The sequence below is a fragment of the Chroicocephalus ridibundus genome, chromosome 20 (genome assembly GCF_963924245.1).
Source record: "Chroicocephalus ridibundus chromosome 20, bChrRid1.1, whole genome shotgun sequence".
Lineage (NCBI taxonomy): Eukaryota > Metazoa > Chordata > Aves > Charadriiformes > Laridae > Chroicocephalus > Chroicocephalus ridibundus.
In genome coordinates this window covers 2938698-3072868 of record NC_086303.1, presented here as the reverse complement: position 1 = coordinate 3072868, position 134171 = coordinate 2938698, and the positions used below count along the sequence as shown (strand labels likewise).

The following is a 134171-nucleotide window of genomic DNA, read 5'->3' as shown; positions in this document are numbered from 1 at the left end:
TGCTCTTGCACTCGAAGTGAGTATGTGGAAAATGTCGCTAGTGGCCAAGAGTGCAGGCAAGACACGGGTTTGATTTTTAGAGACGGGGCGGGGGAAGGCTGTCTAGTTCTGCAGCTTCTAATGCCGCACCATTGGTGAGTCACTGCCATCGCACACTGCCCAGCCTGTAGTTTATCGAGGTTTGGTTTAGGCTATTAATTCAGCCTTCTGAATTACATCAAAACAAAATAGCCTGCTCTGACATAGAAAGAATAAACCCAAATAAACAGTGGGGTGGAGTCCACACGGGCTGGGAAGGATACTTCGCAGATGAAGCAGTGGGCAGGAAGAACCTCACCTTATTTTCATAGCTGATAAAAGCTAGTCTTCCATGTGGAAATAATCTTTCCTGTAGTGTACTCGCTGCCTGTGGCACTGCAATGTGATGCGAAGTTAGCCTTCAGAGTACTAATGAAAGGTCAAAATAACCAGCTCTTATCCAAACCATTTGAATAAATATTTTGATGGAGCAGCATTATAGGGCAGCTGGTTAGCTGAATACCAAGCAGCGCACTCCCTGGGGATAAATATTATTTAAAGATCTTAGCATGGTGCTTTACTACAGCCAGTGATTAAGCTCTCACTCTACATCCTAGCCTGAAGATTGCAACACTACCTAGGAACAGACCTTGCACTTGAGCCTGTTTAGCTTTTAGCAAGGATGGGAGGATTTAGGAGATTTTTTTCAAAGCAATTACTGTTTGGGAGTGTTTCAGGGTGGAATAGGAAAATGAAGGCGGTTTCAAATGTAGCTTCCCTGACCTTCCTCTCCTGTGCTGACTAGGTGGAGGGGCCCGACACTGAACTTGGCTCCCACCCTCAAGCAGCAGTTCTGCTGAGCAGGGAGTTTGCTTTGCTAGGACCGATCCTAGACCTGTCCTGCACGGTCACTAGCCTAAACCTAACTTGTGGCCTAGGAGTACAAAGTGTTTTCAAGGCTGAGTAAGACATAAGCTCAGAGACTCACCGGTGACATGCTGGACTGCATTGCCCTTGTCCGCGATGCTTTTTATCTGGCCTTTCAGGGAAGTACATTTGTCAGTCGTAAAAGTGGGGTAACGCAGTCGCGCGAGAGCCCTGCTGACTTCCTGGAGCACTTGGTCACTGACGTCTTCTAAAGCTGCTTCATACCTAAATCATACAAAGGTACATGCACTGCGGCCATGACTTACATTGACTGGGAAAGGTGTTTGCAGGCACAGAGCAAGGAATCGTAGAATGGTTTGGGTTGGAAGGGACCTTAAAGATCATCCAGTGCCACCCCCAGCCCTGGGCAGGGACACCTCCCGCCAGCCCAGGTTGCTCCAAGCCCCATCCAACCTGGCCTTGAACCCCTCCAGGGATGCGGAAGGGAGGGAAGTCTCTCCACGTGCCTGCGGAGTGTCATCGCAGCCAGCTAGCACAGGACAGCCAACATTCGGCCACAGTTCTGGTGCCTATTGCAAGAGAACTAAGCTTCCTTTCCCCACCCTTTGGCAAGCAGGAAGCTGCCCTGCAGCAGACTCATCTGAAATAGTGATCAACACTACTAATTTTCCCCTCTAATCAAGAAGGGTTAGCTCCCAGCTAAAAATGCTGGCTGGCTTCCCCTACCCCTTGCAGTAGACCTGGCTGCTATTTGGATCTCAGATCCTCTTCCACTCCCGGGCGAGATTCCTGCTACTCATCCCCACAACCAACCAGTGCCTGCATACTCACTCTTCTCCTTCTGGACAAGAAAACTCAAAGTAACCCATCTGATACAGGACAGCCCTTCCAAGAGGACCTTTGTTACCACTTTCAGCCTAGCTACAAACCCAGGTGAGCCAAATAAGGTGCCTCCACACATGCTACTGGTGACTAGCAGGACTGCAGCTATGATGGTAAGCTGATTCACCTGCGCTTGTACCCCCTGCAGTCAGGCCTGATCCATAAACAGTGTCTGTGAACAGAAACCAAATCAGCCTGTGGGTGTAGGAACAGCAGCTGTGATAAATAAGCAGATCTCAAGCCATGGAGCAAGGCTGTAATATCCCCATGAAGCTGAGTGGAAGGCAGCTGCCTGGCAGCAGGGAGCTTTCGTTTTGTGAAAAATCTAATTTGTTTCACATAGGGGAAAAAACATGTGCAATGACTCGTGGTGCAGAGGGGACAGTCTGCCAAGTTCTTTCTACAGAAGATGCAGAACTGGTACTTGTTCATTTTGTATATCTTTATGAAAAAGCTGTAGAAGTGTCCAAGCACTTCTCCTACCTCAAGGTATTCCTTTTGCCCAGGCTCCCAGCAGAGCAGATTCATGTACCCTTGATTTAGCACGGACGTGAGACTTGGCACAGCTGTGCTACTGCTGATGGCCCCCGGCGAGGGCATGGCAGGTGAGCCACTGACTGCAGGGTGGGGTGGTGGCTGTGAAGAGGACGCAGACACTTCTGCTGCTGCTTTGCACGGCCACTCTCTTGTGCGATCCAGGCTATCTGCAACGGGGTGACAAAAACGGATGTTCGCAAGAACAGACTGATCAGGCTACGCCAATAAGAAGCGGTATGCCATACTGCAAGCTGAAGGGGATGTGCATTTGGAAGGCAAAGGCATCGTGCTGGCTCCTGGAATGGTGGGAATGGCTTACACCATCACTAGCATACAATATCAATGCCCTGTTGCCAGGACACAGGGTTAGGCTACTAAGAGTGGTATCCAGAGAACACTGTATTTCATAGAGGATTTCAGTCTCCAGGGAACACCTTTAATGAAGTCTGATGAAGGAGAGAAGCATCCAGAGAGAAATCTACAGCCTAGCAAAAGAGATGTCTACATCAAATGCAGGCTTTCCTCTTTAAATATGCGTCCTAATAACATTTTGCTCATTCCTCTGAGGATCTCAAAACACTTTAAACTCTTGAGAACTTACAGATCCTTATGAGAAAGCTATTAGCTCTGTATTGTGCACGCAGAAACTGAAGCACACTAAGTAACTTCTTTTCTGCAAGGTATGTTAGTGAAGAGCCTTGAGGAAGGGATTCGGGAGTCCTCCAGCTTTTAGAGGCATTTCTCTCATCTGTTACTGAGCATGTGATGAAAGCATCAGCTTTGGGATACTAGAAGTTCCCTTTTAGTGCTCCTGTAGAAGTAACGGTTCTCCTCTGCCTTCCCCACTGACTTACTAGGCAGCTTATCCAAGAGTTCCTGGAATTTCTTCCGTTCAAACTGGATGGTGTGGTCTTGCAAGCGGGTGCGGATGTTCTGGACGGTAAAATTCAGCATATCCATTTTCATCGGGCCCAACACCTGGAAAATCTCCCTGGGATGAGACACAGTGAATTGAAGGTTCAATATTGCAGTAAATGGTGCAACTGGGGCCATTTTAGAATGCTGAGAAAGGGGAAATAGGATCCTCTGATTTGGTTCCATTTTTTCACAAAAGGCTGTTCAGTCTAATTGGAGTGCTCCCTAAAAATTACTAGATAAACCAGATTTAATTCACTAAAGACTCTTCTACTGTCTAAATTACAGCTGGGCAACAGGAATATATCTACATTGAAAAAAAATATAAGGAAGTCGAAGCCCAGAATGCACAAAAGCGTCTTTGGTCTGGGGCAGCTTCCTCTTAACCCAGTGTTTTATGGTTGAAGGCTTTGCTGGTCTGTGTAGACCAAGGCTGAGTAAGCATCACCCACCTGAGAAGCTGAGCTGGGTCTGTGAGGGCTTGCAGCCCTTGTACTTCCTCATCCCGAACAGGCATGCAAAGCCTTGCCATGGTGCCAAGGACAAACGTGGTGAGACCGTGGATACCCAGAGCCTCGTGCTCAGCCTTCTGTCGAATCGACTCCATGTCCAAGGCCTCTTCAATTTGGCTTCACCGTTGGTGGTGCCGTGGCAGCAGCGATGACAGCAGGGCCTGCTCAAAGAAGCAGTGGTCTCTTTTTGGTCCAGGAACTCAACAGTTCCCTCGAGCTGCTCAACGGGAATCAAGGCAGGCCTAGTACTGAGATTAAGCTAACTACTCAGTACACAAATGCTGGAGCACACAATTGCTTTAAGGGAATTCTTGTCTCGAATGACTCACTTCAGGATGTCTGGCTACTGTTTCATATCTTTCAAAACCTCCTTTACTGTCATGCATGAAAAAAGAGAGTTGTCTGTCTGGAGCCTAATGGGAAAGCACAGACTGGAAGAGCAAACCATACGCAACTCCATGCCCTGCTAAGAACATGTGTGTCTTAGTGCTAAGCCATGTTCTTATTCATTACATTTGTACATTTAAATAGTTGATACAGCTCCTCATATACCTAGAGATGTCTTTATATAGAAAATTGCATTTTTTATTTGTCAGACACTATACCGGGAATGGCCTATGGCTGTTACTATAGCCAACAGTTCAAACAAAGGCTTTCCATCCTTTTGGTAGGGTTTTAAAGACCTGGGACCAGAGAATGAGTTTCCTTCTCAGACAGGTTTTAAAGGGTGTAGTCGCGTAACTTGTGTCTCCCTATAAACTAAAGGAAGCCTATTTTCTCCTCCCTCTTACGCATGTTCACATAGGAATATGGGATGCAAGGGCTGAGGTCATGATTCAGAGAAGACTAATTCTAAGGCTCAGGAACAGCTCACCTCTTATCTCCTGCAGCAGCTGGATTGCCCGAGTGTAGTCTGAGGGACTAGCAGAGAGCTGTTCCTCCAGGCTGTCCCAGAAGGCTTTGTGCAATGTCTCCTTCACTCTGCTTTCCAGGCTAAGGAAGAAGAGAGGGGAGAGGTTTTATATTAATATCAAACACAACCTCTCAGTTCAACCGGACCACTCCTCTCAGCTTTCACTGCAGTTCACGTCTCTGGATGTTTTCTTCTCTTAGTCTTTACTCCTATCTGGCAGCAATACACCTCACCTTTCCCTAGCTCATGGAAAGCCCTCTCAACCTAAATGTCCTATTCTTCTAAAGCAGAACTCCTTCCTTTCAGCCCTGTTCATAAAATGCTGATATAAACAGCATAAACAGCACTTAACCTGTCTTAACTGAGGGGTAAAAAGAGCAGAGTGTTTTTTAAGGAAACACTGCAAGTCCTCAGAGAAGATCAACAGAATGTTTTTCTAACTACTGCTTGTTTTTGCAATGAGAGACTGTCAGTCACTTAAACAGATCTTTAACTAAAATACAGACACCTCAAAGATGATTTCTACTGAAAATTCTGCTTTGTTTATGTCAAAGTCATGGCTTACGCAGCTGAAGCCTCTAAATCTTTCAGTGTTAGTGAGTCATATCTGACACTCATCGTATTTAAGAACTTGGTAGTAAATCATGAAGCAGTGAATAAATAGAACAAGCTCCAACCTTTTTTTTTTTTATTTCAGGAGCTATCTTAGTTTCTTGTTGCTTCTACAGTCAGATCCAAACCCACCTCCTTCCCACATTCTCACATGTTTTCTGTAACGTGACAGAAAGAAACCAAGCCTGAATATATATATATATATATACACACCTTTCGGGGGAGAAACTGACCGCTTGCAGCTTGAAGTCACTGTTGAGTATAATTTCGTGCACAATGGTCGGTCTGGAAATATCAGTTATTTGCTGTAGCTCGTTCACAGAGAGCGCTTGCGAAGGGCTGGCTGTGGAAAAGCAGAATAGAAGTCATTAAGAGAAGGAACGCTACCCGTAGTCTTGCAAGAGGGTTTAAAAAAAATTACTGGACAGCTTTTTGAGTGACAAAGCAAAAATGTGCAGGTTTGTGTCTAGGTAATACACCTCACTTTCTGTACGTGTGACGGGACCTTGCTCCCCACCGACACCCCCCCGCCTCCCCCCGGCGGGGCTCGGGGGCGGCCGAAGCCCCGCGGGTCGGTCCCACGGAGCGCGGCTGACACCTAGTGACGGCCCGGGAGCGCCGCCGCCCGCCTGGGAAGCACCGCTACTGCACTCAGTGTCAAATATTAATATTTGACCCTATTTAAATACTGGTGGAGAACCCCCGAGGCTCCCACCTACGATGGCCCCGGCAGCTCGCCGCTTCCCCGTACCGGGCGGCGGGCAGAGGGCCGGCAGCTCCTCTCAGTGGGGCCCGCCGTCCTCCCGCGGGGGCTGCTGCCCGTCGCCGGGCCGGGGCCGGGGCCGGGTCTGTGGCTTGGCCATGGGCGCTGCTCCCGCGGGGCGGTCGGACCCGGGCCGATTTTTCTCCCCTCACGGCACCGCGGCTGGGCCCGGGGGGGTGTTTCTCCCCTCACGGCACCGCCGCGGGACCCGGGGGCGTGTTTCTCCCCTCACAGCACCGCCGCGGGGCCCGGGGCGGTGTTTCTCCCCTCACGGCACCGCCGTTGGCCGCGGCCCGCCACACCTTCAAACAGGGCCGAGCCACGGCGCGGAGGGGAGCCCGAGCCCGCCGCCGTTGCCTCGGGGGCCATCCCACGCCCACCCAGAAGGCAGTCACACCGCTCTACCTCCGGATCGCCGCCGCTCCGAGACGCCGCCTGCCCGGGCGCGGCCCCGCGGACGGAGCGCGCAGGGCCGAGCACCCCCCGCGTTGGCGCCGGGAACGGCCGCGGGGTCCCGTGTGTCCCGTCCCCCCCTCCCTTGCGAATGGAACGCGCCAGGCGCCGGGCGGAGGCGATGCGGCCGGGCTCTCCCATTGGAGGCGGGCGGGGGGGGGGGGCGGGGGGCGAGGAGGGGACGGCAGCCGGGCCAGGCCTCGCCGGGAGCGTTTCCAGGCGCACCCGAGGACCGGTCCGCCGGGTCTGGGGCCTGTGAGGGGCTTGTCAGCTGCCAGGGTGTCAACCTCGGACCTGTCGGAGGGCGTGAGGGGAAAATGGCGACTGTAGTGCCAGGAAGGCTCTGGAGAGCGCGGCTGGGCTTGCAGCAGCGGTGGTGTCCTTCCTCCTCACTTTATTCATCTAGTTCTGTCCATTTTTCTTTCAGGTGGGCCCAGAAAGCAGTGGCTGCCTCCAGCCACCTACTCATTTGCTATAACCCCACCTTTGACTTCACCAGGACTGGGATTAAATCTCCTGTGGGGCAAAACGCCCAGCCTGGGATGAGGCTCCTTGAGCGCCAATAAACAATTTGCCTTTCTTTTTCCTCCCAGCGTTTATTTCACTTCTTAATCATCCAGTAACACCCATGGGATGCCACCTGCGCAGTCAGGGGCTGGAGCTGGGAGGTTGCAGAGCACCGCGGGGCCATGGGGCAGGGGATGGGGGGGGCTCAGGCCTCACTGTCCCCCCAGCTCCACAGAGTCGGTGACCTGCGCTCAGCCCCGTCTGTGTGAGGGACGGGCGTGACAGCCAGCCCATTCGGGAGCTGGGGCCTTGATCACAGAAACTTCAGAGTTGGAAGGGACCTCTTGAGATCATCTAGTCCCACTCCCCTGCTAACACAGGATTGCCCAGAGCACATCCCTCAGGGCTGCATCCAGGCAGGTCTTGAAAGTCTCCGGAGAAGGGGACTCCACACCCTCCCTGGGCAGCCTGTTCCAGTGCTCTGTCACCCTCACCATAAAGAAGTTTTTCCGTGTATTTGAACGGAACTTCCTATGTTCTAACTTGTGCCCGTTACCCCTCGTCCTGTCACTGGGAACCAATGAAAAGAGTCTGGCACCATCCTCCTTCAACCCACCCTTTAGATACTCGTATGCCATAATAAGGTCTCCCCTCAGCCTTCTCTTCTCCAGGCTAAAGAGTCCCAGCTCTCTCAGCCTTTCCTCATAAGGGAGATGCTCCAGTCCCTCAATCATCTTAGTTGCCCTACGCTGGACCCGCTCCAGTAGTTCCCTGTCCCTCTTGAACTGGGGAGCCCAGAGCTGGACACAGTACTCCAGTTGTGGCCTCACCAGTGCAGAGCAGAGGGGGAGAATGACCTCCCTCGACCTACTGGCCACACTCTTCCCTATGCAGCCCAGGATTCCATTGGCCTTTTTGGCCACAAGGGCACATTGTTGGCTCATGGATAATTTACTGTCTAGCAGGACCCCCAGATCCTTCTCCTCAGAACTACTTCCCAGCAGGTCCACCCCTAACCTATACTGGTGCCTGACATTCTTCCTCCCCAGGTGCAGGACCCTCCACTTGTCCTTGTTGAACCTCATTAGGTTCTTCTCTGCCCAGCTCTCCAGCCTGTCTAGGTCACGCTGGATGGCAGCATGGCTCTCTGGGGTGTCAGCCACCCCACCCAGTTTGGTATCATCAGCGAACTTGCTGAGCAGACACTCTGTCCCATCACCCAAGTCATTAATGAATATACTGAACAAACCTTTCCTGGCACCGTTTGCCCTCCAAAGCCTGCAAAACGCTGAAGAAGCCTGGGTGTTGTGGCTGGAGCAATGCAGAGGATGAAAGGCACAGGGCTGGCACGCCATGTGGGGATGGACAACTTTGTTACCACCCCTAATTAGTTACAGCTCCACAGCTGGGCTGCATGAACGTCACCACGGCTCTCCCAGCCTGCCGCCCCTGCAAAGGAAAGGATCCCAGGTGGGTTTAAAGGCAGTTGGAGCTGCCACCATTGCCCCGGGTGTGCCCAAGCTATGAGTGCAACTAATGCAGCTCAGCTGATGAGCTGTAACCAGTTTAGCTGCCATAAATGATTGCATGCCGGGGGTAGCCATAGCCTGAAACCATCTCTGTCTCACTGGATGTCTGCAGCATGAGGCTTTGTTCGAGCCATCTCCTTAAACTGTCGGTGGTCTCCTCAAGCCCCCAGGGCGCTGTAAAAATCATCCCATCAAAAAGCACTAAGGGCAAACTGGCTCGGGCAGCGCTGCAGCTACATCGGATGGCGACTGCCCCTTGGCTCGGAGGTGGATGCTCCTGAGAAACGAGCTGGGAAAACCAGCAGCCCTGAAGCACGGACACTTCCTCTGCTCTGTCCTCTCGCTCCGAGCACCCCAGGAGCCATTCGGCGTGTGGGGCTTGCAGTGGTTTCCCCCCAGGACCAGGGTGAATTCACCTCCTCCCAGGTTGAGGGCTGAGCAGTCTGGCGGCACAGACCTTAACACTGGTATCTCTGCACTCTGCAGGCAGGCGGACACAGGTTTTGGTTGTTGGTTGTTTTTTTTTTTAGCTTAGTTGTTTTTCCAAGAGAGAACGTGGGTCTCGGAGCAGCAGGCTGATCCTGGGCAGAAGTAGGGCTTGCCCTACGCTGGCTGACAATTATTGTGCAAAAATTTCCAAAAATATGATGTGCGATGCCTTGGAGAGGCAAGTGGAGCAGCTCTGTGGAAAACTCAACACCAGGGGAAGGTGACAGGGCCCCATGCGAAGGTCACGTTTGCATGTGCAGGAGCATCCACATGGTGGGTTCATCCCAAAGAGCTCCTGCACCCACAATCGGGGGCACAAAGAGGCTTTGGGAGGTGATCGCTCTGCTCGAAGGGGCAGGCAGGTGGCTTGTGGGCAGGAAAGCAACTGGTCATGAGAAATAAAACCAGTAAAGCTCATCATGGGGCCAGTCTGGCCCAAATCCTGTCCAGCAATTCCCTCCCAGTGCTCCCCGTTCCGATTTGTGCAATGCCAGACCCAGCATCTGCCCCTTTCTGATCCTCAGCTTTGTGTGAGGAAGCTGAGGGTGGGGAAATGGCATTTATAGAGAATAAAACTGCACAGCTCTTGAGGTGAGTTCAATTTGCTCTTGTCTCTGCTTCAGAGCAGGGCCCACCGCTCCCAGCCTATAAATCCTGATCCCAGAGGACACGATCGTAGGTATTTAAATATATATGCATTTGCCCCGCATTCGTTTCCTTCCCCAAGTGACTGGTGACATGAAAAATTGTAATAGCAGAATGTATTTTTAATGCATTTCCTGCAGATTTCTGCAAGGGAATCCAGTTCCTGGGTGGCTTTAACTTGCCACAAAGGCAGAAGACCTCAGGAGCACTGGTAATATGCAGGGTGGGTTTTTTTAATCTACTGTTTTAATGAGCTCCATCCATCTCTCTGATTAGATTAATCTCATTTATTTTAGCCAAGCCATCTAGCTGAAATCCCGACAGAGGAAATTGGGATTTTGAGTCTTTCAGGGTGAGTGCTTGAGTGTCAGGCAGCAAACTCCATAGGGACATTTCCAATTTGCCCTTTTATCGCTTCGGAAATTTGTAACTCTGACGGTCACGTTGGAAAGGGACCATCTGAGCTGCAAACCCATCTGCATCACCAACGGTGTGGACAATGTGCCATGGAGAGCCCGTGCATCTCCCCTCTGCCCCGTTTCGAGCAACTCCCCCAAGAGAGCAAAACCAGCCTGGCGCGGAGAGCTCAGCTTTCCAAAAAACCTCCTGTCTTCTCGGCAGGAGCAGGACAAAGAGAGTTCCGTGGATGGAACATCCTCGCCGGCGGGACGGCTGTGATTTTGCAAACCCACCGGCACGACCCCGCCGGGCACAGAGAGGCGGCAGCAGCTGGGAAGGGCCTGCTTGTTCCAACAGAAATACCTTTGGCGGCAGCCGCAGCCGATGGAAGGGGAAACGGATTTTTTGTTTAAAAGATGGCGTTGTTTTTTCAAGCCTGATGAATGTGAAAGTCCCCATTTAAAGGAGTCGAACCGGCAGTGAAATTGGTCACTGTTTGCACACCCACACGCCGACGGAGGCAGCCGAAAGCAAACTTCCTGGTGTATCCCGATCCAAATCACCCGGGAGTGAAGCTCAGCGAGCACAGTGCCCCGAGCTGTGAACAGCCGCCCAGCCATGGAAGGTTCTCTTCGTGAAAAAGCCAACCCTGTCCCAACGGGAGAGGCAAAGCCCTGTCGGTGTTACAGCCCCCCACTTCCAAAAAATGAGGGAATTAGGAGCCTACAAGCTACATCTTTGGCTCTGTTAGCAATTCTCTTCTTTGCAGGAGGAAGGCAATTAGGGCAGAGGGCAGAAAGCGTTAGCAGGTGTTTTTGGAGGGTGGGGAGGGGAGAGCTGGGGAAGGCAGGAGTTTTCCTCTGCCCCATCAGCCAGGAAAGCTATTTTTGCAGGAGCTCCTGGGGCGCCAGACAAGGTCAGGATTGTTTCTGCGCTGGATGCTGGTGCGAATATGTGGGCAAGCGGCGGGATCCTGAGGAGCTCCCAGCTCCCCTGCAGACGAATGAAGTGGTGTCCACCTCGTCCAGGTGAGAGGTGTCTCAGTGTCAGGTCTGTTGTAGCCCCTGATTTCGGTTTGGGAGTCCTTTGGAGAGGCGAGTGTCTGCTGCGGTGACAGCTCTGGTGGGTGTGCGAGGTGTGTACGTGGCTGTAACACACCACATGCTTCACCAATGACGACAGCATTTATTAATTCCCTCCTCCTAAGCTGGTGCGTGACCTTTTCCATGAGACATCCCATAGGCATGAGCTGGCTGTTGCCACCTCGGTCACGGCGCACGTTTCCGAGCCGTGGGGACTGGCCGCTTCGAGCAAACCAAGACCCATCCTGCCCAGCCTCCTGTGGCCAGCGCCCCATCTCAGGGCATTTCAGACCGATCCCGTCATCCGCGTACTTAGGGGATGAGTTGGTGCTGGGTAAACTGAGGCTTGGAGGGGTTTGGCTCGTGGTCACGTAGGCAGCCTGGCCGGAGCCCAGGCGTTGTGGCCAGGAGACATGCGTGGAGCCGGGGAGATGCTCCTCGTGCCATCACCCCATCAGACATCCCTGGACCCAGAATCAATTTTGGGTTCCATGTACAAAGCACTGGTTCGCTGCTGGTGCTGCTGGCTCTGGGTAATCTTCATATTTGCTGACTTGACTTAATTATCGCTCGGTGGAGAGGTCGGCTCTGGCGAAGCTGCGGTACGGGGAGGCCCAAACCACACACAGTGCTCGGGGAGGGATTTTGATCCAGGGAAAAAAAAAAAAAAGTTCAAAGGTGTTTTTGACTTAATGCAGTTTATCTAAATTGCTTTATGTTCGTTAATCTGGATTAACACAAATGCTCTTGAAACGTCTGGCTGGGGAAGGGTTTGCTCAGCTATTCTGACGAGGACAGACTTCTCCAAAAATGAAAAGTTTGATCTGGGGAAAAGGGAAAAAAAACCAGGTCCTGTCTGGCACTGGGGACGTGCGAGCCCTGCAAACCGAGCAAGGCTGCTCTCATCCCCCTGCCCAAATCCATGGGGTGCCTTCGAGGGTCACCCCTGGCACCTGCAGACCCTGCTGACTGAGTGGCTTCCCCCACTGCTGGTTAATCCCCCCGTTCTCTCGGGGGGGGGAAGCGAACCCCTTTTTTCTTTCTGGCTGGCGTGCCAAAGCGGTTGGCACGATTAGCTAGTGAACTTCAAGGTAAATTGGAGGTCAAGCCCAGATTTGAAGGTGGCGGTGGGCGCCAGCGTGACCCCGGGAGCCATGTGATGTGGGCGACGTCCTGGCGAAGCGGGTGATCTCCCCGTCCTCTCCTTTCCCCAGGGCTGGGATTAGGAGAGATTTTACAGATGAGTGGCCGGCCTCATGTTAAGATTGGGTTTGTAATGGCTCAGCCCCCCTGGCCCCTTGTTAGGAAGGACCTTTTGGGTCTTTTATGGCCATTTTGCTTGTCGGCAGGGCAGTTCATGCCTGCCAGGGACTTGTCCCTGGGAGGGATCACACCTTCACGTCTCTAGGGACTTCCTACCTTGAGAACAGGCAGAGCAACACCCAGTGTGGAAATTGAGACTCATGGAAGAGGATGGCAAAGCCCCGCGCTTTGGAGAGGGTTGTCTCCTGCTCGTGCATTCGCCTGGGATCTGGGTGCACTTTCTTGCCCTGCGAAATGCTTCTTGTGCAGCCTCGGGCAGGTCCTTGTGGCTCGGAGCTCGGTTCCTCCCATGCAACGGGGAGAGTGACCCTTTCCACCGGGCGCAATCGAGGATGCTCGGGTCCCACTGGGTGGGGGCCGGAGACCCGGCCGGGACCGACGGATCAGCTCCACAAAGCACCCAGCTCCAGCTCTCGGCAGTCAGGAGCAGGAGCGGGTGAAGCGAAGGGCTCTTTGCTGAGCTGAAATGGAAGTCGTAAGCGGGACCTGGGTGCTGCCCAAAAACCAGGGGACTCCCTCCTCCCCCTGCCCCAGCGCAAACAGCAGATTAACAATTTATTTGACGTGTTGCGGCTGGTTAGTTTCTTCGCCCGCTCCCCTGATCAGAGGGAATAAATGTTGCAGTGTGCAATAATGTTCATTTCAGGTGAGGGTAAATATAGAAAGGAAAACCTGCTGAGAGCAAGCCATTTATTTCTGCGTTTGGAAGCCTCTGCTCATAAACAGTCAGTCATACCCATTTGGAAAATCCCAGCGTGGTTTTCTTGGCCATCCTAGAAGAACGTTTACTTTCCTGTAGGTTAAGAAGTTCGTTTTAAATTAAAAAAAATAATAATGGCATCTCACTTCCAGCTGCCCTTGGGTGTTTAGGGCTTGTTGACACACTAAGGCCGCTCTGTTCTCGTGCAAAGCTGGGCTGGTGCAGGATCGCGGAGGAGATCCTGCAGGGCTTTCCCAGCCGGCGGTGCCAGGGGAACCTTGTTCTTTAGGTTCTCCTTGTCCCCCGTCTTGTTCTGGGCTTGGGATTTTGTCAGACCTCTTGGCCATGTGCAGGGTTAAAATACCCAGCTTTTGGGGGTGCCGGTGGGTGAGGATGCAGGGAGACACTTGGGGGGAATCTCAAGAGCTCCGTGGCTTGGGAGCGGGTCCGTCGGGGTGCTGGGCTGGAAGGATGAACCCGCCGCACTGAGCTCACGCTGGACCAGAAAACCTCCGAGGGTTTTCGGGAGAGCGTGCCAAAGATGACAGGACGGCACGCACCGCAGAGCATCCGTCAAAGAAGCCAGGGTGAGCCCGTGCCCTGCTGCTGCTGCAGGAGTGATGCCCCAAAACAGCATCGTAGGAGGGGGCTGAGGAAGGTGGGGACCCCCGGGCTCAGCCAGGCTCTGTGTCCCTCCTCTATCCTGACAGCGGCACCGCGGATCCGTGCGGGAGAGAGCGCAGCAGCCAGTGGAATTGGCCGGCTGCCCCGTGTCGGCTCCCTGCGGCTGGCACCGGCTGAGCGGGAGCCAGCTCCCGGCTCTGAAGTTTTCTGCAGTCAGTAAGGGTCTCTCCGTGTTTTCTGACAGGCTTTGGATTTGGCTCGGGTTTGCCTTGGTTTCCCACGGCAAGAGGCAGTTAAGTCTCTTGGAAGAATGAATTAATTAGCAAATGCCTTTGGTCAGGTCAGTGTGCGCTTCACCCTCTAAAGCAATGCCTCTGCACCCAGGTAAGCCGCTCTGAAAGGCTTATATTACCCGTAGTATTTTAAAAACTAGACATACATCATCCTGGAGGGACCCTATTTTTTATTTTTATTTTTTTTTTTTAAAAAGAGAGAAAAAAGCCTCCCCCAAAACGCGGTGTTGACTCTAACGGTGGCATTTGTGTAAGCAACAAAATATTGACGCAGTTGGCTGGGGTCTGGCTGGGGCTTCTGGAAATAAACTGCTGCCTTGTTAAATTGTAGATGGAAATGCAAGTGGGAAAATGACTGACATCTTACACAAGGCGGGCACATAAAATCGCTGCTTTACTACAGCGTGAAAAAACTCAGGAATTAATAGGTCTCCTTCTGCTCGGGGGTGTTGGACTTCTCCCCGAGTAAGATTCATAAACTATTTTAAGGAGAGAAGTGCTACTTTTAAACCTGTGCGTCTGGGTCCTGGAGTTAAAGTGGTGTCGCCGGTGCCGAGTTAACCCTTGCCTTCTCGCGGCGGGCCCGGGACCGATGGCAGGCAGCCCCCTTCTCGGCAGATAGCGGCTCTCGCCCAATATATAGACATATCAACACCTGATAAATGCTATGAGTTTATTTTTGCAGGGTGTTAAGGACGAAGCGTTCCAAAACCTTATGTCAGAAAGGCGGGTCGGGCCCCAACCCGAACTCTGAGCTCGATTTTACCTGTGTGGGACATAAAAGGCATTTAAAATAAAACACCTGCTTCGAAGCTATGCCTGGGATGGACTTGAAGCAGACACACAGAGCGTTGCTGAATCCGTCTGGGGTGTGATCCAGCGCACCCCGAAAAACTCCTTTTGACCTCAGTGGCTGTAAGACCTATTATCGGGGTATCTTTTATAGGAAATAGGATTAAAAGAGCTTTAAAGAGCGATGTATCGCTTTCCTTTCTACCCAAAGCCCCTTCCTCCTCCACCCACATCCTGACAATCTGCCAGTTGACGTACACATGCTCGTGGAAAAGCAGGACGAGATAAAAGCCGTAGGGAGCGTGCGGCGAGTCTGCCGGTGGCACGGGCTCCGGCTCACCAGCAGCAACGACACCGGTGTAATTATACACGCTCCAGTACGATTTCCCAGTAATTATTCTGGAATAAAAGCCTGCCTATTTCTGTAAGAGCTTATGTCACTTGGAAAGCTGTTATAAATTCAGCTGGAAAAAGGGACCCTTATTCTGGGATAAGTGTGGTTAGTGGTTAGCTGGGAACGGGGCTATTCCTGGCGCTGCCATCGACCTTCCCGGTGACGCCGGGTAAGTCACCTCACCTCAGCGTGTGTCACCTTCCCCTGCTGCAAACCGGGAATTACAAACAAGGGCTTTCTCCGCACGCAGCCTTTTGGGAAGCTCAGTGACACTGGAAAAAAGGTGTCAGAGGGGTGACAGGCAGTCATTTAGTGGGACTCGGTGCTTTTTCACCCACCTTGGAGGCATCTTGATAAAATTGTAGGTTGGGGAAATGCGGGACGTAGCCAGGAGCTGGCGATGGGGACTGGCTGAGTCGCTCGAGCCTGGGCCGTTGGCGTATTACTGGGAATACAGTGTTTTCCGCTCCGTTTTTAAAAATAGTCTATTCTCTTCTGAGTGTTGTAGACCGCACCCCTCGCCAGGGCATCGAAATGTCTCGGCTGCTGTTTTCTCGAGCCAGCTCCTCCCAGTGTTTAGCGCCGGGATATGGTACCAGCGTCCATCACCCCAACTGCCAGGTGCTCTGGATGGAGCAAAGAGGTCGGCTCCTGCCCTGGAATCTCCTGATTCGCAGCATTGTGGCCTCTTCTTCCTCCAGTATCCCTGCCTGATTCACCAGCTGCTTCTGCAAGTCCTAAGGTCCTTTACGGGAGTTTTGCTTCTCCCTGTGACTTCTCAGCAGCTTCTTGCGCAGCCTCAGAAACCCCTTTTGGCTCCAGCATCATGCAAATATGTAGGGTCAGAGCTGAAGATGCAGCTCGTTCATAGAATACGGCATTAAATTGATGCTGGAGATGGGGAGGTCTGGTTTCAAAGGGTTTTTTTAATTTGCACAGATAGCGCAGGGTGGCTCACAAGCCAGAATTTGTCCACTTTGCCGAAGCGGGTGCTGCCCGTGGAGCAGACGGACCAACGTGCTGATGCCAAGAGGTGAAGGGAGAGTGTGTCCCGGCGCGTTCCCGCAGCCTCCGTCCCTGCGCAAGCACCGGAGCGGGGCTCACTGGCGCTCCGAATTGGGCTCGAGCCAAGGAGGCAGAGGGGAAAAAGCTTTTTACAGCCCATTAGTGCTCCCCAGAGCCGTCCAGCCCCTCTCCTAATAAAAGTGGTGGAAGCCACAGAAACATTACGGCTGGTCTGCAGAAGATGCCGGTCTGCAGAAGATGCCAGCCCGCCTCCCAGCTCCATGTCCCTTCCCACTGGCTTTGCCGGAGCCGCTGACCCTCCCGGCAGCTCCGGCTGCTGGAATTCCCTTCGGGAACGCAATAACAAGCTGGCGAGGGCTGGTCCCCCGTCCGTCCCGAGCTCCCCCGGCAAAATGTACATGGGAGGGTTCCAAGTGCAAATGTGTGTGTGCTAATGGGAAATGAATTGCCTCTTGCCCCGAAGCCTTGCAGCTTGAGGAAAACAACGCAGGGTCTAGGAATGACCTCATATCGCCTCCCAGGGAATGTTTTGCCAGATGAAGGGGGGAGAGGCAGCATCAAGACAGCACAATGTATGTATCTCTCTCCCTGTGTAAACATCCCTGTAGCTGCAGAAACCTCTTAAAACCCCGAATGAGAGGAGACCAGCTGCTTTGATCTGTGGATGTGGTTGTTATTTTCTAAGTGCGGATCCGTTCTTTTTTTAATTTTGCTTCAAATTAAAAAAATGCCTGTTGTGATCTTTTGCTTTTATTTCTTGGCTAGGGACTGGAGCAGGGTGCAGTAAATTTTCATTACTCCCCATGTAACCGTTTCAGCATGGTTGACAATTCCTCGCCGGCTCTTCAGCGCCGCAGCACAATGGACCGAATCTTCTGGCCCTACATGAAGCCAAAGCAAATGGATTTTGCCCAGAAGTGCACGACGGGGAGTGGAGGCAGCGGGGAGGAGGGTCCTGCCACCCCCTTCCCTGCCCAAAACACACACACACACACACACACACACACACGCACGCGTGTGCACACATGGCTGGGGCTGGCAGGGTTGTCCCGATGCCTTTGAAGGGCTCCGGAGAGAGCTCCCCGGGACGGATCCGTGCCAGCCCCGCGCCGCGGCAGCAGGAGCTGGTAAGGAGCCATGGGGGCCGAAGCGCCGGGCTGTCTTGCAGGCGATTTAAGTGTGATTCATGGCCCTCCCTCCAGACTCCCTGTGTGATCTCGGGAATCTCCATCTGCCTGACTTTCCCCATCTGCGCGCCGGGCAGGGGGACGGCCCTGCGCTCGGAGGGGCACGGCGGCGTGCGCAGCCCTGGGACCTCCATCGGCCCTTCTTCGTGCTCAACCAGCTGACGTGCTTTTGGAAAAAAAAGCAAGATTATATTATTATTTTAGGGAGTTTCTGAACACCAACGGCTCACCCCAACCCCGTTGGAGGAGCGAGACGTGGGGCTCAGCCCCTTCGCTCCCCATGGCACGAGCGATGCTGCCTTCAATGGCAAGATCCACCCACCAGTGCAAGGCACTGGTTGAACTGGGAGCACTTTACTCTGGGCACGAGCGAGGAGTTTGCTCTTCCCCCCCGTGCCATCACGTGGCCACCCCGTGTTTTGGCGTTTTGATTACATACGATACTGTGTATTTAAGACTGGTTTATGGGTGTTTATACTAATGCGTAAAGCCGTAATTTAGGAGCTCAGTTATAAATCAACATCCCTGAAGGTCTTGTCCCTCGTGCCTTGAGATCAGTCTCCAGATTTAGAAGACAGGTTAGAGGGAAAAAAAAAAAAAGAGGAGGACTGTTTAGGTTTCCTCTGATAAAGGATCACAGGATGGGATGCGAGCATGTCCTGCTCCGAGGTGTGGTGGCCAGGGACAGGGATCTGCCAGCGTAAGCGAGCAGAGAGTTTCCATTTTGACTCTGCTGTTACGACAGCCCTAAGAAAGACTTGTGTTTACACGGCTAATCCCAGCCTGGAAAGAAAAGCGGTGCCACGGCTGCTGAGATGATGCTTGCGGGAGCATGGTGGCACCCCACTAGTGACGTTCTTGGCTTGTGCCGGGACATGGGCTGCCAGGACCAGAGCCCCTTCCCGCTCGGCACCGCACACGAGGAGGAGCAGCCTTCATCCCCAAGAGCTCCTGGCACAGACCGGGGCTGGCAGGGGAGCCAGGAGCCTCCTCCAGCAGCAGTGCCGAGCAGGATGGCACATTCCCGCTGGTGGATCGTGGGAAGACATTCTAACCATGACACCTCTGCATTCGTCTTTTTATATAGAAAATTCTTTTATAGCTTTAATAATAATTTCTGCACTTTTTCCCCACTCCCAGGCTGCCCCGGAGCCTGGCTGTGCCAGGGGTGGTTTTGCATTACTGGTTTGATTCAATATTGCGTAGCGAGATGTGCTGTGAGTTATCGTGGATGGTCGTGTTGGTGCAGGTGCCCCGCTGCTGGAACTCTTATCCAGCTGGGCCATTTGTTGTCGTCTCTGTTGAGAAACCCCTTGTAGCTATGGTGGTCTGGACGCTGCCTTGCCCTGAGCCCACGCAGCCCAGAGCCATGCAGGCTCCCCTGGCTCCGGGTTCACCTGGAGCCACCGTGCAAACGGGAATTTGAATGTTGGAGGTTCGTGTTGGGTACAATGGGGCTGTCTGTGCTTCTGTCCTTCAGCTGATGCTGGTCTCCTGCTCCCCTGGAAGGGTCGGTTCCCACATAGGTTTAGGACCCTGACGCTTCACATGGGGACCCATGGGCAGGGAGCAGAGATATGGGGGTGCAGGACGGCTCTGTAGGGCCGGGAGAGCCTTTCCCTCGGCCTCTGCCTTTGGAAAGACCCGGCGTGCGGATGAGCTCCCAGTTTCCACACATGCTGCTCTCCTGGGCTGGCTGCGCTGCACTGTCATCTCTAGAGCTCTTGCAAACCTCCTCCCGCAGGGAAGGGCCGTATTGCATGAAGGTGGCCGAAGGGTTATGCGTTTTCGTAGGGAAAGTGTCACTAGACCCAGGGACTCCTCAGCATCCTCCCTGCGGTCCCTCCCCTCCTCTCCGCAGCGAGAGGCAGTGGGTACCTTGGCAAAGCTGGACGTTCTCCATCGCCTCCAGCCCCCTTTATTGTACCTTTAGGGGTTGTTAGGACGGAAGCAGGTACGAGAGGCTGCAGAGGCAGCACGGTGGGCTGGGAGGCCCCCGTGGGCAGGATGATGACCCCGTGGGCAGGGTGAGGACCCTGGGGGCAGGATAACTGCTGGGGCTGTGGGATGCTGTGTCCCCGGACAGGTGGAATCGCCACACACCTTCCTCCCCGTCCCGCTCCCAGCTCCCAGCCTTATCTCCCACTGCAGTTTCCTGGCTGGTGATGCCTCTCCGGGCCCAGGGAGCAAAAACTCCCCCCAAAGAGCGATGCTGCCAGCAGCTCCCAGTGCAGGGATGGCCACGGGGAGGGGGCAGAGGCTCCCGGGATGCCGGCTGTGGGGGGCCAGGCTGTGAGAAGCTCCCACAAACAAACAAAAAAACCCCCTGAATATTTCAAGAAGGTCTCTTTCTTCCCCCCTCCACCCTTATTTCCAGGCCCCCCCTCCCCACCTCTCCCTCGCGCCCAGCAGAGCTGCTCTCCCATCCCTCTTTCCACCGGCCCAGCACCCCAAGTCACCCCTGCCAGGTCGTGCCATCCGCAAACTCTTTTTATTTTCTTTTTTCTTTTTTTTTTTTTTTGTTCCCCTTGTATACCTACTTTTCCTTCCCCTTTTTCTTTCCCCCCCATTGCCTTTTCCCATGCCATATGCCTCCCCCTGCCCTCCCCTACCCCCCCCTCCCTCCCCTTACCACCACCCCAAGCCCTGGGCTGGCCGAGGGGCTGCGAGGTGCGGGGTGGGTCTGGGGGTTGCGGGGGGCTTTGCATTGATGCATTGATCGCCCATGGTCTCCGCCTGACCTCCCTGCTCCCAGGGAAGCAGTCTCCATGGCTACTGGCCCTTCTCCTCCAGCGCAGACTGTAAATTCCTGCAGGCAAAGCCCAGCCTTGGGGGTGCGAGGGGGGGAGCCGGGAAGGAGTAACCAAAGCCAAATAGAAAAGAAAGAAAGGCTGGGAGAAAGGAGAAAAAAAAAAAAGGAGAAAAGAAAAAAAAAAGAAAAAAAGGGCGTTGCTTGGATGGGGCTCTCCTTTCCACTCCCCTTTCTCAGGTCCCCAGCACCAGGGCAAGGCGCCTGCTTCCCCCCTCCAGCGCTGCTGCTGCTCCTGCTGCTCCCGCTCCCTTGCAAAACTGGAATTGGCTGGGATTATTTAAGGAGAAAAAAAAAAAAAAAAAAAAAAAAAAAAAAAGAAGGAGAAGAAGAAGAAGGGATCAGAGCAGCCGCCAGAGAGAGGGCGATAGAGTCCACTTTCCTCCAACTGCCCTGGGTCTCCTTCCCTCACTCTCTCCTCTTCAGCAACACCAAGAGCCCCAAACTGAACCCAGAGCAGCTTTTTCCATCAGCCCGGTTCCCTTCCCTCCCTCTGTCTCACACACGGCAAGAAGAGAGCCCCTTCCTCCTCTTGATTTCCCTTCGCATGCTCAGCCTCTTGTTTCCCTTCAAGCACTAGAAATCCCCCCTTCTTGCCCCCGCTCCTCCATGCAGACTGGGATTGCCATGGGAGCTTTGCAGATTGCTGGATTTTCCATCCTTTTCTTTCTCCACCACTCTGGAAACACGCTGGCGAATAAAGCCAGTCAAGGTAAGAGGAAAAAATCTTCCCAGCTCGAAGGTTTGCTGTTTGATGTGTGTGTTAGGGCAGCCGGACCTCCTCTTTAGATCTGGGATTTTATACGCAGGCTGGAGAAATTAGCAGCAATAACAACAAATAGTGGAGGGGATTTTAAATGTTGCTTGCAGATATTCTTGCCTGCTGCCTTTGATTGGGGTTGGTTGTTTTTTGTTTTGTGTTTTGTTTTTTTTTTTTTTTTTGTAAACTCTTTAATGAGTTGCATTTCTTACACTTTTATTATTTTTTTATTTTTTTTCCTTGGTTCGGACTCTTTATCTCAAAGGCAGGGGGTGCAGAGGCAGAAATCCAGGGTGGGCAAACAAGTCTGCGCCCATCAGGGAGGAAAAATGTTGCGGTTGGGAGGGGTTTGGAGGGGGCTTTTGGGGGGTTTGGGGGTTTGGGTGCCTGGGAGCTGGGGCTGCCGGCCCCGGGGGAGCAGAGGGCTGGTTTCGGGCAGGGTTGGAGGGAAGGACGGCGGCGCGGGCGCCTGTAACGCTGGGAGCTTGCGGCTGCGGTCGTGCGTCCTCCCGTAGGCGCGGGCTGAAATCTCAAACGCGGTGCTCCGGGGGCGCGGGCTGCGGGAAACTTGGGGGAGCCGGACACGGCAAAGCCTGAAAAACACCGGAGCTCCTTCCCCATCTCTAGAAAAGAGGGGTACGTCCCGGCGTTACCAGCTTCAGGCTTTTCTGTTTCCCCGCTCCTGTGCGGAGCCAGAGTTTCTCCTTCGCGGACGTACACATGTGGCTTTATGTATGGGCTATCTATACCTTAGGTTTTTCTATAGCACCTCTATATTTAGCTCGGATTTTGCTCTATACACACGCGCGGGAGTGCGCGCGCACACACAAACACACACAGCCCTATGTGCATGATCCCGTTGGCTGTCTCGAAGGGTTTTTTTTTTTTCTCCTTAATTCACCACTATCTATACAATCTGTTGGGGTTTTTTTCTTTTCTTTTTTTTTTTTTTTTCCTTTTTCTTTTTCCATAGCACTTAACAGTACGTAAGCTTTATCAAAACCAGCTTTGGCTCTCGCTATTGTAAGTAGCTGCGTGTTTATGCGTACGGCGAGATTAAATAGAGTGTGAATGAAATATAGGAGCGCGGGATATAATTAAAGATCTCTTGCAGGCAGTAGTAATAGGCGTATTTCAGCCACGCGCATGGTCGCCCCGAGCCCTGTCACCGACAAAGTTAGAAGGAATTTCAAGGCTATTGTCTTATCTGGCTTAAAGTGTTTTTAAAACAATAGGCGACTTTTGCGGAGGGCAGTCTGGGCAAGCACGGGGGGGAGATTTTTCCAGGGCAAAGGTTTGGTACGAAGGCGTCCAGCTTCACGTAAAGCTTTATGATTTAAGCTTAGAAAGGAATGCTTAGGTTTTTATCCCCCCTCAAATTATCTTGAGTATATGCATTGCTTTCATTTCTTATCATAATATTTATTTATTAAGGCCTTTTGGTTTCCAGTTCCATTTAAGCCTGAGCCAGAATTGCATTAAAATAGCAAAGTAAAATTCCATCGTGCAGAGACTTGACAGATCCCTTCGGGGAAGGAGAGGGGTGGAGTGGGGGTGGAGAGAGGTGAGCTCAATCCTGCGCCGGGGCGAATCGCCCGCCGTACGCCCGGCACGGTGCTGGCTCCTCCCGGCCCCCGGCCACTGCACCGGGCAGACCTGGGGGGAATCCGTTTGGGATGGAGAGTTAATCCCCAAAGCCGCTGTCGGGGGGGTCCCGTGGGGCGATGGGGGGGAGGTGGATGCGGAGGGGTGAAGGTTGGTGCCCGCGGGGATGCGAGGGCTCCGGGCAGGGGTGGACCCGCTCCTTTCTGGATGAGGCTGAACTCCTGGACCCGGCGTCACCGGCGGCAGATAGAAAACGTGCTTTTCCCGGGAACCCGCTTTTCTCAAGCATCGTCGAGCTCTTCGAAGCCACCCCGTGCACCTGGGGCACGTTTTAATAGGATGTTTCTGAACAGCATCGGGCGTCCCCCCTGCATCGGTGGGGTGATGCCCCAAGGATGGGGTACACGTCACCCCCCCACCCCCACCGAAGCCTTTGCCCTTTCGGGGGACGGCCACCCTCGCCAGGTGGCTGTCACCGGCCAGGGATGGCTCCTCTCCCGTCAGATGGGCTGGTTTTGCTGTGATAACATCGCGCCGCGGGTAGGGCTTGCTGGCTCATTTCTCGCACTGAATTACCCCGGAAAGTTTAGTCTGTAGGGAAGGAAGGATTTAGCAGAGCCGTGCGGCGGGCCTGGAGGGTGTCTGCCAGAGGACCTGGCTGTCTGCGGGCTTTATTGGGTCACTTGAGGGCTAGGAAAGCTTTCAAGAGAACTGACAGTATAAATCCAAAGAGCCCTGGGGAGGCTCCCGACACGCACTCAGCTGGGATGAAGTCTCCCTGCGGTCCCCATGCCAAGCTGCTGCCGTATCCACCGCTCCCTGGTTTTTGGGTGGATAATGCCACCCCCAGTCCCATCCTGTCGTCCGTCAGTCTGTCTCACAGCCTGCCAGGGCAGAAGAGCTGGTCCTGAGTGAAGCAGTGCCCTCGCCCATCATCTGCCGGCATCGGTCCCTCCCTGTGCCCGGGGGGTGATGGAGCCCGAGGGCTGGCAGATTTGCACCCTCCTCTTGTACCAGGGAGTGCCCGGATCCGGCCTTGCCGTGCTCCTCTGGCAGCAGCCCCATCGCCGGAGAGACATCGCAGCATTCGCTGCCTTTTCCTGCAGCCGAACTGCGCGTCCCCTCGGATGGTGCCGGGGGGACGGGGCTGGGAGGGAGCTGCAGCATCTCCCTGGGCGACCCCAGCACCCCAGTTTGCAGCCCCCGGGACCCCCGCAGCCCCAGCCGCCCCCCCAGCGCGGGGGCCTGAGCGGGACCAGCCCCAGCCCAGCTCCGTGGTCACCCGGGGGTAAAACCAGCTGGTGCCACGGAGCCACCATCCCGCGCGAGGGGCTGGGTTCGGTGGGGATGCACCTGCAGAGCCTACACCACCAGGGATGATTTTTTTATATATATATATATTTTTTAGGAGTCTAAAATTTTCCAATGGCAGCGGGGAGATGCTGTTCGATTCCCCTCCCATCTCCGCCGAACCTCCTCCCCCTTGGCCTCCGCTTTCCTCCCTCTCCTGCATTCACAGTGTGCGACTGTTGTGCCTGTCCCCTCCACCCCTCTGAAATATGAAATGTAAAACTGTAAACATTTCAACATACAGCAGTTCAAAGGGGATCTTTGACTGAGGGCGTCTAACATGCCTGTACCGAGATTAAAAAGGGGAGGGGGGGGGGGAGGTAGGAAGGAGGGAAGAAGAGTTTTTTTTATAACTGCCAACGGGAGTATAAATATTCAGACACCTCAAGTCTTCCAGTGCGGAGATGTATTGCTGTCTCCAAACTGCTCAGGAGTTTGTATTTTTATTTTATTTTATTTTATTTTTATATAGATTTTTTTCCTTTGCAGACGGTCGCACCGGAGTAATCCATTTAGGAAAAAAATATGCATGAATAACCTTAACCTTCACTTTCAGAATTATAAGTCCCGCGGGAGGCTTTAGGAGAAGCCTGGGATGGCAAATAAAGTTTGCTCTGTCTCACGGCGCTTGGAGGAAACACGGCCGACCGCGTTTCGGCAAGGCCATCTTACCCTCTGGAGATCTTGCGATTGTTGCTTCCGAAGTCGAAAACAAACAAACAAACACATTTTTTTAAGGCTTGGTCAGACCCGATAAGCCAAAGGAACAACAACAGCAAGGACGATTCCACGGGGAGATGAACACGCTGTTGGCGTGGAGCATCAATCCCTCCCTGGAGAAATCGCGGCTGAATTGAGCTGAAGCCACCGGGGTTGGCACAAGGAGGTGGGATGGGGATGGAGGGAGCGTTTCCAACCCAGGGGATTCTGGATCCATCTCTGGGATCCTTCGGGATGACCCAGGCTGGTGCAGGGATGGGGAGCTCAACACACCTCTGCCCTGGTGGGAGGGAGAAGCGTCAAAGTGGGGAGAAAAAGCCCCTTTTGGGGGATTTGGGGAAGTGAAACCCAAGGTGAAAGGTGCAGAGCAGGGTCTGGGCATGGGGTGATGGGGTTGCCAGGCTGGGACCCCCCCCAGCTCCTCGCTGCGACTTGTGGTTCCTCATCCATCATCCTGCGCTCCATCATTCCGCGGCGCCAAGCACCGTGGTTGCATCTGCCGCGTCCCAGCTGCTTTGGGAGCGCTGGGTGATGTGTGGGGCGCTGGGCTCCTGCAGTGGGGCTGGTGCAGGGCTCTCCATCCCCTCTGACCCAAACCGAGCGTGGGTACCACTGGCAGGACAACCCCGTGCGGCATCCCCATCCCGGCAACAAGCCATCGCCGAGCACCTGAGTTAGGATCTTGAGTTTAGATGATGCATCTTTGGCCAGTTTACAAAAAGCCGCCCCACAGAGCGTCTTTCTCCCCTCTCGCCGGCCCCCCATCCCCATCCCACGGGATGCCATCGGCTGCACCGGAGCCACCCACGGCTGTGGCCTGTCCCCATGCCGCGGCGCAGCACGAGTCGCCCTCGCCAGCTCCCCGGGCAAACAAATGATTAATAAACTGCACCACAGTGTCTGAGGTGGTTATTAATACCCTGGTAAAAAGGAGCTACTGAAGTTATAAAGCTTTAATTTGGCATTAAGGCCGAGTGGAAACTCCGCGTGTCTGCCAACAGCTACACACACATCCCTATACAGACAGGCTGTTAATATATATGCCTATATAAAAATAAAGAATAAAATTGATTTGAAAGAAAAAGCTGAAGCACTTGCCGAAGAGAGAAAAAGGCGGGTGGGTTTGTTTGTTTAGGGGTTTTCTGGCCAGTTTTCGCTGCCCTATGTCAGCCCCCTCCTCAAATTTATTGGGACTTTCAGCCTATGGATAAAACCATCTTTTATTATTTATTATCTTTCTCAAAGCAAAATAAGGAAGCGAAGAAAGAGCCTCAATCCCGGCTCTAAAAATATACGAGGTGTTGCTTTATCTCCCTTTGCTGCCACATGTCGCGGGCGGTGGGGACGCCGCAGGGCAGGGAACGCGCGTGGGACCCGGGTGTCCCGTGGGCTCTGCCACCGCCTCCCCCGATGGCCCCGGTCACAGCCCTTCGCCTCCCCCGCTGGGTGCGCGCCGGTCCCGGGGGGAGTTTGGCGGTGTCCATGTCGTTCCCCCCCCCCCACCCCCCCGGCTTTTGGCACGCTCGAAATGGCAGTGGCGTTGAAACCGTCTGCCTCCGCTGCCTTTGAAATGGAGAATAAAGCTGCAGCTGGAGCGGAACGGGGCCCAACAGCCAGCGCTGGAAAATCCCACCCACAACGGAATAAAAAACATCGCCCGAGGCGCGGGGCGAGCGCCGCAGCCTCCTGCCCTTCGCCGCAAACCCCCCGGCACCCACCGCGGCGTGGCGGCGATGCCGAGGATGCTCTTGCCCTCTGACGAGCCCTAATTAGCCCCAAAGCGCGGTGGTGGGATGGGGAGGCGGAGCGGGGGCCGCCGGAGATGGGCGAGACCTCGGGTCCCCGACGGGACTCGGCATCTTCATCCAAATTAATCATCGGTCATCAAAAAAAACCACAAAATCCCCCGGTTTTGGGGATTGAGAGCACGACGCGCCCATCTGCACCGTCCGGTTTGGGCCTGTTTCAGGCAACTTTGGGTGAAAAAGGGCATTTTTGATTATTCATGCAGGTCTGTGGGGGGTCCTGGCTGGCAAACCCCCCCCAGAAAACCCCACCTGGATTTGGGACTTGGACTTCAAAAGGTCCCCCCGAGCCTGGGGATGAGCAGGGCATACCCCAGCAGGGATTTTGCAAGAGCAAATAGGGATGGGAACATCAATAAGGATTCTTTTTTTATTTTTTTTTTTTTATTTTTTTTTTTAAGTCTTGTCTTTGCTTGGCTTGAAAATGAAATCCCTCGCGCCTCGGTGGCGGCTGGGAGCACCTGCAGCGCGGCCAGGGGCAGGTTTTTTGGATGGAGAAAATTCTCCTGCGGGAAAAGCGGGCTGTCCCGGTGGCAAACCTTCCCTTTCGTGGGAAAACGCCGCTTGCATTGACAAAAATGCAAAAATTTAGTTTTTCAGAGGGTTTTTTTGTTTTTTTTTTTTTTTTTAATTCACTACATCATTTCTGAAGGATGCTTCTTAGGAGCCAAAATTTCAGCGTTCTGAAATTAGGATCTTTGCCAATCTTGGGATGGCTCCTGGGGTGCCGAGGAGGGTATTTATTCACACTTCCCACAGACACTTTTTTTTCCCCTTTTTTTCCCTTTTTTTTTTTTTTTTTTTTATAATCCTGTAACCTTTCAGAATGTCTCCAGCTTTGGAAAAATTACAGAGTGGCAAATTTATAATGTTTTCTTTTGTACTTTTGCTGCTGTGTAATCTTTCCAAAGTTAGAGAAGTTTTGAAGTTACAGAATGGAAAAAAAAAAAAAAAGATAGAAAAAAAAAAATAATATACATGTGTGAGTGGGAAAGGCACGGCATTGTGTTCGGCGCCGCGCAGGCATTGTTCATTGTCTTGAGTTTGAGGGCGCAGGAGGAAAAAGAAATAGAAAATACCGTCCACCCCCCAAAAAAAAGTGAGATTTCTGGCAAAAGGCTGGGAAAGTTTCAATGATGTGACGTCTGATGGATGCTTTGCCTTTTGGGTGGTTTTAGGGGAAGGAGGCGGGGGCTGATGGATGGTCCGTGCTGTTTGGGTGCTGGTGGGTGCCCGGGGTGCCGGCACCTGGCGACTCTCACCTTGGGACTGTCACCTCAAAGCACTGAGACGTGATTTATGACTTGGGTGGGGGGGAAGAGCCGAGGGAGGGCTCCGACCCGCGCAGGGGTCAGGACCAGGATTTGCAAATCCAGTAGGTTTTTGGTTCAGCGTCGGCTTCCTTGCTGTCGAGTCCCCGCGCCCGTTGCTGCCTGTAAAGTGGCGAGCGCTCCATGTCCCCCTCATGTCCCCCCGGCTTTGGTGCCGCATCCCTCCCTCCACCCACCCGAGATCCCAGACGAGGGATGCTGGAGCCGGAGGCGATGCCCGACGATGCCCAACGGCGCTCGCCGGTGATGGAGGCGCTTCCTCCTGTGCCGAAAGTCTCCTTAAGCCTGGAAAGGTGGTTGGGAAGGAGGGACCTCTGCGCTCCAGCGGCTTTTGCGGGTTTATTTTCCAGTGGTGATTATTTCCATGCACTTTTCGCTTTGCAGGTGGGTCAGGGGTGCGGTGGGGTGGCCGTGCCCCAGGGCGGGGATGGTGTTTGCAGCCAAAAATGAAGTTTGGCTGGGGAGGAACCAAACCTGAGCCCCGCTCAGCTCCCCGAAGAGATAACAGGCCCTCCCAAGCTCCCGCGGGACCGCCGGCGTGGGGTGGGCTGCCTGCCACTCCCCGGGGATGCCGGGGGGGTCATAGCGCGGTGGCCCCATGGGCAGTGCCGTGGGTGCTGGAGGCGACGGTGCCTGCGGGGAGCAGGGTGCTGGTGGCCCGTGCAATCCCTCCGTCGTCTCCGCCGCGGTGGGTCAGCCCCCAGCCAGTGATTAATGGCCCAAGGGAGGCCGTGGTGGCCGCGGGCCATGGCTAATGTCAAATAACAAATATGAATGCGGGCTGTAAATATTTATACAATGCGCAGGCACGTGCCGCCTCCCGGGTGCAAAGGCACAGCTCTCCTCCCCCCCGACCGGGTGACGCACATCTCCCGGCAAAAATCTGCCCGGGTGGCCGGGAGAGGGCTCAGGCCAGTGCTCCCGTGGCCATGGCCGCCGTCCCGGCGGGGCTGGCGGGGCTCTCTGCCTGCCCGCGGCTCGCAGGGATGTTTCGTGTCTCCTGGGACGTCCCAGAGCACTTCTGTCCTTGAGGTTGCAGAAAAGCAGCTTTTTAAAGGCAGCTGAGAGCTTCGCAGCCTCAGGCTCCTCTTTGTGGGGTACCGGGAAGCTGGAGGGACCCTCCGATCCCCCTTCCCTGGTGGAACCCTCCCCATCCCCCTGGGAGGCGGTTGGGGGTGAACCCCCCTGGGAGCAGCCCACGTGCCCGTGGGGTCGGAGCGGGGAGCTCGGGGTGCTCCCGGGGGCTGTAGGAGATGCTCAGCCCCCACCTCACCCCCCAGGGACACCCCGCTGCCTCACACCACTGCCAGGCATCCACAGCCAGCGAGGGGGACGTGCCCGCTCCGGGGCACCACGTCTCCCGTACTGCCCACGCAGGGAGGGCAGAGAGCAGCCAGGTGAGCAGCCTCTTGCCCAAAAACCTCCGCCCCACACGCTGGAGGCTTCTCTGTTTCCCAAATACCATTAAAACCTCCGCTCCTGTGGCCTGCTGCCATGGCAAAGCCTTGGGCATCGCCGCTGGAGGCCGTCACTGGCGCGCGATGCTCCGGAGGTGATGTCCCGGGTACCACGGCGCTGCATCCCGGATGAGTGGGTTGATGGGCAAAGGGGGCTGGGGGGAGGACGCGGATTTTGGCTGTGTCCCCAAGGAAACCTTGACGTTTATCCCAGTTCTCTCTCCTGCTTCCCGCTCCCGGCTCCCAGGTTTATTTAGTGAGGTCCCTGCTAATTCGTGCACATTCCTCCGCGCCTAAGAATAGAAAGCGATGACGATTATTTGGGTGACTGGTCGGCTCAGGAAACGGCTAATTGGAGACAGAGACTTTCACCTCTGCCTGGGCTGGCTCCAGCCTGGACTACGGGCGCCGGAGCGGCATTTCCTATCATCAGACAGGCGAAAGGGTCGGGGAGTCTCAGGGTGGCTTGTATAAGAGCAGGGACACAGGTAGGGCTCTTTGGGAGTGGACCCAGCGTCTCACTGGGTCCCACAGTGAGCCCATCGCCCGTTGCGTCAGGGCTGGGCGCGGGGAAGCCACTAAGGAGCAAAGCAGCGGCATTCTGGTCCACGCGCGGGTTGAAAAGCCGGAGGGACGCTCGGTTTCCTCACCTCGGGCGATGGCTCCCATGGGGAGACAGGGAGAGCTTCCCCTGGCTGGCCCCATCGCTCCCCTCGTCTCTCCCCTTGCAGATGTCGACGAGTGCGTGGAGGGCACCGACAACTGCCACATCGACGCCATCTGCCAGAACACTCCCAAGTCCTACAAGTGCATCTGCAAGTCCGGCTACACCGGTGACGGGAAGCACTGCAAAGGTAGGGCCACGCCACCACCGCCGGGGCCGGAGCCCCTCCGACGAGTGACAGCCCCGGCAGCAACGTCCCCTGCCCTGGCAAAAAGGCCACTTGTTCACCCCAGCCCATTGCAAACCCTTTATTCCCCTTTTCTACCCCAAACTCACAGCCTGTTGATGCTGCGGTGCATGGGGACGGAGAGGAGTGTGACTGTGCTTGCTGGTGGCGGCGGCCACCATGGCCACCAAGCCTTTGCAAGGCTGGGGCTGCCCGGGCCCAGGAGGGGCACCTGGGGCTGGTTTGAAACGATCTGGGCTTTTTTTCCTGCGGGATTTTCAATGCAGAGGCTGCAGAACTGGGTTAGCAGCTGAAACATGAAAACCTTAAAAATAAGATCTAGAGATAGAGATGATGTAGATGTAGATGTAGATGTAAATATCCATACCTGTGGATGTTTAGATATGGATATAGGTATAGATATAGGTATATATGCAGCTGAGTGGGGCATGGAAAGAAAACGGATTCCTCGGAGGAGCGGCAGCAGGAAAGCAGGAATGGGGCAGGGGAGAAATTCCCGGCTCTGCTTGGAGCGGGTCCGGGGTCGGGATGGGCTGAGTACAAATAGCAGCGGGATTAAAGCGCGCTCCAGGCACAGCAAGGCTTCGCCATGGAGACGGGCAGCTCTGCCCACCACCGACAGGAAATCCTGTGCGATTCCCAGCACACCGCGCTGTGTGTTCCATACAGCAGGTTAACGGGAAGTCCAGGGTCTAGACTGGGGAGGAGAGGGGTGTTTTTGCAGGGTGTGGAGGGATGCTGTAGGTGATAACGGAGCTGGGGACCTGCTGGAATAAGCAGAGACACCAGAGACCCCAGGCACAATATCAGCCGGGTTGCAAACACGCTGGAGACGGGGCACTGCAGCACCCGTGCAGCGAGTTGGCCGTCCTCAGCCGGGGCAGCTCCACAGCTCTCCTGCCCTCCTCTCTCTGCAGATGTCGACGAGTGCGAGCGGGAGGACAACGCGGGCTGTGTCCACGAGTGCGTCAACATCCCCGGCAACTACCGCTGTACCTGCTACGATGGCTTCCGCCTGGCGCACGATGGCCACAACTGCTTAGGTGAGGCACGGGCTCCCGGCACGCACGGGGGTGGGATGCTGGTGTGTCACAGCCACTCGGCAGCTCTGGCACCTTGGGACCAGCCCGCCAGCTTTCTTTGATGGCCATGCCCCAACCTCTGACCCCCCCAGAGCAGTCACAGTGCTGGGGGACCGTGGTGGCACTGTCATGGCTGCAAGCCGGCTGCAGACATGTCCCATGCCGCGATGGCTTGCTGGGGACAGGATTGCTCCCCATCACATGGGGGTGATGCTGGGGAAGGATGCTCTGTGCGGGGAGAAAAACTTGCTCTGTGGGTCCATCTGTAGCCTGGGGGATGCTGGGGACAGGGAGGGATGGGTTTGGGGATGCTGGGGACAGGGAGGGATGGGTTTGGGGACACCGTGTGCGAGTTGCAGCCTCCCCGTGGCCGCATCCTGCTGCGGCGAGCGGCCGGGTCAGCTTCTCTGCTCCGCTGCTGAAGGCAGGACCAACCGGCGGGGCTCAGCCGGGCCCTGCCGCTCGCTCCGCTCGTGCTTGAGATCAGCCCTGCACCTGCCAAAATAGATGAGTTAATAGCAAATACGGTGGGGATGGGAACCAGCGAAGGGACTGGGTAAATAATCCCTGGGCCAAGACAAACCCGGCATCTGCCTACGGAGCGGCCGTGCATCCTCCCCGCCGCTTCCCGCTGCCCCAAACTCCATCCGGCCGCGGCGAAGCCAAAGCTGCCGGCAGAGCCCCGGGGCCGGCCAGGCTCCCCGCACCCCGGCACCCGCTTCCTCCCTCAGCACCCGCGGGTGGGATCGCCAGGGCATGGGGCCACCCCCCCTTCCCTCTGCCTGGAGCTCATGCTATTTTCTAATTAGTGTCTGCAGAGGGGTCATTAATGAGCTCATCACTGGGAGGAGGAGGAGGGGGAAGGGATTATGGACACATACGCTTTGCATTAACCACCATCACCGGGATCTTTGCAGCCTCCTCGGGGAGGGGGGAGATTTACACAGCTGGGAGGAGGCGCGGGCGGCTCTGCCTTCCTCTCCCGGGGGAGGATGAGCCCGAGGAGAAGAAAGGAAAGCCGGGCTCGGCGAGCCGCAGACGTCATGTGTTTACAGAGTTGGGTAGGAGGGGATGGAGGTGGCCGGGGAGCAGCCGGGTGAGGGGGCAGATGGGAGATGCTGGGGGGGGGCAGCCCCATCTCCCCCCTTGAGCCTTTCCTCGGCTCACCCCAGCGTCTCGGCCGCGTTGCTTTGCCGTAGGGATGGTGCAGGTTTATCCCCTGGAGCCCATTTTACAGATCAGGCTGTTGAGACCCTCCGTGCTCTGGGTGGGTTTGCTGAGCGGCTGCTGTCGGGGGGCAGCAGGGATGAACCCCAGTGGGTTTTTCCCATCCTCCTTTCCCCCTTCATCCTGACTGTGCTTTGCCCAGCCTGCAAACATCCCCTCTCAGCCAAGAGAAGGAGAAGCAGAGCAAAGCAGAGGGTCATGCCAGGCTTTGCTGGCACTGTGGGCAGTGGTGGAGCTGGAGGTGGGTGGGCGTACGCACCCACTGCCCCCCCCGTCATCCACCCCGGGCGACCTTTTGAACCAGGACAGGAATTCAAGCCCCCGTCCTGACACGGGCCCTGCTGGCTTCTGCCCATCTCCGTTGTATTTAATAAAACAGGTATTAGAGCGGGGGAGTCTCGTTTCAGCCATCGGGTTTGAACGGCTGCCGCCTCATTTTTGTGCGGAGCTTGAAGGAGAAGTCGCAAGACCTTAAGCCCTTGTTATAAGCGGGGGGGGATTTGAGGAGAGTTATTGGCGTCTGCAGGACGTAGCTTGGCTGGGACGAGCCTCGGAGGATGCTGCAAGCCTCCTGCCGTCGCGGAGGACGTCCCTTTTGTGCCTGGCTGCAGACCGGCTGTCAGCCCTAGCCTGCCCAGCGGGGGCCCGGGGGGTGAGATGATGTTTTCCACACCTCCTTTCCAAGGTAGCGGGTTTTTGGGGTGCTCCCGGGCTCCGCTCCCGCGGCAGTTTCCAGCTGGAGCTGCAGCCCCTGCTTTGATTTCTGAGCATCCCCCGGGGGTGCAGCATCCCGGGGCTGGGGCACGGTGCAAGGCACCCGCGCTGCTCGGGCGTCCATCTGTCTCTTTGCCCAAAAGCAAGGGGTTTTGGTGCGTGCCGTGCCACTCGGGGAGGAGGGCGGTGCTGGGAGCCCCCCTGGCAGTGCCATCACTGAGCCGCTATTCCGGCGTTTCTGGCGTTTCCGATGCTGGCGGGGCTCAGCTTTCCCCTCCGCTGACAGCTTGGCAACGCTCGAGCGCACGGGAAGCTTTCTTTGGCACCCAGCCCCTCGCTCCCCGGCGCAACTCCGTCACCTGGCCCCGCGGGCGGAGGGGACAGGGGTGGCCGTGGCGAAGGTTTGCTGCTCTGCTCAAGCCCGGCATCCCAGTTCGGGCAACAGTGGGTTGACCTTGGACCACCGTCCCCAAAAACCCTCTGGAGAGAGCAACGGGCTGTTGCTCTTCATTAAATTTGGGATTTGCAGGGATGCAGCAGTGAGGGCATCGCTGCTGCCGTGGGTGTGCGCTTCCAGCCCCTTCCAGCCTTGGTTTGTTAAACCAAAACAGGCAGGAGGGCAGCGGCAGAGCTGCTGGGGATTTGAGTCTCCTTACAAGTAATTATCCCGCTCTGGGCTAAGGTTTCCCAGCTCCCTCTAATGAAGTGCAGGCGTCCCCAGCCGCCGACGGGCTCGGAGGGGCTGGGACCCGGGGGCAGCTGCAGCCGGCATCCCGGCATCCCGGGTGCTTTGGGGGGGGTCCCAGGACAAGGAAAATCCCTTTCTCTGTGGTTTGGGCTGTAAAATGAGGCCGGACCTTCTTTGCCCATCAGCCGGGGAAGCTGTGTGGCCTCTGCGACCCACCCCTTGGTGTGCTTTGCCTTCATCCCGCGCAGCCCTAAAGCATCCCCCTTTCTTTTTGCTGGAGGAGCACGGGTGTAAAGCAGGAATAATTTGCCATCCGGTGAATCTCGCACACCCGTGTCCCCATCCCCTCAGCGTGCCACGGCGCGGCGCTCACCCCCTGCCACCTTCCCTTTGCAGACCTGGACGAGTGCTCGGAGGGCAACGGGGGCTGCCAGCAAACCTGCGTCAACATGATGGGCAGCTACGAGTGCTTCTGCCGCGAGGGCTTCTTCCTCAGCGACAACCAGCACACCTGCATCCAGCGCCCCGAAGGTGAGTGCACGGCATCTCTCCGCCCCGGGGCACCCTCCGTCCCCTGCATTTATCGGGCAGGTCCGTCCCCCATCGCCCGTGCACCCTGCCTGGCTTTGGGTGCCGGTGCTGGCTCATAACCCTTCTCGGTGCTGCAAATTTAAAAGCAAATTCATTATGAGCGCGTTGGGAGAGGATGCTGCGGGGCTAATGAACGTCTCCGTAACAAAACCCTCGCAGGCCCCTTTATCAAGCACTATAATACCAAACGGAGGATGTTTAATCCTATATCCAGAGCGTTTTATTAAATAAAAGGTACCTGGAGATCCTCACGCCACCCTGCGAGACTCGTCTTCTCCTGCCAGGGCTTGCGCAGCACCGAGCCCTTCGTCTCAATATCAGCTCTAAATTGCTGCCGTCTGGAGCGATCTCTTAGCCAAAATAGGAGGAAATGAGAGATTTTTGCGTCTCTGCTGATTTTTATCTCCACTGCTTGGCAAAGCCAGCTAAGTGGTTTTGCTTTCCTCCTTCCCAGCTGTGTCGGTCCCTCCAGCTCCCTGGGGAATCCCACCCAGCCCAGGACGGCTCAGTGGCCACGGTGGCATCTCCCGTGTTCCCGTCCCCCCCCCCCCCCCCCGCCGGTAACGCCGTGGGTGGCCCCTGCTGGGGACAGGGATGCAGGTGCTGGTTTTTGAGCTGATTTTTTGAGCCGAACGGCTGCAGAGCGTTGTCAGCCCAGGGATGTCTGCGTTGCTTCTGCACCCCGAGACTGGTCTCGTGACTGCCACGTGGTCCCCGAGCTCGGGGGCAGGGGCGGCTGCTGGGGGGACCCCGGGCTGCGAGCCTGGAAAAAGCGGAGAGCTGAGGACAGTTTGGGGTCTGATGTTAACGCCTGTTCTGACTTGACTCCTGGCTCCTCGGGCACTGCCAAGGCAGAGGCATCCGGTATTAGAGAGCTAAACCTCAACGCTACGGCCGCTTCCTTCCTTCTGGGGTCCCTGCCAGCTCCTGCTCTCTCTTCTCCTACCCTGGCAGGAGGCTTTCCCCTTTCCTTCCCCTCTTTCTCTGTGTCTCAGTCTCCTTCTTGCTTTCTTCTCTCCCTCCTGACGCAGGGGAGATGAAACCCTGCTGGGTCGAGAGACCCAGGGGATGGATCCCAGGACCCCGCTCCTGCAGCACCAGGACCCTCTCCCTCGCACTGGCCAGTCCCTCCCAGTAAGGAGAGGCCAAGGGCTGGGTCTCGTTGGGGTATCGATGCCTTTAAACCCTGTCGCACTCAGCCTGCTGATGACAGCGGAGCCACCAGAAGGAACGAGCAGGGTCCTTACATGGTGCCGGTGCAAGAGCAGATGATGATGATGCAGGGAGAGGAAGGATTAAAGGGGGTGCATCCCTTCCCGGGTGGTGGCTGTAGGCACTGAAGGATTGCTGTGCAGCCGAGGAGGATGCTGTGCCCGGGTGGAATCGCCTGGGGAGTCTTAGGAAAACAGAGTGCGGCCGTCCTGGCCTGGAGGGGAGCCAGGGCGCACGGATGCCAGAGCTTGCATCTCCGCTGGGATGTGCCGGGGGATCTCTGCGGATCGCCGGCTGTCGGGATGTGGCTTCTCTGGAAGGTGCATCCCTGGGGAGCAGCAGGGCAGGGTCAGCCTTGGAGGTCTCAGTGTCCACCGTGGTACCCGGGATGCAGCAGAGATGCTGCCAGGTGGGAAAGAGCAGCAGTAAAAAAGAAGGGGAGAGAAAAGCCACTGTTGGGAGGGGAGGCTGGGAGCGCTTGGCTGTCCCCAGCATCCCTGGGGCATCGCGTGCCCCAGGGGGTCTCAGGGCAGGGCTGAGTGGAACGTGGGGGGTTCACAGCAGCATCCTGGTCCTGGGGCAGGCTGGAGGGTGCCAGGGGGGGCTGGAGTGGGGCTCCCCGCAGGTTGGGGGTTCCCAGCCCCGGCACAGAGGGCAGGGAAGGGAGGGCTGGTGCGGTTGGAGGCAGGAGGCTCTAATTACAGAGGGCTCGCCTGCCACCGCAGTTACAGACGATCGCCCTGTCCTGGAGTGGAGCCAGGCGGGATCTGCTGGGCAGGTGATGGGGAGCAGCCTGGGACACCCACAGGCTCCAACCTGTGGTTTTTAACCCTTCCCGTGCCTGCTTAGTGCATCTCAGCATCCTCCTTCAAGATGCCGTGTCCCCATAAGGACCTTCCCTCCTCACCCTCCTGCCCCAGGCTCTTGGCAGCCCACGGGCTTGCAGCTCTGTCCCGTCCCCCATCCTGATGCCGGCATCGCTCACCCTGCGGTGGGCTTGACACCGGGAGCCTGGGAAGGAGCCGACCCCCTCCCTCTGCCAGAAAAAGGCCCTGGGCAGGCGGTTGCCTCTCCTGGAGGGCCGTCCCCAGCTTGCTGTGGGTTTTGTTAAATGTCTCATAAACTCCTGTCAATGCCCCGTTTGGCATCCGCAGAACCGGGCTTTCTGCAACTGGGTGTCCCCTGTGCCCCCAGAGAAACTGGGGTGGGACGGGGCTGTGGATGGGCCAGTGAGGGTGAAACAGCAGCTCCGATAATGGGAACCAGCAGCTCCCCAAACCCTCGTTCCTCAGCGGCTGCAGCGTGTGAATCCTCCCCGAGCTGTCAGTGCATCCCGTGCCTTACGGGCACAGCCCCGGGGCTCATCCTGGTGGAGCAGCTCCAGGGCTGGACCCCCCAGTAGCCGGCTCTGCCCCCCCAAAACCCTTCCTTGCTCGGCTGAACAATGCCACAGCTGCCTGCCCAGGGTCTGTAATGACAACCACGTTCACCCCATCCTCCCTGTCTTCCGAAAAGGAGCTGCGTCGCTCCCACCCGTCGGTGCCGGGCAGGGATGGTGGGCAGCAGTGGCTTCTTTCCAAGGTCCATCTTCCCAAGCCGCTCTGTGCCAGGAGGTCCTGCCCTTCAAGGCACTGCACGGGGTTCTCCTGTCCCATTTAAGGTCCTTGCTTGTAAGGTTTTCCCCTTCGTTGCCCCCCTCTCCCCATCCCCATCCCACCCCAGACATCCTTCTGCCGCCGCGGACCGCTGCCAGCAAGCTTTTGGAGCTTTTCTTTGCTTCCTTCTCTCTTTTAGAAGGAATGAACTGCATGAACAAGAACCACGGCTGCGCCCACATCTGCCGGGAGACCCCCAAGGGGGGCATTGCCTGCGAGTGCCGCCCCGGCTTCGAGCTCACCAAGAACCAGCGCGACTGCAAACGTAAGGAGAGTGCTCCAGGGATGGGGATACGGCGTCGGGGACCCCTAACCTTGTCCCCATGGTACAGGCATCTCCTGCAGTGCACTGACCCCCCCGGTAGCAATAGGTTTATGGAGCCTGAAACCCTCTGGCTTCATTTTCCTCCGTCTCTGCCTCTGCGGCCCTTAGAGATGATGCTCCTGGCATCCTCCTCTGCTGTGAGACATCGTGCCCTTACACCGAGTGGGCTGAAGTGGTAGTTAAAGGGGGTCCCGGAGGCTCAGCATTCCCTGTCCTGGTCCCATCAGCTTCGCTTTCCCAAGGGGAGATGAGCAGGGAGAGTGCGATCGGCACGGGAGGAGCGCAGGAATCCTCTCCCCGGGGGTTGTGGTGCTCTCAGCCTGTCTGATCTCCTGCCAGCATCTCGCTGGCATTGCCAGGGTTATTATATAGATATGCATGTGTTTATGCAATTATTTTTATTTTGTTTCTCATTTGCTGTCTGCAGCAAATGAGCAAAATCGCTGATGGAATGGAGTTTTAATCCTATGAGCCTACTTTCCCTCCAAGCTAAATGAACAGTACGCCTTGCCCCCCGGGGAGGGCTGGCAGGGATTCCCAGGAGCACCTGAGTCATTCCAGAACTCGGGAAAGTCCCACCCATCCCCTGTAACACCAGATCCAGGGTCAGGGGCAACCAGCCCATGGGTCCCCTTTGCTTGGGCTCCACCGGTGGCATTTAGCTGATATGCAAAGGGAAGACGTGAGAAACCACATAACAGTTTGCATCTGCCAAGATCCCGCAGGGAAAGTCGAAGGGCTTTAGCAATTATCCAGGAGGGAGGGATCTCTCCGAGGGTACGGAGGAGGTTTTTCCAAGCCGGCTTTATGCTATTGCCGGGGGATGCCGGGTGGGGAAGAGAAGGGCTGAGGCCGTGGGTGACGGCCGGTGCTTTGCCTCCCGCAGTGACCTGCAACTACGGGAACGGGGGCTGCCAGCACACCTGCGACGACACCGACCAGGGGCCCAAGTGCGGCTGCCACGTCAAGTTCTTGCTGCACTCCGACGGGGTGACGTGCATCGGTAGGTGCGAGCCATCACCGGGCCGCGGGGACGTGGGTCGGGGTGCGGGATGGCTCGTCTTCCTCCCTGGGCAATTTGCTCTTGGCCTGATGAAGGGTTTGGAGTTGTTTGGTTTTTTTTCAAGCTTTGGGGATGCGGCGTTTTCTTTTGCTGAGATCGGAGAAACTCGGTGCGTGTGTGAGGGATGCTGCGGGTACCCGCGGGGTGCAGGGATGCGTCGCTGCTCCACCACAGGGAGCAAAAGTGGCCGCGGGGGTGCTCGAGGGGACGTTTGGGGACAGGTCGGTTGTCGGGGTGCGGGCGGGGGTCCCTGCCTGCCTGCGTCCTGCTGGAGGGAGAGGGGGGAGGATGTCCCCGTGCTAGAAATGGTTACTGTCCCTGTCACCGGCAGCGTTCGGGGAGGGACGGAGGGCACGGATTTGGCTGTGGTGATCTGTTCTGAGTTGGCACCGTGAGGCCTCGGCTCAGGAACAATTGTCTTGCAAGAAAAAAAAACCCCGAAACCCCAACAACCTGACAACTCAACCGGCCCCCCCCCGAATTGTCCTTTTCCTCTGTGTGTTTTCAAATTGTAAAACATCAAACAGAGATAGAAGTTTTACTGGTTTCATATGCTTGTGCTGTTTAACAGCTGATTTGATTTAAAAAAATGTTACATTCAGCGAGTGATTAAGTCCGCAAATTGCTCTAGACATTTCAGTTCTTATTGCAAAAATAAAAAAGAAAAAGGAATTGAAAGCAAGAGAGAGATTTTGGCTCCCCGTGGCCCCGCTGTGCCGGAACAGAAAACCCTCTGCGCTTTCCAAAGGCGGCTCCGTCCTCGGGGCGAACGGCAGACGAGCCCCCCGACCCCCCTGGTGGGGAGGGATGCTCGGGGCTGAGCCCCCAGCAGAGCCCTCCTGCCCGTCACCGCTGTCCCCCAGCCCGCTTCCAGGATTCATCCCAGTCCCTCCTGGCTGCTGGCAGGCGCTCGCAGCCCCTTGTCCCCGCCGTCCTCGTGTTTGCTCCCGCTGCATCCCATTCCAACCATTGAGGACCCTCCCGTGGGGTTATTGCCATGCCTGGGGTGGGGAGCGCTCTTCCCACGGGGATTTTGGGACCCCGGGATGCGCCGGCGGGTGCGTTCCTCCCGGCTGGAGGTCCCCGTGCGTGATGTGTGCGTGTCGGTGTGAGGACTCGGGGAGGTTTGGCACCGAAATGATGCTCCTGAGCTGCTGGGTGCAGGGGGTGGGACACCCGCCCTCCAAAGCATCTCGTGATTTGGGGCATCGGATCTAGTTGAAGATGTCCCTGCTCACTGCCGGGGGGTTGGACTAGATGGCCTTTAAAGGTCCCTTCCAACCCAACACATTCTATGAGTCTATGGTTGGGGGATGCTCCGGAGCGGTGCGTTTGCCGGAGGGTCTCAGCGCTCAGACCCCGGGTACCACAGGTGGGAGGGTGGGATTTGGAGGGTTCCCAAATCGCTCCTCCTCATGGACTTGGCCAAAATCTCCCCCTTTGTCTCTGCGTCATGCACCGTGTCTGCTGGGGAGGCATCTCCCACCAGAGCCGATACATAGAATCATAGAATTATGGAATGGTTTGGGTGGGAAAGGACCTTAAAGATCATCCAGTGCCACCCCCTGCCCTGGGCAGGGACACCTCCCACCAGCCCAGGTTGCTCCAAGCCCCGTCCAACCTGGCCTTGAACCCCTCCAGGGATGGGGCAGCCACAGCTTCTCTGGGCAACCTGGGCCAGGGGCTCACCGCCCTCACAGCAAAGAATTTCTTCCTCAGATCTCATCTAAATCTCCCCTATTTCAGCTTAAAACCGTTCCCCCTTGTCCCATGGCTCCCCTCCCTGATCCAGAGTCCCTCCCCATCCCTGGGATGCTCTTCCAAGGGCTCTCCCCTCCCTGGGGGAACCCAAGCACCAGCCCCAAAACCCACCGTCGCCCCTTTCGCATCCCTTTTGGGTCTGCAACCCCTTCTCCGCTCAGCTCCCGCGTCCCCGGGGGGATTCCCGGCCCCCCAGCCCCGTCACGGGAACACTGTGGGATTGTGCTCCGGCCGCTGGGAGCTGGCGGCCGCCCCGTGGGGATGCCCAGCCGGCAGATTTACGGCCGAGGTACCTGCTCGGATATTTATAACCACCCTTTCTTGTTTTACAGCCGGGGCTCAGCAAACAGCCCTCCCCCCCTGCCGCCCGGTGCTCCCTCTGCCGCCCCTTCCCCATTTCCTCTGAAATATTTCATCATTTCAAGGGGAATAAAGTTTCCAGCGAGGGGAAACGCAAACTCGCTCCCCGGGCCATGGGCTTTGAAATTGTACGCGGTGCGTTTGATGGGCTGCCGGGACAGGCCCCTGGTCCAGGTTCCCTTCAGATCACACCACGCGGCAGGAAGCACGATCAGCCCCTTTGAGTGACAGTTTCATTAGGCCACGGCCGGTGTTTTTCATTTTTCCGCTTTTTATTGCTGCTTTTAAAAATGCAGATAATGAATAACATGCCTCTGAGCAAAGCAGGGCCAGCCCTAATGGCTCCCAACATGTCTGCAGGCTCGAGGGGGAGGGGGAGCCGGGAGGGGAGGCCGATGACCTTATATATTTCTATTTATGCTCGAAAAGCAGCCTTTTTTTTTTAAAAAAAAAAAAAAAAAAATCGCACATAAAATCGCCTTCCAGCAGTCCAGGGTGCAGCGCCCGCGGGGAGATGCAAACCGGGCTGTCATAGTTGATGCGGATTTTGGCTTTCCGGTGGTATTTGCCAGCCAGGGCATCATTGCCGGTATCTGGGGGGCAGGAGGGTCGTGGCTGTCCCCCGGCTCGCGGAGAGTAGCGGCGGAGCGGGAGGCGGTGGATGGGGAGGAAATATGATTAGATGGAGAAGGAAACTAAACCCAGCTCGAGTTTTATGGCCGATTTCCTGACCCGCGCCCAGGCGGTTTGCGGCGGCAGCGCCGACGCTCCCCAGCTTTGTGAAGCCGACGGTGCCGGGAGCGGGGGCTGCGCCGGACCCCGCTGCAGGGTGAATGTCGGGGACACCAGAGCCAAGGGACCGCGGCGTAGGAGGGCTCTGGGAAGGGGAAAAGCAGGGCACAGGGACACGAGGCGGGTGGCCGTGGACATGCCATGCGTGCTCCCCCACCCACATGGACCTCCCCGAGGAGGATGTGATCCCTGCGGAGCCTCGGCACCCCGTGCCCCGGCTGCTGGATCCCTGCCCTCAGCCTGAGCCCCCCGGGACAGCTGGGGGCTGCCTGTCCCCTCTCTTCCCCTTCCACCGCCCTCCCCCCGGCACGGACCCGGTGTCGTTTCTCGTTAAGCGGGATGCGCTCGTCGCCGCTCGGTCCCACGGGTGACAGGCTCCACGTGCCACCGCAGCCCCGCGCTCGCCCTGAGGTTCTCCAGCTTCGGTCCAGCACTGCCACGGGGCTCTGTCCCCACAAAAAGAAGTGCTGAGGTGCCATGTCCCCTCCCGAAAATGACCGGGACGAGGTGGGGGACATCTCACCAGCCATGGACGGGTGGCGCCAGGCAGAATTTCCTTTACAGGGCAAAGCTCAAGCTAATTTTTTGAGGCAATCCCACAAAGTGATCCCTGGGTGGTTTCACACCAATGTGGGGGACCGTGCCTTTGCCCAGGCTGCTCTCGGCCCCTTCTTGGCCATTTGTCCCCCCCAGGCTCCCTCGGGTGCTCACCCCGGGGCTGCACCGTGTCTCCCTGCACCGATGCAGGGTGAGGCTGAGCATCCCCAGCGCACCCAGAATTTGGGCTCACTGCCGTCTCGGCTGATAAATCCAAGCGGTGCAAGTGCCACCGGTGGGACACGGTCGCCTTCCCGAAGCCCACGGCCGTGCAGTGCCTATGGCTCCCCTCAGGGATTGCAACCCGCCCCGGCATGTGCTGGTTTTGTGCCAGCGAGGACCCGATTCCCCAGACTAACGGGCTGCACTAACGCTCTTCGTAACGCGCTTCCTCCCTCTCGCTTGGGGCTCCGGATGCACGATGCGGATCGTGGGGAGTCGGAGAGGTTGTGGGACACGGGATGCTGCGGACAGGGTGATGGAGGAGTCGATAGCACCGGACCCAAACCTCTGGGTTTGGTTCTTTTGGGAGGTGGAGGGGAGAAGAATCCCAAAGGGACGATGTCCACCAGGCTGGAAAGGCAGCGGAGTCGAACCCATTGACGTGTGACACCAACCGAGCTCCTTGCTGGACACTGTTTCTAAATCACTTTTTTATAATGTTAAACAGGGGAGAGACACTTCCAGCAACACGTTATCCTTGAGACGTTTTCTAATGGTAAATATTTTTGTTCTCTCTATCTCTGCGGAGGGGGTCTAACTGTAGACGGTCTCTCATCTCGAGATCCTAACGGGGTTCGGGGGGCCGAGCTGTCGCGCTAACCGCATGCCTCACTAACCCTGTCCCCCGCTGCTGCTTTTAAACCCCGCGGGGCAAGCCTGGCCTCGGGCTGCGGGCGGATTTTGCTTGGGGGGGACAGAGAAAGACCCTCCCCTGGCTGCGCTTGCATGAGGCGGGGGCTCTCGCGGTGCTTTGGTCGATCCAGCCCGGTGCAGGGGGTGATAATCCGCTTTCCAGTGGCTGTGGCAATGGTTATCCCCCCCCCCTCAGCGGCCACCCACAAGGAGCTAGCAGTGTTCTGCCGGCGGCTGCGTGATGGGGAGGGGGATGCTCGTGCCCGTCTCTGTGCTGTGCACTCCCAAAGTTACCCCTTCGCGGAGCCCACCCCCTCGCAGACGGTCCCCTCTGCAGATGCGGGGACATTCAGGGTGTCCCCAGGGTTTGGTAAAGCTTCCAATTGTGCTTGGAGGCGGCACATTGCAGAGCTGCAGCAAATCGCGGAGCTGTGCATGACCTTTTGTTGGGCTGGGCACCGCGGCTGCTTCCCCAAGGATTTCTTTGCAACCCCCCCGCCGGGTCTCTAAACCCTTCTCAAAGGTAAGGTGATGCCTCTGCTCCGCCAAGAAGGACACGGAGGGGGTCTGAAGGTGCAGCCACTTGTCTGTGGTGGGGAATCTCGGTTGTGGGTGTGCTGGGTGCATGCAAAAGCCAGGAGAAGCTGTGGGTGCGCGGCTCACCGGTGGCAGGGAGCACCGACGGGTGCTCGCTGGTGGCAGGGAGCTTTCGGGGGGCTCTGCAGAGCCTTTCCCCGGGGGTGGGAGAAGGGGGGACCCCCAGCTCCATGCCATTACCCAGCTCCAGCCAACCTGGCTGTAATCCCTCTGATTACTGCGCAATTATCTCCTTTGCTTTGTGGGATGGCAATCCCGTTGCGATTGCCGCTTCCCGGCAGGTGGAGGTGAAGCCGGAGCGTGTGGGGGCAGGACGCTGCGGGGACACGGGCAGGGGCTCCGACGGTCCCCAGTGACGGCCAGCACGGTGCAGGGCGCCGAGCAGGATGAGGATTTCCACAGCACGGCGGTCTAGAAGCGAGACCGGAGCTGGGATGGAGGAGGGTGGGAAAGAGTGAGTGTGTGTGTGTGTGTGTGTGTGTGTGTGTGTAAAAGCTGCTTTGTCTTCTCCCTCCCCGAGCGATGGGGGCCCTCGCCAAAGCCCTGTGTGGTTGGGTGAGTCACGCCAGGCTGGGAGCAGCCCCGGGGCTGCCGGCAGCGCCGAACAATGCCGCTCTCCCGCAGCCCTGCTCCGGCGCCTGGCCCCGTGCCGTCCCACCTCCGCTGCCTCACAGGTACCCCCCCAGCCCCTTCCCAGCCTTTTGCAAAGGCTACAGGACATGGTTCCCCCCCCTTCACAATGGGGTTTCCAGCAGTGCTCGCTCAGCTCCCACCCCATGGATGCCCCATCCTCATGGGATGGCGGGTAGGGTTTGCTTTGCTTTCCATCTCAGCCAAAATCCCTGTGGGTGCAAAGGGGAGGTGGGTGCTGCAGGATGCTGTGAGCACAGGGAAGGGTGCCGGGGGAGATGGGTGCCCAGGGCACCGCGCTCCCCAAAGACCCCCGTCCTCCCCAGTGCAGCCGCTCCTCCGGCTCCTCGATCCCGCCGTCTCATCCCGGCGGCGACCCTGTTAAATCAATCCTCCCTGGGCTGCTTCTGCAGCAGCTGCTGGAACAAAGGCCGGCGTTCCATAATTCATCGGGCTTCCAGAAAAGTTTCCCTTCCCTTCGGCGCGGTGTCGCCCGCACCGCGCTCTTCGTCCCAGCGCCGCAGGAGGGGGGACGGTCCCGGCACGGCCGGCGCAAGGACCTGGCTGGAGGAATAATATCTGCAGAAATCCCTCCCTCGCCGTTAAGTTTTGTAATTGTGCTGGCTATTAATTTCATAAAATGGTCCCTTTTGTTCCCTTATTATGGGACATCATAAAAATAGCAGCGGCAAGACGAGCACAGAGCGATCCCAGCTCCCTCACCCTGCGGCGAATGGTTGGATGGTTCAGTCATTCCCATCCCATGCGGCGCTCGCAAAGAGCAGGAGAACCTGGGATTTGCTCTTTCCAAGGAATTTCTTCAAGGCATTTTCATCTTGGGTTCCTTGAAGCCCAAATGCCTCATTTATCCAAGCGACCAGCCCTCTGAAAGGAGTATTTTATTATCCTTTGTGAACAACTTAATGCACTTCAAACCATTGTTCTGGTGGTTGGGACCGAAATTGAGGATTGATCTCACAGGGAAGCTGTCAAGCTGAAAATGCTTCATTTAAATTAGTGTCCCTTCTAGTCCTACCAGCAACAGCTGACTTTGATAATACTGAAATAATTAGCTTTTTTTTTTTTTTTTAAATTGGATTTTTTTTTTCCACTGGTGCTGCCTGCCTCTGTGTGTGTGTTCTAATTATATGAAGCGTCTCCCAAATTAGCTCGCGACACTGGACCGGCCGGCGTGCCCAAGCGGCGGGTGATGGCTAGGGACTGGTGACACGGGGTCACTGGTGACGCGGTGGCTTTGTGGCAGGAGGGGGGCTGGGACCCTTTCCCCATCCCACCAGGGATGTGCACCTGCATCCCTGGGGAGCCGCAGCCTGGGCACCCCCGGTGATACCCGGCCCTGGCTGCGTTTTGGACACCAGGGGCTGTGACACTTTGTCACTTGGAAAATTGATTCCTCTTTGTTGGAGCTGCCAAAGCCAGACTCCAGCAGACCCCGTTTTTGGGGGACAGGCAGCGCCGGTGCCGGTGTGGTGGCTGAGCGTGGCGGAATTAATCCCACGGAGTCGCTTTTCCCCTCCGTCAGCTGAAAATCCGACGCGTTTCGGGAATGAAGAGCCTCCGTCGAACCACCTCCGCTTTTCCCAGCACCCCGAGTCCCGGCTGTTTCGCAACAGGCAGCGGCTCTGCCTGCGTGTCCCTGCCCGTGTCCCCGACCCCATCCTCCCCGGGACGGCCAGCTGCCGCTCCACTTAATTAATGCTGCCTGCGATTAATGAAGCCTCTAACGAGGGGACAGGGCTGTCCCCACTCCCCTCTCTGCCTTAAATGTAGATACCTGGTCTGTAAGAGCAGGTTGGTGGGAGGGTTGCACAGGGGTTTGGATGGTGAAATGGGAAACCTGGGTGCTTTTTCCTGCCGTAGCACTGGCTGCAAAACCTCGGGTGAATCACACGTGCCCTTATTTCACCTCTGAAATCCCCGGGGAGCAGCGCCCGGGTGCGTGGCGGGGGTGATGGGGAAGGCAATGAGCGCCGGGTCGTCTGCGGAGGCGGAAGATGCTGCGGGATCACCTTAATTCCCCCCACCCGGCCCTCGTATGCAGGGCCCTCAGAGCACCTTGGTGTTGGGTCCCCAGAGCAATCCGGTGTTGGATCCACAGAGCCTCTTGGCCCTCGTTGTTAATTTAGGGGGCTCCGTGACCTCGTTACGGCGACATGAAAAGCCGTAACGCTGGGCTCTGCAGGGAGATTTGCACCCTCTGCCTCTCCCAGGGGAGATGTCTGGGTGATGCAGGGACTTCTTGCTGGCATGGGGACATCTGGGTGGGGTGACACACCCCCCCCAAAGCCTTTTAGACCCCTGTCCCTTAGCCCGGCCCCTCTCTCTCCCTTCTCCGCGCAGAGACGTGTGCTGTGAACAACGGGGGCTGCGACAGCAAGTGTCACGACGCGGCCACGGGCGTGCACTGCAGCTGCCCCATGGGCTTCATGCTGCAGCCCGACAGGAAGACATGCAAAGGTAGGTGGGTGCGAGCGGGGCTGGGGTGTTCCCGGCTCACCCGTGGGTGTCCCCAGACCCCCCCTTGTGTCCTCGATGACCTTAGAAAAAGCTCGGGTTTAGCTCAGCTCGATGCCACCCGCAGCGTTTGCGTGCTTGGTGTTTGCATCCGTGGGGTGGGGACGGGGATCCCCCCCACGCACGGGAGCTCAGCCCCCTTGCTGAAGGTGCCCTGGTCGCCCCTGCTCCCCCGGGAAGCCTATGGGAAGGAGGAAAGGGAGGTCAGGTCAAGTGGGAGGCAATGGCATGGCGGTTGTGGGGCTGGAGGGTCCCATCCCACCTCGCTCTGCCCCCCTGCCTCAGTTTCCCCATGGGCAGGGGCTGGGTGTGCAGGAAATTTCCACCCTGTCTGGGAATTTGGGATGGATGAGTCCCTTTGTTGTTCACCCTCTGGATGGGTCTGAGCACTGTGTCCCGCTTAGGGGAGGACACCACGGGATGCTACACCCTCCTACCAACACCCCCCTCCACCTGCCCCTGCAAGGGGGGACGGTCCAGACTGGTTACCCCAGTGCCCCTCATATCCCCCCACCCCGGGCAATGGGACCCCGCGACCCCAGGGCTGGCCGGTGCCTGCGTTGTGTCTTTCAGCAGCTCCGGGAACTTGACCCCGGTTGAAATGAAAGCCCGTCCGGCCGCCTGTCTACCTGCTGACTGCTTCCAGAAACCCCCTGCCCCCTTTTATTTTATCAGAGCATCCCCCTTCCCCGACCCTCCCCCCCCGCCCCCCACCTTCTCCAATTCTGCAGTTCCCAGGAACGTGCAATAACCCGGAGCCACGTCCCCTGTGTCTGGGGGTTTTACGATGGCTGCGGGCTGGTTTACAGCTCGCTCCCTCGCAGTCGTAAAAAGAAAACCCCAGCCCCAGAGAGGCAGAGCTGCCGCCCCGGCGGCTGGGGGATGGAGGGACGGGGAAGGCGACTGCCTCTTCCCGGTCTCCTTCCATTTTACAGGTCGTTTCCTAGCAGTAAATTTTGTGATTAGTGGGAAAAGGCGGGGGGGGGGAAACCCCGCACCAAACAACCAAAACCCCAAGTCCCTGCCTCTTTCCAGGTTGTTGGGGCTCTTTGCAGTTATTGTGCATCATCTTTTTTAGTTCTGTTTATGGCAGGAAGCAGATGGCAAGCAGAGAGATGAGGGTTAAAAAGCATTTATTTTGTCGTGCGGCTGTTTTAGAAGGAGGGGGTTTCCCTTCCCGGCTTGGTCTTTCTTCCCGCTGCTCAGGGTCCCCAAAAGTACCCCCTAGCCCAGACCCGTGACTCTGCCGACTCCGGACTGGTGCTTTCCCCCAGGCTCTTTCAGAGACCCTGTCTCTGCTCCGGGGGATGCTGAGACCTGCCGAAATTCAACACTTTGCACAACTTCCAAGGGGAGCTGAACCCGGCAGCCCTGGCATCCCCCAGTGTCCCCAGTGTCATGCATCAGCTCCCCAGATAAAACCAGGAGCCACGTTCCCCCGGTGACCATCAGAGCCCAAAGGGTTTCCTCCGTTTGCCGGCTCCGGCTGGGGATGGGGTCCGGAGGGGAGGACCCCGCTCTGCCGACCGAGCATCCCAGCGTGACACATGTCCCCTGTCCCCACCAGACATCGACGAGTGCCGGCTCAACAACGGCGGCTGCGACCACATCTGCAGGAACACGGTGGGCAGCTTCGAGTGCAGCTGCAAGAAGGGCTACAAGCTGCTCATCAACGAGAGGAACTGCCAAGGTAAGGGGGGCAGCGGGGACCCCGGCACCCCTCCCTGCCCCCCGGCATTTCTCAGCCCTCCCACGGCAGCTGCTGGAGGAGTGCTGGCCCCGTTCCTCATTCCTCTTTGCTTTCCTCTGGACCACATACATCCTTTGGGGGATTAGCGTTGGATTTGGGTTCTGGTCTGGGACTTGGCCCTTTGATCTTGCTGGGCTGCCATCCCAGCCCTGCTCCCGAGTTGGGGATTTCTGGGCTCTTCTCGCGGCGGAGTCAAAGCCAGCAATTAGGCAGATGCCAGGTGAAATCCTCCGGCCTTACTCAGCGCTGGGATGACGGTCATGACGTTCCCTGCAGCTCCGTGGGCTGGGACACAGCTCTGCCCGGCTGCGGGGAGCATCCCGGCCAGCAGCCCTGGCAGCGAGCATGCCCCGAGCCCAGCACCTTCGCTCTGCTCCGGAGCATCCATGCCGGGGTACCCCAGCAGCATCCCCACGTGTCCTGGGAGGGCACCCTGAGCTCAGCACCCACCCTGTCACCTCGGGGCTTCTCCCAGGCTGCTCCGCTTTATTGCACAAAGTTTTTGCTGGCAATCCCGCAGCAGCACAACCCATAGCTCCCCGCTAAAGCACGCTGGTGCCTCCTTCCCTCTGGAGAGGCCGTGATTCTCCTGTGCTGGGTGACGGGAAGAGCAGCGAGACGTGTCCTGCCTTGCCTCTCCCCTTCCCCGTGGCAGGGGCTGGATCGTGCCCCGCTGGGGGACACACTGTTTTTACAAGCCATCAAGGCAGAGCAAGAATTTCAGTGGCTTTTGCAAAGGGATTCCTCCTTCCCTCATCTGTCTGTTGGAGGGCAGGAGGGAGGGGGAAGATGCATCCCGCTCGCTCCGGAAGGAGCTGGCTGCTCCACGCTGCTTTTCCCACCTTTTTCTCCCTGTCCCAACATCCTCCTGTGCACCCCACCAGGTTTCAACGACCTGGCAGGGCTGTGCCGGGGGGAGGACAGGGCTCTGCCCCTCCAGCCCGTGGCACGGCGGGCGTGTGTGAGCCCAAGCGTTGCCTCCCGAGAGCGTGCGGCCGGGGAAGGAGGGGGCTGCTGCGCTCCAGGGCTGCCACCGCTTTCATCTCCGTCCAGGTTCTGCGCTCTCAGGTGTTTGACGCGAGCGCGGCAATTAACTTAATGAAGCCAATGAAGTGATGCTCAAACCCGCCGGGATGGGTTCACCCGCCCAGCCAGGGCCCCCCTGCCCCGGTGAGGTGCCCCGCGGGGCTGAGCAGCTATCGCTGGCACCGTCCCCGGGGCAGGACCTGCCCGCGCAGCATCCCAGTGCCCTGGCTGGGCAACAGCCAGGGGCTCTCGCAGCCACCCCGTGCCAAGGGCATGGTGCTGGCCCTGTTTGTCCCATTTGGGGTGCAGAGGGGCTGCAGGAACTCAGGGCAGGGGGAGATGCTGGTGCAGTCGGCTGCTGCTTCCATTAGCAGCAGCTGGAGTGGGAGAGGGGGCAGCCTGGAGGCAGGCAGGATGGGAGCACAGGGTCCCGGAGCATCCCAGTGCTGGGTCCCGGAGCATCCCAGTGCAGGGTCCCCAGAGCATCCCAGTGCAAGGTCCCCTGAACATCCTGGTGTTGCATCCCTGGAGCATCCCAGTGTTAGATCTCCAAAGCAATCTGGTGCTGGGTCCCAGAGCATCCCAGTGCAGGGTCTCCTGAACATCATGGTGCAGGGTCCCTGGAGCATCCCAGTGCCGCCTCCAGCTTGCTGGAGCAGGCGGAGCAGGAAGGGGACACCCCTTGTGCCCGGGGCTGCCCCTCCGCCGGCGCCAGCCCTCACCTTCCTCCATGCCTTTCCTCCAGACATCGACGAGTGCTCCTTCGACCGGACCTGTGACCACCTCTGCATCAACACCCCCGGCAGCTTCCAGTGCCTCTGCAACAAGGGCTACACGCTCTACGGGCTCACCCACTGCGGAGGTAAGGCCGGTTGGATGCCGGCAGGAGGAAGCCATCACCCCGCTGGTTTGGGGTCCCGGGGAGGCACACGGGGCACCCAGGGATGGGGTAGCCCCACGGCGCGGTTGCTGCGGGACCCCTGGGGATACCGCTCATGCCGAAGACCTGTGGGGAGGGTCGGTTCCCCACGTACCCCGAGCTGGGGCCAGGCAGGGAGGGGGCTCGCAGCCAGACGCTGGTGTCTGCAACTTCAAACGGAGCGACAGGAACGATTTGTGACTTGTCTGCAGCGGGAGAGAGGGAGAAATCCCCGGCGTTTTTGGCAGGGAGCTGGGACGGGGTGGGAAGGGGAACATCAAAAGGGTTTGATTTAAGTTTCATAAGGCAGATAGCTCCCCAGGGCGGGGGTGTGTGGCGCCCCAGGAAGCGGAGAGGCAGCTGAAACAGGCTTTGGGGGGTTGCCAGAGCGTGTCGCGGCAGCGGTGCCGTCGGCTCGGGGAGACGGTGGCACGAGGCCGGGTGCTCCAGTGCTGCCTGGCTGGCGAGGGTGGGCGACCCTCCTCCTGCTCCCAAAATATGCAGTCAGCATGAGCCAGTGCATCCCCCGGGATGCTCTGGGTGAGACCCTGCGGTGGAGGGGTCGCTGGCTCCCACCGATGCTCCTGAGAAGCGGGAGCCGGGCAGAGAGGGATGTTTGGGGGGCAGCTCCATCCCTGGCTGCTCCCCACATTTGCTCTGTGCCAGACCTGGAGGATCGACCCCCCGTTTTGGGCTGGGGCGGAGGGTCCCCGCCATGGGGAGAGGGGCTGGGACTGCCGAGCAGCTGCCTTTTGAATTCGGCTAAGTGCTTCCATGTTGGCTCCGTCTGCTGCCCCCCGCCGCTCCCCAGCCCGCCGCGGGGCCGGGGCCGGGCTCAGCCTGGGTGGCCTGCACCCGTCACTGCCCGGCCCTTGGGGACACCAGCAGTCGGGGGTCCCCATGTCCCCAAGGGGCTGCAGGGTGGAGGCACGGCTGGGTGCGCGTCCCCCATCCCCAGCCGGGCACGGCTCCTGCAATTTATCCATCTGGAATCACAGCCCTGAGACCATGCAGTGTCAGAGCCGGGGAGGGCGGGGGGGGGGGGTGTCCCACTGCCCCTCGCCCACCCCCTCTCCCTTCTTCCCCGCAGATGTCGACGAATGCAGCATCAACCGGGGGGGCTGCAAATTCGGCTGCATCAACACGCCCGGCAGCTACCAGTGTACCTGTCCCGCCGGCTGCAAGCTGCACTGGAACAAAAAGGACTGTATAGGTACGTCGGGGCAGGACGCACCACGGCCAGGGATGCTCCCGATGCCCCACGGCCCCCCCGTCACTGGGGGCTGTTGGGATTAAGGTCGGGGTCGGGGGGAGCGTGGTGGTTTTGGGGCATCCCAGTGGAGGGATGCTCTGGGCGGGGGGTGCTTTGGGCTGGGGCCCGGTGTCCATCCCACGTGGGTCTGGATGGGAAGTGCCGTAAGGTGTTGCCCTGCTCCCTCTGCCCTGGGTCGTCTCATTGCCTTTTCCACCGTGCTCAGGGCTGGCTGTGGGCTTTTGCACCAGTAAATTGCCCCTAAAGGAGCTGTTTTCATGGCCCTGGCCGTGCCCTGGTACCCCACTGTCCCCACCCCCCTCCCCCCCCACCCCGCCTGAAAATTGAAATCCCATCAATCCCATCTGACATCTCCAAGGAGGAGGTGGAGGGGGTGGGATGCTGGTCTGGGGTCCCCATGCCGCGCTCTGGCACCCTCTCCTCCCTGCTGAATCCCCTCATGACCTGGGAGGGTGCAGGGGTCCCTCGCGTGTCCCCGGGCTGCGCCAGCCACGGGCGTCCCCGCTTGTCGTCACCAGCCGGCGCATGTCCCTCAGAGCTGGTGAAATGCCTGCCAGGTTCGGTGCCACCGCGGGCCACCCTCACCTGCAACAAGACAGGCAAGAAGGACAGCTGTGCCCTCACCTGCGCCTCCAAGGCCCGCTTTCTGCCAGGTACCGACACCGATGCCACCGCCGGCATGGGTGGGGGGGTCCCCATTTCCCTGCATGGCCCAAACTTTGCGGAGGGAAAGAGGAGCGGCTGCGCGGCCAGGGTGCAGAGCACCCAAGTAGCGGCCGAGGTGAGGGAGGGAGGTGGTTGCTGGGGGGGTGTAGATCCGTGGGACGGGTCCCTGGTGCAGGACCCCCACGGTGGGGTGCTGAGCATCATCCCCGCAACGGCGCGGCCGTGCCTCCCTGCATCGCCCCGGCAGAGCATTGCGGGGACCAGGCGGCTGCTCCGGCATCCCCCGACTCCTATTCCTCCATCCCGCAGAGTCCGACAGCAGCTACACGGTGAGCTGTGGGACCCCCGTCCTGCGGCAGGGTGGCCAGCAGAGACCCGCCAACAGCAGCCAGCAGTGTCTCGGTAAGGGGGCTCCTGGGTGCTCACGGCCACCGCCAGCCGGGCTGCCCCTGCGCCGGGGTTGTTGAGCACCCACCTTTTCTTTTAGAGACTGTCACTGCGCCAATCAAGCAAAAGGCTTCCTTCAAGATCAAGGATGCCAAGTGCCACCTGCACCCGCGGGCCAAGGGCAAGCAGGACGAGGGCGGGAAGGCTGGAGCGCAAGGTGAGGCATGGTGGCGGGGGGGTGCCAGGGGATGCCTGTGTCCCCCAGGAGGGACGGGGTCCTGACTTGTTCCCCCGCGTGCAGGCGGTTTGGCACCTTGCTCCGACTGCCAGGTTGCCTTCGTCAACCTCAAGTGTGACTCGTCCAAGAAGGGGAAGGGCCGCCGGGCTCGCAACTCCTCCAACAAGGAGGTGACGCGCATCACGCTGGAGTTTGAGGCGGAGATCAAGCCGGAGGAGATCACAGGTGGGCACGACGCTGGCTTGACACGTCTTGGGTGCAGGCAGGGGTGGTGGAACCAGGGGGACAGTGGTGGGATGATGGTGGGACCAGTGGGATGGTGGTGCTACCAAGGGGATGATGGTTGTACCAGGAGACAGTAGTTGGACCAGGGGGATGGTTGTGGGACCAGGAGACAGTGATGGGATCAGGGGGATGATGGTTGTACCAGGAGACAGTAGTTGGACCAGGGGGACGGTGGTGGGACCAGGGGGACAATGCCATCCCCATCATCCCCATGCAGCAAGGCGAGCCGAACCAGTCCCCCTTCCACACCATACTGGGATGTGCTGGGCAGCTGAGCATTTTGGAGGTGGTTTTAATCCTGCTGGGTTTCCCTCTCCATCCCTCCCTTCTTACTGCATCCCTGAACCCCGCCATTCCCCCCTGCCCCCCCAGCCAGCTGCAACCTGCACTGCCTGCGGCAGAGGGTGGAGAAAAAGCTGAAGTCGGCCATCAAAGCCCTGAAGAAATCCATCAACCAGGAGCGGTTCCTGCTCCGCTTCGCGGGGATGGAGTACGAGGTGGCGAGGAAGCTGAGCGTGGCCCCGGAGCGGCAGGAGAGCTGTGGGCCGGGCCAGCAGCACCTGGGCGGCAAGTGTGGTAAGGAGCATCGCGGGGTGCCCGGGGTGGGGGACCAGCCGTGTCCCCCCCGGCGGTGACAGCATCCCCCGCTGCATCACTGACATCCCCCCTGGCTCTCAGTTAGCTGCTCGCAGGGAACGTATTACCACGGCCAAATGGAACAGTGCGTCCCCTGCCCGCCCGGCACCTACCAGGAGAAGGAAGGGCAGCTCTCCTGTGACCTGTGTCCCCGCGGTGACGCTTTCGGACCGGTGGGAGCCACCAACATCACCGGCTGCACGGGTAAGGGGGGCACAGAGGGGCGGCGGGGGGCCAGGAGGGACACCGGGGGCATGTTCCCATGGCAGAGGGTTGGAACTAGATGATCTTTAAGGTCCCTTCCAGCCTGAACCATTCTGTGATTCTATGTCCATGCGCCATGGCCAGGGCTGCAACCTCCACCATCAGCCGTCAGCCCCTGTCCGGAAGAGGGGAAAGCCATGAGCATCCCCAGGACCAGCAAAAGTAGCGATTTTGGGGCATTTAGAGGGGACCCCAGGAAGGGCAGCGCTTGTTACGGATTTATTGGCGCTGCCAAGGCTGGGGGGGAGAGGAGCTGAGCATGGGGTGGGAGAGCCCGGGGCATGCCGGGTGCTGGGACTGAGCTGCAAGGGCACGTAGCGACAGGACGAGGGGCAATGGTTTAAACTAGAGCAGGGCAGGTTTAGATGAGACATCGAGAAGTTCTTTACACCGAGGATGGTGAGACGCTGGCCCAGGTTGCCCAGAGAGGGGTTGGAGGCCCCATCCCTGGAGACATTCAAGGCCAGGCTGGATGAGGCTCTGAGCGACCTGATCTAGTTGAAGATGTCCCTGCTGACTGCAGGGGGTCAGACTAGATGGCCTTTAAAGGTCCAACCCAACACATTCCATGATTCTATGGGGTGGGACAGCCCGGGGCACGCCGGGTGCCGGGACTGAGCGATGCCTGTGCCCGCAGGTCAGTGTCCCCCCGGGCAGCACTCGTCCGATGGCTTCAAGCCCTGCCAGCCGTGTCCCCGGGGGACCTACCAGCCCGAGGTGGGGCGGGCGCTCTGCTTCCCCTGCGGCGGGGGGCTGACCACCCGCCACGAGGGAGCCCTCTCCTTCCAGGACTGCGACACCAAAGGTAGGTGGGAACTGGTGCCCAGGGAGGGGGACACCCAGCGGGGGGGGCCGTGCCGGTGGCTGACACGGCCCCCTTTTGCTCTCTGACACCCCCCACCCCCCCCAGTCCAGTGCTCCCCTGGGCATTACTACAACACGAGCGTCCACCGCTGCATCCGCTGCACCGTGGGCACCTACCAGCCCGATTTTCGGCAGAATTACTGCATCGCCTGTCCCGGCAACACCACCACCGACTTCGATGGCTCCACCTCCGTGTCCCAGTGCAAAAGTAGGCGAGCTGGGGTGCGATGGAGAGGGGGTGGGGGGGGTCAGGCGTGGCGCGAACTGGGCTCCTTCCTCAAAAGTATTTAAAAAGCCCTTAAAATAGAGTTTTGGGTCATTTCCGTGCTTTATGGATGCAGGCGGGCATGGGGGGGATGCACAAAGCGGTGCTAATAGAGCACACCCTCCGCGCCCAGTAAACTCCCCGCCCCGTCCCAGTGCCCATGGCACTGGTTCCCAGTTGAACCAGCTCTCCTTGCCTTGCAGACCGCCAGTGTGGGGGGGAGCTGGGCGAGTACACGGGCTACATCGAGTCCCCCAACTACCCGGGGAATTACCCCGCCAACGTCGAGTGCACCTGGAACATCAACCCGCCGCCCAAGCGCAAGATCCTCATCGTGGTGCCGGAGATCTTCCTCCCCTCCGAGGATGAGTGCGGCGACGTCTTGGTCATGCGGAAAAACTGTAGGTAACCGAGCGCGCTGCGGTGCTGAGGGGAGGAGCCGGGGGAGGAAAAGGCTGGGGTTTGGCCGAGCTGCCTTCTGCAAAGGGAGGAAGGGAATTTGGGGGAATTGGGTGAGCGGGGGGATCGGCATCGCCCTGCCACCCCGGTGTCTTGCTGGATCAGGGCGTTGTGCGTGGGCTGGGTTGTGCACCCATGTGTCAGCACTTCTTTTCTTGGAGTAAAAAGCCCTTTTTGGAGCTCTCCAAGAGCAAGGAAGGAACGACATTCCCGGTGTGTAACCTGAGGGCTGGGGGGGGGCTCAGCCTCACCGAACACGGACAATCCCCATTGCTGGTGCCCCCCTTCCCCCTGTGCATATAAGCACAGTAAAGCTGGGGGTAGCTGCGCCGCTGGGCATCCAGCATCACGCGGCCCCTCGCCGTTCCCCCCGCAGCCTCCCCGTCCTCCATCACCACCTACGAGACGTGCCAGACCTACGAGAGGCCCATCGCTTTCACCGCCCGCTCTCGGAAACTCTGGATCAACTTCAAAACCAGCGAAGCCAACAGTGCCCGGGGCTTCCAGATCCCCTACGTCACCTACGACGGTGAGCGCGGGGCACAGGGGGATGCGCTGGTGCTCCCCACCCCACTGCGGTACCGGGTCACCCCCAATTCCCACCTCCCATGTATTTGAGGGGGAGCGGAACTCAGGGATGGGAACCAGAGGTTTGGGGACAAGTGACAGCTCGTGCCCTGATCGTGTTTTTTTTCGGCTGGGTGTTGCAGAGGACTACGAGCAGCTGGTGGAGGACATTGTGCGGGATGGCAGGCTCTACGCCTCCGAAAACCACCAGGAGATCCTCAAGGTGAGTGCATCCCCCTCTGCTGCCCCTCTGCTCCGCTCTGGGGAGACCCCACCTGGGATACTGCCTCCAGCTCTGGAGCCCTCTGCACAGGAAGGACACGGAGCTGTTGGAGCGGGGCCGGAGGAGGCCCCGGAGATGCTGGGAGGGCTGGAGCCCCTCTGCCGTGGGGACAGGCTGAGAGAGCTGGGGGGGTTCAGCCTGGAGAAGAGAAGGCTCCGGGGAGACCTTCCAGCCCCTTCCAGTCCCTAAAGGGGCTCCAGGAAAGCTGGGGAGGCACTCTGGATCAGGGAGGGGAGCCATGGGATGAGGGGGAAGGGTTTTAAACTGAAAGAGGGGAGATTTAGCTGAGATCTGGGGAAGAAATTCTTGGCTGTGGGGGCGGTGAGCCCCTGGCCCAGGTTGCCCAGAGAAGCTGTGGCTGCCCCATCCCTGGAGGGGTTTAAGGCCAGGTTGGACGGGGCTTGGAGCAACCTGGGCTGGCAGGAGGTGTCCCTGCCCAGGGCAGGGGGTGAGAACTAGACGATCTTTGAGGTCCCTTCTGACCTGAACCATTCTGTGATCCTCTGCGGGTCCTCGCTGCCCAGGGCTGCGGGGGATGCCGGCGTGCAGAAACATCCTCCCCATCGCTGTGTCCCCATGTCCCCCCTGCCCTCCTGGCTTGGGTTCGGAGCCGCCGCAGGGGAGCACAATGGTGATTTCCCCCCCCCGCCTCCGTCTTGGCTTCCCCGCAGGACAAGAAGCTCATCAAAGCTTTCTTCGACGTGCTGGCGCACCCCCAGAACTACTTCAAGTACACGGAGAAACACAAGGAGATGCTGCCCCGCTCCTTCATCAAACTCCTCCGCTCCAAAGTCTCCAGCTTCCTCCGGCCTTACAAATAGCCCCCCCGTGCCCCCGCCGCCCCCGGGCCGCCCCGCCATCAAGGAAAACCTCTTCTCCCTTCCTTCTCCTTTCCGATTTTCTCCTTCCTCCGCTCAGCTCCGGCAGGACCGTCACTTCTCACCCCGCAGACGTTCCCCCACGATTTTTCCACCGTTCCCCACAGAGCCGTGTCCCCAGCCGGGGCTGGGGGGGGGATGCTCCGGTCCCATCCAGCCGCCGGCGAAGCCGCTCCTCTCTTCCAAAGCAGCAGCTTCTTGGGAAACCGAAGCGCCGGTCCTTTGGCCGGTCTCTGTCCTCCCTTTGGTTTCCTTTACGCCAGGTCTGTCCCCGGTTCCCCGGGACATCGCGGGGGGGGTCGTCATCCTTCCAGCCCACGGCTGCAGCCCCACCGAGCCCTTTCGCGGAGGGTGACAAGAAGGTAACGAAGTTATTTATGGCAGCGCCTGGGTCGTGGGTGCCGGCATCGCTTTGCAGAGATCGGGGTGGGGGCGGGGGTTGGGGGGGAAAGAATTTTTAAAAAGCGTACTTGATTAAAAAGAAAACTTAAAGGAGAGATCGGCGAAGCAGGCCGGCAACCGTGGTGGCTCCGGTGGCCGTCCCGCCGGAGAGCCGCGCTGGCGCTGGGAGGAAAGCGCAGCCAAGCCACGTTCCCGGAGAACAATGCCTGGCTGCACGGGAGAAAACAGGGAGCGAAGGAGAAGGACTTTCAGCCGGGTTCGGGTTTTTGTTTCCCACCCCCCCCAACCCCCCCACCACCCCCCCCAGACACTTGTGCCAAGAAACCAGACTTTCTTACAAGCTCTGCCAAAGAGTAACTCGGAAAAAGCAAGCTTTGTGAAGAGCAGGAGTAAATGTTTGTGCACTAGGATATCCTCCTTTCTACCTTTTTCATATGTATTAAGTGCAATCATTGAGTCTTCTTTATATTATTTAGAGGGAAGTTTGTTTGTTTGTTGGTTTTTTTTTTTTGGTTTTTTTTTTTGTTTTTTTTTCTACTAGAAACGACAATATTTATACCTGCCTGAGAAATGAGAATGTGCGTTTGTAACAAAAAAACCCACCGCCCACCCAAAGCAAACCCAGCCCCGGGCTGCCGCTGACCGGCGGGATGGCGTTTTCAGGCCTTGCAACCCTTTTCTGCCACCTTTATCCCCGATGAAACCCCCTGTTTTGGGGTTGGGGCGGGAGGGGAGACGGTGCCTCTCCTGCTCAGCACGTGATGGGGTGAGTTTTTGCAGGGGGTCCGGTCCGTCCACGGAGGCGATGGGGCGGCCGCGGTTGGTTTTGTGCTTTTGGGCTGATCCTCCGCAGTTTGAGGGTTTGTTCAAGTCCCGTTGCGAGGAAGATGCAGAACTTGGCCCCATCACCTGCTTCTCGCAAAGCATTTGGCTTCCCTGCGGGGGCTCGGGGACGAGCCGAGACCTGGGGGAGGCCCCGAGGCAGGGTCCGGGGGGCGGGGGGGGCACGCTGGCAGGAGAGGGGAGCATGCTCTGCTCAGCCCCGAAATCTGTCGCCCCAGGTATGGAGCTCGGCGCCCTCCCTAGCTCTGGGGAAGCTCCCTGCTTCCAAATCCCTTCAGGTGCTTTTGGCTTTGTCCCTCTCCATCCTGCCGGGATGCGGTGGGAGCCCCTCCCCAGGGAGTAGATCCCGGGGGGGGTGACCCATCCTGCCACCCCCCACCCCTACCCCCCCCCCGTCACCACCACCTACCTTCCCCCAGCTTCACAGACAGGCACGGCTGGGGACGATGGTGGACATCACCCAGGGGTTTGTCCCCCGGAATCTTCACACGGCTGGACAGGACCCCCAGGGACAAGCGACTGCTGCCACCCGTCACCCCTCTTCCTCCTCCCCCAGCCTTCCTCCCTTTCCAGCCTCGCAACCCCCTCTCAGCCGTCGCCTCCCCGCGCCTTCATCCCCATCTTCATCCTCTCAAAGAGCCGCCAGGACTAAATGTGGTCGACTTGCCTACAGCTTTCCTGTTGGCAGGTCCCATCCCCGCTTGTCTCTCGCTGTCCCTTCGACCACATCTAGGGCGAGCCCTGCTCTTAATGAACCAATTATTTATTGCTCTGCATGTCCCCCCCGCCCCGGCGTCAATCCTTGCCGAAACCAGGCGGCAGCTGCTCGCCCATGTTTTCCCTCCTCCATCTCCATCTCCGCGAGAGCTTGATCTGGGCTCCATTAGGGGCTGCGGACTGGGCGAGCGCTGGCAAAAAAGGGGCTGAGGTTTGTCCCCGAGATGCGTCGGTTGGAAAAGTCTCTCCTGATTGATCCCAGCTGTGGATTTACCCCTCCTGCCGCCCGGCTCCCAGCCTGTTTGGAAGCTCCACATCTGTGGGCTTGAAGCTGTTTGTCGCTTGCTTGGTGTCTGAAAGCAGCTGCTTTGATGCACAAAAGCTGTTGTAGGGATTTGGAAGGGTGGGTTTTTTGGGTTTTGTTTTTTTTTTTTTATTTTATTGCTGTGGGGCAGTCGCAGTGGAGCAGTGACCGTTGAGAGGGTCTTTCGTATTTAGAAGGAAAAAAAAAAAAAGAAGATTAAAAAAAAAAACGACGACAAAAATAAAAACACCCCGGGAACGACTAACCCCATGGCGGTGGCCCCGGTGTGATGCAGCCACTCGTGCTCCCAGAGTTGATTAATTCTTTGTGATTTAACGGGGAGGGGGTTGCTGTCGCTCTGACCCTGCTGGGACTGGGGCTCCCGGAGCCTCGGGGTCTCCTGGGTGCCACCATTGTCACTGCAGCGACCACCTCCGCTCCCCACGAGCACTTTTAGAAGGGCAGCACGTCCTCCTGTGATGGCCAAAGACACCTGGTAACGTCTCCTCCCCCTCTTTTCCCCTAATATCTCAAATAAACTCCCCCCCCAAAAAAAGTCCCCGGGGCCACCAGAACCACCCCACTGCGGTTCCATCCCTCTCTTCACCCTCATCCATGACCCAGAAAAGGTTTGAAAGGCTGAAAACGGCATCATCAGCCCCCTCGGATGTATTGAATGTTTCGACGCGGTGAACATAAATAAGGGTTGTTGGTTTTTTTGGTTTGTTGTTTTTGGTTTTTTTTTTTTTTCATGTTGGAATATTTATATCTGCCTTTTGCAGCGGGCCACGATTTACCATCTCCAGCAAAAAATGATTAAAGTAATGAGAAAGATGTAGTTCATGAAGTTATTTGCACTTGATTAAAAGAAAAAAAGAAACGTATCTGAACTTTGTAAAAAAGAAATGTTTGCATTTTGTATTGTCTTTTTTTAATTATTAAATGGAATTTCTTGGTGTTGTGTTGATCTTTCAGAAACTGGCTCTGACGCTTATTTAAAGGTTCCTAACAGCAGGATCCAAAGCTATTTTCATTGTTCTGTTCCCTCGGATGCTAAGACGAGCTCTTTTCAAGGGCATAGGGTTTTTTTTTCCCCCCAGAAGCTTAAATCCTCTACACTTCCATAAGCTCACCAGTCATTACACAATGTATTTATTTATATACGTTAATTAGATGCAATGTATCTCATTTTTAGCCCAGAACACGGAGTTGGACAGGGACTAGCTCAGAGGGAAGCAGAGGGGGATAGAAAACTCTTTACCTTGGCCCCAACTCCCCCTCTGAGCTCCATCTCAACCCCCCCAGCACCCCGGCTCCTCCAGGTAACTGGGACCAGCTGGAAGACCCCCATCAACTCCTCATGAGCTGCTGCTGGGCAGGACCCTGTGGCACCAGTCATTGGTTGGTGTGGGGGCAGCAGAAACCTATAAATTAAGTTCCTCCCCCCAGCCCACTCCCCTAGAGCAAGGAGGCTGCTGGGATGGGCAGAGCTCTGCCTGTGGGATGGTTCTGGGGACTGCGGCACAAGGTAAGGGTCCCTTCTGTGGGTGAGCTGGGGGATCTCAGGGCTTCAGCGCAAGCGCTGAGCTGCACTGCGCGCCCTCACCTGAGGGAACCACCTTGGTCTTGCCTGTTGAGGATGTGAGTGGAGCTCTTCCCCCTCCTTCCCCTGCTCTTAACGCAGAATTGAGGCTCCTTCCCTCAAATTCTCTTGATAGAGTCTGACATTCTACTTGAATTCACATTACTATCAGCTCACTCCAGCATTCAAGGCCTTTCTTGCTGCTAAGAAGTGAGCAGCTCTTTAACAAACCCTTCCAAAGCAGCTCTGGAGGAACACAAAGCAAACACAGCTGTAGGTTGTCCTAAAAGTTTATTGCTGCCTGGTTAGTACAGGCGCTGGGGCTTCCCCATGGTGCTCTTGATATACAGAGCACGCACGTTCTGCCAGTTCTTCTTCAGCAAGGACACCAGGAAGTTGATGGCCAGGTGGATGTTGTAGACAAGTTCGTCCTCTGTCATCTTCACATGACCAACAGCCACAGCCAGACAGAGCACCTGGGGGACAGGGACACCAGGGTCACTCAGGCAGGCAGAGGTTTTGCAGGGAAATCAAAAGACGGCAGCTAAGCGACTGACAAACAGCCCAGTCCTGATCTAAACTCATCATGGGATGGTTCGGGTTGGAAGGGACCTTAAAGATCACCTAGTTCCAACCTCCCTGGCCTGGGCAGGGATACCTCCCACCAGCCCAGGTTGCTCCAAGCCTCATCCAGCCTGGCCTTGAACCCCTCCAGGGATGGGGCAGCCACAGCTTCTCTGGCCAACCGGTTCCAGTGCCTCACCACCCCCACAGTGAAGAATTTCTTCCTAATACCCAATCTAAATCTCCCCTCTTTCAGTGTGAAACTGTTATCCCTTATCCTGTGGTTACACTTCCTGATCCAGAGTCCCTCCCCAGCTTTCCCCCTTTAGGGACTGGAAGGCTGCTATAAGGTCTCCCGGGAGCCTTCTCTTCTCCAGGCTGAACCCCCCCAACTCTCTCAGCCTGTCCTCATAGCAGAGGGGCTCCAGCTCTATCAAGGTATTTTCTCACGTTCTGGCAGCTGGATATGACTTCTCCAGCTTATCCATGGGTGCTTCCACAGAGCTTGTGACAGCTGGCACCCGTGAACGTCTGGCATGACATCCAGATGCCACCTCTGAACCACAGCTTGGGTCAGTCTGGCTCCCTCAGAGTGCAGAGGTGACTTAGAGATGGGGAAGCAGGAGAGACTTGTAAGGAGCTGTGCTGAACCCGCGCTGGAGCAGGAGCACAGCTCTGCTTTAACCCCGCTCCCACACCCTGTTCATTAGGCAGCGTTGGCATCTGCCCTGCAAACCGCTAACCTGGCGCAGTACAGATGATTCGCTCCAAACTTCACTTGCTAAGCATGGCGCCAGCTTCACTTTTTGTTTTGGGCACGAGCCACCAGCCCTTTCTTTCCGCACAGAAGACACAGCGAGGCCAAGCCTCTGCCTGCCAGCCCGGCTGAGAAGCTTGTAAGTCAATGCTCCCCACAGGCTGAAGACAAAAGGATTTACGAGCGAGCTGACAGGCAAAGTGTCAGGACATCATTAGCTCAGTTACTTAAAATGCTCCAGCATTTGCAAACTATCACATTTGCTGTGTCCTCCAAGTTGTTGTGCCCCCAGGCGCAGATCAGCTGGAGTCCAAGGATGCACCTCAGCTGGCAGTTAATTCTGAATAATACCCATGAGTCACATTTAGACCGCCAACATGAGATTAAAATGCCCAAACAGGGTTATTTTGGTTTCAGGGAGTCAGCTTGCTTTGACAGCAAGAGCAGATATCTGCAGAGCTGCTCCAAAGTTCACTTGCAGAGTCAAGTCCCAAACTCGCCTCTGGCAAAGCTGTGGTGCATGCACAGACCCACGGGGGAACGCCTGGCCTGTGGGCCCCACCCTGCCAGTGTCACCCACTTACTGTAAGAAGCATTAATTATGGCTGATTGAGCTCAGCATTGAAACATCAAGATTAAATCCTAATCATTTGCTCTAAGATCTTTCAACCACAGATAAATTACTCCTCCTTTCCAGCTAGCAGCTGACTGCTCTGGGTACTGTCTCCCTTCGCTGCAGAGAAGATTGTCACCGGCTGCTGTTTTAGATGCGCGAGGGACACCTACAGCCCAGACTGGAGATGGCAGCCACATACAAGTGACCACTCGTCACAAATCACCCTCAGGTATGGAGATGCCTTGGTGAGGAAAAGCCCTGCTTTACCTTTTTCATCTGAAATTTGATGGTAGATTTGACCTCATCAACCTTGGCCACCAGGTTCTCATTGTGAGTGAGGAGAGAAGGGAATTTGCCGGCTTTGTTCAGACCCGGACCCAGGATTCGAGGAATCTGCTTGATCAAGGACTCGGAAGCCAGGAAGGCATCGTACTTCTTAGCTGTGAGGAGAGAATCAATGGAGGTAAGGATGGACTCTCAGCTCCTGCACCCAACTTGAGACTTAACAGCTCAGCTGAGACTGCGCTGCTCCATTTCCCCTCAACACGTGTACTTCCACATGCCCAGAGTTCTGCCTAACTGAACCTAAGCTGTTTTTACTAATATTGTATTAGAAATTACTCCTGTCACAACAGCCAAACCTGCCAGAACCCAGCTTCACATCCTGACAGCACGCTCTTAACCGTATGGTTTGTTTCCCTGAAGAAAACTGGCATTTGTCAAGCCGCAGGTGACTGACGCTGAACTCTGAGCTCTACCAGGAGCCTCCTACCACAGCCTGTGCGTGTGTCGATGGATGGATGGATGCATCGCACATCTCAGACAGGCTTAGCTAGAAGCCCTGGTACCCTGTGTCATTTCCTATTTGCATACGCTTCTATGGCTAATTATGGACCGAGTGGGAAGTTCTTCTTGTCTGCCCAAGATATGTATCAAAATGACTTTGAAACGAGGGAAGGGTTTTATCTCTTACCAAGTGAAAATAAGCAAATTTTATTCTGTTCATTTAAGTACTGCTGGACTAAAGCAAACTTTCGCTTCCAGCTTTACTCAGATTTTGCTGTGCTCCAGCTCCCTGACTGGTAAAGCGAGCAACGCCACTAAGGGTGAAACTTTCAGGGAGACAGGAACAATCTTCCTATATCCCTTCCTTCCGGAGGGCACCCTTATGGAGTGTTGACCTGTCAGACCTTCTGCACTCCCAACAGGTTGGTTGTTCTTCTGGGTAGTTTCTAGGCAGATTTCTGTACTCCAGGCTGACTCTGGTCAGCTTTCTATTCCTGCCAGTTAACAATGAGATGAAAATCTAAGCACAGGGAAAACCATCCTGCTTACCCAGCCCTCCCGAGTCGGCCAGGGGACTCGGAGCCCAGTCCACAGCACTAACTCACCCAGCTTCTTCACCAGCTTCTTGTTTTTGTTGAGTTTCTTCAGAGCCTCTATGTCCATGTGAGGGATGTCAACCGCTTTGGCCTCATCGCAGTGCTGCTGGTCACCCAGCAGACAGACTGAGAACTTGGGCCGTGGAGTTGACTTCAGCCTGGGGACAGAAGGTCCAAATTACTATGAAGTGCTAGCACCGCACACACTTCCATGGGAGCCATCACGGAGATACCTTACCACAGTGCCTGAGATCTTCCTCCACAGCTTCTAACCTGCCTTCTCCAGCAGGTCGGTGGGGACACCACAGGGGCCTCCCACACCTCCCCTCATGTTTTAAGACCCAGGGTAGGGGTCCGTCCAGCCATACCCGCTTAGCCGGGGTGGTCTGAACTACCCGAGCGGTTCAGCGCTGCGTCCTCCCGCTATGACCCCCTTGCCCTGCGGCGGGGCCTGGCAGCAGCCGGGGGGGGCGCAGGCCGAAGGCTGGGTGGGAGCAAGAAGATGTCGAACCTGACGGTGCCGGAGAACCGCTTGTCTTTCTGCGGGTCGTAGTTCTTCAGGCTGATCTGCAGCTCCACTGTCTCCACAAACCTGCGGGAGGGGAGAGGGAAGCGGCGCCGGTGAGGGCCCAGCCGGGCTGGGGGAGAGCAAGACCCACCCCCGGGGGCCTGCACGGCGCCCGGGCCCGTCACGGCGCTGGGCTCTTACTTGCGCTTCTTGACCTTGCTGCCCTGCAGCACCTCCTTCACCGCCTCGTACAGGGTGTCGCGGGAGACCTTGCTGCTGCGAGGGGGGGGAAGACACGGCGGGCTCAGGGCCGACCCTGCTGCAGGCCGCAGAGCCGGGGACAAGACCCCTGAGCCCGCCCCGGCCCATCCGCGCTACCCCATGGCCGCTACCCGTACCCCACCGACCGCCCAGGCCGCCCCGCCGGGCGCGGATGGCAGTGGATGGCGGCGGATGGGGCGGCGGGGGCCTGCGCTCACCTCATGGCGGCGGCTGGCCGGAACCGAAGGGGCTGGATAGGGCCCTGCGTGCTATAAAAAGGGGCGGAGATCTCGCGAGATGGGGTCACGCGGCGCTTCGCCTATCCGGAGTGGCGGAGGGTGGCACGGCGTGGCCGCCATATTGGGAGTGGCGGAGGGTGGCACGGCGTGGCCGCCATATTGGGAGTGGCGGAGGGTGGCACGGCGTGGCCGCCATATTGGGAGTGGCAGAGGGTGGCACGGCGTGGCCGCCATACGGGGAGTGGCGGAGGGTGGCGGGGAAAACCGGCCCGGGCCCTCCCCGCCTCTCGGCTCCCCTCGGCGCGCGGTTCCCTGCCCGCATCTCCTTCGTCGCTAATCCAACGGCTGCGGTCTCTTTGCCTCCTGCCTCAGGCTACCACGCCAGGAGCTCCTCCACCGCTTGGCAGCGCGGTGATGAGGGTAGGCATCACAGGAGCCTCGGCCTCCCCTCAGCAGCCGCCGGGAAGGAAACAGCACAACGCCATGCTGCTGGGACAGGTTCCCCCTCTTGGGTTTCAGTGCTATAAAACCTCTTTATTAAGTTTACGCGCGCAAGGACCCACTAAACCTCTCCGCTGGGGCAGGCCCCTGAGGGCAAGATGAGCCGCTCGGCATCAATGTGGGCAATGCGCATGCGCACTGACCGCACAGCCGCCTTGCCTGCCCTGTTCGGGGGGGCGGGGCTGGGGGCCCCGGAACCTGGATGTCGCGGGGTGGGCGGCTGAGGTGAGCGGTGAGCCCTGCCGCTATGCAGGTTGCGGGGCGGGGCCGGGCCAGCAGGGGCCGGGCCCCGGTGCATGGCGGTCAGGCGGCGGACTCGGCTCCGTCGGGTTTCCTCAGGTCGGTGCCAGTGGTGGGGGGGAGGCCTGAGGGGATGGGGGGGAGATGGCGGCCGAGGAGCAACTGGGCCTCGGTGAGTTGCTGCCGCCACCTCTCCTCGGCCAACAACACGGGGGGAGCCCCGCCACGTCTCGCCGCCACCCCCAGGGCACCGAGGTCCGCCCGCCCCTCCGCTCCCCTCAGGGCTCGCCATGGCGTCAGGCCCCGTCCTGCCCCTCAGGCCGCCAGGCTCGGCCCTGCCGTGCCCCGCCCTGCCCTGTCCCCAGCCCGCCCTGAGGCGGGAGGCACGGCCCTTGTCATGCCCTGGGTGACTTCGTACCGCTGCCTACGCCTGGCTTTCCGCAGGCAGCGCCTGCCGCATCCCTTCCAGGCCCCTCCAGCAGCGCTGACATCGGTTTGCATGGCAGCCAGAGCAACTCAAAGGGGCCTTGATGCCCCAGCAATGCCCCAGCGACCCTGCTGGCATGGAGCCTTTGCTGGGAAATGAGCTGCAGTGCCTCTCAGGACGTGTCAGCCCCCAAAGCAGGCAGAGGATGCTGCAGCTGGAGAGGAGCTGTATGTCAGGGGTAGGGAGCACTTGGCTTAGAGGGCTTTAAGTGTGGCACAAAGCCTGGCTGCACCCCTGGGTGCTGCAGTAACAGACAGAGCGGTCAGACTTGTTTCTGGAAATCAAAATGATAAAATATTAAGCTATCTCAGAAATTACTCATGTAGAATCCACTGCAGCTGCTTTAAAAGATAATCTATCAGCAGACTGCCTCTTTAGCAAAATGTTCATGTCAGGCTGTGGATGTTTTAACATCATCTGCTTATAGCCCAAAATTCTCTTCCTCAGAAGGCTGTGAACTAGACAGGAAAGGGAGGAGAGAATGAGGATGCTTCCAGGGACAGAGTTCATCGTCCTGCCCCTGTCTTCCAGCACAGGACAGCCTCAGCCTGTAGGTTCAGACTTCAAAGATCCTTTGGAGGATGGGAAGGGCTTGAATGTGGCATTTACACTATCTCTAAAAAGAGTCTGTCAGTTCACTGGCTTGATAAGCTTTATCTTGTATTTGTCTGTGGGACAGATTGTTAGTCCTGCCTGCCGTTGCTATGGGAAGGGTGCATCTTTTGTCCAGTTTAATCCTTTATCATCTCCAAAATAGTTCAATCCTTTCATAATGTGCAAAAGTGAGTATACATATGTTGGGAACAAATAAAATTTGAATTGTTCTTTTTATTTAAGGCTTGCAACAAAGAAGACAACTCGCTGTTCCACAAACCTCTTGCTCTGGGTCCCGGTGCTCTTTGCGAGCACACTGAGTAAAGTGAAATTCATGTCTGAGGAGCAGACATTGGGGCAGGATGGAGAGCTTGGGCTTGCAAGCAGTGACCCTTAGTGACGGGACGACAGCCTACATTCAGCAGGCTGTCAAAGGTAACAGTTCCTTTGGGCTGTGAAGTCTAAAAGTCTCTCGACTGACCCTGTGAAATTAAAGTCAGACTTACTGAAGGTGCCCTCATGGCATGCGAACTCTCACAGATCTTGTATGGTTGCTTGGTACAGGAAGCTAGCAGCTATCTGTTAGATTTGCACAGAAGAGTGACGCAGCAGAACTAAAACATGCCTCTGGTTTGGAAATAAAACTTTGGAGATGGCAGAGCTGTTGCCATAGAAAATAAAGGTTCTGTTCAGACTAGAGTGAGCCCTGTTCTCTCTGGGGTAGCTGGGGAAGTGGAGTTCCCGCTATGGCCTGCCAGGACCGTATTCAACCTGAACTTCCCTTGAAGCTGAGCAGGATGTTTTACTTCACTGGGACGCATAGAATTTGGTTCACAGTAGTGCTTTTTTCACTTAAAGGAGTGCTGAGCTTGGCATTGGTTAACCAGAGAGATACCAGTGCGGAATTTAACACCTGCCCTTATTTTGGTGTGTGGAGGTGCTGCTTCTTTAACCGCCCACTGTTCCTGAGAAAAGGAACATGCTGTTTCCCAGCCTGCGGAACAGGACAGTTGAGTTGCAAGGCTTCATGTCCTGGGGATTGTTCTTTTGCTTTCTTTTCTGTGTGAACTCACTGCAAGTTTATTATACACGTGGAGTGGGATTATCTTGAAAACCACTAGATTTTGTGACACACACACACACACACCCCCCAAACATTGTGCAACAGGTGAAAGCAACCTGGATTCCTCAGGTTCAAGTGGGGTAGAGCAGTGTCCTCTCTGCATCAAATAACTTGGTAACTGGAGTGTTATTATAAGGTTACTGAGAGTTACGTTATTTTAAGAGTCCAGTCTTCACAACCCAACATGGATAGAAACACTTTAGGTCCCTTTTGGTCCTGTAATTTTTTTCCAAGCATTGACCTTCCAGCAAAGTAGAAGAAAATAAATCTTCAGACCCCACTGATGCCGTCAAAAGCTCCTAGTTGAATTTTTCTCCAGCACAAGTGCAATTGCTTTCTACTTCAGATCCAAAATGCTTAGCATACATCATTCTTTCTGCTTCTTGGCTTACAGGGCTGTGCAGGGCAGCTTGTAAACAAGTGATGACTGAGGCTCTTTGTCTTGTATCCTCCTGTCTAGGAAAGGGAGGCTCCAGCATTTCTGGGAAGTTAAGTGTCTCTGTGGCTATTCAGGGGAAAGGTTGATAAATAACAGCTTATAAGTAACAGTTTTGCTGTCTTCTGTGGGACTGGGTTCCTTGAGAAGATGCGGCAAAGGGGACAGCTCGTGGAACCAGAAAGACTGGACTCTGCAGGCAGCGCTGATGGCAATTTTTTAACTGTTTCAGGTGAAAAACTGATTGAAGGGCAAGTCATTGAACTTGAAGATGGGACCACGGCTTATATCCATCAGGTGACAGTTCAGAAAGGTGAGGACCATAAATTCACCTCTTTCTTTTTAGAAGGACGTTGTAGCTATAACTGCAGTTGTCTGTGTTCCAACAGTTGGGCTCCTCTCTTACCTTAAGAAGTCCATATAGGTGTAGGGTTTTTTTCTTTCCCATAGTTTTGAGGCTGGATGAGCAAGGATATAGAACATGTGGTTTCCTGCAAAGTTTTAGCAACCTGAAAAAAAGGCAAATTTGCTGGTGGTGTAAGCAAATGTTGAAGTGTTGTTTCACCTGTGGGCGCTCTCACAGTTGTCAGTCTGACAGATCACAAATCTACAAGCAAGGCCAGTAAGTTGCATGCTGTATTTGTGCCAACTACAGAGCCCAAACAAAGTTTGTTTCATGTGGGAGCAGTTGGACAGGAATTTCCTGTGAACAATGAGATAATATATTACTTCTGGAATAGGTGTTTGCGGGGGCGGAGATTGTTGGGAGCAATGCCACCTTGGTCGTTGACCCATCAGCCAATGTCACCTCTGAAATGAGGTGACATAAATTAATCTGAGAGGTGATGGGCATTCATTTTGTGTGGCAGGCACCAGCGTGGCACAGAGGAGTCCTGCCTGGCCACGATAAGATGTAAAAGGGCAGGTAGAAAGAGCTCTGTTGCTTTGGGCGGTCCTTCCTTCACCCTCCCAAGCTCCTTGTATGCCACCTCCCTTTTCTGTTCTTAAAAGGTTGCTTGAAATCCGTGTTGTATGCCTGGCTGTGCCCCTTTCCTCCCTTCATCGTCTTCCCCACCTCCAAACACATGCACAACAAGAGGGGTTTTCCTTCTCACCCCTGCTTCCCCTGCCATGGGATGTTTGTGTTCTCCTTGATACACCCCTGTGCCAGAGCCATCCTTCTTGTCCGGGACATAATCTGGCATTTTGAATTAGTGAGATATTGCATTGCCCCAGTGAGTAGAGAAGTGTGGTGAAGCTATGCATGGAGCATGAAAAAACCTTATAATTCATGTCAGAAGGGCTCAAGTGGTGTCTTAAAACCTATAGTTGTGGTTGACTTTCAGTGCAAGCAGGCAGCTCTGCTGTGTCCTTTCCTGTGGGTGTGAATACTGTAGCGTTCAGGAGCTGACGCAGGATCCCCTCCATCCCATCTGAGTCTTCCAGTAAGTTGGGTGGATTTTTTTTCTTTTTTAGAGTCTGTGGCTTTTGAAGACGGCCAGCCAGTAGTATTGGAAGATGGCAGCATGGCCTACATACACAACACAGCTAAAGGTAATGTGTGTTCCCTCTTCTTCCCTTGGCAGCTGGAATAGAAACTGCTAAAGCATCACAGATTTCCAAGGCTGTAGGTAGCCCAGGGAGATGAAGAGTGCCTCGCACTCAGCAGCTCTTTTACATTTGATTTTACTGGGTTCCTCTTCCAGAAAGTTATGACCCCGGCACCTTCGAGGCTGTCCAACTGGAGGATGGCTCCACTGCCTACATACATCGTCCTGTCATCATGCCACCTGGCAGCACCATCCTGGAAGTGCAGGCAGAAACTGGGCTCGAGGAGTTGGCTGGAGAGGAGGAAGATGATGCCTTTGATGTCGAGACCATGAATGCGTTAAAGCAGTATGCCAGTAAGGTGAGGACGCAGCGCTTCTTTCATGGTCTGCCAGCAGCACTGAGGGGCTGGTGTAGTAGTCCACGTTTGGTCTGGGGATTAAATGTCTTCCCTGCATTAGTATATTTGTGTATTTGTTTTTCAGCAATGCCAGCTTTGAGAAGAGAAACTGGCCAGGGCTCCTGTGAGAGTGCCACCACTGAGAGGTGGCTGACAGTTAAGGACCTAGAATGGGGCAGTCTGGGTGCTGGGTGTACTACCCTTAACCTGCTGCAGGCACAGGTTTGGGAAGAGCAGAGAGCTGCTGTGATACAGCTTGGATTTTTTTCCTTGCTTTAAATGACCCTCCTTGTAGGTGTTTTCTTTGTTTGCCTGGGTTTCTCGTAATGCCACCTGGGTATGATATTCTCTTCCACGGATGATTCAAGCAGCAGATCATGACTAGCCTTTTACCTATCAGGAGTGGATAAGTTATGGCCACTTTTCCCCATTTAGACAAAGGCCTCAAAAACCAAAATAGCTTCAGACACTAATGTGTTGTCACGGCAGTGCTCCATCTGAACGTTTTGGGTGCTGCTACTTTATCCCATCGTCATGGTGTTGTGTGAGAAGGGGCTAGCAGGAGTGTGCTGGTCCAGTACTCAGCTGGGGGCAGCACTACGATTTGCCAATGGAGACCTTTCTGCTGTGGTAGAACCAGCCTCTCCTAGTCTCTGGAGAAGAGTGGGGTGGCACTGCTGATGTGAATGCCTTCCTGCTTGGATTGCTCACCTGCTCCACGCTGTACAGGGAGGTATGAACAGTACCCGTGCCTCTTTGCTTGTAGGTGTCTGACGAGGAAGAGGAGGGAGTGACAAACACCTGCCATAAAAAGAGTGAGGATTCCAGCGATGTCCCTTCCCAGGTCTGAATTTTTCAGTGGTGCATTTCTGAAACTAGGCCAAACTCCTCTTGATGCAGAGCGCTTTGTCAGCTAGTAATTAAAAAAGCTTTGTGGTTTCTCTGCAAAGTTAGCAAATATATTAGCTGCAAGTTTTACAAATGAGCTAAGTGAAGTGTGGGGAGGTGAGTTATGTGTCTGAGAACACCCAGTAAGTTGGGAGGTGGGAATGGGAAACGCTGGTTCCTAGACCCCTGTCCTGTCACCTGGGTTGCACCATATGTGTGCACGAGCTGTGTTTGTAGGAACATGTTTTTGTGAGTGTAACTGAAGGAGTGCATATGTATAGCAAGCAGGGAAGTTATTTGTGTGGGCTTTGCAAAGCCTGCTGTAGTGGCTCACTGAATTAATTTCCATACGTTCTCTCAGCAGGATTTGCAGGAGGAGGAAGTGCACAGCAATGAGAAGGGGCAGCAGGTTGGCAGCAGAGCTTTCCGTTGTGGGTACAAAGGCTGTGGCCGCCTCTATACCACCGCTCACCACCTAAAGGTAAAGCAGGTAACATGCAGTCACACAGCGTGCAGATCAGACGTATCCCTGTGTTATAGTGCCAGATCAGAATGCTGCTATACAAACGGCTGAGTTGTGTGCTTGGCTCCCCAAGAGACCCAGATGTGTTAATTGGCCAAGGTGAAATCCAACAGAGGACTTTGGATTCTCTCCACCAGCTAGATTTCTCCACACTGCTTGCCTTCCTCCTGGTATTTGACCTCATTTTAGGGACTGGTTCTTTCTTTTCCAGGTACATGAACGTGCTCACACAGGTGACCGGCCATATATGTGCGACTTCCCAAGCTGCGGGAAAGCATTTGCTACAGGTAACGATTTCTCTTTTGAGAAAATTTTGTTTTCTGTCCGGTCCAAACCACTCTTGAGTATCAGCCCTGGCTTTTTTCCAGCAAAGTACGATGAGCATAGCCTTTAAATCCTTCTGAGAAGGAATTGCAGCATGGCAGACTGTCCAGGACTTGATTGATTATGGACAGATTAAAGGAGTTGCAGGAAGAAGCTGAATTGTCAGTGGTGTTGTGAAGCTGTTTGGCTATTTCTTCCCCTTCAGCTTTGCAGACCCAGGACAGACATTTAAAAAAACCTGAGAGGTGGTACACAGCTTGCCATATTTTTCCTTCTCGTTATTAATTTAATTGTGGTTTCTCTTCTGGACAGGGTATGGGCTGAAGAGCCACGTGAGAACACATACTGGTGAGAAACCGTACAAGTGTCCAGAAGATGTGTGTAACAAAGCCTTCAAAACCTCTGGGGATCTACAGAAACACATTCGGACACACACAGGTGAGCAGTACAGGAGGAGAACTGAGCTGCCTAGTGAAAGGGTCTCTAAGATAAAGTATTGCTTCAGCCTTTGTCCAGGACATGCCTTTTTATATCTTGAGTGAAGCAAGGCAGGACTGAAGTTGCCTTCAGACAGAAGTAGATGGGTAGTAGAAGTAGTTCTAGGGATTCTCGGCTCAGTTACGAACAGCAGAGCAAAAGAGGTAGGGATGCCAACGTTGCTAGAGGAAATGTGCCCACAGTCGGTCAGATCTGAGGTCTCGTTGGTGTAATAGTGTGTAGGAGTAAAGGGATACAGGAGTGGAGGGATATGGGTGTCCAGGACATTCCAGGTAGCTGCGTTGTAGCAGGAGTCTCATCCACATTACTCTGTCAATGCAGGTGAGCGTCCCTTCAAGTGCCCCTTTGTGGGCTGTGGCCGCTCTTTTACCACATCCAACATCCGCAAGGTTCATATCCGAACACACACAGGCGAGCGGCCGTACATGTGTCCAGAGCCCAACTGCGGAAGGGGCTTCACCAGTGCCACGAATTACAAGAACCACATGAGAATCCACACAGGTAAGAGGGGAAGAGGGTGAAACGCAGACAGCTCCTCCCCAGGCAGCTGGCTGCGCTGACTGCATGTGGCAGCAGGGAAATCCGTGGGACTGAAATGGTCGTTTCCAGGCCAGGCATTGCAGGGGTAGATCTGGAGGTAGCCAGGGAGTTAAAGGAAATAGGAATTGCTTTATTGGACTGATTATTGTTCCATCAGTCTGTCTCCAGCTATTTGCTCTTGATGGGGAATCCCTTTCCAGAGCATGAGGAGGGTGAGTGGGTTAAGCCGTGCTCTGTGGCCTCTGCCCTAGGAGAGAAGCCGTACATGTGCACTGTGCCAGGCTGTGGAAAGCGCTTCACCGAGTACTCCAGCCTCTACAAGCACCACGTGGTCCACACGCACTGCAAGCCCTACACCTGCAACAGTTGTGGGAAGACCTACCGCCAGACCTCCACACTGGCCATGCACAAGCGCAGCAGCCACGGCGAGCTGGAGGCCACGGAAGAGAGCGAACAGGCCCTCTACGAACAGCAGCAGCTGGAGGGTGAGCAACCACTCTGCTATCGCCAGGCTTGGGTCAGGCCATGTGGCAATGGGGAGAGAGATGACAGTAAGAGCCTGCAGCCGCCCCCCTCTCTCAGGGGATGCTGAGATGGGTGTCACAGACAAGAGTAGAGCGTTACCCGTGGTCCTCACTGTGTGTCACTAGTTGGAAACAGACTCCTGCCTGTTCTCTAGTACAGGGAGAGGTAAAGATCCTTCTTCCCAGGCCAACACTGGGCTGTTGTCATCATGATCTTGTGCTCTTCTGTGCTGGCCTTTCAGGGAACAGGCACGTCCCAGGGTCAGGCGTGTTCTTTCACGCTCTGGTTAGCGCTTCTCTCTCCCCGTTTGCTCTTCCCCTTCTCAGACTCAGCTGCTGCTGCTGATAGTGGCTCCCCTGTGAAGACCCAGCATATTGCTTTCCTGTCAGAGATGGAGGAAGATGAAGAGGAAGATGAAGATGGTATGCCTACGCAGGTCTCACTTATCTCTCAGGATGGGACAGAGCAGGTATGGATGCTGACAGCCTCCAGCATGTGGGGCACAGCAGTTAACTGAATAAGATTCTGCCACTACCCAGCCTGGGTGTTCTCTTTAAGGCTTTTATTGCAGTGTAAAACAGACCCTGGGGCTTCAAGGGCTCTGTCCATCATGAGGGCTCCCTCCTTCCAGCCTTACCTCACTGCTGCAGTCTTGATGTGGAGGGTAAAGAACGGGTCTCTGGTCCCCGACTCGCCTTCTTACTGGACGGGGTCTTGCAGGTGTTTGCCCCCGCTGGCGTGCAGTGCCTGGCAGCCCACGCCTCCCGACCAGCTGTGGAGAGGCAGCTCCCAATCTCTGCTGACACAGGCTGGATTTGGAGATTGTTTTTTTAATTGTTTGTGTACTTGTGCTTGTACATGTGCATTTCATGTACTTCCCTCCACCAGCTGCTCGTGTGCTGACTGGGAAAAACTCCCTTCTGTGGCATGGGGCAAAGGAAACAGCTGCCACGAGTAACGCTTGTTTCCTCTTAGCCTGAGAAGCTCCGTGCTGCAGCGATGCAGAGGCTGTTTTTTCAAAGCCTGAAGAGAAAATCCTAAAGGGGAAGGGGAGGTGTGATAGAAGGGGGAAGGCTGGAGACCTGTGAGTTCTCCATCGATTTTTTCCGTGACCTTGAGCAAAGTCCCTGCGGTTCTCTGTGCTCTAGGTCTTGCATGCAGGGGATGAGAGAATATTTCATCCTTACTGAGACCTTTGTGTTGCTGAACTTGGGAGTTGCGTAAGGCTTCCTGAGGAGCAGTCCTGGCTGAGAGCATCCGCTTTTATCCCACCCAGGTCAGTTTGTCGCAGGAAGACCTGCAGGCCCTGGGCAGTGCAGTCAGCATGGTGACGCAGAGCAGTGCCCTCGCCGTGGCTGAGGAAGAGCTGGCAGGTGGTGACACACACACCATGACTGTCGCCAATGCGGGTGGCACTGAGACGCAGCCGGTACAGACAAAACTGGGACCTTCCCTTTTCCCTGCTGGAAGGGAATTGCATTTCCATTTAAAACATGATTGTTTTTTATCTTAACTTTTCTTAGGTTACCGTAGTCACTTCTGGAGCAGTCATGTCTGAAGAATCAGCCGTCGCATCCTTCTGTCATCAGCAGGTGGCATTGCTGGCTACCGCCAATGGCACCCACATCGCAGTGCAGGTACAGCACAGCTCCTGCCACCTTCCCCTTTCTTCCCCCTTCCACCCACTGGCTTCAGCACTTGCCCGCTTGCTCTGCTGCTTCTCCTCCTGCTCCCTAATTCCCAGATGCCCTGTGTATGGAGAAGAGCAGGGAAGTGCTCCTTGGATTGCAGAATGCTCCTTGTAAACAGCCTCTCCCCATCGTAGCTGTGTCTCTGCTTTGCCCTGCTGCTTTCTCCCATGTACCTCGTACCGCCAATCCCTTGTACCTCTGTCCTGCTGCCCTGAGCGATCTCGCACCTCCTGAGCCCACCTTTGGGGCAGACAGTGTTATCTCTCTCACTTTCCTCCACTAGTTAGAAGAGCAGCAGAGCCTGGAGGAAGCCATCAGTATGGCCGCAGCAGCAATCCAGCATGAACCTGCAACACTTGAGGCAGCCGTGGCTGAGAACGGGTGCTGAGACCCCGCGGAGCCTCGCAGGCGGGGAGAGCCGGCAGCCCATGCCCATTCTCCGCGGGGGCGTCGGGAGCTGCAGGAACCGGGGCAGCCGCTGCACGGAAGAGGTGCGGTATGCGAGCGAGGGAAGGCGGCTGAGACCAGTGGCCAGTGTGTGCACCGTGCAGGTGGTGAGGGCTGATGCCGGCAGCGTTGGGCTACTGGAGTGACCCTGTTCCAAGGGCTCTTCTCTCCACGGAGGGATGTCGAAGATACCTGGCTGCTGCCTTCTCCTGGAGGCTCTGCTGTTTTCCTGGGCTCTGAGCAGCAACTTTCCTGCTCCTTGCCTTGGGCATCGACTCCCTCTGTCTGGAGGAGACGGGCAGATCATGTCTTCTAGTATTTGTTTCTTCATGGCTAAGATTTCCAAGACCTGCCAGTCTTCTGCAGTAGAGGTGGAGCCACAGAGATTTCAGCAGCCTCTGGGAGTGCAAAATTGTTTTGGAGAGGCGCTTCTTGCCCTTTCCCTCTAGGAATGGTCCAACAGCTCCCCTTTCCTGCCCAACCCCTCCAGGAAAGGGGCAAGTGGGGCAGCATCTGCACAGAAGCAATAAAGCCTCATCAAAGCGAGCCCAGGCTGTCCTGGGCTCATGTCTGGAGTGGTGACCAGTTCCTGATGCTGGAGCGAGCACCCGGGCTGGCTCCGACAGAGATTCTCCCATCTCTTTATCACTCTCTGCTCTCGAGCAAACTTCCTCGGCAGACTCAGCGCTGTGGAGCAGAGCAAAGCGCTCCCTCCGCCGAAGCCGACCAGCGCTTGTCGGGGGGCTGAGCTAGACTTGGACGTGAATACCGAGTTGAAATAAAAACAAATTTAAATTTTTCTTTTGAAAAAGACGCATCCTTCTCTCTTTCAGCCCCTAGGGCCAGTGGCTGGCAGAGGGTGGGATGGATGTTGCTGTTTTGCAGATGTAAGGATTAAGGAAGTTCAGGAGATCTGTTGAATTGGCCGAAAGTGTCCTGCCAAAGCAGTGATTGTCCAAAAACAGTGCTGAGGAGGGGTGTGAGCAAGAGAAGTTGTAGCTTCTGAGCTCTGAGTGTGTGTCTTAGAGGGGCTGAGAGCTGTCTCCTGAATCTCAGATCAGGCCTTGGCTCTTCCAAGGGCTCCTGCAAGCCTAGATTTAGGGAATTGTCACATAATTAAAAAAAATTTGTGAATGCATTCTACAGCCCTCTGAGCTGGGGGGAGAAACCTGGGCTGGCTTCTTCGACCCAGCAGGAGTAACCTCTGTCCCGGCTGGTCTGGGGACAAAGCCAGGGCAGGGAGCACCATAGAATCATTTAGGTTGGAAAAGACCTTTCAGATCATCAAGTCCAACCGTAAACCTAACACCAGCGCAGGCTCCCAGCAATCGGGTGGTTTATTTTTTTGGATATACCCAAGAAATTTGCGGAGGAAGAGGTTTCTGCAGGCAAGGAAGGGGCATAACCCGTGAGGGCTGCAGCGGGGTAGATCTCCGCTCGCCTTCCTGGGTGCGACTGATCCCAAAACAAGCAAGGCTGGAACCTTTCCCAGAGGCACGGTTCCCTCTGCCAGGGGAAGCTCTTCATTTAAATCACAGAAGAGGAAGCTGCTGTTTGAGTCAGGGAGGGGATTTCTCTCACAAAACGCGAACGCCGAGAAAGCTTTTGATCTCTAGGCTGAGCGAGCAAAGGGTTACGAATCCCTGTGTGCTCCGTCAGCCCTGGCTGGTGCTTCCCTTGGGCTGCTGGAGAGTCTGTCCCTGGGGATCTGTCCGTGGAGTGTGTGGGGGGGGAAAGACCTGCGTCTAGGGGACCGTGGGGGCGAGATGTGGCCCGTGGGCTTCTCCGGGGCGCGCCCAAGCAGATGGCGCTCCAGCTTCACGCCCAAGGCTGTCGAGGCAGGCGGTTTCCTGGAACCGGATCCTCGGCCTCGACAGAGCCGCCTCTGCCGTCGCCGCCGCCTGTAGCCATGGACCTGCGAGCGGAGCTGCTGAAGTCCATCTGGTACGCCTTCACCGCCCTGGACGTGGAGAAGAGCGGCAAGGTCTCCAAATCCCAGCTCAAAGTGAGTCCTCGGGGCAGTGCGGGGGGAGCTGGGACGGCCCCGGCGCAGGGCTGGTGGGTGGGCTGCGAGGGGCAGAGTGGGGCAAGGGATGCTCCGCGTCCCCCCTGGCTCTCCATGGAGGAATTGTTAAATATTCAGATTAACAGGACCTTGCTGTTGCCTCCATGGTTGTTTTGGTGAAGTTCTTCAGCTCTGCCTCATCTCCCTTTAAAAAAAGAGGTGGGGGGAATTAATGCTCAAATGTATTTTCCAGGTGAAATGAGGAGAAGTCTAATTTTTAGTTGTTTTCAGTTTCTTATGCTTTTTATGGCCCACTAACAGCCCAAACTCGGTTTATATTTTCTTGCTTGCCAGAGCACCCGCGTCTCTGCTTCCTGTTCAGCCAGCGGGGCGGTAGGTAGAGGCAGACCATTTTTGAACTAAAACTCCTCAGTGGTCTGGCCAGAAATAACACAGGGCTTTCCAAAAATCTCTGCTTTCCCCTTTCCCTCACCCCCTTTGCAGCTTTGCAGAGGGCTCCCGCATTCGGCCCTTCCTGAGAACCATCGTGGCTTTAAAACCCTTTTTGTCCGCCGCTGGGTCGGGGTCTGGTCGAATCCGTCAGGTTGCACCTTGGCTTTGACAATCATGAATTGATTTCTTTTTTTTTTTTTTTTTTTTCCCTTTTGCAAACGATGGGACTCCCTTTTCTTTTTTTTCCTTGCCGTGTAAATGGCCTGTTGTGGTTTTTCAAGCTGGCGCAGGGGTTGGAAATGCCAGTTGGAGCAGGGGGCTGCGATGCAGGGGAAAGACCTGAGCTAGAAACATGCAAAACCCGGGGAGATGTTGCGTCAGGACTTGGCAGCCGCTGCCAGTGCACAAGATGAGTTGTGAAACGCTGCAAAGAAACGTCTTTTCCTCTGTTCCCTCTGCTTTACAGGGCTTTCCCCGGGACAGACTGCAGGGAAGGTGCTGGGCTTGGCAGGGGGAGGCGTATTTTGCCCCAAAATTAAGCGTTTTGTTTGCAGGGATCTGGAGGAGAAGCAGCGGGAGCCGGGCTCCTCCTCCAGCTGCTCCCCAGAAACTCGTGTGCCCTGAGAGCCACGCTCGCCTGCTTAAAACTGTAGAAATATCTGAAGGAATTAAAGAAAATCCTAAAGTAGGCTAGAGCCTAATTCCCCTTGCTAATCCCCGGGGGCAGCTGTGCCCCCTGACAGCATCCCCTGCACCCAGGCTCCGGGTGCTGAGCCCAGCCCCGGCCCCTAAACTGCCGGCGTGAACACGTGCAGCGCTTCGCTTGCAAGATCTTTATCGCTGGCGACGATGCTGGGGCCACAGAGACCCTAATTTTAACGGCAATTTCCTAGAGAGTTAGTGCAGGGGGGGCTGGGGGAGCTGCAAACCCTCGTACGGGGTCGGCAGGGACGTTGGGGATGGCGTCTCCGCAGTGGCTTTGCTCCATGGTGACACTTCAGAGGGGAAGGGAGATTCGCCCCTTGCTGTTTTTCCACCCGCCTTCAGCGGGATGGCGGCGGGTCAGGCTGCACCGTTGCATGACAAAGCTCAACTCTGGATAACTTTCCACCATCCCCGAGGCCGGGGCGAGCTCGTTTCCATCCCCCCGTTGATGCCGAGCACTTTGCCCCAGCCTACGCGAGCCATCGGCGGCGTTTCTGCTCCTAGGTTCGGTGCAGAAGAAATCCGTGGCCTGGCAGGTTTGAGCAATACCGTGTTAAAGCCGTGGTGCCCGTGGCTTCTTCAAATTTCCTCCCGGGCTGGGCTCTGCTCCCTCTCCCAGGCGTGTTGCTGCAAGAAGGGTCTTGAATAAGGGTGGGAGAAATGTCGGCGTTCCCGGCATTTGCACCGACGGAAAGAAAAGCAGCCCCAGGAGCTGGGGTGGGATTTTGCTGGCAAAGGAGCAGCTTAATGCCGCCGACCTCTGGTCCCAGCGGTAAATTCAGGAGCGTTTCAAAGGGGGTATGGCGAAGCTGTGGGGAGCCATGGGGTTCAGCAGTTGCGTTCTTTGCATGGACACTCCTATGCAAGCAAGCGCCTGCGTACGGACGGGTGAGTGTAGGTGTGTATCTGCACAGGAAGGAAAGACAGTCTTGTGGTTGCGTTGCTGCGCATCGAGAGATGTCGGGTAGTTCAGTTCCCAGCGCGGGCACCCCCCAGCCCCGCTCTTGGATAAGGGTTTATCCTCTCCCCGCCCTCGCATCCTCCCTGGCCGAGCTGGGGGAGCTTCTCGCCGTCTCCGCGGATGCTGGTGGGATGCGGGTTTTGGGTCCCGCAGGCACCCCTTGGTGTTTTTCAGCACCGCTGCTCCGCTCCTCTCCCTGTTAAAGAGGGACAGGAGCAGTTTGCCGAGCGGAGCTCCATCTCCAGAGGCTGCGCGCTACAGCAAACCCCTTGGGGAGCGGAGAGGAGGCGGCGGGGGCACAGGCAAGCCGTTTAAATGCGTGTCGGGGGGCTCAGGGATCCCCCACCCACTGCATGAGGTTGCAGTCTCAAGGTGCAAATGGCAGGCGAGGTGGCTCTTGCTCCTTTTGGAGACGGAGCCCGTAACTTGTGTGGGTCTCTGGGTATAACGGGTGCCTTGGGGGGGCTGCGTTAGCACAGCACAGGCAGTTTATGGACCCCCCCAGGGGCAGGAGGGAGGCGCCTGCCTTGGACTGGAAGCTCCTCTGCTTGTTTCGTGCACAAAAGGCTCTTGGCACAGGCCGGTTGTCCCAGTTTGGCCAGTAACTGGTATGAGAACAGCTCATCCGTTCAAGCAGGGGGGAAAGCCTTCCCCGAGGATGGGAGCTGATGGTCCCGGGGTTGGGCTTGGGCCCAGGGGTCCTGGCTGATGGGACGTCCGTGTCCTCCTCGCTGCAGAAAATGGGCAGCTAAAGGGACCCTCGCCACTGGCAAAGGCTCCTGGTGCTGGGGGTCCCCTGGGAGAGGACTCCCTGCACCCCCAGCTCCGGGGAGGCTTTGGTTTTCTCAGCAGGGCCGTTCTGCTTGCACATGGGGAAACTGAGGCAGCACCGATGCTCCCAGCAGGGTGCAGGAGCCCCAGTCCCCCTGCTCCCACCCACCAGAGGGGTTTGTGCTGAATGCAGGGAGCCAGGCTCCAGCCCAAAAGGTCACCCCCAGCCCTGGCATTGCCCCCGGCGTCTCCCACAGGGGAGAAGAAAAGGGGCTGCCATTCTCCAGAAGCGTTAAATATTCCACCCCCGGCTCCGGCTGCTGTCGGCAGTGGCTGCGGAGGGGTGGGAGCGGGGGGCAGGATTGCTGGGGAGAAGGTGGGGAACACCACCAGGGCTGGTGCTGGGAGGGATTTGGGGTGCCCGGGGGTGTTGGGCAGACCCCACCCCCACCCCAGCCATCCCCTGCACGCTGCAGGGGAAAGGTTGTGTCACCAAACCGCTCTCAGAGCATCCCTTCCCTTCTCCCCCCTGTTATTTTCCCCTCCTGTCCCTCCTTTCAGAGCCCGGGGAGGGGTTTCCCACCTCTCCTTGGGGTTGGGGCAGCCCTGGCCCCACACACCCCACATTGGCCTGGCCGGGGCTTTCCTCCCCACACACCCCACATTGGCCTGGCCGGGGCTTTCCTCCCCACCCTGCCCCACTTTCATTTTGGAGGTGACCTCCCCAGCGAGCGCAGGGACCGCGGTTCGCAGCGTGCCAGGGTGGACGGAGGGGCTCGGGGTGCCGGCCACGGCTGGGGCCACACGCGAGACCTCCCAGGGCTTTTTGGGGCGCTGTGAGAGGAGATGTGAGCGATGGGGACGAGGGCCCACTTGGAAACGGGGAATGGGATGCGATTCCCAAACTTTCAATCCATCCTGATGGATTTTTAGCCATCCCAGAGGATGCCCAGGGTGTTTCCATCCCTCCCCACCCCTGCGCGGACCCTGGTGCTGCACCGAACCCCAAAAAAAGGCAAAAAGGTGCAGCCGCAGCAGCAGCGCTGGGGGCTACAGCACAGGGTGGAGCCCTGCCGATAACATCAGTCCAGAGGGTGAAAAAGAGAAGGAAAATCTGGTTGAGCAAGAACCGTCTCCAGCTGCAGCGTGGCCTCCGGCGGCTCCTCTCCTGCTGGGAGGAAATTTCCAGCCCTGCACAGAGAGGAGCCGGAGCAGGAGCGGGGATGCTGCACCCCATCTCCTCCAGCCCCTCTCATGAAACCTTGGCAAAGCTGCAGCTGCAAACCCTACAAACTGTCTTTGCAAACCCTGGTGTGATGGGACAGCAGCAGTTTGGGACGCTCGTTTAACCATCTCCTGCTTGCTGGAAGGTCAAGACAAGGAGACAAGCTCCTGCCCGGCATCGGGAGCCGGAGACGCCGGTGGTGCTCCTGGCCAGCCTTGCTCCAGGCTCTGGCCGCTGGCCCGGCATCGGCGTGGGCTTTCCAGCACATGGGAAATTCAGGAGCTTCAAAACATGCTTTGTTTTGGGGGGGGATTTGAACAAAAACTGGTTGGTGACATTCACAGACTGCTTCTGGAGATGGTGTGTCTCCAGATCCCCCTTGTCCGCTTCCATTCCAGACAAAACCTTTTCTTTGTTCCTCATAAATCTTTTCTTATTTTCATCTTGGCGGTTCTCTGTGCCCCACTGGCAGAAAGCAGCCGCTGCCAGGCTGGGCGCCGTCGTTAGTTAACGCTTTCAAGAAATCGCTGAGGGCAGCTGCCAAACAGGGTGGCTTGAGGTGGCTTATCGTCTTTTCTAGATCAAAGCATGTCCTGTTTGCCCTGTAATGTTTGAAACAGCCCTTTTTCTTAAAAAAAAAAATATATATATTCCCCATATGCCAAGAAAGCAAAAGAAGCGAATGTGGAAAAACCCTCAATTTTTGCCTGTTTCTAAACGGTTCTCTAAGGTTTACGTTTGGGAATATTCCCCTGTCCCTCTGCCAAACCGAAATCACGCCTGGTCGCTGCGAGGGAGGGATGCTGGGCAGGACACGGTGGTCCCCGGCTTGGGGGGTGGCAGCGTGGGGACGGGCTGGGATGCGGTTGGAGGTGGTTCACCTTCTCCCTGTCCCTCGTGCTGGGCCAGGTGCTGTCTCACAACCTGTACACGGTGCTGTGCATCCCCCACGATCCCGTGGCGCTGGAAGAGCATTTCCGCGATGACGACGACGGGCCGGTGTCCAGCCAGGGCTACATGCCCTACCTCAACAAGTACATCCTGGATAAGGTGAGTTGGGGACATCGGTTGGGGACATCGCGGTCCCTGGGCTGCTCCCGCATCCCCTGGCAGCCCCACAGCTCCGCTCCCCTCTGCTCCTGGAGATCCCATGGGTGGAAAAAGGATACAGGGAGTTGGGGAGCTCTCAGGTAAACGCCAAAACGAGTGAGAAATGTTTAATACTCAACATCTCCGTGGCAAGGATGAAGTCAGCCCTTTCCATCAGGGCTCTGGATGGAGGTGTATCTCTGCCTGCGTTTCCTAAAGGGCCCAGAGGGAGAAAACAGCCCCTTTTTCCTCTCCACCCCTGTTCAAATTTGAGGTGTGACCTCATTTGGCAAAGAGGAGGAGAGGGAGGAGGTGCCGGGGCAGGGGCAGAGGTTGGGGTGGGCAGGGGCTTTCTCCTTTTTTTCCGTGGGGCTCAAAGGCACCTTTGTCTGGCGCAGCGAGACGTTGCGGCTGGGTACTCGGTACTCGCTTCCTCCAGGAGAGGAAAAATGACTGACAACTTTCTTCCACTCTGTGCTCAAAAGAAGGGGGAGGGCCTGGAGCTGGGTGCAGTAACCCTTCCCCTCCCCTGCCCGTCCCCTTGCCGGTCCCAGTGCTGGTCCCTGCCATTCCCATCCTGATCCAGGGATGCTGATCTCGGCTGCAGGGATCTGGTCTGCAGGGAGCGAGGGCACAGCCTTCCCCAGCAACCTCTGCCCAGGTTTCTCCAGCTGCCCAAGGTCAGCCCAGCCCAATCTCCCCAAAACCCTTCCAGTTTCCCCTGTGGTTCTTTGGGAGATGGCCTTTAAACCCCCTTCTTCTGATTTCGCCATGGCTAATAAAATCCCAGGGCCTGAGAAGGGGAAGTGGGTTTTCCTAGTAAGAGGAGCTTTCAGCTTTCCGCCACCCAAAGGTTTTTCTCCAGCTCTGCCACTGCGGGCTGCGGTTCGCCCTTGTGCCAGCAGCGCGGGGCTCTCGCAGCTGGGACGGAGCGGCCAGATGTGGCCAGGCTCCTTTGGTCCCGCGCCACCCCAAAATTGCCATGTGAAGCAGCTCACGACGCCGGGCAGGCGGTCGCAGAAGCTCATGGATGGGCAGCGTGCTGACGTCGATGAGAGGCATCACTCCTGCCTCCACTGCCGCCTGCCTGTGGGCCATCACTTCCCTCTGCTGAGCCCCGGTTCCTCTTTGTGGTCAAATGGGATAACGAGAGCGACCCGAAGCCATGGGGGCATTGGGAAAGCACCACGCGGTGCTGCATGTGCTTCACCATGGGGTTCCTGATGGTGCTTCAAAGCCCGGCAAGACATGGCTGAGCCACCGTGGCCATGCCGCGGTGCCCAAGTGATGCAGTGGTCCCATAGCATCTTCTCTACCAGCTGGGATGCCTCGCTGGCCTGCGTAAGGGACCTGTGCCGGGGACATGTAGTCTGGCATCACGGTCAGTGCCCGCTTACACTCTAGGTGTGGGTCCCACGTATCAGTCACCCCGTGCTTCTCACCAGCAGGGACAGGGGATTTCAGGTGTGACTGTGTCTCCCCTCCAGCACTTGCCCCCAGAAACCCCTCCGTAGCCCCGCAGACCCACGCTCACCCCCTGGCTCCTGCCTGTAGGTGGAGGAAGGTGCTTTTGTCAAAGAAAACTTTGACGAACTCTGCTGGACCCTGACAGCGAAGAAGAATTACAAGCCCGACCGGAACGGGAATAGCGTTGTATCCCATCAAGATGCCTTCAAGCTCTGGTGTCTCTTCAACTTTCTGTCTGAAGACAAATACCCTCTTGTCATGGTGCCAGATGAGGTAGGACCTGCTTCTCCCCCTGCCCCGTCCTCGTCCTCCCAGGGCTCTGCGCGCAGCCGGAGCCCTGTTTGGGGATGACACATCCCGCTATCACTTCCTGGCATGTCCCACCACATCCTGCAAGATGTGGTGCTCCAGAGCATGAGAGAGAAGAGGCCAGGGGTGGGAGGAGGGGGCTGTCTGCCCTGGGCACCCCCCGCATGGCCACCCCTGCTGCCCAGGGAGAAGGGGGTGACTTGGGAGCAGCTGGAAGGACCCCTCCAAAATGCCGAAGCTTCTCACATATAGATAGATGTCTTGGAGGATGAGGTGTGGGATGGTCCATATTGGTCTTCCGCGGTCCAAGCCTATGCCAAGGAGCCCTTTTGCCTGCTGTGAAATGAATGTGCCAGTTCTCAGAGCCCCAGCCAAGGAGCATCCGCAGCTCATCTCCTCCTGGGGCTGGTCCCTTGCCTACAGCCCTTGTGTCTCACCCAAGGGTTGAGTTGAGCATGGTGTTGGACTCCAGATTTTCACTGGGGAGAAACAGAAGACGATGAGAAACCCTTAAAATCTGGTGCAATATGAGGTTGTTCTCCATGAAATCGCTGTCAGGGTGGATGCGGCTGTGTCTCCTGTGCTGTTTGACAGCCCGTGCCACCACGACGGCAGTGGCAGAGGAGACCCGGTTGTCCCTCTCCGTGCCCACTGCCACCAGGCGCTCACCCTCTGCCCAGCATCTGGAGAGTTAAGAGCAAGGTACCCGGGCACAATAAAGCTTCTGGCGGTAATCTCCAAATCTCCAAATTCCACCCAGCATTTGGAGGGGGAGGTTCTCCCTTCTCCAGGGGTCAGATCAAACCCCCAGGAGAAGGTGGGCAGATCTGGGCAGGGAGGGACAAGCTCAGAAGCCGAGAGCGGCCTCACCAGGAGGAGCTCTGGCTGGGCGAGCAGCTGCCATCTGCTTCGACACCATCAACCTCCTGAGATCAGCAGAAAAGCCAAAAAAAAAAAAAAAAAAAAAAAAGGGGGGGGGGCAAAAAAAAAAGACAAGAAGCGCAGTGCTGCGCAGACGTAGGAGGGCGACCGCACTTCCTGCTCCCCGCGAGAGGTGTTTCCTGTTCCCCAGACCATGACAAACTGAATCCTCTCGCTGCTTACAGGGCTGAGCTTGAAAGAAAAAGAAAGAAAGAAAGAAAGAAAAAAAAAAAAAAGAAAAAAATAAACTACATTTCTTAAGAAATAAACTACCAAAAATAATTTTAAAATATATTAATTATATAATATGTAAAACATAGGGTAATATAAATAAACTAATTATATAATATATAAAATTCTAATAAAATCATTTAAAAGTCTTAAAAAAATAAATGACGATTCTCGCCCTTCTCTTAGATGATGTAAAAACGGGGACTCTGCTGTGTCTCACCTTTCTGCGGGGCTCTCTGCAGTCACCCACCTTCCTTGGTCCCCACACCGTGGGTAGAGGAGAGCTGGCAGCAAAACCTGAGCTGAAATAACTCTTCCCAACATCATGTCAACCATTTTAGCTCTTTTTCTTTTCCTAAAAGCAATTTATTTACCTATTCAAAACGATGCTCACCTCCTCCATGGGGACCTCTTCCCCTGCTCTTCCCCAGGGTTTTTACGGTGTCAGTTGGAAACCAAGAGCGATGCCGAGGTCAGGGCCGTGGCCTGGGACACCCGCCCTGTGGGTTGGGCGTGGAGGACAGCAGCGTTGGGCTCTTCTCCCTCAGGCACTTGAGTTTTCTCACTCAACAAGCCAAAAACATCTCAGCCCTGTGGTAAAAAGGAAAAACCTCCCAGTAGTGGTCAAGCTCTAACCCAAAGTCAATCTGCTGAGCCCGCCTGCTGCCTGGAGCAGCTCGGCCATTGACCATCAACCATCGCAAAGGGTGGTACCGCCGGGATAAGGGTCCTGCACCTCCAGGAAGGAAAAAGATGTGGTTTTGGGCTCTTCAAAATGGGTCAGTGGGGTGGGGATGGCTCTCACTTCTCCCCGTCGCTGAGTTCCCTGTCCCCACAGGTGGAGTACCTGCTGAAGAAGATCTGCACGGCCATGAACGTGGAGCTGAACTCCTGTGAGCTGGATGACTACCTCTCCCAGGAGCCGCAGGGCCAGGGAGGGCTGACGGTCTGGCAGTTCCTGGACATGGTGAACTCAGGGAGGTTCCTGCGAGGCATCGAGCAGGAGGCCGTCAGCATGGCCATAGAGGAGGTGTACCAGGAGGTCATCGAGGATGTGCTCAAACAGGCAAGGAGCCCACACATGCTGGGACACAAACTCAGTCCTTCCCCCACCCTGTTTTTGATCCCAGTGTCTCTCGGGCTCAGGGCTACCTCTGGAAGAAGGGCCAGCTGAGGAGGAACTGGTCGGAGCGGTGGTTCATGCTGAAGCCCAGTGTCCTGTCCTACTACATGAGTGAGGAACGGAAGGAGAAGAAGGGGAGCATCACGTTGGACAAACACTGCTGTGTGGAGGTACGGCCCGGGCCATGCTCAGCTCAGGGACAGGAGACCTGGGAGATCCCCTTCAGACCCCAGGAAGGGGAACCCAAGAATACACAATTTCACATCCATGAGCATGGCAGAGCCAAGTCCTATAGCTGAAGAAAGAGGGGATCAGGTGGGATATGGGGGGGGTAACACCATCCTGTGTCCTCTCCCTGCAGGTGCTGCCCGACCGGGATGGGAAGAGGTGCATGTTCTGCGTGAAGACCTCCTCCCGCACCTACGAGATGAGTGCCTCCGACACCCGGCAGCGCCAGGAGTGGACACTAGGTCCGTGCCCACCCTGTGCCCCCTCCCCAGATTCCCCGTGCCCCCCACAATGTCCCCACTGACCGTCCCCTTCCCTCCCCAGCCATCCAGACGGCCATCCGCCTGCAGGCTGAGGGCAAGAAGTCCCTGCACAAAGACCTGAAGCAGAAGCGACGGGAGCAGCGGGAGCAACGGGAGCAGCGCAAGGCGGCCAAGGAGGAGGAGACGCAGCGGCTCAAGCAGCTCCAGGAGGAGAAGGAGAGGAAGCTGCAGGAGCTGGAGCTGCTCAAGGAGGCCCAGCGGCAGGCAGAGATACTCCTGCAGGAGGAGGAGCAGCGGCGGAGGCAGCAGCACGAGGAGATGCAGAGGACGCTGGAGATCCAGCTGCGGGAGGCTGAGCAGGTGGGTGCATCTTCATGGTGTGTCCTGCTGCAGGGCTGCGTCGCTCGTGGTGGGGGTGCTTCCTCCCCTTCCCTTGCCCGTGGCAGCCCGGGGGGTTTGGAGGAGCTTTTAAGAGCACGTCCCACTCTCTCAACAATGCTGCTGCCACCCCTCACCTCTGGGCTGCTGGGGACTGTATGTGACCTGGGGACAAGGGATGGAGGAGTCAGCACCACTGTGCCTGAGATACCCAGGGAGCAGGAGATGAGGACAACCTGCCCCGGGGTGGATGAAGCTGGGGGGGAGGCAGGTGAGAGGCAAGTGCTAGTGCCGGGATGGCCAGTGAGCCCATTTCTGACCTTGCAGCCAGCGCTGGCTCCAAATGACGCGGTGTGTCTCCTGAGCAGGGAAACCGCCTTGCTTTGGAGCAACCTCCATGGGCTCTCCCTGGTGTGGGAGATGTCTGGCCCCATCTGCCCAGGGACGTGGGGGTGAGGGGGTCCCGGGGAGGGCGGCGGTGGCTCTGCCAGCTGCTCATGGTGATGGCTTCTCTCCCCGCCACAGGCTCGCGCCTCCATGCAGGCAGAGATGGTCCTGAAGGAGGCAGAGGCAGAGCGTCAGCGCAAGCGCATCCTGGAGCTGGAGGACATGCAGGAGCGTCTCCAGGAGGCCCTGCAGCAGGAGGTGAAAGCACGGCAGGACGAGGAGGCCGTGAGATACGCACAGGCCAGGTAGGACCAGGGCGTCCCTGCTCCTCCTCGATCAGCCCCTCTCCCAGGGCAGCAGCTGGGTGTGGGGACACCCCCATGGCAATGCAATGCTCCCCGGGGTACTGGGGTGTGCTGGTGGCTTCCCAGTATGCCAGCAGAGATGGGGGAAGCTGGTGGATGAAGTGGAAGGGGGATGTCCTCACCTCTTGCTCTTCATTGATAGGCTGCTGGCTGAGGAAGAGGAGAAGCTGAAGCAGCTGATGAAGCTGAAGGAGGAGCAAGAGGAATATATCATCAAAACTCAGCGGGAGAAGCAAGTCCTCAAGCAGGAGATGGAGAACAAGAACAAGTGTCTGGAAGAGGCGCAGAAGCAGCTGGAAGAAGTGAGAGTGAACAGGCAGCGTGTGGACCAAGACGTCATGGTGAGCATCGTATCGGTGCCACATCCCCTCACGGTGCAAGCCCCAGGGGACTTCCCAGCCCTCCCTGAGTCATCTCCACACTGGGGAGGACACGGCAGCTTTGGGAACCAAGCTGGTATTGCTTCGGGGGTTTTCTGAGCTGTGCCATGGGCAAACAGGGGGTGATTCAGTGGCTGAGATGGGACAAGCGTGTCCTGCCCCGGGGGGACAGCACTGGTGTCCAGAGCAAAGTCAACAATGGGAGTGTGTGGAGGGGGGAGGACTGGAGGAGGAGCAGAAGACCTAAAGGAGGGTGAGCTGGGTCTCCATCTCAGAGGGAGCCTCCAATCCAGGCCTACTCAAGGAAGGGAAACTCTTGCCCACAGTCCTGGGCCGGGGGTTGCCAGGCAGCCAGCTCAGCCCTCTCCTCCATCCCTCCCAGGCGGCCCAGCGGAAGCTGCGACAGGCCAGCACCAACGTCAAGCACTGGAACGTCCAGATGAACCGACTGATGCACCCCATCGGGCCAGGAGGTAGGAGACCGGCCATCACACCCTCCCCTGCCCCTCCTGAGCACGGCCACGCTGGGGCACGAGCACAGTCTCCCACCCATCTCCCCTCTTTGGGGGCATCTGGGGGCTGGAAGGACCCCCATCTTTCAGAGAAGATACCCCAACACCTCTGGCATGGAGAGACCCCACAACCCTTTTCCTTAGCTGAAAGATCGGTTTGGACCCCGGGTAAACAATCCTCTTTTTCTGTCTCTCCCCAGACAAACGTACGAACGTGAGTGGAGGAGGCTTCACTGGCTACCAAGCCCTCCTCTCCCAGAGAGATTCCTCCCTCAAACTCAAGCAGAAAGTGGAGGATAAAGGCAGCAACCCCACGAGGGTCAACAGCAAGGAAAACGTGAGCAACGGTGAGAACAGCAGCGTGCCGCCATCTCCGGATGCGGACACCATGGCCACAGAGCCCACCAACTAGCCCGGCAGGGTGGCAGAGCCCAGCAGGGAACTGCGGGACCCAGCACATCCCTCCAAGCGGACAGAGTTAATACGGCCGTCTCTGGATGGAGACAAGTGGGGACCAGCACAGAGCCTATAGCTGACTACATATAAGGCAGAGATGCTCCCATTTTCTTCAGGGAAGGCCTGCAGCCACCACGTGCCAGGAGGGTCAGATGTTGGGGAGAAGGCGGGTGTGGGACCTGGACTCAACTCCCCAGACTCTGGTTTCCACCCTGCTTGAAAAATGAACCACTGGTGGGTCTGGATCATGTTGCCCAAGGCTGCGGTTCCCTCTTGGTTTCTACCAGCACCCCTTCTGCATCGCCCGCTGCGTCCCTGGCTCCGTGGCCCTGCGACGGCGGCTGCCAGGGAAGCCTTGGCAGACAGAGCGGTGCCTTCTCGCCGCACCCGCAGAAAGGCCGGGGTGTCCTGAACTAACACGTGCGTTCCCTGAAGGTGTTTGTTTGTCACTGGAGTCACGTAGATGACAGCAGAAACCAACAAGCAGTGAAGCTTTTGGAGCTGCTGGCCCGCAGACCTCCTTCCCTGCGCATCTGTGGTCCTGCAGGCACCAGACCTCCCTCCTCAGCAGTGCGGGGGTTTGATTCCCGCTGTAGAAAAGAGCCCGCTAAAAGAAATCAGACACCACCTGCAGAAAGGGGCTCCACCGGTGGATTTGGGGTTGGTCTGTGGAGGGCAAAGAGGGACACAGATGCTGGTGAACTGGCCATAGGTGATGAACTCCCCTCTGGGTGGCAGGACTGGCACAGGGGTAATGTCTAGGAGGCCAACACCTCTATATGATAAATTAAGTGCCAGTATAGGAAGGTAACAGTGCTCTGGGCTTTGTTTAGGTCTTTGCCCTTGGACTGCAGGACTCCCCATTCCAGGAGTCCTGGCTCAGGACCTGGTCCAAGGGACGCAGAAGGTGACAGCAAAGACTTCCAGGGGCCGCCCAACCCGGGAGCGGGTGGACGTGGCAGCTCTCTTCAGTAACACTGGCCTGGCCTGTCTCCTCCAGCTAATTTGCTCCCCGAAAAAATGAGAACAAAAGCCAAGTCTGCTGGCAAACCTCCCTGCACAAAAAAAAAAAAAAACCAACCCAACCCATGCCAACACTGGGGTTAGTTTTTCCAAGCACTTCAGTTTAAATACAGTCCCATTCACCTGTGGCTTTGGGGTCTTTGTTGCACCGGGCACATAAGGGTCTCCTCTGGAAATAGGCACTGGTAGCAAGCCCTGCATCAAGCCCCAGTTCACAGTTGCTCACGCTGATTAACTGCAGTTCGTTAGGGAGATTACAATCTGTTTCCTACTCCTGTGGCTTTCAGCGTTTGCTCACACAGCTCTTACCCCCGCCCCCCAAATCGCCCAGTTTTTACAGTGTTCCTTTTTTACAATTATTTTTCATTGTGCCTGCCTGCGAGAGGGGCCGTTGCCGCGGGTGCCCTGGGACAAAGCGGCACTGTGTGCCCATGAGGGTGACTGGGTGGCCCCGTGCCCTGTCCCCCGCCGCCTCGCCGACACAGAGGGAGGGCACGAGTGGCTGCAGCCCTCGCGGTAATGGCTGTGGTGGCCCTGGCCCTGCAGGGGCTGCAGGTCAAATTCATCCCCTCTCCTCCTCCTTCCCACCAGGCCGGGACGCAGCAGGGTGGTCCTGAGCAGCCCCTACAGCCCCATGCAGATTTGGGGACCCTGCCTGGCCCTGCGCCATCCTGGCCGGTCCACCTGGATATGGGGTTTTTCCACTCCGCACAGGTTTTCTGGTGGAATAAGACCTTCCCAACATACTGCGCCGGAGGCTGGGGCTCTGTCCTTCATCGGGCGCATGGGGACCGCGGCAAAAATCACCGCAGCCTCCTGGGGTGACCCTGGCAAAGCTGCTCGTTGCTCCACGTGATCCGGAGCGCAAGAATGGGGAGGGTGCCGAACACCCATGTCTACTGTGAAGGAAATGGGCTGGGTGGAAATGCACTGATGGGAGACGGCGTCCTCCCTCGTCAGCTTTGTTAGCTCAATCTCATCCCTGATCAGGTGTCAGGACAGTTACATGCCACGCCACATTTAGGCAGGGGGGAAAAGGGCCACCTCCACCCATCTCCGTGCCACCGCCTTGCCACAAGGGCTCTCATCCCGTGCACAGCCCCCGGGGGTCCCATGACAGCGCCATTGCTTTTCACCAGCTCCGGGGCTGCACCATCCTTACAGCAGCTCACCAGAGCCTTGCTTTTGCTCCTGAGAGCCGAGTTCCCATGCGGCAAAAAGCTATACATTAATTGCCACAGGCAAGGACAGGCGTGGAAGGAACAGCCGGAACCAGTGTCAGCACCTGCCTTTGATCAGGGGCCAAGTCGGGATGCGCCCGGATCTGTCTCATCCTCCCGGAGCAGCCGACCGAGAGCCAGAGCTTGACTAAGTCAGCAGTTGATGCGCATCGTTGGCGTGTGCCCCGGCACCTCCGACTAAGAATAAACTCCTGCAGATCACAAGGGGAGCTCATGGAGGCGCTGGGAAGAGCAGTTCTGCAGCTCCCACCATCCCGCCCTGCACCAGCCTGGGTGTGTGCGGGGTCTGCAGGCCCCGGGGGGGGGTCTCCTGGGGGAAACCTGCTGGAGCTCCCCGTGGGGTAACATCTTGGGTGCCAGCAGAGTCAGAGACAAACCTTGCTGCTCTCTGCGTGAATCTTTTGCAGCCCCAAGCCCGCAGCTCTGCCCAGACTCTGCTGTCCTGGGGTTCCACGTTTTTGGGAAGAACAGGCCAAACCCTACTTGTGGCTACATCTGCATTAACGAGGGGCATCATCCGACCTCTGTACTGCTCCTTGAGAAACCATAGCGGGAACAGGGCCTGTTCTTCTTAAACATAACGTCACTGATCAGATTAGCCACCGCTGTGGTTTACCTAGGGTGTGAAGGTATAGAGTTAGCTCCATCCTAGACCTCAAGCAAGGCACCGCCGGCAGGCAGCTTGCAGCTCCCCCGGCGGGCAGCTGATCTGGCCCTGGGAGGGGCTGGAAGCAGTGGGGGGGAAGGGGAAAGAGACCCCCAGAGCTCCCACAGGCACCCTGAGCAGCGTCTGCGGGTCCCAGAGTTGCCACAGACACCCCAAGCGGTGTCTGAGGGTCCCACAGCTGGCGGCAGCAGCTCTTTGGAACCTCAAGTCCCAGTTTCATTGCCCGAGACAAATCCCCGTTCCCTCCCGGCTCCGGCACAGCAGGGGCTGGAGCATCCCGGTTCCTGCCCGGCCTCCTGCCCAGGGCTGCCGGGTGGCTCTTGCCCGGCTCCGTTTTGGCCTCCAGACGAGCCACCCTGCGTATGACACGGAGCTCACAGCCGCCGGGGCTTTCCTCTCCGAGACACGTCCCCAGTTACAGCCACGAAGTGGCCTGTCCCGGGAGGGTTTAATGCGGGGGCTCCCGGGGGGCTGCCGTCCCCTCTGCCCTCACGGCTGCAGGCAGGACACCAGCTCCCCTCAGCCCCCTCTCCCTCCATGGCGGTGAGGGCCCAGCGGCGGGGCCTGGTGAGGCGCTGGGACAGGGTGGCGGAGGGGGGACAGGGACCACTCGGGCTGCCCTGTGCGCTGTAGACCCGCCGCAGGAGAAGCTGCCGGCAGAGAGAGGCCGCCGCCATTTTGCGCCTTCCCCCCCCCCGCCCAGCGCCTACACTTCCCGTGAGCCCCCGCGCCCGCCGAGGCGGGGGGGAAGGGACACGGTGCGGCCCGCGCCCGCCAGGGGGCGCCTCGCGGCAGGGCGGGGCGGGGCGGGCTTGGGCCGTTGCCGTGGTAACGGCTTCCCGGCGGCGGCGATTGGCTGCGGGGCGCCGGGTATGCGGTGGCGTCAGGGCGGGCGCGGTGACGTGAGGGGGTGGGGGGGGCAGTGGGGCGCCGGCGGCGGCGGGGGGAGCGGGGCCGCCGCGGGAGGTGAGCGGGGCCAGGCCTGCGGGGAGGCGGGGGGGGACAGGGACACGGGGGGTGGGACACGGGCGCGGAGAGGTGGGGGGGCCTGGGGGGACAGCGGGCGGGGGGCAGGGGGCCTGGGGGGCACAGGGGGGATGGAGTATGTGGGGGACCGGGACCCAGGGGTGGGGCAGCGAGGACAGGGGGGTGTGAGGGACATATGGGGTGTGGGTCGGGGGCTGTGGGGCGGCGGGGATGGGGTATGGGAGGACAGGGTCATGGGGTATGGGGCAGGGGGCCTGTGAGGGACAGGGACGGGGGTCTAGGGCAGTGGGGATGGGGTCTCTGCGGAACCGGGGCACAGGGGGGTGGTGGCACGGGGGGCGTTGGGCAGTGGGGATGGGGCCTGAGCGGTGTGGGGTATGGGGCAGCGGGGATGGGGGATGTGGGATGTGGGGGAGCGGGGACGGGGGTATGTGGGGGACAGGGGCACAGGGGGATGGGGCAGTGGGGGTGGGGGTGTGAGGGACACGGGGTGTGGGGCAGCAGGGAGAGAGGTATGTGAGGGGCAGAGGCATCGGGGAACGGTGCAGTGGGGATAGGGGGATGTGGGGGACAGGGACAGGGGTGTAGGGCAGTGGGGATGGGGTATGTGGGGGAGAGGGACACAGGGTTAAGGGGCAGTGGGGATAGAGGGACAGGGGTGTGGGGAAGCAGGGATAGGGGGATGTGGGGAACAGGGACATGGGGTGCGGGACATTGTGATCACAGTGGGGGACAGAGGTGGGGGGTGTGGGGTGGAGGGGCAGGCTGTGCTGTGGGATAGGGGGATAATGAGGAGCAGGGGGATGAGGGGTCTCTCTGTGAGTGTGGGCTTGAGGAGATGGGGGCTTTCTGAGGGTGCGGGGTGGAAGGGGCAGGGTGCTGTGGTGTCATGGGTCTGAGCGTGGAGGCCCACACTTAGACTGCCTCCCACAGTCTCTCCCAGTGATTTGGACGGGGCTGGGAGGACAGGGACACATCGGTGGCTTTAGGGTGCAGGCTCTCATTCCTGCTTGGGAAATCAGGGAAGTTAGAAGATGGGACATGGCCCAAGTAGGGGAGGCTGGGGGGGACAGTCTGCCTTTTTTCTCTCCCAGGGGTGGGGTCGCATAGGGGGAACTGGCCTGTGGTTTTAGGGTACCAGTGGCGGGCACTGCTGGGGTGTGGGGCTGGGAGGAGGAGAAGCAAGAGGGTCAGGATGGTCCATCAGTGGTGCATCAGGTGAGGAGCTTCTCAAGAAAGGATCTGAGAATCCTTTCTTTTCTCATCCCTCCACATTCTGCGCCTGCTTTCCCCAAGATCCCAGATAAAAGATATTTACTTTTTGTGCCATGCTTTTTCCACCTATGAAGTAGGGTACTGCTGCCTTTATAATATAGTGGCTCTAAAGCACTTGAGAGTTCTGCACGAGGTCATTCGTCCCGCGCTGTGAACGCTCGTAGCCGAATGCAGGAAGGTGGTACCTCCATGCTGGCTGGGTTGAGTGTAACTCTTAATTAGCTTTAAAAGCGCTTGTAAAAAATCCTAGGTGAAAGGTAAAGGAGAAGTAGGTGGCAGGACCTTGAAGCCAGAGACCTAATTTTCTTTCACCTCTTGCTTCCCTCCTTTGTTTTCTTCTACCGACCTGTTGCGTTTTTCCCTTCCTCCTCGGCTAGCTCCAAGCTCTGTTGTTATAACCAACAAGGAGCCTGTTGTTACATGGAACTGTTCCTCCCCAGATGAGTTTTGACCTCCCCTTTTGCCTGTGGTCAAAAAGCCTCCTGGCCTCACTATACTTTCAAAAGTTTGTGTGCACTGACTCCACCTCAAATGATTAACAGCCCTATTTGTTTATGATCAGAGCGCCTCCAACCTATTTACAGAAGCCAGTGAATTAAGGTTCAAAACCTGTTTATGAGGTAGGTGTGTTTTAGTGTCTCTGGATGAAAAAATCAAGGCACAGAGAGGAAAAGCAGCTGAAGATGCAGCTTGTCAGTGGAGCAGGAGAGAATACACACCCTCTGTGATGATCCCATCTATGCTTTTCCCAAAGCATCTGTCTGTCATCGACTGTATTGTATCTGCATGGCTTCAAACAGCGTCCTGGTGTAGTTCATCTCAGCCTTGGCCACCTTCCCCTTTGACAGCTGTGCTGGGAAGCCTCTTGCATGCAAGTGACGATCGTGCTTGCGGGAAGGAATCGGTCTGTTGAGCCCTCACGTGTTGGGAAAGCCCCTGGGAACAGGCTGTGGGTGGGCAGAGAGACAAGCAGGCTTTGGATGTGCTGTAGGGTCCGGGTAATGTCCATCATGGCGATGCAGAGGGATCTGAGCATCGAAAGAGGATGCAGTGGTGGCCACTCTGTAAATGGGAGTCCTGAGGCTGGTTGCAATGTTGACCTCTTGAACCAGTGACCTGCTGGTGGAAGCAGCCTGTGTCCCGTTTCTCCTTTCTGCTCCATTTGGCCCTCCTCCTGCCACCGCTCTTCATGCGAATTCCCTTGCTGCCTTCAGTGGAGAATCCCTTTCCCCTTCGGGTACAAACGTGCTCCAGGCTGTGCTGAGGTGGGATTTTTCTCCGTGACTTACGGTGTGTCAGCCAGGGATACAAGAGGAAGCTTTCAGGAGAGATGTGCTGGGAGGTTCCCTCTCTGCCTGCTGAGCTGGTGCAAGTGTTGCCTTGTGTGCGGTGGTGACGGGGCATGCTCTGGCATTTACCTGTGAGCAGGATGAGGTGAGCCAGTAATTTAGTTTTAATTCTCAGATCTCTGGCAGCAGCAGCAACGTGCTCTGATCTTGCGCCGGGAGAGGGCTCGGGGTGTGATTTGTGCACTGCCGGCGTGTGATTCATGCCCTCATTGACGGTGTCAACGTTACACTTCGTTACTGAATCAGGGACGGGCTTTATTGTTGGTGGAGATGAAGAAAGCCCGCTCCTGATGTGCCAGTGGTGTTGTAATGACTTTATTGTTGTTCCTCATCAGGAAGGTTAAAGAAAAACTTTGTGTTTAGAAAGGCTACCTTCTGTTTTGGAGGGAGGGGATGAGAAACTTGCTGTACCTCTAACGTCCTGCTGTGAAAGTGCAGTTACTGTCTGCGGTTTTATGGCCCCCACTAAAGCAGAGGGCTGGGCGCTGGATCCGCGCTCCTTCCCTCGCCGGCTGACCTTTGGGCAGGCTTCTTTCAGCCCCCCTGTCTGTAAACTGGGGGCAATCACTTTCTTCAAGGGGTGTATGTGTGATTTTTATATCGCTGACCGCAAGAAAAGAGTGATTCTGATGCAAATGATGCTCTGATGCAAGGGACTGGGGTTATTTTTTTGGGATCTCACACTCGTGTCCCTCCCCTGGATGTACCTGGGCTGCTCGGCAGCGTAGGAAACGCCCTCCACACTCATGCTGGTGTGCTGGGAGCCTCAGCTTTTTGGGGCAGGGGGTTTGCTTTCTTTTTTCATCCTCTTCTGAGCAGCTGCAGCTCCTGGTGCCGTGTCTGACCCGGGAGTTGCAGGAGGGATTCACTCTGCCCTGAACTTGCCGGCCGAGCTGCCCCTCTCGGTGGGGGCTGGCGATGCCGGGTTCATTGCTGGCGTTTGCTGCTTTGCAAGTCATCCCGTGTTGGAAGGAGCAACATGAAACGGGGCTTTTCCATTGGGGTGGGAGGAGCAGCTAAGCCTGGGTAATGTCAGGGGGGGTACATGGGTTCAAGTAGCATCATGTTCACAACATCTTTGTTTAATATGTTAGTCCAGTTAGTCTGCATAACTGTGTCTAAAAATAGAACATATTTTCTCTAAGTCCTCTAGTTCAAAGCCTCATAAGCCATTTTTTTTTTCCAGCGTTGGTCTCTTACTGCTCTCCTGAGCCTGAAATACACACAAGGCTATTTGCAAATTTATCAGGAAAACCAAGAGTAAATGAACTCTGTCGAATCCTTAAGTTTCAACCACCTGAGAGGGAAGTTCATTAAAGTTGCAGGAACTTTCTGGCAGCCTCTTAAAGATGGATTAAGCAAGCTGAGTAAACAAACCACCTTATGGCCACCACAAACCTTTTCCTAGCATCGACTTTATGCATTGTCATGAAAGGTCAGGGTCATCAGCCTCTGACTGCGGGTGACATAAGGCAAAGGTGACATCCTGATGCTCAACGCCTGGTGAGGGGTCAGGGCTGTCTCTTTTGGGACACCGGGGGGGTTTGTTCTACCTCCTGGTTTGCAGAAGCCACCGGAGCCTGGGGAAAACGGCAGTGATCGCACGGGGCAGCTGCCCCCCCGCCTCCCTGGCAAGGGGAGTCAGCCCAGCCTATGGTTCCAGCGTGCGGTAGAGGGAGCGTGTGTTTAAATTTCAGAGCTATTGCTGGATCCAGCCCAGTTCTCCCAGCGGCATAAATATCTGGCCTTCAGCACAGCCGTGGAAATTCGCGTTGTGTTCTCTTGCAGATTACTTGGGGTTTCGGCTCTCCGTGCTGACATGGTAACGGAACGGTGGCTTTCGGCGACAGGCAGACGGGGACAGCTGCTCCGGAGAGGTAACCCTTCCCTTTCACACACGGGCAATCTACCAAAGCACTTATCCTATGTATGTTTTTAAAAACTTGGGATAGGGAAGAGCCTCGGAAGTGCGGCTTGCTTACAGCAGGTTTCGCTTTTGTCCGCGAGCTTAAACTTCTTAAATTTCTTTTAAACTTAAACTCTGTGCCTTATTTTTGTTCAGTTTCTGAATGCGATCTTTATAAATTAGGCTTAGGAGCGTGCTGTGAGTATCATGGTCTAATCCTGTTCTTCTAAGCTGACTGTTACCGTCAAAGTATAGCGGCTTAATATTTGATTATTTCACTGATTATTATGACTTGGCTCTTGTAGACTGGGGAGAGCAGGTGAGATCTGGGACCGTACTTGGGTAACCAGTCACCTAACGATCCGGACACGGGATCCGGCAGCAGTGCTGGAACCGTCTGTCGCTGTGTAACTGCCTTACTCGGACAAAGATGAGCAGGTTACAGCCGAGCTGGGCCAGGGGTTTTGAGGAGGTGGTTGCCGTGGGCTCGGGTGGATATTGTCCTGCCCACAGACCTCTGAAGTGATGCCCAAAAGTCTTCACAGCAGCCCCCCTGCACCCAGAAGCTGCATGGAGCTTCTAACGGTGCCGTGGCTGGCTGCGCATAGGGGTGGATTTATTTTTGCCACAGCACGCGTCTGAGGTGTGTAGCTGGACGGACATGTGGTTTTCTGTGTCGAGTTTGTGCAGCTTGTGCTGTCTCTGTTCTGGCATTCGAGACATGGACTTCCAAGGATCTTCGCAGCGTGTGGAGAGGGTTTTGTAATGAGCCACATGAGGCTTTGCTGATCAGAAGAGCATTGTTGTACAGAATTGCTTACTGATGTTAATGGGCTCCGTCTCTCTAGCGTGTTGCCTGTTGACAAATATGTATTTTCGTACAGTACATCTTGTTGCCTTTCGGGGAATATTTCGTCTGTGGCTATTGAGTTATGAACTGGAAATCTGCAAATGTTTTTAGAGACTGAGGAATTAGCACGACAAGAGACTCTTGGGTTCCTTCGTGCAGTGGGGACCTGGCATGCAAATGATTTTTTAATTGGGTGAGATGATGTTACAGTGCTTATGCCTGAAAGACTGTTTGCTGCCAGAACCCAGCCTGGCTTGTCCTGACTATGAAATTTTAGAGATGTTGGTTTATTTGGGGATTTGTATTGGCTCCCTTGTTTTATAGTAGGAAGAGCTGCCCTTGCTGATACCCACAGATTTGTCAGGCTGTGTAGCCGCTTTCGCATCAGGCGCCGCGGAGCAATCTCTGCTCTTCTGGAAGTGTCCCTGCCAGAGATATACTCCTTATCGCTGCTGCAATAATTTTGGAGACTTTGGGAAAGTCTAGGCAAGCAGAAGTGATTTCTATCATGAGTACAAATAAGATTTTTCTGTAGAACTAATTTTTTTTTATTTTATACTCTGAAATGCGCTTGCTTTGGCAGAATGCCTAGGAAATTACTTTCCCAAAAGCAGGGTTTAGAGTGGAATGATTAATGCCACTATGAAGCCTTTTGGTCAAGGAGATTATGAAATGCGTCTTCCCCAAAATAAATGTTTTGGGATGACGTGCACTGGAGCCCTGCTTGGTTGCAAGAAGGGTTCAGAGCAGAACTGTCTCGAGTTGTGTCTGAGTTTCAGGATGACTTCTTGAAATGCCTTAATGTTCTCTGCTATGATCATACCGTCTGGAACATGTCTGTGTCCTCCAAGGCTTAGCCAAGAGCTTGTGAACATCTGAGATCATTTGGGTCAGATCTTTCAAACTGACTTTGCAGAAGGTTCCAACGTACGTGTGTGTGTGTGTGTGTCGGGGTAATTCCCTGGGGATCCCTGTGGACAGGTTCTGCTCAGAAGTGTGGGTTTGACAGAGGTTGTAGTTCGTAGGGGAATCCTGACCCTGGAGGAGGTGGCAGGATGAAAGCACAAGCTAGAAACTCAAACATTTTTTCATTTTCAAGCCAGAGCACGTCTCTGAGGCTTGTGGATCGCAACAGCCAGATAACGTCCGTGCTAACCAGAATCGTTGCCCTCATGCTGCATTTTCTGGTTTGCCCTGGTCTGGGAACTGGAACTTGGAATAGCAAAAACCAGAACGTGCACGTTCAATCCCATAATAGGGATGTGGGATGGAGACAGGGAACAGTCCTGGTGGTTTAAAAGGGCAGATGAGCTTTCCTACCTGAGCTGATAGGGAAGCATTTCTGTGATGGTCTGTTAAGACAAACTTTACTATGAACCACACTACTGCCTCATGACTGTCTTATTAGGAAAGGCTTTGTCAGGCCGAAGAGAGGATGGGTGAGATGGCTTCAAAATAAGCAGCGTTTCATGCAGCATTTCGTCTCATCACCTTGGTGATGAAAACCTAAGCTCAAATCCCTATCCTGCCTGACTTTTTAGAAAACTTTTTTTTTTTTTTATGCAACTCTTGATTTCATCTTAGTGCAAATCCGGAATATTTCTGAAAAGGCCCAGATCTGCTTTTCACCTCTAAGTTGCTTATATGGATTGTGCTAGAGCTGTTGGACCTTGAAAGCCATTAACCCCACAGGGGCTGATGGTCGGAGCCCCACATCTCTGAAAAAAATCTGTGCGTTCCCCTGTCCGTGGCGTAGGTGTTATGTTGTGGGACTTAGGGACACGGGGATCTCGGGAAAAGGGTTGCTGGTGAGCGTGAGCTGGTGGAGCCCACTGGCCTCCCAGTGGCTGGCTGTGTTGGGAAGCGGTAGTCGTTGGCTCGCTGCATACCTCTGTGCCCCCAAGCTGGTGCCAAAGACGTTAGGAAGTTACGAAAGGTGCTAATGCTTTACTCGAGTGTTTTGTTTTCCAGGGGCAGAGGCGGAATCCAAATGGTCAGAGCACACACTGCGATCCACTAATTGGCAGAGGAGTTTTGGCAGGGTTGCGCTGACATGATCGCTGCTCGTATCGCTGCTGAAAACACAGGGAAACCTCTGTTCCTCCAGCCCGCTCTTGCTGTGTGAATGTGGCCAAAAATAGTAAGGAAACATGGTTCCCCTCCAGTTCCCTAAGAGGGTGTTGAACTAGTTTGTGTAACAAAATTATTCTAATGCTCTCTGGAGTTTTCCGTACGGAGACGGACGCAGTCGTGCTCAGACTCCCTCATTTTTCCTGCTCTGTGGTTGAAATGGACATGCAGCGAACATGGGGATTTGTTCTAACTGTTTCGGTGCGTACATTCCCAGGCCCTGCTGAATCATCTGAACTTGTGCCTGGGCATAATCGCTCACTGTCAGCTGCATCCTGGGATCAGAACGGCATGGCTGGTGCCCAGGATATTTTGCGAAGGTCTACAAAACCGGTAGCGCTTTTCTGGGAGTCCAAGTGTAAGCAAAACAAAACTTCCAGGCTGGTGGATTTTATTTTTTTTTTGTTTTCCCCAGTTAGCCTATGGAACCTAGAATCTTGGTAGCTGCAAAGAGGAGAAGGTTTCCTACTGGTTTTGTGGGCATTTTCCTGCATCTGGGAGCTCTGGCAGCCTAGCAATAAAACTTGCTGGCCTGCTGGGTGTTTGGCTCCAGACGGCAGGCTGCACGCACGTGTGTACGATCCAGAGCGATGCCTTGGTGTGCTGCTACTTTCCTACCCCTCGCCACTTTTCTGGGGAGCTGATTTCCCCATCCAAAGCAGGGGTGACTCTTTGCTGGTGTCCCAGTAAGATTGGAGCTTTGAGAAAAGCTAAGACAGGTCCTGGTGTGCGCAACGCTGCCGAAATTCGGCCTTACTCGCTGCCACTGCTGCTCCCACCAAGGCAGGGCTCCAACTCTGGCATTTGCCGTGACAGCTTGTTCCACTTACCGCTTTCCTGGTTTTCCGTTTAAATGCCGCTGTGAGTCTGTAACACCCTGTGCCCACTGTTTGCCTTGGGAAGTGGTGTTGCTGTTCCCGTGAGCTCCTCCCTCGTCAGCCCTGTTCTATAATTACTGATGTTCCTGAAACCGGATCCGTCCACGTGTCCTGCTCAGGTTTGGGAGGACAAGGGAAACAAGCAAACCAAGTGCCCTGGAGTAAAAGCACGAGAGGACTTCAGGAGTTTTGGAAAGCATCAGTTTACAGTGGTTTGGTGGGTTCTCTGAGCCACCTACCTCCTCACCTTTGGGATGGTAAGGAAAGGAGAATATACCCCAGATGACTTCTCTGGCACTTCCAGAGGAGCAGCAGGGATGTGACAGCTGGCACTTGCGGAGCAGTGGTGGAAACTGCTGGAGGAGCATAAACAGAAGAAGTCAGGTGGGGTGGCAGGTCCCTACCAGGTGACAGGAGCAAGCCTGTGGGTTCAGGGTCCCCTGTGGACACTTACCCATCTCCGCAGCCCTGTGTAACTCTGTGCCTCTCACCCGCAGCTTGTGTGCTGGGATTGCAGCCGTGTTCCCAAAGCACTGCCACGGCTTCACCGCCACCTCTGCCGTGCCCTGGGCTGCGGCGGGGATGAGCATCTCTCCTTACCAGACTTAACGATCTTCTCAAATAGCAACACTTCTGTGCCGTTTCCAGCTCTGAGAGGCCCCGGTGGTGTCACCTTTCTGGTACCTGCTCGTTTCCTGGCTGCGGTCCTCATTCCAGCGGGTCAGACGCATGTGCCCCTCCTGCCCCCGGGTGCTCTGGGCTGTCCCGAGTTGACAGCAAAACACAAATGTCGGTCAGCAGTTGCCTGGATGAGACATGCCAGTTTATTTGCTGAAAATAATCCTGGAAATGCTTCGTATAGGAATGTACAACGGGAGAAGGTGGTCACGAGCAGCCTGGTGTGCTGACCTGGGGCCGGGGAGGCCAGGCTTGCGAGCGTGACTGCAAACAGGTGACAAAATCCATAATCCAGGAATAAACAATGACGCTTGGCACCGATGTATTCCTCTGCGTTTCCAAAACATGCCGTTTCTGTGAGCTAATGCAGCAAGGAAAGGATCAGGAAGGAAGCACTGTAAAAGTCCTGCCTGGGTTTGTTTTTTTGGGGTGTTTTTGGTTGGTTTTTTTTAAGGATGATGAAGGAAATGGAGGTATGGGGGTTGACAGGATTTGCTGAAGGTTATGAAGCAGGACTTCAGATGAGAGCTAACATCTGCTCAGCTCTTCACTGTCCCCTACAACTGCTGTTGAACAACAACGTCACTGTCTGTCCTGCTGTTCCCTCTTTGGCAAAAGGCAGCGGCAGAGCCGGGCTCACCAGAGGCTGGAGAGGGCAGGGAATCCTCCACCAAAAAGGTGTGTAGGGATCGTTCCTGTAGGAGCATTAACCATCTCCTAGTACCTGCCATCTCAAGATTTCGGAGCGCATCTGATGTGTCTTTGGAGCTGCGGGAGCCAGGGACAGCTGCAGTTCGTGGAGGATGAATTGAGAGAGAAGAGCAGCCTGGAGCCCCCCCTCTGCACGTGGTTGTGAGTTTGTTGCCCAAAGTCTGATTCGCTTCTGTGTCTGCGATACCCCTGGCTCTCTGAAGAAACGCCGCACAGGTGAGAAAGCAGGAAGTTTCTTCTGGAGCAAAATAGTGTTTTGAGGATGGCGTCAATTGTGGTATGAAAAGAGAAGAATCTGGCAAGTTTTGTAACCTTTTCATTTATTTTTTTTTCACCCTCCTCAGTGCCCAGGAAGTGGGTGAGTTAAAACATGCAGGAGATGGGTGATTCATTTTGGCAGGCCTGGCTGCTCGAGGCAAGCGAGGGAATCTCCTGCACCCTCTGTCGCGTCTTCCTGAGTAATTAGCGGCAACGCGGTGATAGCAGCTCCGGCAGCACCCTGCTGCTTTGTCGGCTGGGCTTGTACTTGGTGAAAGGCGGATAGCCTGCGCGGAGCAGCGCCGGGGAGAAGGTGACGGGACCAGACTGGGGCATGGTACAATGGCTGAGCAGATGCTTCAAGGGGAAGATCTGGCCCTAAGTGTCAGCCCCGGCCAGGGCTGCGTGGACGGGCTCTTCCTCGCCACCTCGAGTAGTTTATTTCTGCGTGTAGCCTGCCTTGTGGCCAAGACTTTGAGGAAGGGAGGAAGCACTTGGGTAGTAAGCGCTGCTGAGATCTCTTTAGCTAATGAGGGGGTGTGTTGATCTTTCAGGAACAAAAACAAACATGTTTTCGATGTTTGCCTCTCCTGTTTTCCTGTTTTGTGCACTTCGTTACCTTTCCTGTATTGCAGCATCTGCTTAGCTCTTATTCAGCTTTTATTAGTAGTAGCTGTAGCTAACGCATAGGAGGAGGAACAGAAACTATCGGAAGCAGTGACACAACCCAAGGGATGTCTGCAAATGATGGCCAACAAGCAACAATCACTTTTTTTTTTTTTATGGGTTCAGTTCAATTTCTGTTTGTGGATGCAATATGTGCTGCACATCACGGAAAGCGCTGCCGTACGGAGGGCTAACTTCTCATCTCACTCCTTCCAAAAGGATTCACTTCTGTCGACTGTGAATTTGATTAACGTTTTTGTCCAGAGGAATAAAAATACAAGCCAGAAGTGCTCCCGTGGTAAACTGGTTTCCTTTTGCAATTCCTGCTGACCTCTTTTACGGTAACTTGAACAACTGCTTTGAGCGTTTCAACTCTGTGACTTGGGCCTGGGAGGTTTGGACCTTTTTTTGGCCACTTTAGACTGTGATGGGGGCTTGGTCAATCCCATCTGTGTAAATATATTATAAACAAATGTATGCTCTTTTGGAGAGGAATGGGGGCAGGCATCCTCTCTCCACCCCCGTGAACACACCGAAATTACCTCTTGTTTGAGCTCACCACCAGTGAACCTACACCTGCTCTAAAGATGAGGTTCTTCTAATTACGAGCACTTCCTTGCTCTGATTTTGCATCTGTCTGGCTGACAGCACCCCGGTGTCTGTGTCGAAACGTACATCCCCTTCTTGTGATGCTTTGCTCCGTGAGCAGGACTGGAATACTGGTGAGAAACTGGAATTGTCCATCACATCGCCCCGCCACCCCTCCTGTGTGTGGACCACGGCAAAATGGGCACTTCCTCGCCGGTTTGTCGTCATCTCCTTCTCTGAAGTTGGCTCCAGGGTTTACGGGCTCACCAGTGTTGAAGAGCAGTCAGGCCAAAAGGGTACAAGCTGCAGGTTGATGAACCGAAGGTTTGGATCTTGGTCAGCTTTGGAGAAGTCCTGCCTTCTTGCAGCAGGTCCACGCTGAAGCTTTCTCTCCTTTTAACTTTAATTACTGGGGGTTTTTTTCCTCCTCTCGTTGTGCCATGTCTCTCCCCTCCCCTCCCATTCCCTCCGTATGGTTTAGCTTGGCGTAGACACCAGCTCCTGCTTCTAGTAACGATAAACCTGTTGCCCGTGCTGTTTGCAGCGTGGGAGCGGGGCAGCCAGCAGGCGTCTGCCCAAGCCCGGAGCCAGCAACAAACCCCCGCTCCGCCGGCTGTGGGCTCCGGGGAGGGAGGCTGCTGCCTCAGCCAGGGCTGCTGAAGCTCCTGGGAACAGGGATTGAAGCAAGGGCAGAGCAATTCACGAGCTGCGTGCCTTCTTGCTCATTCCCGTCCTGTGGGAAGAGGAAGGGAAACAGCTTTGCCGGATTCTCCGGAGAAGCTTAGGAAGGAATTCGCGGTCCCCGTCCTTATTTCCATCCTGTCTTTCCGTCGCTGCCCTGTGACAGCTGCCAAACGGAAAAAAGGGGGTGGCTACGCCAGGCAGGAATTTTTGCCCTTCTCCCTGCAGCTCGAAGCTTGTGCACCATGCTCCGGCAGCTGGCTTTTTAGCTAAGGGGAGGAAACCGAGTTATTCCTCCTCTCTGCCTGCTTGGCAGCTTCAATGTGGAGGCACCAAGCAGATGGGGAGGTCCTGGGGTTGGGAAAGGGCCTTTTGCCATCCACGTGCCCATCCCTGGTGCCATCCCACAAAGATGCAGGGCTGTGACAACTCTGCCCACGGCCGTGCTGGCAGGGCAGGTCCCTCCTTGCACTCAGAGGGACAAACCTCTGGGGAGCTCCAGCTTCCCGGGATGCCCCACTCTGAATTGCAGCGCTCGCCAGGGAATGGAGGAACGTGTGTGAGACCTCAGCAATTCTCCACAGTCCCTGCGTGCGGTCGGGTCTGGCTGCCACGGGGCTGCCCCCAGCCCGGAGGGGAGGGCTGGGGGTCCGCTCGCTCCATGCCAGGGTGCGTAGACACAGCCATGCCCTGCCTTTCATCCGGGCGGCTGCTGCCTTGGCCTTTTATCTGCCGAAGGCAGGGGGTGCAGCCTCCCGTGTGAAATCAATCCCTTTTTCCCCCTCCTCTCCCGCTCTCTCTGTTGTTTAGAAAACAGGGGAAAGGCTGAGGGAAAGGCAGGTGTGCAAACAGCTCTCACAGCTTCCCTCTGCCCAGGCCCCTGTACTCTTGGCCTGCAAGGAGATATGAAAACAATACATTCAAAGCTTTCTGGTAAAAGCTTTTCTCTCTCTGACTCTCCAGCCATTCTCGAAGGGTGGGATCCGAACCTTATCCTTACCATAATGCCTGCAGCCACACAGGGAGCCTTAGCTGGAGCCCGGCATTGCGTCTCGCCCTTGACTTTCCCCTGTCTCAGGGCTGCACATCCCTCTCTAGCCTGACCGACTCCAAGCGCAGTTTTGGGGTTGCTTTGGTGGCTTTCAGGGAGCAAACTGCAAGTCACAAGCTTGCTGCCACCCTGGGATTGCGTGACCCTGCGCAGACCTGGCAGATGGAGGACAGGGGGGTGCAGCGGGAGGAATGTGCCCACGTTATTTCAACAGCAACCCGCCGTGAGGCCGAAGCCCAACTTCACCGTGGGGCGAAGCAGAGGGCTACGTCTGCACTGGGTTTAAAGGAAGGGGCCTGTGCTGCGTGCCAGAGACAAAGGAGAGCTAATAAGAAGCTCATTAAGCTGCTGATGGATGTATTTTCCACCATAGACTAGTTTCTCCTGCCACGAGCTTCCCCTACTAACTGCTGTTCCAGGCAAAAGCGTTTTCCTGGTGTTTGTACGTTCATTTATATATAACCTTCAAAACGATGGAGCTCGTTACCCTCCATCTCCGATGAATAGGTTTTCCTGCCCGTGTGCCATGTCCCACCGCGCGGGATGTGTGAGAGGAGGCCAAGGATAACACAGCCCTTCAATGGTCCCTTAGTTCACTGGTGGAGGCACAGGAAGGGAATGCTCTGCCTTCGCCTAAGCACCCCCCTGCCTGCTCCTGCTGTAAGGGAGAGCAGAGCAGCCGGGCTCGCCTGATGGCTCTGACATACCTCTCCTTGAAACAGAGCCATCTGTCCTGCAGTCTGAATTCCCAGCGTGGAGGGGAAAAGCAAAGCCTCCTCGCTCAGGGGATGCCCAGACTCTGGTGCAGCACCGGCTCCTGCGGGTGTGTGTCGTGGTTTGAGCTGGGCTGGCCACTAAAATGAATGACAGATGCTCTCTGACTCCTCCTGGAACGGTAGATGCTCTCTAACTTCTCCTGGGGTCCTGGCTTTGCGTTCAACCTCCCGCTTGCAGGTTTTGTCCTCTCCCATGGCCGCTTGCTCGATCTCGCAGGGAGCTCTGACCTCGCTCGGTGCTGACACGTTTCCAGCAGGTCCAAGGAGCCGGCTGCGGCTCAGGTTCAAAGTGCCAGGCATGAGGGTCTGCTGCAGGAGGGAAAATGAGCCCAGGGAGTCCTGGGCCACTCTGCCCTCCCCCAGCAGGCCAGGTGCCCTAGTGTGGGCTTGGGCATGGGTCACAGGCTGTGTAAGTCCCCTAAAAGTCACTCACTCCACTCTAACACGGGCTTGAAAATACTGCATGGGTTTAACTTGTGCCTGCAAATTGAGGCTTTCCTGCTGGAAGCTGGATTTCAGTGGCGTTTCCGATAGGTATTTTTCCACTTAAAAATAACCTCCTTTAAGGAAGTGGATGCAACTCTGCATAAACTGGGCTTGAGATACTAATTACTCAACAAGAGTCGGTTTAGGAATCAAGATCTGGAGGTAAATGAGCGCTGAGATGTTGCAGCATGAGCTGGACACTCCGGTGAGGGGGGGCATGGTTAGGAGGGAGGTGGGAACAACTCTGCGATGGTCGTGGTATCGGTGATGCATCGCTTGCACAGCTTGAGTTTTTTGTGGGCTATTTGGGATGGACTAAGGCAAACAAGGAGCGGAAGCGCGCGGGGGGAGGATGGGGCTGTTCCTCCCACAGGAAACCCAGGATTAAGACACTGGCTGGATTGTGCGGCCGTTGCAATCGCGCTGCTGGACCCCGCGGCTGAGCACGGCCCGGCAGCTGCGCGGAGCAACAGCAACACGTTCGACCCGGCGGCTCTTGGCAGAGGAGCCAGGGCCAGTTACAACATGACGAGTGAAAATAAACACAAACGCTGTAACTGGCAACGCTGTAACGGGAAGGAGCGTGAGCGCGGGGGCTGGCAGGAAGCCATCGGTCTTGCAGATGGCTCACGCGGGCTGGGGGCTTTCAGCCACCGCCTGCTGCAGCACCGAGCCCTGCTCCCCCAGCATCTCCCACCCATGGGCACGGGGCCACTGCGCCCTGATCAGCTGCTGCCCCTGATCCAAGCTCTGCCTCGGCTGGGTGGGCAGGGAGGGCGAAGCCAGACCTACCTTAATCTTTCTAGTGGTGTTCCCTCTGCCAAACCCCAGCCTTGGCTACCACCATGACATCCCACGGTGCTAGAGGCTCTGGGGGACATTGTCTGGGGCAGTGTTTGTGCTATGGGACTTGCAAGCTGGGGAGACCAGGTCCCTGGGTAGCATCTGGGCTGGTTTGTGGTCTGGGCTCTGTCTGCTGGGCTTTAAATACAATTCCGCTGAGCTTTTACTTCCTTGAGTCCTACAGAGTGTTTATACCAGAGCGCAAAGTGACCTTTAAAAAGCCCCGGGTTCTGTTTGTCTCCCTGGATAAGGAGAGAAAGCAGAGCAGGACCAGGGTGGTTACACGCCATCCTGCTGCTGAGATGCTCCGTGTGGGCATTCAGAGCTGACTCCGCACCTTTCTCCCTCTGTCCCGCAGGCTAGCAGGAACAGCCTGGTAGGGTCCATCTCGGATAGACGCGGATGATGCCAGAGCTATGACAGGGATTGCAGTCTTGGCACTGAGGGGTGATCAATTATGGAACAACTACAGGAGGAAGTACCTGAGGTCAGGGAAGAGGAGGAGGAAGAGGAAAAGGCAGTGACAGCGGCAAGCGGAGCCTCGGAACCAAGTGGAGGATCAGACGGCTCGCTGCCTTCGAGCAGCTACACAGGTGAGTCTGTCCCTGGAGCATCCAGGCATCCACGTCCTCCAGGCAGCGTGCTCAGCTGCAAGGGCAGAGGACCTGCCTGTGAACGGAGTTTGGCTAGTTTTAATCTCTTCCCTTTGAGAAATAATGCACGGAGCGCCAAGTTATGGAGAGGCTTATTTCTTCCTCTGCGGTCACTGCACAGCCGTTGGCAGCGGGGTGGGAGATGGAAATTAAAAGGCCAGGCAGGTAACATTGTACCCCAGATGGGGAGGACTCTCAGGGTGCTTGAGAACGCTTCCCTGGCCACTTCTTGAAGTCCTCGGTGCAAACTGATTGTAGGAGCTGGAGGAGAAGGTTTGTTGCTGCTGAAGAGGCTCCTCCAGAGCCCCGGGCGTTCCAGCTGGGCAGCCCTGTGCCAGCTGCCTGCCAACTGGGAATTATAAAATTTGCTGGTTGGGTTTCATTGCCTAGACATGAATGCCAGAGGGAAGAAATCAGCGCTGATGTGGAGTCTCTCAGCTGCTGGGCACACTCTTGGCTTTGTGCTTGGCATCTGCCTGCAGCCAGTGCCTGATCTCAGAGGTTAACTGCCCAGATGCAATACCAGCGGCAGACTGGGACGGTGCTGGAAATCCCTCGTCAACCCCACGGCTGGGGGAGTTGGACGCGACGCTGGGCTTGCAGCTACTACATGAAAGGACGTATCCCTTTGTGTGTTTGCAGACCTTTCGCAGAGCTCCTCTCCCTCCCTGTCGGACCAACTGCAGATGGGCTGCGAGGAGGCGGCCTTGGGAGTGCTGAACGTGGAGTGCAGGGTCTGCGGAGACAAAGCCTCGGGGTTTCACTACGGCGTGCACGCCTGCGAGGGCTGCAAGGTACGTATGCCCTGGGGAGGGCTGGGTTCAGCAATGCCAAGCAGAGATTAGACCCCAGGCGGTACGCCATCTCTTCAGACAAGCAGGTTTGCAGCAAAGCAGGGATGCAGGATTGAGTGATTGTAAAAAAAAAAGCATTTGCAACTTATCCAGCGAGCGTGGAGTGTAGAGGCGGGCACACAAATAGCGTCCTGGGGGAGGCAGCTGAGATGCGTATGGCCCAAATCTTGCCCCGTCATGCTTTACTTTGTAAGGCAAATCCATCTATTCCCGTGGGGACCCCAGCATTGCTTTTAAAGATGCTTTGTGTGCTGCAGAGCAGCAGCGAGCTGCGTGTTTATCCCCCTGGGATCGCTGGCCGCAGCTTGGATGTGCCTCTGAAATTCTTTCCCCGACAGCGGATGCCAGCAGGGCTGCGTTAGTGGCCCAGGTCCTGCCAGACATTCCTGCAGGCTGGGGCCGGCCTGCAGCTTGTTCCTCCATCCCTCCCTGCTGGCTGCCTGCAGTATCACACACCCCGTGTCCGGCACCGGACCGGGGGCTGCCCTCCAGCGTTCCTCCTCTGCAGCCCCCTTCTCCCACCGCACCACCTCTCCCTGGGACAGGGGCTCTGCTTGTGTCAAAGGGACCCAGGGCTCCTCCAGGAGCTGAACCTCCTGGAGGAGGTTGATTGTTGTTATTATTATTATTACTACTACTACTACTACTACTATTCCTGGGGATAATAAGCCAGCCTGGTCCCAAACAGCAGGAGCTAATGCTGCTGCTCCTTTGTCCCCCTCTGTGCCACCTGCCTGCAGGGTTTCTTCCGCCGGACCATCCGCATGAAGCTGGAGTATGAGAAGTGCGAGAGGAGCTGCAAGATTCAAAAGAAGAACCGGAACAAGTGCCAGTACTGCCGCTTCCAGAAATGCCTCTCGCTTGGCATGTCACATAACGGTGGGTGTCACCGCTGTCCACAGGCCCAGCCGGATGGGTGCCACGGGGCCATCAGCCCTTCTGGGTTTGCACGGGGAGGCTGTGTGGAGCTTGCTTTATCCCGTGTCTCTCTTCTTGCTAGGGGATTATCTTTCAAACCAAATGCTTTGAGCCTTGGACTCTTTGTCTCCTTCTTCTGTACAAGAAGGGTCTGTTTGTTCGCACCGTGCAGGCTGGCTGTTGGCACGTGGCTGTCCCTTACAGGTTGACCCAGCAGGAACTGAACACATGGGTTGCTCTTCTGTGCTGGGATTTTTAAACTTCAGGTGTAACCACCTTGCTCCTGGCCCAGCCAAGGCGCTTCTGTGGGAATTGGGGCTTGTGCGAGAGCCCAGAGGAGCGGGGATGGGAGCTTAGTGTGAGGGTGGGCTGGCAAGGGTGGCAGTAATGGCTGGTTCGTGAAGATGTTGAGATGCCGGAGGAGCTGCAGCCCTGGAAGAGCACCATGTTGTGTAGCTGCAGGTGTTCTGTGGTGGCAGAGCAGGCCGCTGCCTCCCTGGACACATCCCCAGGTGTCATCCCCAGTGTCCTGACCCGCTGGCTTTCCCTCTCACCACAGCGATCCGCTTCGGCCGCATGCCGGAGGCAGAGAAGAGGAAGCTGGTGGCGGGGCTGACGGCGAGCGAGATCAGCTGCCAGAACCCGCAGGTGGCCGATCTGAAAGCTTTCTCCAAGCACATCTACAACGCCTACCTGAAAAACTTCAACATGACCAAAAAGAAGGCGAGAGGTATCTTGACCGGGAAGGCCAGCAGCACCCCAGTAAGTTCCCTCCCCGGGGCAGGCAGGGGTTGGCCATAAAGTAACAGGGGAGGCTGATCTCTGGGAGATGCTGCACATCTCCCTCCCGCTGTAGCCGTTCCATGCGCAGCAGTTCCCAGCTGCAGCCAGGTGGGCTCTACACCTGCCCCTCGCTGGGAGCATCCCCGTTGCTCTGCAGACGTGTGGAGTTGTGGGTGGATGCAGATTGCCCGGGCAGACAGGCAGACAAATGCGTGTGTCCTTGGCAGCGCCGATATCTCGAGTCCCCGGGGCAGGTTCCTCACTGCTTGCTTCTTTTTTCAAGCAGCCTTTTGTGATCCACGACATGGACACCCTGTGGCAGGCAGAAAAGGGGCTGGTCTGGAAACAGCTGGTGAACGGCATTCCCCCCTACAAGGAGATCGGGGTGCACGTCTTCTACCGCTGCCAGTGCACCACGGTGGAGACTGTGCGGGAGCTCACGGAGTTCGCCAAGAGCATCCCCAGCTTCTTAGGCCTCTACTTGAACGACCAAGTGACTCTGCTGAAGTATGGGGTGCACGAGGCCATCTTTGCCATGCTGGCCTCTATCATGAACAAGGATGGGCTGTTGGTGGCCAACGGGAACGGTTTCGTGACCCGTGAGTTCCTGCGTAGCCTGCGCAAGCCCTTCAATGAGATCATGGAGCCCAAGTTTGAGTTTGCTGTGAAATTCAACGCGCTGGAGCTGGATGACAGTGACCTGTCTCTCTTCGTGGCTGCCATTATCCTGTGCGGAGGTGAGGAAGCGCTCTTGGCCGTGCGAGTGTCGGGAAGAGCCCTCCTGTACTTCGAGGTGGTTGGGGCCGGGCTGGGGGAGCCGAGCTGCAGCTGGCCTTGCGGTCAGCCAGGGGTGTCTCAGGGGGACAAGAGAAGAACTGAACTGTTCCAAAACCAAAGCTTCTATGTGGCGGTGACGCCTACCAAGCTTGGACCAAGAACAAGAAGCGTAGAAGTGGCATCTCCTTCTGGCATGCTGCTGTGGGATATGTTGTCCAAGGGCACGCTTCTGCCCATGTCTAGTTGTCCAGGGTGGTGGTGGGTGGGTTACAGACCCCGTCTCCCTTTCCCCGGGAGGAGCATGTGCTTTGGAGGGCTACACCATAACACTACAGCTACCGTGCTTCCTCTCCACAGACCGCCCTGGCCTGATGAACGTGAAGCAGGTGGAGGAGATCCAAGACAACATCCTGCGAGCGCTGGAGTTTCACCTGCAGTCCAACCACCCTGATGCCCAGTACCTCTTCCCCAAGCTGCTGCAGAAGATGGCCGACCTGCGGCAGCTGGTGACGGAGCACGCCCAGCTGGTGCAGAAGATCAAGAAGACGGAGACGGAGACATCTCTGCACCCGCTTCTGCAGGAGATCTACAAGGACATGTACTAAGGACCTGTTATTTATGAGAATGAAGCCATGGAGTCCCAGCAAGACTCTTTGTACAGGAACACAGAAAACCTTTCCCCATGTCTTCCATTTCTTCTACTGGAAACTCTTTTTCTACGTGACCCCGACATACGGTACATAGGGCAAGATGCCGTAAGACTTTGCAGCGACCACCTGCTAGGCAAGGGCTTCCATTAACATACACTAACAAATTTACAACGGCAAATCATAAGCTACTGTTTCCGTTACCACGGCCCGGCTCTTCAGAAGCTGCTCCCCGGCTCCTCTGGAGCGGCGGCCGGTTTACATGGCCCAGACGGTGGGGTTCCTTCGGCAGCTTGGGAATGGGGGGGGATGCTCCGGTCATTAGGAGACCCGAGCGCGGTGCAGGTATCGTCCAGCGGGGCCAGCACAGCACTTAGAGCGTGTCTTTATTTTCTTTTTTATATTGCACTCAGAAGACGTAGTCCTGAGCTGTGAAGTCTAGGGCAGTGAAATGAAAGGAAGTTGCTCTCTTTCCCAAAGAAAAGCCGGAGTATTTGAAGACGGGTAGGGCTGTCCCCCCTCGCTGTGCCGCGTGTTCCTGTCTCCCAGAGGGATCGTGTGACCTCTGCCTTCCCCTGAGTGCCGTGCGGGAGCCCTTGCTCCTGGTACCCCGGTTTCAGAGTGAGCCTGCGCCTCGACGCTCGGTATGGGAGAGGGAGGGATGGGGAGGTGGGAGGGAAAGGGTTTGATTCCTAAAAATTCACCTTCGGAGCAGAGGCCAGAATCTGTTTGCTTCCCCAGGCTTTTCTGCGCAGTCACAAGTCCCCAGAAGGTGTGTGCAGGGCCAGGGGCAGGCCTGGGACTGGGGTGGGGTTAGGTGGCAGGGCTTGCAGCCTGTCCTGCAGCTCCCTTCCCAAGCCCCGGGGGGGCTCTGGGGGCTTCACAGGGCGATGCGGGGAGTCCGGCAGCACAACTCTGGTGAGCACCGGAGCAAGCAAAGCCTTCCTCAACACCAGCAAGGGGAAAGCAAAGCCACGGCCAGCCCACAGGGCTCAAGATGCTGGAACAGCATTGCCCTGCCTCAGTTTCCCCTCTGGGAAAGGGAGCTGGATTGTCACCTGCGCTCTGCTCAGAGGGGGAGCACGAGGATTAATTAGTGCATTGGTTGCAAAGAGCTTTGCAGCTGTAAAACAGAACAAACGCCAAGTATTTTTACGAGGGGAGGGAGTTGGTGAGATGCTCACAATGAGCAGGAGCTTCCTAGCGAGCGTGGCCGGGGCAGGGAAGCTGCCCCGTCCTCTGCCACCGTCCCCAGTGCGGGGACGGCTCTAGGCTTCGGGGGCTGCCTAAACCCAGAGCCCTTCTGGGATTTTACCTCGCAATTTTTCGCAGTAGTGAAATGTCGTGGTGCTGCTTGTGCCCAGGACGGGACCCCTGTGTGAGGGGCTGCGTCACCCGGGCTCCGGGAGAGAGGGTGGACCCGGGAAGGGCTCGGTCCCCTGGGGATGACGGTGTCTGACTGTGACTTAAGAAGCAGCACTTACCCGTCTGCGGCCCGTGGTCCCGTGTGTCCTGAGCAGCCTTATTAAAATACTGGTATTCCCAAGGAGGGGTTGTGGGAGCAAATTAGTCGGTTTTATTTTCTTTTCCTCCTCTTCAGGATAGCAGATTTCCCTAGTGCAATAATTCCTTTAAAACCCGAAGGGGAAGAGCGCTGGCCTTCCTCTCCACGTCACGGGACTGACCGGTCCCAAACCTGCCCCTGCCGCCACACTCCAGCTCCTTGCCGTGCCTCAGTTTCCCTGCCCTCTGCCCGCCCGGCCCCTTCCCCTCCCTACCTCGCAGGGGTGTTATGAATTACAGTTTCTAAAGCACTTTGAAACCCTCTGGGGGAAGGCACCGGAGACGTGTGTGTGCTGCACGACGCCCGGGGGATTTGTCCTTCCTGAAGCCCCCGGTGGCATCCCCCCGCCGTGGCCAGCGTGCGGGACTCGTGTCCTCATCACCTGGGGAACTTTTTGCTCTTCCCTCCTCGACAGTGTAACAACCCTCAAACTGAAATGTATATTTTTGCTAGAAGTACAAAACTCCAAGTGTTTTTAATAATATAGTGTCCACAAACTGACTTGACTTTAAATAAATCTGAACTAAATATTTAAGAACCTTTTAGCGTTCAGCCTTTCTTTGTGGGGTTTCTCTCGGCCCCTGGTGGGAGAGTTTCCAGCAGAGGCAATGGTGGATTTGTTGTGATTTCCAGGGATTTGCCTCGGTTCCTGGGTCTCCGTGATTCCCGGGTCTCCGTGATTCCCAGGTCTCATAGCCGCTTTATTTTTCCTGCCTGCGCTTCCCATCAAACCTAAAGAACCGACTGTGAGCAGGGTCCCAGCCTCAGAGCTGAGCGCTCTCTGCCCCGAATCTTTGCCTTGCTGTGGGGTGAAGCTGGGCATGGACCTGAGCCCACCCCAAGATGGGCGAGGATGGGCTTGGGGACAATGTGGCCATGTGCTGGTGCGGAGCCCACCCCAAGATGGGCAAGGATGGGCTTGGGGACAATGTGGCCATGTGCTGGTGCGGAGCCCACCCCAAGATGGGCAAGGATGGGCTTGGGGACAATGTGGCCATGTGCTGGAGTGGAGCCCACCCCAAGATGGGCAAGGATGGGCTTGGGGACAATGTGGCCATGTGCTGGAGCGGAGCCCACACCAAGATGGGCGAGGATGGGCTTGGGGGCAACCTGGGCGAGCACGGGCTCAGGGACCCGTGTGCTGGCACCGGGCTCTGCTCTTGGCCGGGTCCGAACACCCCAAAGTTTGCGGGGAGCAGCTGCAGACACCCCCCCCCCCCCCAGCTTCCCTCTCCTCCGCCCCGTTCCACCCCGGGGGAAGCCGTACCATCGCCCCCAGCCTCCCCCATGCGGCTGGGGGGCACAGGCAGCCCCCAAGGCCCCGCTGGCCCGGGGGGGGCGGGCGGCAGGGCGGGGATCAAGCCGCTGTGGCCGCCGGGCAGGTGACGGACGGTTACCTGGCTGCGCCCACGGGCCCCTCCGAGGCCATAAATAGCCCTGGGAGGTCGCCCCGCCCTCTCGGCCGCTGGGGAGAAGATGGAGCCGGGCTCGCTGGTGGCATCTGGGGCGTTAAGGGCTCGGGGGGGCTGTCTGAGACCCCTGTGCAGGTAGGACTTGTTGGGGGGTGGGGGGCGGCTGGGAGCAGTTTTGGGGGAATTGGGGTGGAGATGGGGTGGGAGCCCCTGGCTGGGGGAGGCAGAGGGGGGTCTGGGATGCCTTGGAACGCCTCCCCGCCCGCTTCCCCTGGACGGCGTGGGGCTGGGGGGGGGACAGAGCCTGTCCGTCCGGCTGCCCCACCACCACCACCACCTCCGCGGCTGGGAGCCCCTAGCAGCACCCCGGCCGGGCACCCCCTTCCTGCCACCCCCGAGCCGGGGGACCCCTGTCCCTTTCCGTGTCCCCACGGGGAGCCGGGGGGGCTGCGCCAGCTCTCCGCACCCCCGGTTTGTCCCCACGCTCTCCCCAGCCCCGGGGGGAGCCCCCAGCCTTGTGCAGTGGCCACTCGACCCCCCCGGCCCAGCCCAGCCCAGCCCCGGGCTTCGTTAGCTTTGCAGTTAGCCGGGAGATAAGGCTGGGCGAGCGTCCCGGTTGGGGCTGGGATGGAGTTGGTTCGCTTCCCAGTAGCTGATAACGGTGCCGTGTTTGGGATTGGGGATGAGAATAAAGTGGATAAATCGGGGGTGTTTGGGTTGTTGCCGAGCGGAGCTTCCACCAAGTCAAGGACTTTTTCAGCTTCTCCTGCCCCGCCACCGACGGGCTGGGCATCCGTCAGCGGGTGGTGAGCAGCCGCATTGTGCATGGCTTGATTGGTAGTATAATAATAAAATATATTATTATATCATATTATTATTTTACATTATTATTTCCCCTTCCTTTTCTGTCCTCTCACACTGTCTTTTTCTCAGCCCACCAGTTTTACCTTCCCCCCACACGCACCCCGCCACCGCCTCCGATTCTCCCCCCGCCCCGGTCCCGCGGCGGGAGTGGGAGTGAGCGAGCGGCTGCGGGGTGTTCAGCTGCCGGGTGAAATGACAACAGCCCTTTCTGGTGCCCCGCGTGGGATGCGAAGGGTTGAGATAACGACAGATCTGACCAGAGCGTGTTAAATTTCTCTGGGAAACTATTACTAATCTTTTTTCCTCGGAGAGCCAATCTAGGAGGGAGGCAAGGGCTGGGGGGGGACGCTTTTCCCCACTCCTTCATCTTCCCTTCCTCCTCCAGGTTGGTTACAACAACTCTGGAGAATTTTGAATATCCGTGGGGTGTTAAAGGCAGCGTGATCCTATCGCTATGTCTTGTTTAAGGTTAAACAACTATTTACGAATAACACCCAGAGATCTGCCCTGAGGCTTCGTAGCAGGGTGGGTGGAATAGCATGGGATACCTGGGACAGTAGGAACCTCCGATATTTTGGAACCTCACCCACTGAACAAGTGCATAAAGTAGCAAAGTATTTGGAAAAAGTATGCTGTCACCCTGGCAATTCCGGAGAGACACAAATCACTGCAACGGGATTTGTGTGCCGAGCCCTGTTCAACGCTATTTGGTGTCCTCAAGGGGAAGAGAAGCCTCTGGATCTGGTGACAAAATGACAGGCGCTGCGGCCACTCCAGCCCCGTGACAGGCACAATGGGGCAGGGAGAGGGCAAGGGCTCCTTAGCCCAGAAACCAGCCCGGGGGCTCTGAAAATATGGTCCCGTGCAGGCAAAGGTGGGGATGGGGGGGTGGCTGGGGGAGTGGGGCTGCCCCCTGCCACGCTGTTTCTCCATCTCTCAGGGATTTTGCCCGCGGATCCTGTCGCTGGGGCCAGAACTGCCGCTTCTCGCACGACAGAAAGTCAGCCCAGGTCTGCAGGTACTTCCAGAGTGGGTTTTGCAGCTACGGAGAGCGGTGCAGGTAAGGGGCAGCGGGGAGGGGGCCTGATGCCACGAGGATGGGCTGGGAGCCAGGAGGCACCATGCTGGGCTGATGGGACCCTCTGTCTCTCTGTCCCCGGGCTCCTCCAGCTACCAGCACATCCAAGATGAGCCGGTGCCAGTGGGGACCCGCTACGGCACCGTGCCCACCGTGCCCCCCGGCCGCTGGGGCTCAGAGCCCCGCAGTGGGCCTGTGGCATTGGCCCGGGGCTGGGGGGGAGCCCGACACAGCTCGTCCCACCCCGTCCCCTGCGTGACACATGTGGCCTTCAAGTTCCGAAGCATGGAGATTGAGGAGGAAGAGAAAGACAAGGAGAACATTCCAGCACCTGATAATGTCCCCCGTGGGGCCATCGGTGGAGAATTTGTCCCTGCACAAGCTCAGGGTGCCTCAGGTGGGTGCTAGAGCGCCAGGGGGGACCAGTGGGGCTGAGGGTACTGCGGTGGTCACAGTGCAGCACCCTGTGCATGTGTCTGCCATTGACCCAAATCCTCCTCCCTCCATTTCTGGGCAGGGCCCAGCTGGGGCTGTGGAAAAGCTCTGTAGCAGCTTTTTTAGGGTGCAGACCTTAACTGCGAAGCCTGTGCCCTCCGAGCAGCCGGTCTGCCTCTTTGATGATGGGCCGGGACGTGCTTTTCCCCTCTTAAGAAAGAGCTCTCCTGCCCGCAGGCTCCCAACCACGAAGGCGGGGACTGGATCCAAATTCCACTGACCCCAGAGAGGCGGCGGTGGAGACAACGACGTGGACTGACCCTGCAGAGGTGGGCTTGGGGGTCTCCGGTGGCTGGGCAGTCCCCGTCGCCCCACGTTGGTCCCCTAGGCTGGGCCAGTGAGGGAGCCGGGGGGTTGCAATGCCGTGGTGCTCTGCTTGCAGGTCCCCACGGAGCCGGGCGCCGCAGCAGCCCCGGTCCCCACCGCGGTGCTGAGGGCCCGCAGCGAGGCCGTGGTGTGTGGCATCTGCATGGACAGGGTGTACGAGAAGCCGCTGCCGGAGGAGCGGCTCTTTGGCATCCTCCCGAACTGCAGCCACGCGTACTGCGTGGGCTGCATCCGCAAGTGGCGTCGCAGCCGGGACTTCCAGAGCGTGGTCATCAAGTGAGTGGGGATGGGGGACGCGGCATGGGTCATCACCAGCAGCCTGAAATCCTTCCTTGGGTCTGGCGATGCAGCTTTGGGATTGGAGCCACTTTCCTTTGGGAACAGTTGCTTGGGAGTTGTGATAGGGATGGGGATACTGGATGAGGCTGTGGTGGTGGGACCACCCAGCCTGGGTGCTGAGCTCCCTTTTCAGGAGACCCACCCATTGCCTTCACCCAGGGCCTGCCCGGAGTGCCGGGTCACCTCCAGTTACTACATCCCCCACAAATACTGGGTCTCGGACGTGGCTGAGAAGGAGAAGCTCATCAATACCTTCAAGGCGCGGACGGGGTGAGTGTGCGGCGCTGCAGGTTCTGTCCTGCTCCGGGAGCTGCACTCACAACTGGGCTTTGAATCCTACAGGAAAATCAGGTGCAAGTTCTTTGTGCGGAACCGCGGCCGCTGTCCGTTCAAGTCGGACTGCATCTACCTGCACGAGCTGCCCGCCGGCCGGCTGCCACGACGCAGACAGCAGCGGCAGAGGATGCCTGTTGTAAGTGGGGGGGCACATCCTGGGGGGCTGGGGCACTTGCATGGCTGTGCCACGTGGCTGGAGGCCAGGGCTCATCCTCCCTCCTGTGCCGCAGGAGTTCAGCCCTTCTCCCTCGGAGAGCGATGATGAGGAGGACGAGGAGCTCTGTGTGCTGGAATGGGCGTTCTCGCTGATGGAGACGGGCTTTCGGTACACAAGATACGACCACGAGGTGCTCCTTGTGGACTTCAGCGACTCGGACTAAGCCATGGGGGATGCCCCGCTGGGCCTGGGTGCTGTTGGTGGCAAGGAAGTATCTTCTGGGAGGGAGAAGCATCTATTTTTGACGTGTTTAGCTGCTCCCAGCACTGGTTTGGGGTGGCTCCTGGGCATGGAGGGTGTTGCAGGGGTGGGGTGGGATGGGAAAATAGCCTGGCTGGTATTTATCAGCCACCCCGGCGTCGATGGCGGAACCCCCAGCAGGTCTGGCATTCCCGCTCCCCCCAGGAAGCTGGGGGGTGACGAAGCTGCAGGGGTCTCGGGGTGGTGGGGCACAGCTTCCCAGCTTCTTCTCTTGCCCCCTCCTCCTTGACGGTGTGGTGCTCTGCACCCGTGGGAGACCTCGCGGGAGGTGGGGCGGGGGGCTGGGATGGGTGCTGGGGGGCAGCGGGGGTTTTTAATGCGGGAGGGGCCGGGGTGGGGGGAGCCGGGAAGCTGTGGGGTACTCCTTTAAACTGCTTTTAGCCAAATAAAAAGTGCTGTGTAACGTAACGCTGCCTGGGAGCTCTCCTTCCCGGGGCTGGAGTTGGGGGGGGGGGTGTGTGTTTAAGGTTTAATTTGCATAATTCATGAATTTTGCATGTGGGCTAATTTGCATACGTGGCGCGCTTTTCCAGGGGGGCGGGCGCGGAAGCGGCGCGCGCTGCCTGTGCCGGGGGTGGCGCGGGTGGGATCCGGGACACCGGGCGGTCCACGGAGGTTGGGGCGGGGGGATCCCGGGCACCCTGCCCTCCCCTGCCCTCCGCCTTCCCTCCCAGGTGAGCGTCTGCCCAGTGCGGGCCACCCCGGGGGCCAGCGGCTGCTCGCGGCGTGGTTTACCGCGGGACGGGAGCTGATAACCGGGGCAGTGGCACGGCCAGCCCCAGGGCCGGGTGGCTGCGGGTCCCGGGGGGGTCAGGGCCGGTCTGTTCCTGGAGGAAGGGGCGGCAGAGGGGCGGGGGGATCCACCGCCAGCAGCAGTCGGGGGGGGCTTCCCTCTCGGCCCCCCCGGGAAGGCAGCGGTGGGAGCGTTGAGCTGGTGATGGAGGAGCTGTGGGTGAAGCGGTTTTGGAGGGCTTAGAGGAGCCCCCGGTGCTCTGGCCCCGCTGTGGTCCCCGGTAAAGCTGCTGCATCCTCAGGTGATGAGGGTAACCCCCTGCGCACAGGTAAGGGCAGCCCCCAAAACTGCAGCTGGTGAGGGAAGACCCCAGGTTTGCTCCAGAGCCTGGCTGGGTCCTGGATGTGCCGGTCCTCCCTGCACCCTTCTCGGTGTGACCCACGTCAGGCTGTCCCTGATTTCCTTGCAGGCGGCTGTGAACCCCCCCCAGCAGCGATGGACCCCCCTTGGCTGCAGAGCTTTGACAAGCCGTGCCACCTCTTGCTCCACACACTTGCCTCTGGCTCCTCCGGGACGCTGGCTGCCCTCCGAATGCTGCAGCGGGTCCCCAGGGGACCGGGGCAGGTGTTTCCCTGGCAGGCCTTCACCGCAGCCCTGTGCGCCGAGGAGCCCACGCTGGAGGGGCCGGAGGGAGCCCTGGCTGTGTGAGTCAGACCTGTTTCCAGAATTCGGTGTTTTGTGGGAGGTTTGGCACGTTGGGTGCCCAATTCGGCACCGTGCATCCTCTTCCCCCCAGTGCGGCGGTCCATACGTGAAGTCGGGATCGTAGCAGGGACCTTCCAGCTTGTGTCTGCAAAAGCTGGTGAAGGTGTTTGCTTCCTTCTCTCACTTCACAGCCCCGTTAGACCCTGCTCCGCGGGGTGGGTTGGCAATAAGGTCTCGGGGCTTTGCTCTGATGTGTCGCCTCTCCCTTTTCTCCCTTTCTCTAGCAAGCCGCGCCTGCTGCTGCTCCCCGTCATGTGCCAGAGAAACCTCTTCTCCCTGCTCCTCGTGGTGCAAGACGTGGTGCCGGGGGGCTGCCTCGGCCGGCTGCTCCAGGCCGTGCAGCAGGATTCCCAGGTGGATCCCTGGGTGCGGACGCTGAGGGATCTGCTCCGGCAGGGACTGAGGGGAGAGGAGCGCTCCCCACCTCCCGCTCCCTTGTCTTCTGCGTGCCGGCAGCAGATTAGGTGCCTGTGCCAGAAAATTGCCCAGAACAAACCAGAGGGGCGAAGGAAACTAAACTGGTGCTTCAGCAAGCATCCCGGTGCGTCTGGGGACGTGGCTGACTCTGTGCTTCAAGATGGGAAGCGCAAGAAAGCGTTGGAGGAGAGTCTGGAGTTGGATGAGGAGAGAGAAGGGAAGAGATTGCTGCTGGAGGAGGCGACGTTTGAGCCCCCGGGAACCCAGGAGGGTGGGAATGTGGATGCGGCAGAGGTGGAAGAGGAGACGCCTGGGGAGATTTCGGGGGACAAATCTGCTCAGAGCCCAGCCGGAGCTGCTCTGGAAAGCTCCCAGCAGGATGCGGCCAGAGATCCCAGGAAGATTTCCCAGGCAGAGCAGGCAACGGAGGTCCAGTCCTTTCTCCAGGTACGAGGCAGGATTTCCTGTCCCCTTCCAGCCAGTGAGTCTTTACAGCCTGATTTCTGTTTCCTTCATCTCATTTTCCTCAGGTGCATGGACAGAGGCTGAAAGTGCTGCTGCAGAAGGAGTCCAACGTAAGTGGTTGCTTCCATCTCTCTCCTGGAAGGGACGGGGAGGAGATGGGTTTCACAGGGACAACTGGAGGGGGATAAAAAGCCCTGCTGCCACCTCTTCTGGGCTCAGGTACTAATACCTGCCTCCACCTCCAGGGATTTGCTGTATGACGGGCAGGCTGCGGGGTCCGTGCTGGCCGAAGTGGGGTGCGGTAGGGAAGAGAACAGCCCTGGAGCTGTATTTTGTGCATTGGTTTATTTGGTGTGTTACTCAAGGTCCGTGTTTCCCTGCAGCACTCAGAGCTGAGCACTCCGCCTGAGCTGCACGTCCTGAACAACTCCTCTCCCGGCCAGGTGAGCCTCAGCATCCTTGCTGCAACCACCGGTGCCGCGGAGGGCCTGCTGCTGTCCCTAATGTCCCTGTCCCCTCTGCTGTCCCCAGCTCGAGGGGCTGTGCTCCTTTCTCCAGCTTTCCACATGCCCGGAGCACCTCCTGGTGCGTTTCTGTGGCTGGCTGCTGGCTCTCACCCCTGACCTCAGCTACACCAGCGCAACCGTCCTGGCAGAGCAGCTCTTTCTCAGGCGAGTAAGTGTGGGGGCAGAGCTTTCCTGCACCCCGTTTCCCCTCACTGCCATCCCTATCTCCTGCCTTTTCTGTCCATAGGTCCTGTCCCTCACCCAGCCGCCCTCCCGTCACCTCATGGCTGCCCTCGCTTCATTTTGCTCCAAGTATTCCCAGCCCTTCTGTCGAGTCCTGGTGGCCACGGTCCTGCGGGAGCCGGGGGAAGGTGTGATGGGATCGCAAGGAGGCATGGCTGCTTCTGGGAGCAGCTGAGGGAGATGGAGAGCGGCCGTGAGCTGCATCCAGCAGGAAGGGAAGCCCTAACAGCAGAGTGCTGTCTGCTGTCGCCCAAAATGTTTGTTAGGAACCACAGAGGGATGGTGCTGGTTTTTCCTGGGCAGGTGAACACTTGGGAGTCAGGATGGGAGATGGGTTTACAGATGCCTGAGAGGGAGGGGAGGCCAGGCTGGGGACAGTTGCCATCCTTCCATGGACTTGAGGATTCCTGACAACTCCTAATGCTGGGGCCAAAGCTGCTGCATGGTGGCTCTGCTGGCATGAGAAGCATCCTACATGAATCCCTGCCACAGTAGGATCCCCTTTTCCTAGGGTTTGGTGCTAATTGAACCCTTGCTGCAGATGGGAAAAGGAAGCTGGATTATCCTGAACAGTAGAAGGGGGCACTACTTGGTTTCTGGGTGTCCCAACTGGGATGTATCCTTGGGTGAAGGGGTGGCCAGAAAAGGGTCAGGCACATCGCCATGGATTTGGCAGCCTCTGGAGGCTCTCCCCCTTCTGCTTTTCCCTTGCAGGTTCTGAGCAGACCAAGCTGGTGTGTGAGCTCGTGGAGGAGTGCCTGGAGCCAGACTCTGTGAGGCTGGTTCTAAGGTAAATGATTAACGAGATTACAGGGGTGACAGCTCTACTTCTGCCCTCACACCTGCCTCGATGGGTCTGGCTGGCTCTGGCCACTCGGGAGCACCATCGAGGCCGTGTGAGCATCTCATCTCCTCTTCACCGCCCTTTGCAGCCAAGTCCTGGAGTTGCCTTTGTCAGAGAAGCTCCTGCCAGTAGTGCAGGCTGTGCTGGGGCGGCAGGTGAGGGGATCCCTCTTGTGTCCCCCAGGTTTCCTTGCCAGCTTCAGCCCCGCTGGAGCAAGGACTGGCTCTCCCTCCCTGCTTGTGGCTCTCTTCCAGGAGGTGCTGCCCCCCGAGCTCTTCGATCTCCTGGTCCTGACTCTGTGCCGGCAGGCCCCAGCCTTCGCCACGTCGCTGAATTATGCCAAGCTGGTGACGGCCGTGCTCACCATGTACCAAAGCCAGGTGAGTAGGACCAGGCTTGGGTGAGCTGGCAGCCGGGGCTGCAGCTGAGCCAGGAGCTGGCCCAGGGCTCTCGGGTGGGCTCCTGGCAGCGCAGCTCACTGAGCACCTTGCTCCTCTCTGTCCCAGGTCACCCCAGCCCACCGGAGCCGTCTGGCCGCCGCTCTGGATTGGAGCAACGCGGCTCTGAAGAAATCGCTGCAGGCTGTGCTGGAAGGAGCCAGGTGAGATGGGTGCTGTGCCCTCCAGGATGGGGCCTCTCTTGTGGGGGACGGCAGCCTCTGTGCTCCTGGTCTGTCCCGGGTGGTGGGAAACCACCGAGTGCTGGCAGAAGCCGTGCCGGAGCACGGTTGGCGATGAGTTTCCCTTTTCATCATTTCTCTCCTCTTTCTCCATCCTCCTCCCAGGTGAACACCAAAGGGGACCGCAAGGCGATGGCTTCCTTGGCTGGAAGATGCACGTTAGGTGGTGGTAGCTGCAGCCCAGTTCCTTACTGGGGTTGGTTCACCGCCAGCGTGATGGAGACCCAGTGAGCGTGAGCTGCAGCACGCAGGGCACCAGTGCTTCACCCTACGCTCGGCTGGCCAGGTTTGAGGCACGCTGTCACTAGGTGATGCCATCCTGGCCCCACACACGCCCTGAGGCTTGAAGATGAGGGTTTTCTCGCTTAAACAATGAATACGCTTTCAGTCAGCTCCGTGTCTGGTGTCTCTCTGGGCTGTCCCAGGTCTGCAGCCATGGGCACCTCGCCACGCTCAAGATGGCGCCTCCTTTCCCCCTGCCACGCTCAAGATGGCGCCTCCTTTCCCCCTGCCACGCTCAAGATGGCGCCCCCCCCGCCACGCTCAAGATGGCGCCTCCTTTCCCCCTGCCACGCTCAAGATGGCGGCCCCCCCCCCCCCCCCCCTTCCGCCACGCTCAAGATGGCGCCTCCCTCCCCGCCTCTCCCAAGATGGCGGCAGAGGAGGAGCTGTGGAGGGGCTGGGCTGCAGGGCGTCCGAGGGCAGCGGGTCGCCTCCTCTCCTCTCCAGGTCTCCGGCCGTGTGGGCAGCTGGGTCGGGGCTGGCGCTGGGGGGTGACTGGGCTGTGCATCGCCTGGAGAGGGGTGACTGCATGAAGGTGACTCTTCTGGAGAGGGTTTGTGCCCAAAAGGTGTTTTTTAATCAGGAAAACAAAAGATCTTGTGATTTTTGCATTAATGGCGGAGTGCTGTTGGCACGCAAGCAGTTGAAGGATGCCTGAAGGTGGGCTGCAGTCATCGTGGGCCTGAGACCAGCTGCCATTTCCCTTCAGAGAGGGAATGTTGCCCATTTCCCCTGTATTTTCCCTTATAAAAAAGGGTTTTCTGTCAAGCCGGTCCCCATATTACCCCACCAGCAACGAGAAGAAGCAGAAAGCCCTCTCTGCTTTCAGGTCCCCTTTGGCTTGATGAGTTGCTGGGTGACGTGGTGTCTCCTGCCCTGCACCAGCATCTCATAACTCTCCACATCTGAAGAGCTTGACTCAACATCCATGTGTCTCGTCAGCCTGGTTTGCAGGTGTCCCTACATGTTTGAACCAACTTAGATCCACTTTCTGGTTTTTTTAAAAAAAAAAAAAAAAAAAAATGGAGTGGCACTGCTGCGATATTTCCTGTGTGTGCCCTTGTTTTGTTTCTCACAGCTGAGCTGTACGATGCCTTCCCAGCACCAGCCCTCCATGAAGCAGGTTGCTCCTTCATGGCTCCAGGTCTGTACGATGTCTTCCTGGCATCTGCCCTCCATGAAGCAGGTTGCTCCTTCGTGGCTCCAGGTCTGCCTAAAGCTGGCAAACCTCCCTCTCCTCGCTCCCAGTGGCAGCCTGGCACCTACGGTGAAGAGTCATCTTCGCCAAAACCTCCATATTTCACGTGTTTTTCTAGCATTGTGGTGGCCCAGAGCAAGCAATACATCGTGGTGGAGTTCACAGGTCCTTAGTTCTTAATGCCCTTAACACATCACTGCTTAATTGCCCATCAGGATTTTATCTTGGCTCGAAGGAGCCAAGGCACAAGTGGGACGTTCTCTCTTAGCCTTTCTCTCCGACAGCTAGGCTGATTTTTGGGTGATGAGCAATGATCTGCTGGGGTTTTTGTCTGGTCTGCTGGGATTTGCAAATCTCAGGGTGCAGAAGAGTGGGGTTTGGCTGAAGAACTGGTAAACTTGAATTTTTGGCTTAAAAATCTGCCTCTTTTTCTGCCTTGCTGGGGCCTGCAAGCGGCCCTGCTCTGTGTCACGCTTCTGGTTTTCCACATGGATAATGGCGCTTCCTATTGCAAGGTATTTAGTGATACACTAACAAAAAACACGTCTGTTTCCAAATTTTTAACCCCTGTCCTTGAAAACACCCACTGGAAACCTGGTCTGGGCACCTTCTGGGTGGATGACTGGAAAGATAAAGAGGGGAGAGAGCGGATGGACTCCGAGGGAGGTAGTGCTGGAGTTCTAATGGAGGTTTTGAAGCATTGCATACTTCAGGAACTATTTAAAAATTCATAAACATTTACATCTACAAAGGGAGAAGGGGGGATAAAACATGTAGGTGTGTGACATGTTACCGCTTCAAGTTTGCTCATTAGTGTTTAGATCCAGCCCGAGGAATGAAACTCTGAAGCATTAAGTGATGCTCTTAGCGCTGAGAGCAGAGATTTCTTTAGAGTAAGAATCTCTTAAGCTATTTTAGGTGACAGTGGACGGATGAGGCTTCAAAGTCTACATTAGCTGGAGGAAAGAAACCTCCAGGGAGCCAAATTGTTGATGTATTTGCATACCAGTGAGTTAGTGGCTGAGTATATTGAAGTTACTGTAGGGCTGCCCAAAACATGACATAAATAGAAATTGTGCCCTGATCATCAAGGTCTGAGCCTGCTCTTCTGGCTTTATTAGGTAGCAGGCTGCGGTCTTCGCAGTTTCCCTGCAAAGTGAACTCGGTGTCCTTGTCCCCGATGCTCCGTCTGGCTGTAGCTGTCGGTCACATGAAGATGACCGAGGACAAACTCGTCTCCAAAATTCACCTGCTCCTCAGCTCCCTGGTGTCCTTGCTGAAGAAGAACTGGAAGAACGCGTGTGCCGTGTATATCCAGAGCGCCACGGGGGAAGCCCCAGCATCTCTAACGGACTGGGCAGCAATAAATGGTTTGAAATCTCCTGGCTGCAGTGCGCGTCTCCTCCCCGATGGATGTTTGGTTTTGTAACTCCTCACTGGTTTCTTTAGGCAACGGTCTCATTTTGACAGGCTGTTCTTGGCTGCTACTTGCCGTATGCAGCTTGCACTTCCAACTCATCTGGAAGTACTGGGAGCTGCGCTTTGGGCCAGCCTACGTGGTTTTTGCAAGAAACAGTAGTCAAGCTTTGGAAACTGCAAGCGGGGGGGGGTTTCCTGTTCTGCTGGGAAGCATTATGCTGGCTTGTGGAATGAGACTTCTTAGCCCTGGTTTTGCTCTCAGCGGCAGCTTATCATGTACCATGGATTCCTCCGGGGTGTACGTGCGAGATAACAGTCATGTTAGGAGAATTGGAAGCGAAGCCTGGAGACACTAGACATGCTGGGGGGAGACTGCTTGTTTATGCGATGTTTGGTAGCATCCGCATGGAAAACTTTACTTTTGACTCCTCTTGACCCTCTCAAGAACTTTCAAATCCAGCCTGAACAGTGGAAAGAGGTGGACGTGGCATAAAACATCAGCAGGGTTTATAGTTCATCAGAACCTTATCCAGGAGCTGGCTTTGTCCTTGTCCTGATTTATTAATGAGTTGGTGAAGGGGAAGGTCTGAAGGCCTGTCTTGGAGGTTTCCTAGGCTCCATGTAGAAGGCAGTGTATAATTTTCAGCTGATTTACTGGCGATATTTGACAGTGGTTCCTCGTCTGCTTCCTCTTCTGTTTGTAGAGCTTTGTCTTCTTCATAGTTGGGAGGGGAATTCCCTCTTTGGCCTAATAGTGTGTTTGGGTTTTTTAAGGACATTAATTTTGTGCAGTTGCGTGGGTTATCTGTCCACTCTGCTGCCTCCCCATCCTCCCACCATGATTTTTGACCCAGTTTCATGAGAAGATGCTCTCTCCACTCCCCAGGTGGCATCTTGGTGCTGTTATTGGTCAGCAGAGAACCTACTTTGGGTGGGCAGAGACGTACAAATGCTGCACCTATGGGCGTTAAACAACAGCCGTCAGAGCCGTGTAGGAGGCAGCCCGCCTTGGTCCATGTCCCTGAGGAGCTCCGAACGGGAGCTGCAGGCATGGCCAAGTAGTTGTTGTGTCCCCTCCTGCAGCAACGCTGGGAGCTGGTAAAAGTCACCCTGCTTCTCCCTGGAGGTAACCGCGTTTCGATAACGACCTGTTAATCACACGCACATCATCCCTAATATGCTGATGCAATTTTGCGTTGAAATCTGGTGGCGGTGACACCCAGATGTGAGGCTGGACTGCCCAGGGCATGGCTCAGCCGTCTTCTTTTTTCAACCTGGGATTTAAAACTGAACCAAAAGAAGGAAAACTCCTCTTTCTCATCAGTTTTTTTCCCCAATAGCCTTCTAATCATAAGAGAATCGTGTTCTCCCTTGGGTTCTCTGGTAGCTGCCAGGTCTCTGTCAGCTGGGGAGATCAGGGCCACATGAAGATGAATTTGCTGGAGGGCTGGGGTGTTCCTTTGTGGTTGGGTCCCCTGCGCAGATCTAATAAATCACGTTTGCCGCATCAGCAGTTGGTCTGAGCAGCTTTCCTCCCAGAAGTGGATTAATCCAGATGACCGCGGTCCCTGCGATCTGAGCTGCAAGTTCAGCTCCGCCTCAGGAGGAGCCCTGGGAAGATGCCGTCGCCGTAGACTGCTGCGTCGCTGGTGGGACCTTGCTGGAAGGAGATACGAGGGGCAAACCCAGAGCCCACAGCCTCTGGCTGCCGCTCACCTCTGTGGGCTGGAGATGGCCCCGCAGGGTCTTGTTCATCCCCGCTGAACAGGTCTGTGCATGGGGAGCTGGGCTGCTTTTGCTTGTTTGAGGCCCTACGATACTTAGACTGTAGTCGCGATGCTCCCAGGTTAAAGATAAGAATACGTAAAAATCCCTGGGTGCTTTTAGGAAATGCTTTTAGACGTTCTTTGAATGGGATAGTTTGCATAGAGGGGCAGTGCCTCTTATTGAACCCCTCAGCACCTGCGTGTGGGAGGGATTAGTGGAGTTTTTGAGCAGAAAAGCTCTATTCTGGTATGGGGAACTGACACGATGGTGTCCTTAGGTCTGTGTCACCCACAGAGCAACTTGCTGCTGCCGTGGACCTGCCAGGACACTAGAGCAGAGGCTGCGGAGCCTGATCTGCTGCCTGCCCAGTGCCAGGCTGCTGCTCTCAGGGAGGAATCGGGGTCTCTGTGGGGAGGGGGCCAGTGGGACCAGGCTGTGTTGGTGGCAAGGCACCGGTGTTTGCAAAGGTGTCCGTCCTCCATCCCCTGGGTTTGGACCCTCTGTCTGCTCGTGCCTTAAAGGTGCTTTTACTTCCATGCCCTGCTACAGGAGCCTTGGCTGCAGGGTCTGTTGAGAAGAGACCTTGTGCTTGGCTAGAAAAAGGACTCAACAATAAATTATATAGTTTAGACCCACGTGCCCAAGCAGATGCTCGTGTAATGTGGGCAGGGGGAAGTCCTCGAGGAGGGGAGTGGTGATGGGCTCCATCTACTGAGTCTCAGCCCAGAGGAAGAGCCTTCTCCTCTGCTCAGATTTCCCCTCTCTGAAGCAGAGGGATGCCTGAAGGCGAGTTATCCCAGTGCCAGGACTGGCAGTGCTAATGCAAACCTGACTTCATGGAGAATTGACCTGCGTTTTGAGATACCAGACAGTTGGGAAACTGGGTGAGCAGCTGGGAAAGCACTGGGGGGAAGGGGGAAGCTCTGCTGCTTGGGGTTATCACTGCACCCAGGCTGCCTCCGGATGGATGTGCGTGGATGTACTCACCTGCGGGATGGATCCAGCCCTGCCGTCGCAAGCCCTGAGCATCCTTTTGGGCCAGGTGACCTGCTCGCTCCAGGAAGCGTGTCTCAGCAAACCCTTGTCTAAAAAGAAGCACAAGTGGTCAGCTCTTGCCCCTGGAAACTCTTGGAGGCAGACAGAAAACTTAGAGGGCTGGAAAGGAGCAGAAATCCCAGGGGAGATATTTGTAAGGAAAGGCAGAGGATATATAAGATTGTGCCGGTGCCAGTCTGCCTTTCAGCATGTCCAGTGTCTTCCTGGTGCTGTGACCTTAGGATGAGTTGTCATTAATTGGTGCTAATCATGCATACCACAGTGTGTGTTGTTACGTATGTGTATTACAGGGAAGACAGCACGGGAATTTGGGGTTATTCTTCCCCTAAGATGACTCGTGATTACTCAGCAGCTTTTGGGTCAGGTCCAAGCAGGAGGTGTTCGCCCCAAGAGGGGAAAACCCACCCCTGAAGCTTCAAGGACGTTTGAAATCCTGACGTGGTGGGGACCGTTGTTGATGGCCTTTTCCAGAGCCTCATCCCACTGTGGCACAGCGCAGCTCCTGCTTCAAAGCTGCAAATAGGCTCTCTCAGCCCTGCCGTCCCCCCGCCCCGGCTGCTCCCTGGCCCTGGGGCCACATCCTGCACTCTCAGCAGATGGGCATGAGGCTGGACCAGTCCTGCCCTGGGGCTGGGAGATGCCATTTGCTGGCTGACCTCTCACGGCTTATGAGATTTGTAGACCCCAAGGACCTGCCTTGTTCCTCGTGGTACATCAGGGTCCCCGGGCATGAAGTTGGGGGGAGGAAACAAGCGGCTGCCAGCCTGCAGCCTGGTCCTCTGCAGTGCTGAGCATCGAGTCTGACTCCATGTAAGCTCATTAGGGGAAGAAAGCGGCTTTAGAGGATGTGACGGATTTGAGCAAAGGGGTTGGGCAGGGGAAGAGGCAGTGAGGGTGTTGGCTGGGGGGCAAGTGGGGCTGCCAAGACGGGCAGGAGGGATTGGGGTCCTGGGCAGAGCGGCTTCTTGGCATCATCACATACAGTGCTACAGGGGCTCCTTGTCACTCATCCTGGTTCAGCCTGGTGCTGTGCCCCCCATGAAGGCATGGGGGGGGATCCTCCTTCTTCGTGGAGGTCCTGAGTGCCACCGCCCTGCCCTGGGCCTCCTGCCAGTGAGATGCTGCTGCTCAGGTCTGCTCCGCTCTGCAGACACGGGGCACGGAGGGAGCAGCCGTGGTCTCTCGCAGCTCTGGGTAACTGCTCTCACCTCTGAAGAACGGGTGTGGGATCTGGCCCTGCACTGAAAGCAGAGGTCGCCTGGCCACCTGCAACCCATTCAGCCCGCCCCGGCCAGCGCAGGGAGCTCCCAGCCGCTCTTGGGCATGTCCTTTAAAGGCCTTCTTGCATCGAGCACTTCCCTGGCAGCTCTTTCTGCTGCAGATGCAATCACTCTCCCCTCTGGGGAGAATCTGCCACCGGCAGCTTGCACTGTGTGGGGTCCCGGCATCCCCCGACCCACCGGCTGCCAGCTGCACCGCGTCCCCTGACCCCCCTCCCGGGTTTGCTGGGGACCCGACAGCGCCGAGTGCCGGGTCCGAGCTGGGTGGCCCCAGCATCTACCTTCGGCTGCTTGAGACAAGTTCAGGCAGGTAACGACCCGGGGAGCGTTTGGCAAAGTCACCGAGCCGAGGGAAAGCACTCGGTCTGGCTTCATGGAGGGTTATTTATGCCACGCTGGGCAAATGAGCTGCGTGCCTCTGTATTTCCTTCCGTAAATCAAAGATAAGGAGCGAGCGTCTGTAAGGCTGGCTGAGCTGGACTAAATCAGCAGGCTGCGGGGTCTGCCGTGGCTGTTACGGAGCGAGTGCTTTGCAGCAGGGACCAGCCCTTGGGAAAACTCTGGTGCTCGCTGATGTGATGAGTTTGCCTGATCCCTGGGGGCTGGGGGCTCCTGGACCCCTTGGCAGAGGTGCTGAGGACAATTTTCAGTGTATAGGCATGAAATGGGCTTGTTTTGATGGACGCCAAGTGCTGCTTGCTTTTACACCTCCATCGGGGCTGAGCAGGCTCCGGGAGATGGGTGATGGCCCCACTCGGCACGGGGGGGACTGAGCTTAGCCAAGGCTTTGCACAGGCACACGGGGCTGCCACCAGTCCCTGCCCTCTGTCCCCTTAAATCTCTGCTGCATTTCATTTCCTGGCCAAAAAAAAAAAAAAAAATCTCTTTCTGTGCCATATCTGCATGTCTGTGGGCACAGCTCCTGAGGAGACCATCCTGCAGGAGAGTCCCTTCCGCGCAGTGACTTTATCGTGGGCTGGGAGAGGAACTTTGTGGACTTTCTGCTGGCTTTCTCCGATTTTTTAAATGTTGCAAAACAGCTTAAGTGCGATGTCCAATCTCCCTTGGACTCGGGAACGTCTTATATTTGCCTATCTGGGAGCC

The 134171-nt window shown here is 56.8% G+C and overlaps 8 protein-coding genes across 30 annotated transcripts in view; 6 read left to right on the top strand and 2 right to left on the bottom strand.

Moving 5' to 3' along the window:
* TCP11 (t-complex 11) overlaps positions 1-6572 on the bottom strand; it is a 7410-nt gene extending 838 nt beyond the window's left edge. The window contains exons 1-8 of one of the 6 annotated variants that reach the window (XM_063356902.1): positions 6446-6572; positions 5491-5620; positions 4627-4745; positions 3693-3913; positions 3180-3316; positions 2272-2492; positions 1360-1475; positions 1007-1170 (exon numbers count right to left, since the gene is read on the bottom strand). In XM_063356902.1, coding sequence (XP_063212972.1) covers positions 1007-1170; positions 1360-1475; positions 2272-2492; positions 3180-3316; positions 3693-3847 — 793 coding nt within the window. In that variant the 5' untranslated portion in view covers positions 3848-3913; positions 4627-4745; positions 5491-5620; positions 6446-6572. Of the gene's footprint in view, positions 1-1006; positions 1171-1303; positions 2493-3179; positions 3317-3692; positions 3914-4626; positions 4746-5490; positions 5921-5992 lie in introns of those variants that run through there. The other 5 variants (XM_063356899.1, XM_063356897.1, XM_063356898.1 and 2 more) reach the window with 5 other exon arrangements.
* Positions 6573-20665: 14093 nt separating this feature from the next.
* SCUBE3 (signal peptide, CUB domain and EGF like domain containing 3) lies at positions 20666-60887 on the top strand. 8 transcript variants are annotated; one of them, XM_063356763.1, is made up of 23 exons: positions 20666-21004; positions 30052-30174; positions 31149-31274; positions 34339-34473; positions 37540-37665; positions 38612-38728; positions 42969-43016; positions 46742-46858; positions 48483-48605; positions 50437-50553; positions 51701-51823; positions 52441-52536; positions 52859-52951; positions 53037-53153; positions 53238-53399; positions 53832-54035; positions 54138-54299; positions 54997-55164; positions 55270-55431; positions 55692-55893; positions 56324-56476; positions 56658-56737; positions 57469-60887. In XM_063356763.1, the coding sequence occupies exons 1-23, from the start codon at positions 20902-20904 to the stop codon at positions 58134-58136; spliced, it is 3525 nt and encodes a 1174-aa protein (XP_063212833.1). In that variant the 5' UTR covers positions 20666-20901; the 3' UTR covers positions 58137-60887. The 8 variants fall into 8 exon arrangements, with proteins under 8 accessions (XP_063212833.1, XP_063212832.1, XP_063212831.1 ...); XM_063356762.1 differs by having other exon boundaries at positions 52420-52536; XM_063356761.1 differs by having other exon boundaries at positions 52402-52536.
* Positions 60888-61797: 910 nt separating this feature from the next.
* Positions 61798-65956, bottom strand: RPL10A (ribosomal protein L10a). Its single transcript, XM_063356508.1, has 6 exons — positions 65830-65956; positions 65552-65626; positions 65354-65434; positions 64852-65000; positions 63728-63900; positions 61798-61999 (listed from the first exon to the last, which is right to left on the bottom strand). The coding sequence occupies exons 1-6, from the start codon at positions 65832-65834 to the stop codon at positions 61829-61831; spliced, it is 654 nt and encodes a 217-aa protein (XP_063212578.1). The 5' UTR covers positions 65835-65956; the 3' UTR covers positions 61798-61828.
* Positions 65957-66034: 78 nt separating this feature from the next.
* On the top strand, positions 66035-77395 carry ZNF76 (zinc finger protein 76). Of its 6 annotated transcripts, none has more exons than XM_063356505.1 (15): positions 66035-66270; positions 67916-68107; positions 69464-69544; positions 70708-70785; positions 70938-71140; positions 71946-72023; positions 72432-72548; positions 72802-72877; positions 73227-73352; positions 73734-73913; positions 74204-74437; positions 74804-74946; positions 75754-75906; positions 76001-76114; positions 76452-77395. In XM_063356505.1, the coding sequence occupies exons 2-15, from the start codon at positions 68035-68037 to the stop codon at positions 76554-76556; spliced, it is 1761 nt and encodes a 586-aa protein (XP_063212575.1). In that variant the 5' UTR covers positions 66035-66270; positions 67916-68034; the 3' UTR covers positions 76557-77395. The 6 variants fall into 6 exon arrangements, with proteins under 6 accessions (XP_063212575.1, XP_063212572.1, XP_063212577.1 ...); XM_063356502.1 differs by having other exon boundaries at positions 72429-72548; XM_063356504.1 differs by lacking the exon at positions 66035-66270 and adding an exon at positions 66547-66576 and having other exon boundaries at positions 72429-72548.
* Positions 77396-78178: 783 nt separating this feature from the next.
* DEF6 (DEF6 guanine nucleotide exchange factor) lies at positions 78179-92165 on the top strand. Its single transcript, XM_063356790.1, has 11 exons — positions 78179-78620; positions 83645-83785; positions 85379-85564; positions 87591-87818; positions 87899-88045; positions 88237-88345; positions 88428-88726; positions 89270-89436; positions 89639-89837; positions 90259-90349; positions 90589-92165. Exons 1-11 carry the CDS (start codon positions 78420-78422, stop codon positions 90798-90800), a joined length of 1980 nt encoding a protein of 659 aa, XP_063212860.1. The 5' UTR covers positions 78179-78419; the 3' UTR covers positions 90801-92165.
* Positions 92166-94688: 2523 nt separating this feature from the next.
* PPARD (peroxisome proliferator activated receptor delta) lies at positions 94689-116616 on the top strand. 4 transcript variants are annotated; one of them, XM_063356358.1, is made up of 8 exons: positions 94689-94741; positions 99175-99263; positions 110247-110481; positions 111184-111335; positions 112136-112274; positions 112873-113075; positions 113380-113833; positions 114231-116616. In XM_063356358.1, exons 3-8 carry the CDS (start codon positions 110346-110348, stop codon positions 114476-114478), a joined length of 1332 nt encoding a protein of 443 aa, XP_063212428.1. In that variant the 5' UTR covers positions 94689-94741; positions 99175-99263; positions 110247-110345; the 3' UTR covers positions 114479-116616. The 4 variants fall into 4 exon arrangements, with proteins under 4 accessions (XP_063212428.1, XP_063212429.1, XP_063212427.1 ...); XM_063356359.1 differs by lacking the exon at positions 94689-94741 and adding an exon at positions 95962-95980; XM_063356357.1 differs by lacking the exon at positions 94689-94741 and having other exon boundaries at positions 98459-99263.
* A 939-nt stretch (positions 116617-117555) lies between these two features.
* Positions 117556-121315, top strand: LOC134525729 (probable E3 ubiquitin-protein ligase makorin-1). Its single transcript, XM_063356860.1, has 8 exons — positions 117556-117631; positions 119301-119420; positions 119531-119835; positions 120111-120202; positions 120316-120536; positions 120759-120869; positions 120942-121071; positions 121166-121315. Exons 1-8 carry the CDS (start codon positions 117561-117563, stop codon positions 121313-121315), a joined length of 1200 nt encoding a protein of 399 aa, XP_063212930.1. The 5' UTR covers positions 117556-117560.
* Positions 121316-121959: 644 nt separating this feature from the next.
* Positions 121960-126594, top strand: FANCE (FA complementation group E). 3 transcript variants are annotated; one of them, XM_063356467.1, is made up of 12 exons: positions 121960-122087; positions 122616-122850; positions 123136-123775; positions 123859-123903; positions 124177-124236; positions 124325-124468; positions 124547-124670; positions 125257-125332; positions 125475-125541; positions 125641-125766; positions 125893-125987; positions 126171-126594. In XM_063356467.1, exons 2-12 carry the CDS (start codon positions 122642-122644, stop codon positions 126172-126174), a joined length of 1590 nt encoding a protein of 529 aa, XP_063212537.1. In that variant the 5' UTR covers positions 121960-122087; positions 122616-122641; the 3' UTR covers positions 126175-126594. The 3 variants fall into 3 exon arrangements, with proteins under 3 accessions (XP_063212537.1, XP_063212538.1, XP_063212536.1); XM_063356468.1 differs by lacking the exon at positions 126171-126594 and having other exon boundaries at positions 125893-125991; XM_063356466.1 differs by lacking the exons at positions 121960-122087; positions 126171-126594 and having other exon boundaries at positions 122371-122850; positions 125475-125766; positions 125893-125991.
* The last annotated feature ends 7577 nt before the right edge of the window (positions 126595-134171 follow it).

Coding starts and splice junctions, on each gene's coding strand:
- SCUBE3 (XM_063356761.1), top strand. CDS start 20,902: ATGCAGACTGGGATTGCCATGGGAGCTTTGCAGATTGCTGGATTTTCC. Junction 48,606..50,436: donor CAACGAGAGGAACTGCCAAG/GTAAGGGGGGCA, acceptor CCTTTCCTCCAG/ACATCGACGAGTGCTCCTTC. Junction 53,400..53,831: donor CAAGCCGGAGGAGATCACAG/GTGGGCACGACG, acceptor CTGCCCCCCCAG/CCAGCTGCAACCTGCACTGC.
- RPL10A (XM_063356508.1), bottom strand. Junction 63,901..64,851: donor GAAGCTGGTGAAGAAGCTGG/GTGAGTTAGTGC, acceptor CTCTCCTCACAG/CTAAGAAGTACGATGCCTTC. Junction 62,000..63,727: donor TCAAATTTCAGATGAAAAAG/GTAAAGCAGGGC, acceptor CCTGTCCCCCAG/GTGCTCTGTCTGGCTGTGGC.
- ZNF76 (XM_063356502.1), top strand. CDS start 68,035: ATGGAGAGCTTGGGCTTGCAAGCAGTGACCCTTAGTGACGGGACGACA. Junction 68,108..69,463: donor CATTCAGCAGGCTGTCAAAG/GTAACAGTTCCT, acceptor TAACTGTTTCAG/GTGAAAAACTGATTGAAGGG. Junction 73,914..74,203: donor CCACATGAGAATCCACACAG/GTAAGAGGGGAA, acceptor CCTCTGCCCTAG/GAGAGAAGCCGTACATGTGC.
- DEF6 (XM_063356790.1), top strand. CDS start 78,420: ATGGCGCTCCAGCTTCACGCCCAAGGCTGTCGAGGCAGGCGGTTTCCT. Junction 85,565..87,590: donor TTGTCATGGTGCCAGATGAG/GTAGGACCTGCT, acceptor CTGTCCCCACAG/GTGGAGTACCTGCTGAAGAA. Junction 89,838..90,258: donor GTGTGGACCAAGACGTCATG/GTGAGCATCGTA, acceptor CATCCCTCCCAG/GCGGCCCAGCGGAAGCTGCG.
- PPARD (XM_063356358.1), top strand. CDS start 110,346: ATGGAACAACTACAGGAGGAAGTACCTGAGGTCAGGGAAGAGGAGGAG. Junction 111,336..112,135: donor ACGCCTGCGAGGGCTGCAAG/GTACGTATGCCC, acceptor ACCTGCCTGCAG/GGTTTCTTCCGCCGGACCAT. Junction 113,076..113,379: donor GGAAGGCCAGCAGCACCCCA/GTAAGTTCCCTC, acceptor TCTTTTTTCAAG/CAGCCTTTTGTGATCCACGA.
- LOC134525729 (XM_063356860.1), top strand. CDS start 117,561: ATGGAGCCGGGCTCGCTGGTGGCATCTGGGGCGTTAAGGGCTCGGGGG. Junction 117,632..119,300: donor TGTCTGAGACCCCTGTGCAG/GTAGGACTTGTT, acceptor TCCATCTCTCAG/GGATTTTGCCCGCGGATCCT. Junction 121,072..121,165: donor AGCGGCAGAGGATGCCTGTT/GTAAGTGGGGGG, acceptor CCTGTGCCGCAG/GAGTTCAGCCCTTCTCCCTC.
- FANCE (XM_063356466.1), top strand. CDS start 122,549: ATGTGCCGGTCCTCCCTGCACCCTTCTCGGTGTGACCCACGTCAGGCT. Junction 123,904..124,176: donor TGCTGCAGAAGGAGTCCAAC/GTAAGTGGTTGC, acceptor GTTTCCCTGCAG/CACTCAGAGCTGAGCACTCC. Junction 124,237..124,324: donor ACAACTCCTCTCCCGGCCAG/GTGAGCCTCAGC, acceptor TGCTGTCCCCAG/CTCGAGGGGCTGTGCTCCTT.